Source organism: Passer montanus, unplaced genomic scaffold (genome assembly GCF_014805655.1).
Source record: "Passer montanus isolate IOZ18808 unplaced genomic scaffold, ASM1480565v1 scaffold10, whole genome shotgun sequence".
Lineage (NCBI taxonomy): Eukaryota > Metazoa > Chordata > Aves > Passeriformes > Passeridae > Passer > Passer montanus.
This window is the reverse complement of record NW_024356505.1, coordinates 12093260-12237438: the sequence shown is the minus strand read 5'-3', so window position 1 is coordinate 12237438 and position 144179 is coordinate 12093260. Positions and strand designations below refer to the sequence as shown.

General features: G+C 39.9%; 2 protein-coding genes across 8 annotated transcripts; one reads left to right on the top strand and one right to left on the bottom strand.

The window, feature by feature from the left end:
• Positions 1 to 55752: 55752 nt before the first annotated feature.
• PALS2 (protein associated with LIN7 2, MAGUK family member) lies at positions 55753 to 117636 on the top strand. 3 transcript variants are annotated; one of them, XM_039709024.1, is made up of 12 exons: positions 55753 to 55771; positions 85821 to 85939; positions 90782 to 90934; positions 99217 to 99369; positions 99863 to 100090; positions 101251 to 101382; positions 103361 to 103460; positions 103984 to 104052; positions 105067 to 105228; positions 107755 to 107957; positions 108384 to 108512; positions 110782 to 117636. In XM_039709024.1, exons 2-12 carry the CDS (start codon positions 85823 to 85825, stop codon positions 110956 to 110958), a joined length of 1623 nt encoding a protein of 540 aa, XP_039564958.1. In that variant the 5' UTR covers positions 55753 to 55771; positions 85821 to 85822; the 3' UTR covers positions 110959 to 117636. The 3 variants fall into 3 exon arrangements, with proteins under 3 accessions (XP_039564958.1, XP_039564941.1, XP_039564948.1); XM_039709007.1 differs by lacking the exon at positions 55753 to 55771 and adding an exon at positions 58081 to 58206; XM_039709014.1 differs by lacking the exon at positions 55753 to 55771 and adding an exon at positions 58085 to 58206 and having other exon boundaries at positions 85818 to 85939.
• GSDME (gasdermin E) lies at positions 102347 to 142223 on the bottom strand. 5 transcript variants are annotated; one of them, XR_005627435.1, is made up of 13 exons: positions 142112 to 142223; positions 139666 to 139896; positions 138344 to 138536; positions 130576 to 130747; positions 129463 to 129583; positions 124158 to 124346; positions 122487 to 122614; positions 122184 to 122370; positions 120748 to 120821; positions 118962 to 119644; positions 104513 to 104783; positions 103256 to 103411; positions 102347 to 102493 (listed from the first exon to the last, which is right to left on the bottom strand). XR_005627435.1 is itself a non-coding variant. In XM_039709053.1 (11 exons), the coding sequence occupies exons 3-11, from the start codon at positions 139874 to 139876 to the stop codon at positions 119414 to 119416; spliced, it is 1506 nt and encodes a 501-aa protein (XP_039564987.1). In that variant the 5' UTR covers positions 139877 to 139896; positions 141209 to 141340; positions 142112 to 142223; the 3' UTR covers positions 117997 to 119413. The 5 variants fall into 5 exon arrangements, 2 of the variants coding, with proteins under 2 accessions (XP_039564987.1, XP_039564974.1); XR_005627437.1 differs by lacking the exons at positions 102347 to 102493; positions 104513 to 104783 and having other exon boundaries at positions 103349 to 103411; XR_005627436.1 differs by lacking the exons at positions 102347 to 102493; positions 103256 to 103411; positions 104513 to 104783 and adding an exon at positions 117820 to 117943.
• Between the last annotated feature and the right edge of the window lie 1956 nt (positions 142224 to 144179).

Sequence of the window (144179 nt, the reverse complement as noted above, 5' to 3'; positions counted from 1 at the left end):
GCTACAGGATGCTTTCACGTTCCCATTCCTGGAAGTGTTCCAGGCCAGCTTGGACAGGGCTCTGAGCAACCTGGTCTAGTGAAAGGAGTCCCTACCCCTTGCAGAGTTGTTGGAACAAGATGGACTTTAAGGTCTCTTCCAACCCAAACCTTCCCATGATTGTATGTTATGGCACAACAGCAAGTGGCAGGATAATGGGGAGACATGTAAGGATCACAGTATTGCCCAGGCTGTAGGACTGAAATTAGCTGATCTCAACTTCCAGGTACAATATTTTGGTATACTGGAGTTTTGGTTTTTTGGGGGGTTTCTTTGTTTTGTTTTGGTTTTTATTTTTTTGTTTGTTTTTGGTTTTGTTTTGGGTTTTTGGTGGGGGGAGGGGTTGATGTGTGGTTTTGTTGTTGTAGGTTTTTGTTGTTGTTTTTCTTTTTTGTTTTTTAAAAGTATACTTGTAGTGATGTCAGCAGAACAATGTGTCTTCCCTTAAAGTCGTGAATGTATCTTCTCTTAAACTAGTGATTAATGGTTTTTTTTTGTAGTAAGGTTTCAAACAGGTTCTTATCTGTGCCAAGCATTTTTCATTGAAAACTTTCATACCACCAGTCAAAAGTCTTAGAAAGCTGAGCTTATGATGTTTCCTAAAGATCAGGAGAGCATTCCCTTGCCACAGGCAGTGTGACCTAGACTTGTGACCTAGATCAAGGTTCTGTCCTTGATAGATGAGTGTCCAGATTGTCACATTCATATTTTCTGAAAAATCCCTTTGCCCAGGATTTTTGTCCTGGGAAGCTGAGAAGCCTCAGAGAAAAAGGAAAACAATATTATCTCATTTGCTTCTCTTGTGTTTTGCTCCTTTGGAATGTGGTTGGAGATTGTTTACCAACAGGTGATTCTTTCATTTGTTTCTGGTGTGAATTATTTTGACTCATTGGCCAATCAGTGCCAAACTGTATCAGGACTCTGGAGAGAATCACAACTTTTCATTATTATCTTTTTAGCATTCTATGAGTATCTTTTTGTAAATATTCTTTAGTATAATATAATATAATATAATATAATATAATATAATATAATGTAATATAATAATAAAATAACCTTCTGGAAACATGGAGTCAGATTCATCTTTCCTTCCTTCATTGGGGTACCCCACAAATACAATTCCAGATCATCCTTCAAAACCTTTAAATACTGTCTACATCCTCATTAAGCAATCTGTTCAAGGCTTTGCTTGCCTTACTGTTTTTGTTGGTATCCAGTCTAGATTCCTTTTATTCCAACTCATTATTTCTTATCTTTCTCAGGATGGGCAGGGAACAGAGTTTATACCCATTATAGATTCCTTTTACTTCAACTCATTATTTCTTGTCTTTCTCAGGATGAGCATGGAAAAAGTTTACTTACGCTTTGTTTTTGTCTTTTATACAAGAGAGGTCTGGCATAATTTCCTTCTCACCTTTCCTTCCCTGGACTAAACAGTCCCATTTTCTTTAATCTCTTCTCACAGCATAGGTCCTGCTTTCTAGAGTGCTTTTTATTCTCTCCATTCCCCTTTGGTTCCCCCCCGCCACTTGGCCAGTGTTTTTCACAGCTAGTGCTAACAAAAGCCAGACCCTTATTACTACCAAGTACAGACAGAAATTTCTTCCTCTGGCTCAGAGACAGAAGCCTAACTCAGGTACACCAGGTTTGCCTGGTTTGCAGCTGTGTGATAGTTTTGACTCATGGCCAGTGTGTGGTTCACTGTAAAGCTTGGTGTTTTTTCTGTATTACTGCTGCCTAGCCAGACATTTTCCATCCTGCATTTAGAGAAATAAATGTAGAACTTTGTGTGTCCTTATTGAATTTTTGCCTATTACTTTCTGGCCATTTTCCTAATTTATCAAGAATGTTTTAAATTCTGGTTCTGTCCTCCTTCATGCTTGTAGCCTTTCCAGCAGTGGTGTTGCTTGAAAATTTAATAAAGTATACTTGTTAATTCATCATCTAAGTCATTAATTAAAATATTGAATAATACTGGATGGGGGACAGATCCTTGGGGGAATCTTTCTTGATACATCATTCTGTGCTGATTGTGAACTATGGGTAGCTATTACCTAAGTATGGGTTCCCCAACCACTTATATACCACTGATAACACCTCCAGCTGGTATACATTTCGCTCACTTGTTTGTGAGTTTGTTGTACAGGCCAGTGAAGAGAGGGTAGTGACAGTGAAGGTGCTAAAGCAGTAGCAGGGAGTGCCTCTGTCCAATTCACATGCATTGTTTCCCTGTCATAGGAGGAAATGAACTTTCCTTGATTTATTATTGTCAGAACCATGTTGGCTGTCATTTATATCCTTTTTATGGTTACAAGTTGCTTGATTAGTCCCTCTAGATTTGGGAGAGGAAATCAAGATAAGCTGACTAGTCAATAATTTATATTTCCTCCAGATTTGGGAGAGAAAATGAAGAGAAGCTGACAAGTCAGTAATATTTTTGGCCCTATATCTCCTCTTTTCAGCAGTAGGAACAGCATTAACCTTTCTCTGCTATAAAATCTCTGGTTTTAACTAAGCTCTCTGAAGCTCCCTATCATCTCTGAGGCTGCTCTGGCTGGCTCCTGAAAGTTTGCATTGCAGAGTGACTTCCCAGAGAGGTTGTGGCCACAGCCAAAGTCCTGCCCCATTTCCACCCCTCCCCCAGGCATAGTGAGCAGGGAGCTGGACCCAGGACTATGCTCAGGCTGATCTTTTCTTTCATGGCATCACAGCAGCAGGAGTGGCTGGCTCCAGGCTGGGGGAGGGGTTGGCAGAGCACTGTGGACACCTCACCTGCCTCAAGCCGTTCCTCCTCAACTGGATGTGTGACTGGAGCCCAGTACCCAGTGTGACCTTCCTGAGCCACCAGGACTGAGAAGCTCTAACCTTCACCAGCACTGTCAGTTTACCCATTCCCTGCTGTAGCCTGATTTTTTATTTCCAGCTGCTGGTGTTAGCTACATTAACTACGTGGTCCCAAGTGACCCTTAGTGACTACTGAGGATATTTTTCACCACGTAATCAGTAGATAATTTTCCTGCTCCATTACAAGTTTAGATGACTCTTAAGTCCTTTCAATATTATCAAAGCATCAGTACACCCTGTTTATCTGTGTCCCAGGGGAGCTGTATCTGGTTTTGCTCCTAAGCTTTTATGGTTGCACCCCTGCACAATTATCCTTTCAATCTGCCGTTAATAGACAGGGTTTCTGGGAGCTTTCTTCCTTTCTCTGAGGAAGCAGAAGAGCTTGTGGCTGGCCATGCTAGTCTGTGACTCTGTCTTACAGCTTCCTCTGCCAGGATGGAGTTTACACTTCTGTCCTTCATGTAGCTTCTGCAAGGAGATGCCCAGCCTTGCAAACTCGTTTTCCTCTAAGGTTTCCAGTAGGATTTTACTTCCCTGCAACAGGCTTTTATGCCTATAAAATCCATTCTCTTTACATTATAAGTTTGCCTCTTTCTGTGGGAGTTGTAAAACCCCTCACACCACGCATTGCCCTTTATCTTCCTATTTTCATCACCCTCTTTCTGCCTTGACCCAATGCCTGAACACTTAACTCTGTGTTACTGGTGGAGTTTGACAAGGTGCTAACGCACAAGGAAGTGTTTTCAAGGAAAAAAAAGGAGAGATACAGCCAGGGAGACACAGTTTTTTCTGTCTGAAATGCAGACAGAGACTATTTCAGCCCACCACTAGGTAAGTGGATCAGCTTCCAGGACAGCCACATGAGGCCAGATTTACCAGACAACACCAACTGGAATTCTCTTAGGTCTCATCTGGATGCATTGATACTCAGCCATTGCTTATGAATAAAAAGTGAAGGTAAGGCTAGTACTCCTTTTATTCATTCCACCATATCTCACTTTTTTTCATATATATATATATATATAAATACACATACAAAATTTTCTCCAGAAGTAAAGCTATTTTTATTTGACTTCTTCCTCTTGAAGCCAGGACAGCCACGTGCTATGGCTGCTGATAGCAGAATGCTTTGTTCATGGGTCTAAATGACAGATTTGTAGCTTACAATAAAACTGCCTGCAGGTTTATTACTGTGCTGTCATGCATTTCAAAAGCTACAGTAGAGTGAACCAGAGCAATGCCCCAGCCACCATTTGCCATATTTACCTGATGATAAATGTCAGGTCTCTGTTGAGTTTCAGCAAGAGAGTAGATAACGGCAAGTAAAAGAGCTTGGGTGTAACAGCATCACCAACAATCTGACTGCTGGTGACCGACCACTTTTTTTTATAATGTGACAAGATTATAAATGACATCTACAACCACTCCTCCTATGACAAGAGCTAAAAGATAACATCTTCCTTCCATTCTTGTGTACCCATGATCTTCAGAGAGTTCAGAATGGGGCCTGTTTGTACTTGCCTTAAATTTGAAGACTTAAGAGTCACAGCTTAAGCCTGTCTGCCAACAATGGCTCCACAGATGTTCACAAGGATTTTGATGATGGTTTCAGAGGGGCTATATTTTGCTCAGTTTTTGTGCCAAGGAATGTTAGTCCTTCTAAGCAAACAGGATGCTGTAAGGGCTATCCTTTAAAAACAGTAACAAAAGCAAAATGTCTTAGTATCAGGACGCTCACAGTGAAATCACAAAAGTTAACAACACTGCAAGTCCTGCCAACACCAACTCAAATTATCTGAATATTGGTTGTCTCTTGTGTCTAGTTGTGGAGAGATTCCCCAAGGTACCAGGTACCACCAAACAGAGAAAATATTAAAGGAAGTTGCTATTGAAAGAAATACTGCAAAGACTTTTCCAGTTTCTTAGCTTTTAAAAAAAGACCCCTAAATTTTGTGTGTGTGTTTATTTGTGTTGTTTGCATGCTTATCACACATGCACAAATGTTGCAAAACTCTTCAGAGAGTCTCAAAGAGTTGTCAGTCTCCAATATGCAAAGTAGTTCAGTAGTATGATGTCAGTAATCAGCACTAAATCAAGCATTTAAGATTTATATTGCTAAAGCACCCTCTAGTGGGGCAGGGACAGAACAGTCCAGAGATGGGATAATGGCTCCACGTATCAGGGAACAGACAAGAAAAAGGCAGGATATTGATGGGATAGGCAAACACACCAAATCTTTACTTTGCAGAATCACAGAATCATTTAAATCAGAAAAAAACCTCCAAGATCACCAAGTCCAGTCTTTGACCCCCATGTCAACTAGACCAAGGCACTGCCACATCCCATCATTTCTTGATCACCTCCAGGGATGGGGACTCCACACCTCCCTGGAAGTCAGTTCCAAAGCTTAACAGCTCATTCTGTGAAGAAATTCATCCCAGTGTCCTACCTGCCTGTCCACTGGTGCAGCTTGTGGCTATGTCCTCTTGCCCTGACAATGTTTCGTCAATGCTCCTGCTGTCCATGCAACAGGCAGAAGTCACAATAGTATCTGAAATGTGGCTATGCAATTTTACGCCCTGACAATGTTTAGTCAACGCTCCTACTGTCCATGCAACAGGCAGAAGTCACAATAGTATCTGAAAATGGCTATACAATTTTATTGCATGTAATCACAGAATGACAGCATCATTTTATTCAGAGACCTTTGGAGGTCGTCTCATCGAAGCTCTCTCTCAAAGAAAGTTCAAAAAGATCAGGTGGTTTGTGACCATTTCCAGCTGAGTTTGGATATGCCTCCAACAACTGCTCTTCCAAGCCACATTTCTCTTTTTGCATTATCATGGTGACAAAAAATGTCCTTGTATCCAAGCCACATTTCTCTTTTTTCAATTTCTCTTTATTGCCTTTCAGCCCACAGCTGTGCACTTCCAAGCATTCCCCATAATTTCTCAGGGTCTTTACAGTGTCGTGATCTTGAAATAATGGAAAAAATATTTGCAGTCACTGAAAGAGAAAAAACTTTTGGGCCAAGGCCTGGCTGAAAATGAGTTGAGGTTTGTAGGAAAGAAATTAGTCTTTGTTCACTTATTCAGGGAAAGAACATTTTTAGGCAATTTGTAAAGAAGCACAATATCTTCAAAGATGATCACTCATTTTATTTCTCTTTTTAAAGTAAGGAACTGTGAGGTCCTGACTGAGGGTAATCCCTTAGTTGTAGGTGGGCAGGAGTGGGGACCCCAGGGTGTTCACACAGCTTTGTGGGCAAAAACTTCCCATGCTCAGTACAGTACCTAATGGCTTTAAATAATTATTCATGTTTTGAGAGAGATGGGTGTGACCAAAATCAGAAAACAGCTGAGCCATGGAGAACCAGAAGGTCACCAAAGAGGGTGATGGATCCACAACTGGTGGTGATCCCTGCTTGATGCCTGGCCCTGCGTGTTACCTGACTGCAGCAAACAGGTGGAGAGGAGACATGATAATCTGACTCCTACATTTGGGGGTGCACAGCATAGTCTTGGCTATATTTTGGGTAAGAAGGTTGACCAGCCATGCTATGGGACAACTTTAAGGGCACAGCTTTGTATATTTCTAGGAAGTCAGAAGCATTGAGGTCTGCTGTTTTCTTTTACTTCCCTAAAAGCAGGCTTTGAAGTTGCTGATGTCTGGATAGATGCAGATCCCAGGTGAGCACCTTCTCTAGACTTGCCTGGGGCCATGATCAATACTTGGATGCAGCACCCACCCTTCTCTGCAGCTTCATTGCCACACTGTGCATGCCTGCTGCCTCCCCTGCACTGCCCACAGCCTGCCAGCCTTGGGCAGGATGTTTAGAGGAAAGATTGGGTGAAGAGTAATCATAGTTCTTTCAAACTGGGTAGATAAAACTAGAAGTGTATAATTAGTGGTTCGGTGGCTGAAGGAAAGGAGTTTTGTTTGGTGAGTGGTCAGCACCTGCCGACATTCAAACTCATGGCCTCAGTATTTGTGTGTTTGCCTGTAGGCACCTCAGCACGAAAACACTCACCCAGGCTGGACACAGGGACCGAGCCTCCCCTGACTTGGAATCCATCCTGTGTTTTCCATTTTCACCTGCCACCGCCCACCCTACCGAGCTCTGCATTTCTGTGACCTTGCTTGGCAGGAAAACCAGAGTCTCTGCGGGTGGCCAGCTGCCAGGGACATTCATTTTTTCCAATTAGTGGAAAACAGAGGGTGTTACTTCTACCCGTGATTTAAAAACAGCACCAGAGCAGAAGGCCATGGAGGACATCCAATATCCTGGTCAACATGCCACTTTTGGAAGTCAGGAGTGCTCTCCTCTGTGGAACAGAAACACACCTTTCCCCAGAAGTTTTGGAAGAACTCTAGCAATGATGGTTTGAAAAAGGTGGGTGGGGGAGCATGGAGCCCCTGAACCATGAGTGCCTTTGGCCCTCTTCAGGCAAAAGTAGGGAGGCACTGAGCACCTTTTGCAGCTGAAGTGTTCAACCTGGTGCACTCACTGCCTCAAGGAACTTTCCCAGGTGCTCCAACATCCTCAAGACCTGTGTTCCTGTGCTCCTGTGCTTCACAGATCATGGTAAAAGATGATCTGGGAAAGCACATGAAATCATAATAGATATCAGGGCACTCAGGAGACTCCATTTTCTTCTCTGATGGATTTCAGGAGTCTTTCCCTGGATTTTCACCTGACTCTAGCTCTCCTGTTTGGCACCTTTCTGTTACACAATTTGACTTTTCAGATGTTCCCTTTCAAAGCAGTAGTTTGGAACTGGAATTAAAGAGGATGGCAAAAGGCCTTAATCAGAGACCTGGCTTTATAAGTATGACAAGTACTTATTTTATTGCACTGTTTAATAATATATTTCTTTTCTGTAGCTGCAGTGCTGAGGAGGCAGAGCAGCAGCAGGTAGGACTGTTGTTAATTCTACACATCACTATAAATTATTAACCTCAACGTGTGTAGAAGTGAAATTGCACCTTATTTTAGCATTTATAGCAACAGTTTATCAAGCGTGGTTTAAGCCTATATACAGTTTCTAACACTAGAGGGAGTACATAATTTATTTTATAAAAATAAACAAGTCTTGTGTTTTGAATAGAAAATCTATCAACGGGGGAAAAGCAAAAATATTCAAAGAGAACTTTATTCCTTCACTTCATGTTATACTCAAAAAAAAAAAAAATGAAGCTGAGAAGCTGCCTTATCTAACTAGGTTATGCAACTGTGTCTGTCAAAGCTAGTGTGGGGCAGATAACCAGCCAGCCTGTGCTCAATTTGTGTGTTTGTGTCTATCGAGTCTGAACACATGGGGTGAGTAAGTAACCCACGGGATAACACACACAGACATCTCTGCCCACAGATTTCTATCTCTGGTGCTGCTGTGTTCCCAGTGTTCCCCACAAACATCACAGTGTCTGAACAGCTATGTTCTCTCCAATGTGTTTATCCTCTCAACATGCTTGGGAGGTAGGGAAGAAGTATATCCTCTTTTATGGCTAGAAAGTCAGGTGCAGAGAGGGTGAAAGATGCACCCACAGCCTGGTGGGATGCTGTGGCAGAAATTAAGGCCATGGCCTCTGTGCACCCTGGCTCAGGTTCCCAATTCATCTCTGGGTACAGCAGGTTGTTAAGCTGCAAGGTGCCTTTGCCTGGCTGTTTTTTCCTGGCCACAGGTGCAAAGGTTGCCCAGTGAACTCTGTGTTGTGTTTTTTGTGTAATTGGATAGATGTGTCACCGTGACCCTCTGTCCAGTCCCGGTTAGCAGGAGCTGAGTCAGGCTCAGGCTGACGTGGAGACCATGCCCTTTGCAGGGTGCTGTGGGGGAAAGCAGCTCCCTCATTCCTGTGGGGGCGAGAGGCCATGCAGCACAGCCCCCACTGCTGCTGTGACAGTGGCTCTCACACATGCTGAGGCAGATCATCTTGTCCTCATACTAAATAGTCACAAAATTGAGAGGAATATACAAATGCAGTAATTCAGGACAACCTGGATGGTTTTGCAGTCCAAAGTCTTGATTGTCATGTGAGATCAGTCACTCCCAGCCTGTGACAGTGCCTATATCCATTACAATGTCATTATCTGATACAGAGATCTCCTAAAAGTCTCTTTATCACAGGGAGGATTTCTTTTATGTGGTAGAAACAAGGTCAGTTCTGAGAATGCTATCACCTTATTATCACTGTACCTGACAACAACTTCTCTGAGTCCCTTCTGAAATCTTCCACTGAAGCCTTCTTCAGCCCATCTGGCACTGCACTTGTTTCAGCAACTCATCCCATTAGGGTTTATTATGCAGTGAAATTGCACTGCTTTTAATAGAAGTTCTAATACCCTTAGCAAAGGATTTTGTTTGTTATGAAGTGGTTTGGGGACAGATATTCCAGTGTAAAATACTGTAATGTTTGTGGGTGGCTCTTGTCTCCCAGCAGTCACAGACACCCAATACTAAAGTTTTGGCAATGAAAGGTGGTCTATCACACTTTGGCCCACCCACAAACACACATGGCCAGGTTAACAGAGCTCAATGAAAACAGACCAAAATAGATCTTCTTCCCTCTCCCCAATTCTCCTTCAGAGCACTCAGTGCTTCCATCCTTGCTAATGTTTGGTTGCTCAGGCTCCAGGGCTTCCTGAGAAAAAAAACCTCAGCAGCATTCCACTCCTGGGAAGAACCCTATTTATGCTTAAGATTTAAGGAGCTGAGTCTCACTCCCACAAATGTTTTCTAGAATCGGGTAATGATTTGTTACTGAGGAAAATGCCCCTTGGGATCCTGAAAAATCCATTTAATGCAGTGCAGCTGCATTTGAAGATTTCTTTTGTTTGCACACACAAAATTTACAGAGAGTTTTTTATGCCTAAGAAAGGCAAGATCTAAGCTATGCAGGGGGGCACCTATTGTTAAGCATCAGGACCTTCCTGTCTCTTTTGCTCAGATATGAAATATTTCTCTTCCTTTCAACTGCTACCCATTGAAAATACAGGGGTTTTTTTATTTCCTCCTGTGTACATACAGAAAGAACAAAAAAATTGTAACTAGGTGATGAAACACAGTATTCAGTGTCTACCCAAATACCAGAGCACATACAGTCTATCATCTCCTCAGTTTTTATGTGGAATAGGAACCACTATGTGAAGGAAACCACTGCAACCCAGGACCACGAAGGAATCGAGGCACTTAACTCCTCATTGACTTCAGTGTTTTCTGCATCTAATCACCCAAGTCTTCAGCCCCTCATCTGCCAAATGGGGTTGTGGAGCCTGGAGAAGCAATAGCTTTGGGGATACCTTACAGCACCTTCCAGTACCTAGAGGGGGCCTACAATAGAGCTGGAAAGGGACTTTTTACATGGGCCAGTAGTGAAAGGACAAGGGGGAATGGCTTTAAACTGAGAGTGGGTATTAGGAGATTAGATTAGGAGATTAGGAGATTAGATATTAGGAAGAAATTCTCTATTGTGAGGCTGCTGAGGCACTGGAACAGGTTGCCCAGGGAAATTGTGGATGCCCCATCCCTGGAAGTGTCCAAGGCCAGGTTGGAGGGAGCTTGGAGCAACCTGGTCTGTGGAAGGTGTCGCTGCCCTTTGCTGGATGTTGGGAACTAAGTGACCTTTAAGGTCCCTTCTGAACTAAACCATTCTATGTTTCAAATAGGGGAAATATCTCTGCATGTTGTGAGAATAGACTGAAATAGACTTGAGTCAAACGGTGTAGAAAGGGTCACGGAAACAAAACCCAATTCTTACTAAAAAGAGGGTCAGTGGATGGAGGAAAGAATAAAAAACTGAGAAGAGGAATAGAAAGCCTAGACTACTTTTAGAAAAAGATTGAGCAAATAAAAGCGTGGGAAGAGCCAAAGCCTCAGGGACAAAGTGATAAATTTTTTTGTAATGCTGCATGTACAGAATATCATAATGAAAAATGCAGCAGCACTGCCAGGGGACATGGCTGCTTGGGAAGCAGAAGCTGAACATCCTGGAAGTGAGGAAATAGCACCAGTGTCCCGTGTTCATTATTCAAAGCAGATATGTTCAGTTTTAACATGGGTTTAGTAGCAGAGAAGCAGAATTTTTCTTCTCTGCAAATGCATTTTGATGAATTTCATATGTGATTAGAAATACGTACAAGTTTGGTGTTCCGAGGCTGTGGTACACCTGTGATGTGCCCATGAAGGCACATTTATGGCCTCTGGCTGGAAATCCCATATAAGACCACTGCATCTTCCAGCTTCCCCTTGCTGCAGCAGCTTCTCCCAGTGAAAGAGCCCATCTCCCACTTGTACACCTTGCACTGACATCTTCCCCTCAATTGTGTTTAGCTGTATGCAAACTCATGTGCCCATAGATATTGTATCTATGTGTCTGTCTCTCATGGTTCCTGCTTTCATTAATCTCTTCTAAATTCTTATTATGTTCTGTGCTTAATTCTGCTGATGAAATTGGTATTTTTATTGGCTCCTACTGCACTACATGTGTTCAGTGACTTTTAAAAAAATCAATTAACTCAAATGGGGGGATGTCAGAATGTTCTAGTCTGTACCACGGCTCAAACAAAGCTGCCAGCCCTGCCAGCAGCTTTCAGTGTTAGAAGTTGAGTAAATGGAATATTTAACTTTTACATTTCTCCCTAGGTACATATCTCCCTAGGGAAAGGATATCAATGATCCAAAGATATTCAACAGACTGATTCCAGAGAGTTGTGGCTCTTGTCACCATGAGAAAATGTAAACATTGAGTGCTTTTTAGACTTGTTGCTGAATTTAGTGCTCACAGGAGGGTTGAACAGTCGGAGCAGTACCAAGTCAGACCCACTGTGGGGAGCAAGTACCACCAGCTCCTTTCCTGGGTCACTGCTAAAGCACTGCTCCTAGGTTAAGTGCAACATGCCTGCTGTCCTGGCTGGCACCCCTTCAGCAGAAGAGCACATATAAATTTTTAGAGCTTGGAGCACTTAGCATTTAGATTGAAATAGGAGAAAGCAATTTACCTTTGCCTACTATTGCCACATGGCAAAATTACCCTGACCTTGACAGCATCTTTTGTTTGCCTGGAGCACTCTGAATTCAGGGGGACATTTGCTGCATGATGAACACAAATTAATTGCCATCATGGTTAAAATGAAACCCCTGAATGAAAGCTAAGGGAACATCTTTACCTCTAACTGGATTCCTCAAATCAGACTCACAAATGGAACTCAGTATCTGAGAAAGCCCTGGCTTTCAGATAAGATCATTTCAGATGAGAAAAAAATCCTCTTTCTGGTCATGGGCTGCTCTTCAATCAGCATCCAGAAGGACTATGTTGCTCCAGAGGCAGAACAGCACAGACCTTTTCCTGATATAAATGCAAAATAAGCCAACATATCCAATGATGTATAGAAATCTGTGTTGTAGAAAGCTAATTTCCAGATAAGAATTTCATTTCCTGTATTCAGGAACTATTCAATAAGAAGTGGGGAGAAAGAAATTAAAATAATTAAAATAATTGTATTAAGCTACTTTCTTCCTCTCCAGATACCCCATTATCTAATCTTTTACATTTCTAATAAGCAGTGATCGGGCACCTAGTTTGTCCATGGCTGATGTTCTATGGAAGAATTTTAACTTAAAAACAATAAAATAAACCTTCTACCACAAATTCTTTTAAAATATGATTCAATATGTGTGACTGTAAAAGTAATTCAGTTTTTACAGAAAGAATTGATGAAAATGTGTGTATCATGCCTGAATTAACCCCCCTGCAGGTGAACTGCAGGTGGAATTTTGCAGGCAGCAATCAACCCATTCAAGGTATTAGCCAAAGATTTTTGCCTGAAAGATGATATTTCTCAGTTGCCCTTCTGGTAGAATGAAAAAAAAAAAACCAAAAAAAACCAAAAAAAACCACCAACCCCCCCCAAAAAAATCACCAAAAAAAACCCCAAAACAAAACAAAAAAAAGTACCCAGGAGCCTCACCAAGGAGGAAAAGCCCAAGCAGATATTGATTGTAGCCAATAGAACCACGAAAGGCAGGATCACTTCTGTTATCTGCCTTGGTTTGGCAGAACATGGGTAAAAGCCTGAAGTATTAAGGAGCTTCACCAAGGGAAAAAACAAGAGAAACTCTTGGAAGATCATGAAATCATGAACATTCTAAAAGAATTTTGAGATCATCAAGGCCGGCCATCAACCTAGCACTACCACCATCATTAAATGATGTTCTCAGGTGTGATATCTAGATGTCCTTTGAACACTTCCAGGGATGGTGACTCCATCACTTCCCTGAATAGCCTGTTCCAATAATCTACAAAGCTTTCCACAAATTTTTTTTACCGATATCCAATCTAAACCTCTGGCACAGCCTGAGGTAATTTCCTCTCATCCTGTCACTTGTTGCCTGGAGAAGAGGCTGATCCCCACCTGGTCACACCCTCCTTACAGGTCATTGCAGAGAATGACAAGGTCTCCTTTGAGTCTCCTCCAGCTGCTCCCCATAAAACCTGTGTTCCAGACCCTTCCCCAGCTCCATTGCCTTCCTCTGGACAAGCTCCTGCACCTCAGTGTCTTTCTTGCAGTGAAGGGCCCAGAACTGAACACAGCCCTCAAGATGTGGCCTCACCAGTGCCGAGTACAGGGGGACAATCTCTGCGCTGGTCCTGCTGGCCACACCATTGCTGATCCAGGCCAGGCTGCCATTGGTCTCCTTGGCTACCTGGGCACACCCTGGCTCTTGCTCAGCTGCTGTCACCAGCACCCCCAGATCCATTTCCTCCAGGCATCTTTCCAGCCTCCCTGCCCCCAGCCTGTGGCACTGCTTGGGGCTGTTGTGACTCAAGTGCAGGACTTGGCACTTTGAGATACTGCTGTGTTTTTGCTATTCAGGGGAAGAGAAGAATGCACACACTTTTCTCTCTGAAAGAACGATTTTCTTTCCAGTAATTTAGAACTATGAATGCACTCCTAAGGAGGGGGAATGAAAGGAACATTAACTCTAAAGAGTGATTTAAGAAAAACATAACTTTGAGAAGGACAATTTTGGCATTACTGAGTTTATAACATGCTTTTAAATGTAAGAATGGTTAGTGAGAAGTTCTCCTTCTCACTTTATGAAGAGACATAAAGGAGGTGTACTGTGAAAAGAAAAACCTCAGGAGGTTAGAGTCAGATCAACATACAACCCATACAAACCCTGTTAGATTTGCATGAGGTAAAAGTTTTCCCCATCACTTGAAGGAAAGGAACAATTTTTTACTGAAATTCTGAACAGGGATTCTATCTGGTATGTTTTTAAATGCTATTTTATATGAGAAATTGTAACATTTCAACCAAGTAAAAAATAAAAAGAAATTACTATTTTGTGGGTTTGTACTCTCAGAGTTTAATGAAATATTTCACATTTCCACTGTGAGACTATATTTCTTAACAAAATAAATGTAACTTTTTATTAAAAATGTTAAATTTAAATCTGTTAAAATACAGACCCTTTAACGCCACCACCGCCACTTCCAGCAGCATCCATTGGTCTCTCTTGGCTAAGGAAATCCAGGAGACTGTCTTCAACCTTAAGAGCAGGTACTCTTCTGCCCCCTCTGCCAGGTTTCTAGGAAGAAGAAAGGTAAACAGCCACCTCTGATCCATTGGACATGAAGGGATAGGAGGCTGCTATGGGTTCACAGAAGTTGTTTCTGCTGTCACAAAGCCCACTTGATTACTAACATGAAAAGAGAAAGCTGAAACAGAAGAGAGTTCAAGGATGCTTAGCTCAGGAGCTGGCTGCCATAGTGGTTATCATTTTGCCTTTTGCCGGATGATTGCAGTTGATCACCTGCCCACAAACATGAGGGAACGTAAATCTGGAATTTGTGAATTCATCTGTTGTGTTTTGAGAGGAGGGAGGCTTTTGGCAGACAGTCAGTGGAAATAAACTCTCTCTCCAGGGCTCAGAGCCATGTTGCAACTGGTGGAGAGTATTTATGCCCTCTCATCCACTCTTCAGAGAGGCTGCAGTTCAGCCAGCTGCGGGGCTCTGAAACAGAAGTATTGCTTAGCAAGAGGGGAAAAGTCCATCCACCTGACAGACAGAACTGCCAAATATTTTCTTGCTCTGAGAAGTTTTGGGCATAGGCTCTTTTCAGGTACTTTAGGAGGATGTAGACATAAAATGTCAAGAGCTGATGTCAGATCAATTCTAATCCTTGATGCCATCAGTTTTGTTTCTTTCATGAGAAGATTCCGTCCTTTTGGAGGAAAAACCCCAACATAAAAACGAAAGTACTTTTCAATTTAATTAAATCTGTGAGCTACATCCTTAGTATGACAAAGCAGTGTCACTGAGGAGGGAGCATCAAAAGCTTGCCAAGCTTAGGTCAATTAGATAAGTACCCCAAGCACAGCTGCTAATCTGAATCACTTAACTAGTTTTAACCACTTGAGACTGAAGATGAAGCTCGGTATTTCATACAAACAGGCGTTCCCATGTGATTTGCCATACTTTTTTCTTCCATGAAGAATGGAGATTCCCATTTCAGTATCTGTTTCCATTAAAATATTAATAATATCTTTAAAAAAAAAGAAGAGAGAGAAAGGTTTGGCTCAATTTAAGTTTAAGTTCTAAATAAACTCTCTGTAGGGTGTGGAGCTCTGATGTCCTCAGGAGTTTTTACAGTGAGATATAAGATAGTGCCAATAGAGAACTTCAAGTATTCAAACTGCACTCTCTATAAGCCCAAAGAGAAACAAAGTGGGAAAGTGTGGGTTCAAAAGGCTAAGGCTGGGATTGGCCTAGCTGGCCTTAAAACAAGATATCTAAAGAAAATTTCTAACAGTGGAGTTTGAGTAGGGTCTGGGCCCCTTAAAGGGGCCAAACATTATCTGTGGCTGTTTTAAATCTTCTGATGGGATGAGCACCCTGTGAATTGGGCTGTGACCAGTGGGCTGGCTTTCAAGGCTTAATGCTTGCCAGCAGCCTCTGGGCGAGGCCAGTTCAGCTTGCTGTAAGGAAAGGTTTCTTTACACTTGAAAACAGTATGTTATTCTTGAGTTCTGTGACATGTTTCTCCTCCAGGCTCAGCAGCCCCTGGGTGGACTCATCGTGTCCCTGGGTGAGAAGGACCACTCTGCACTCCTAGGTGTGTCAGCTGCTGGCAGGAGAGAGGCATCCCCAAGCCATCACCCACCTGGAGGAAGTTGCCTGCAGATCACAGCATCAGGCAGGGGAAGGGAAAGGCTGGGGAAGTGCACAGGCAGTGTTCTTCAGGCAGGCTTTGACATTTCAGCAACTCTACAGAGCAGCTGTCCCCTTCTCTTTGTTGTGCTTGCCCAACAGAGCTCCATCTCTCTCTCCTCTGGCTTTGTAGCCAGAGCCATTCTTTCTGCATGGCAGTGGGAGACACAGGCATGGATGGAGGTGCAGATGTGTGTGTGGTGTTATGGTCCTGCTGGTGTGGGTGCTCACACAGGAACACCCAGATGGGAACAGACACCCCGATTGTGTGTGTGGCTGACTGCACAAAAACACACAAATGATCACACCCACTCAAACCAAAAACTGAGCTTGCTTAGGATCATTTTTCTATAGGATGCCTAGTGAAGAATAGGAGCAGAATGGACATACATGGCATTTCCTCCAGACACCCAAAACTGTACTTTCACAGTTTTAAGTTATTTTCTGTCAGAATCTTCCTGGGATAGATGTGGTTTTTTGTATTCACTAGCTTCCAAAGACATCTTTCCCATCTGTCTGTCTCCAATGTCCACTCCAACTTGTAGTGGCTCCTTGTAGCTCCGTATTAACACCAATCTGCCCCCCAAACCCTCACATCCCTTTTATTGGAGAAGAAGGCAATGACTGTTCCTGGGCATTCTCACCATACACTTCACACTGTATACTTCTTTCACTGAATTATCTCTCTCCCAGGCTGAAACATTCTGTCCTGGTAAAGTCATTGCCTGTACTGAAGCCTTCTGTATCTAAGCAGATATTGAAGCTGCTTGTGCATTTCACTTTGCTGGACTTTCTTTTGTTTTGCTATACCATTTTTGAGATTAAAAGACCCAAACCTTACAGACTAATCATAACACAGGTGAGCCATGAGTTTGCACACTAGTACAGTGTTCTTCCTTCTTATATTCATTATTCCTATCTTACTGTGCCCTAATGCTTTGTTTAAGGTTAGTTTTTTTGACCCCTAGTGAGTCCTGAGCTGGCATGTTCATAGATCTGCAAAATAGGTCCCAAGATCTTGCTCCTGACTACTGATGGTCATCTCACAGCATGCTATTTTGGCTGTGAAACTAGGATTGCTTTTTCTCCCCTACATACACCTTTACATTTGTCTATTCTGCATCACATTTACCATGCTATTGTCTTGTCACTAAGTCTCATTAAAGTACTACTAAAGCCTTACTTTTAGAGTCAGCCCTTGTTCTTTATAACATAAATATTTTGCAGCTGTCAACAAACTTTCCCCCCTGTTCACTGCCTTTTCCAGGTTGCTTATGAACACCCTGACAGCAGTTGTTGCACTACACAGCACTGCAGAAGTCCCCTCCTCTGCTTATTATCTTTTTATTATGCACTAATTTATTTCTCTTGATAGGGAAGCCTTTGGACTCCCTCAAAAGCCTGTAGTGGGGGAATCAAGAAACAAGTTTGCTGAAAGCATTTTGATATCCAAGTAGACTTTATCAACTGAATTGCTCTTATCTGTATGTACATTGATCTTGTCAAACAACTCCAATCTGTAAAAATGGAAAAGGTCATGCTGACTCTTTCCAAGCAAATCAGATTTATTGAAGTGTCAATGAATTTTGTTCTTCATTACATTTTCTATTAATTTGCCTTCTGCAAAGTTTTCAGACTTCCAGGTCTGTTCTTTCTCACTTCTCCCCCATCTCCCCTGGAAACTTTGTTAATAAAAGTTGGCCAGGCATTTGATATTTGATAACAACTCCTTGGATATCAAGGGAGTTTTAAGCATAGAGTTATAGCCTGCTACTCAGTCATTTAGTTATTTCATCCTTGAAGTGCATTGAAAGTCCTGGGTGATATCACCTGGTTCTTGGCAACCTGTTGCTCTCCATTTTGTTTCAGTGTTCCCAGACTTGGTTTCTGGGCACAGCCATTTCAGACAAACTTGCTAACAGAGTCACCCCTTTCCAAAATGGTTTCTGATGTGATAATCTAAAGCGTTTATTTAGTTTCTCTAATAGCAGTCTTTTCTCTGAGTGCTTCCTTCAAACTCTGGTGATCAATGGGCTCCACTGATTTTCTGGCAAGCTTCCTGATCCTGATGTTCAGGAAAAAGAGATTTATTGCTAGTTGTGATTCCTTTTGCTAGAAACTCATCAGACCCCTTTTTGACTGTCAAATTGTCATTGTACATGTAATCTTTCAGAGTGTCTGTTACTTTCTAATTTATTCATTTGGATCCAACTTCAGCTGTTTGAAGGATTTGCAGCTATTCTTCTAATAACCTCCCTTATCTCACCATTTTCAAAGCTACCATGCACTGCCCATTTTCAAGCCTAGTTGATGAATAATGTGTACTGGCCTTGTGCTTTCAGCACAGCATCCTTTAGCAGACTTCATGTCTTCAGGAAATAATTAATTTTCTTTGTTGTCACATTGTTTCTTTTAAACAAAATTCCTCATTTACATAAGTTTCTCCTCCAAGCCAACTCAATAATTGCCTGTTTTCTGATCCTTAAGCAGTTTCTCCATGCAATAGTTATTGACTGTTTCATATTACATTCTTGCACAATATCTGGACCATCTGCATGTAAATTATTAAAGTCTGGTGTTTGCTACTGCCCTTCCTGCCTCTCTGGCATCTTGGAATTCCCTCCTTGGAATTCTGCAGCTGGTGTCAACTTCTTGGTAACAGAGGCGGGATCATACACAATGTTCTTCCCCTGCTATAATGGTAATACCATACTAGGTCTGTAAATTCAATCCCCACAGATTTTATGTTTCCTACTGATAAGGTAATTTGTTAATTTTATTGATTCTAGCACGGCTTACTCTACATTGTGAATATATGGTATTACAGAATCCCACTTACCATTCTCTTTCCATGCTGATGCCTGTTATGTTGATGCCTTCACTTAGGCTACACATGCCTGTTCTTTTACCTTATTTCTTAATTAGGCATTAAGTGTTCTGCCTTTCTGCCTCTCTTTCCCTGGCAGATGTGGGTTCCAGGATCATTTCAGAGACAGCTTCTGTAGAAATTCTTATTGTCAGCACCTCAGAGCTTCAGCCTGACCTCTAACACCTTGCATCACCTCTCTCCCACTCCTCCTTGCCTTTCCTTTCCTACAGTACTGCTGTCCACATGGACCACAACCATCTGTTGCTCTCCTGCACTTCTAAGGAGCTGATCAAGGCTCCTCATTAAGTCCATTCCCTAAACACTGGATGCTATGTCCACACAGAATCTGTGCTTCCCTGAACAGATTTTCTTGTCTGGATGATCCCACTGACCTTCCCTGGCTTTATCCAAGCCCACCTGTTACCACAGGCTGCAGGTGCTCTTTGCACAGCATTCCAACAGCTGCACAAATAACTGGAGCCAAGTGCATCCCAGGCCAGAAACTTAGCTGCACCTTTCAGGAGCCTGCAGGTACTTCAGTGTGGATCTGTCAGTGGAGCACCTCTCTAACAACACAACTGGGTGGCTCTGACCCCTGAAGGGCTATTCAGGTGTAGAAAACTAAGCAGTTGAACAGGAATTTGCAGGATTTGGGTCTGGATGTGTGAATTTAAGGCAAGGTTTTCCTTCCTCTGTTCTGTTAATTAAGCGGAACAACTCCAGCAGCTCAAATAAACATGTGGGATTTTAATAAAATGCACAGTTACAGAGCTGATTATTGGGATGCTAGAAAATACCATGTAGATCTTTTCACACATTTCTCTGACTCAGTATTTTCCCCTCATTCCGTTTCCTCTGGCAGAGGGATGGGATGTCTAGGCAGGCTGATCATAATAGAAACATTACTAAGAGCGACTGCTTTGCGTAAATTTTCACATGCAAAATTTCCTCTGTGTAGAGGAGACATAAGGAAGGAGTAGTCAGTTTTGTTAGCACCTTTGCTTTATCTTACACGGAACTGCCTGTACTTGTAACACATGAAACCAGTTTTAAACACGAGCTGCCAGGCTCAGCAGTTGTTGATGCTGAAAGCTGTTGTAATTTGTGTTCATTTAATTAGCTCAGTGTTGGTGCTGTCCTGTGTACACTGCTGACCAAGCTCCTCAGTAGGGCTGCCATAGTGCTCCTAAGTCCTGTGATGAGATTGTGCAGAAAGCATTAACCTTCTTTGTCTGACCCTTTTATTTGCACTCCCCCCTCCAGGCTTTCATTCATCTCCACTGCTAGATCAATTAAAAAAGGAGGAAAAAAAAGCATTTCCATTGGCCAGTCTACCAGCACATGTGTCTAACACAAGAATAAATGCTTATAAATGCACAAGAGCTCAAATACTGTAAGTTATGTTTTAAAGACAGTGTTCAAGGTTTAGCAGCCTGATTCCCACTGACATTAATGGAAGGCATGATGCTAAATCATAGTGCATTGCTTTCAGATCTGACCCCAGAAGACATTTCCTGATGGGAAGGGGCACAGCCTGAGAAATAAAAGTTTACAAAACCAGAGAGCTGAAATAATTGGATAAGAACTAGGAGATATAGGTGCAAAACTGAATGAATTACAATTCTGATAAACTTGCGTGTAAGCAATAAATCCCTCGGAGAGGAGAAAAGAGAGAGTTTAATCATAGTGGCAACTTTTATGTATTTTTACTTAGTGGAAAATGTTATAGGCTTGACCTAATTTTTATTTACTAGATCTGAAGATGCTGATGTCCTCTTGACAGGGAACACTGAGTGACAGCCCGCAAAGCCTACAAGCTGCAGAGCACACAGCCTCCCAGCAGGTGGCTTGGGCAGAGCAAACCAGGCTGGGAGGTTGGGGAAAAAGAACTTAAAATAGCTGCAAAAGAGTATCAGACAGTTCATTCATGGCTTATTGATGCCACAGATCTTAGTTACATTTCATGGTCTGAGGCATAAGGCAAAAGATCTTTCCCAGCCTTGAGTCCTGTACCAATATTTCATGACGATTCAGTTTAAAGTATTAGGGTTTTTTGTCTTTTATGATCTTGAGTCAGCAGTGTGATGCCAGTTTACATAGCTGGGCATCTAGTCCTCAAGGTTTGGAAGATGAATTCGGCCTCTACTTGGGGATTTGTGAGTGGGAATGGATCCCATGGAGAGAACAGGCAGCAGAGGATGGATTTTTTGTGGCATGCAGCTCAGTGAAATGAAAGGCATTAGTACACACCCACTGAAGGAGATCTCATGAGCTGACATGAGGACAGTCCTTTGAGGCTGACAGAACATTTTCAAATTGCTGTTGGAAATTATTAGCTCAAGTTTCTCAAGTTCCTTAAGTCCTGCTCCTGTGTCACTTGGAAGGTTTTTAAAATAGAACACCTTAGGTTTAGGGAGGCAGCCTGATGGAAGAGTGAGACACTAAAAGCAGGCAGGAGACTGGTTTTTCAAAACAAACAAACACAAAATCCTTTCTTCCCTCTGTTCTTCCCACACAATTTTCTGAAATACTATATTGTTTTGATAATTTGTAATTTGCAGCAAACCACAAGAAGCATTGCCAGCATAAAGTAAGCAAAATCTTAGGATTCAAAATATGAGCAAGTCACCATAAAAGTGATGGAGCCAAGGAGAAAAATTGTATTTTGGAAAAGCAACAAAAGAATAATGAAGACCAGACCTAGACTGCTAACATTTGTGACACTGGTGTACAGAGAAAAAGTATCATCAACTGTATAAGTCAGGAAGCCAACAAGAAGTATCCAGAGAAGGATGTACAGAAGATTAGTCAAAATGGTAGATTTCTCTCTTACAGCCAGAATAACAAACGTGCCAATTTTCAGCAATCCTGAAACCCTGAAACACCCCGGCAGCCCTGGGAAAGAGCAGTGCCTTGTAAGAGCTCCGTGACAGAGGGAAGGCTGCGTGCCACAAAGTGGGCAAAATGCCTGCTAGATCATAAAACAAACAGTTGTTGCAGAGTTGAATGGTATGAGCAGGAAAATGAAGCTGTTTGATGAGCTTCCTCTTCAGCAAGGGCCCATGCTTCTCTGCTCTTCTCTAGTTGTGTGCTTAGGTGGGAACACACACAGGGTTTATCTCTGGTTGCACCTGACACGATAGCTCAGCTTCAAGGGCAATGTTGCTCACACATAAAGAAGAATGTATCCCATCAACAGTGGGAATGTTTAGTAGAATATAAAAATATCCTTTTAAGCTGCAGCCACACAGGCTTGATCATTGTAATTATGGGTAATGGAATGGCTGTGGATCCTGCTCTATGTTTAGTAGTCGGAATCAGAGCATTAATGTTTTTAGACAAAGATAGGATCTATTTCTCTTCCCAGAGTGGCTCCTCATTCCTCTCTACTGAGCAACCCTAACATTCATATTCATATACTACATTTCTTCTCCAAAACGTTGCCCTTGGTCTTACTTATTTCTGTGTGAATTCTGTTTTCGCCTAACAGTGCCCCAAAATTTCCTACCCTCATTGCAAGTGTGCTCTGGAAAGAAGCACTGCCACAGCAAATGTGAAAAGGGTCGAGGCAGAGCTGAAAAGCAAAAGCGACATACCTAATCAAAAGGGAGACCTCTCTGGTCATAAGCTGCTTGTGGAGCCTCTGCCAAATCCAAGAGCAGTGTCTGATTTGACCTCTTATGTTAATAGCCTTAGCATTTCCAGCCTTTTTCTGACACTTGTCTCTGTTACATCTGCTGTAAGTGGTTATCTATTTAAATGAGCATTTTTTTGCTTTGAGTGGATTTGGTTTCGTTCTTATATTTAAAAAGTAGCTCTTTCAAAACAACCAGGAAAAAACTCGGGAAAAAAAACCTCTGTGTGGCAGGAGTCCCAAAATTCATCTCTGAAAACACACAGAGCTGCACTCTTTTGAAAGGGCCAGTTCTGTGAAATCCTTGGCAGCCCCTGCAGGGCACCAAGTGCCCTCAGTTCTCAGGATAGTACTTCCAATTTAAAGCTGCTCAGGGGGCTGCAGGATGAAGCTACTGGGGCTAAAAAATATGCCCCACTTCTTACCCATGCACATATCCAATATGTCAGTGCTGCAGTCACTAAAAAACTACAGCCTCTCACAGAAGGCATGATCTGATATCCTTGGGATTAAATCTGGTGCTTAGCCTTATTTTTCAAGCAGAAAGATAAAACACAACCATAATAAAACAGATTAGTGGAGCAAATATGGGGTTTCTAAAATAAGTAACAATGTAAAAAAGCAACAATAAAGCAATGCAGAGCTCATTGGTGATTTTTCTGCTTCTACAGTGACTCCAACGAAGAAATTACATCTGGTGATGACATCTTTGTATGTTCAGTGGTTATTTATTCCACGGAAGAAAAATTAGCAATGTAGTCATTCTGAAAATACTTTCTTACTGAGCATGAAGATGTTGCCTTGCTTTCTAGGGATGAAGAACTCAATTTTGCAGGGGCTGAGTGACCTCCTTTCTGCATGAGTTTACCTGATGGCAGCTGAGGATGCTTAGCACATCACAGAAATGCACTTCATTTCCAAGAAGAGAATTCCTGACTCTTCTGAAGTTGATGGGAGTACTGGCTAAGATTTCTTCCATGGTCTGTAAAACAGATCTGTCTGCACGTGTATTCTTTGACACTCTGCTGGCCTTGGCCACTGTCATGGTGTGTATGAAACCACAGGTCATCTCTTGAACATTACCATATTTTACAATGGTAACAAAGAACTCTTTTTTTCCTAGGACCTCCAACAAAATACAAACATCCAACAAGCCTAAGCTCGTCTTCCATTCACAACCCCCTTTGAAGTGTGAAAAAGGAGGAGGAGAATGTTTGTGATGATTTAGGTATCTGGAGGCCAGCTCTGAGGTGCCTAGCAGAAGGACTGGCCCATTTGTAGAAAGGATCACATTCATCTGAATATGTATAAATATAAATAGTGCTCAGAAGCTACTGCCCAGCTTCATATCCTGCCATCCCCCTTCCACATATTGAATTAGTGCATTTATAATGGCATCTCTGTTCATTTAATAAATTTAAATTTCAATTACAGACCACAAACAATTAGTCATACAGACTAGATATGACAGATGGGCCTCATCCATGGTTGATTACACTAAAAAATGTTATGTGAGTCTATTTTTAAAATACTATCATTCTAATATCTTTGCTGCATGCAAATAGCTGAGAAGTTTGTAATATATTAACAAGAAATTTGGCTTCCTGACAATATTGCAATTTGCACAGAATATGAAGTTTCTATTATAAAGGGGTTCATTATTGTTTCCTTTTATCTGGGGTTCTTTAGTGAAAATTGTGGAAATGTTTGTGTAAAGACATGTAGCACAGTGTGATAATTTGGTTAGTCTCATTTCTCTACATGAGCTTGATTTAAAACATCAAACCAGAAAATGTATCCAAGATAGACAAATACTTGTATGGAATATAGCAAGGGCGTGCCTGAATTGTGTGAGAGGTTTTATGTTTGCTTTTGACTTCCTTAGATATCTGATATTTTGAAATTCAGCCTTGAATGAACAGCTATCAAAAATATATATCTGGTGATGAAAACAAAGTTTCCTCCCTCCCAGCATGAAATGAGTAAGTTGTATATGTTGTTGCCTTTGAATGAGGTTTTATGTTTGCTTTTGACTTCCTTAGATATCTGATATTTTGAAATTCAGCCTTGAATGAACAGCTATCAAAAATATATATCTGGTGATGAAAACAAAGGTTCCTCCCTCCCGGCATGAAATGGTAAGTTGTATATGTTGTTGCCTTTGAAATGCTCATGTAGACTCATGTAAACTAAATAAATGGAGGATTTTATATTCCTTCAAAAGGACTTGAACTAAGATTTAGATAGTCAATAATATTTGCATGCTCTATTTATGTTTTTTAGCCTCTGAGACTCGCATCTAGTCAAACAGAGTGAGGAAAAGTGATCACAAAAATGTTACATAGAGGAGCACGTTTGAGTGGCATTAGTCTTCTGATTTCTATTCACATGTCCTTTCAACCCTATTCACAAATGCTTCTTTTTGTAGATGGCTAGCAAACTGAATTACAATGCCATGCTAGGAGGACTGATTCTCACAGAAAAAAATATTTCTCTGAAAAGAGAACCTTTTAAAAAAAGATATTAATTTGCTTTTCTTGAAACAACTTTAGAAAAAAAAATCATGTATTAAAGACAAAAGCGTAGGAGAAAGTCCTATTGAGGAACAGCAATAAGAAAATCAGGAAAAAGCATATCAGATAACACAAAACTACCTGGGAATCACTGACCTTAAAAGATTTAAATTACAATCAGAAAAATTAAGGAGAAAGGGCAATTTTAATCTGAGATGTAAAAATAAACTCATTCCATTGTACCCTGTGTTTCATATTTATGGCCCAAACCTTTGTCCTTTTCATTTATTTGTACCAGTCACACTAAACCTTTAGTATCTGGAGAGCCACTTTGTCATTGATAGTCTCTGATGGCTACGAAAGATGAAATATAGATAGAACACAAATATCAGACCAGAACTTCAATCTTACAATATATAAAGCACTTCTGCAACTCCAGAGTAATAGAAAGGGCCATAAAGCAATTTAAATGATCTCCTGAGGAGCCTTTCCATCCCAGCAGAACCCTGGGTGACAGCTCCTGCCACAGAGCAGCTGGGTGAGGAGGAGGCAGCACAGTGTAAATGTTACTCCAGGCCAGTGATCTCTTGCTGCTCAGCAGCCCCCCTAGCTGTGACCACAGCTGAGGTTGTTCCAGGGGCCAGTAACTTGATGGTAGCCCCTGGGAACACCAAAAGAAAGGAATCAAGAGACAGTGTTAAGTCCCTCTGTCTATTCTCTCGTGCATCTGGTACTGTGCCGAGTGCAGCTTAGCTACAGGGGTGGTGACAGGCCAGTGTGTGTAACCCTATTCAGAAAAAATCATGGTTGGTAATTCTGTTAAATCACTTTATCCCTGAGTAAAGCAAACATCAGAGCAGATTTTTGTATTCTTATTTTTACAGTTTTCTTGCTTGGCTGACAAAATAAATAGAATTTATATGCCTGTCTGTCCATCGGAGTCTATGTGGGTTTTCATGTTTAAGCTGGCTGCATTCCCTGGAGTAAATGCCATGTTGCCATTAATCACTATGTGATGATGTGCACTAAAAACAGTGTCTGTGTATGTGGCAAGAGAGGAGCTGCCTACCACTCTGGAATTATATGCTGAATTCACTCAATTGCACGGCTTGCAAAAACCTCTTTTTCAGGAGGGGAAAAAGGGCAATGTATGAACGGAGCTCCAGGAGTGTTCCCAGGGCAATGTTTAACCCATGATTTGCTCAAAATCCCTCAGAAGTTCTTCATTCTGCGTCAGCAGAAGGATCTGTGCTGTTGCACTACTGACTGCACATTTTAACAAGTTGGATCCAGGGCTCCATGGGCGAAGGTTAAGCCCTTGTAACTGCTGAGGCAGCTCCAGGCTGAGCTGGGGCTGACACGCTCCAGTTAACTGGAGGTCCAGAGCTGTGCTGAGCTCCTGGTAAATAGCTCTCAGCCAGTTCACAGGGCAGAAATCATCGCTCTCACTGCAAAGGGCACTAAACACCCGGCTAAAGCTCAGCTGCCCCTGGCTCCTCAACACCTCTCGGCTAACCCAGGTTCTGAGAAGGGCTCCTTCTTGCAGTCTGAAATGCTGTATTCCATATCCAACCTCGAGAAATGCCTGCCTGCTTGCACTCTATTTGATGACAGACACATGGACCAGCTGTCCTTGCCTGGAGGAGGCCCTCATGCCCAGGAAGCCAGTGAGCTTGGGATGCCCTGTGTGTTGTCATCCTGTCACCCCTGTGGGCACCTGGGCCTCTGTGACACTCTGCAGGTGAGCTGAGAAAATCCCAGGGGCTCCACACCACAGCTGTTTCTTTCATGTCCTAGTGCAGAGGTTGGAATGATTTCACATTATTCAAGATGTAAAAATTCCTGTTATGATTCTCCACTGAACAGATTTGTACATGTTGAATTAGCCAATCTACAAAATACTGGTTCGCACCTGAAAAGTAAGATGATAAAATGACTGAGGAGAAAATCATTGTAATGTTCTTAAGCAGTGCTAAACTGGTTATAACAGATAAAATACTTGCTTTGGCTTGCAACTGTAAGAGGAACAGAACACTACATACATGTTTGAAGTCTGAAAGAGTGATGAAACACTAAGTTTATTTTCTAGTTTCAATCCAAATACACCAGCATGAAAGATGATACAGAACTCATGCTGCTTTTTTTGCTGCAGACCATTGTTATTCCTGTGGGCAAGATATGGGAGATATATGACATTTATATAATTTTAAACTATGGACTCTCCCTCAGCCTGTATCCTGTGGGGCTGCAGGATGGATCTTTTAAGGGATTCTCCTTTCACTCTTCTCCTCTGTCTTTCTAGTCTTCTTCACAGTGCAACCCTGTGGGGAGCACACAGTCCAACTCAGTTGTTTTTGGGTTTTTTTTTTTCTATGGCAGCTCTGCAGAAGCAAAGAGGAGGCCCTGGGAGAGTTAATTCTGTGTCAAGCAGCATTAGCTGTAGCTCTGATTTGCAGTCGGAAATCCCTGGGGTTGGCTGAGGACAGTGCTACAGACAAGAGTTGGTCTCCTGATCTCCCTCCCGCCTCACTGATTACCCCAGGCCCACTGAAATACCTTGGGGCATCTTCTTTTTTATCCAGATGATGGAGGGACAGTGAAATGGAGGAATGATGGTCCCTTGCCATTGCCCCAGTTTATGTCAGGCTTCCACCCCTCCCACTCTAAGTCAGAGGGAGCAGTTTAATACTGAGGGTTGTAGTACAGTATTTCTGGAAAAGAAATAACTTTTTTTCTTCCATATACTGATTCTAGCTGACATGGTTTAACCCAAGCTGGCAACTAAACATCACATAACCACTCACTCACTCCCCCTTCCCAGGGGGATGGGGCAAAGACTCAAAAGAATAAACATGAGGAAACCCTTGGGTTGAGATACGGACAGTTTAATGGGACAGAGTGAAAGAGAATAATAATAATAATAATGATAATAATAATGATAATGATGATGATCATGATAGTAATTATAATAATAATGATGGTGATGATGATGATAGCAACAATAATAACAACAACATCAGAATAATTAGGCTGTACAAAACAAGTGATGCACAGGGCTATTGCTCACCACCCACAGACCGACACCCAGCTAGTTCCTGAGAGAGCAGGAGCTGCTGGTCCCTGACCAGCTTTTCCCCACAGTTTGTATGCTGACCATGTTGTCATACGGTACGGGAATATTCCTTTGGCCAGTTTGGGTTGGGTGTTCCAGCTGTGTCCCCTTCCAACCTCTTGTCACCTCTGAGTGACAGAGTATGAGAAGCTGAAAAGTCCTTGACTTAGTATAAACACCACTTAGCAACAACTGAAACCATTAGTGTGTCATCAATACATTCTTTTCATACTAAATTCCAGACACTATACCAGCTACTAGGCTACCAGCCAAAACCAGAACACTAATATTTCTTTGGGTTTTTTCAACATTATTAAATATATTGATATGTGAGACAACTGGAACACAAATGTTCCCCTGTATGAAGCTTTGTATCTGCTGCTGCATGAGTTGTAAGCTCCCTCCTTCCCCATGAAGCTACACGGCTGCATTAAGGTTTTTTCTCCTGTAGCTCTCTTCTGTTAAAATAGGCACTCCTAAAGAACCATTTCAGCTGTAAAAAACTGAACAATGTTTGCCACAGAAGCAGACAGGAATACAGACATTTCTCTTCAGTCCACACTGGGGAAGCTGCAGGGCTTTCCAAGCCCTTTCTCTGACCCAGTCTCCATGGGTTTTACCACTTTGAGAGCCCTGTAGCTCTTGAAGCTCTCACTCACTGATGACAAAAGACATTTCATGGTCACCTGATAACCTTGTTTTTATATGTACATTGCTTTTAAAAGTGATTGACAGTTCAAGCTCAATCCAGCAGCCTCTTATGATTACTCTAACCACTCTGTTAAATCCCAGGCTTTTCTTAAATCCTGGGAATTGACAGCAATCTAAATACATGAATATTAACCTCAGGTCACTACGGCTTAAGTTTTAGCAATACACAAGTCTTCCATTAATACATTGTTAATTTTACTGATAAATGGCAGCAAAACATAATCTGATTCTGTTTCATTGTATTTATTATTATTCTGGTTGGATATGGAACTTACACAGTACAAAAAATACTGTTTATAACACTAGTTTTATTAATGCAAAGTGAGGCACCCCTATGTCCTAAAAATATGGTGTCTTGTGAATTTCTGCAGAAATAAATAATTATTTTCTCAGAAAAGGTGGACATATTCTCTATTGGAATAACTCTGGTGGAGTCATATAGTGAGGAAACTAGTAACATTTTTTTCTTTAAGGTCATTATCCCTCCAGACCACAGAAATGCAATTTCAGACACTCATTCCTTCTATTGTGCCAAGAATGAGCAATAGTTTTGAACCACAGAGATCATGAGATAAAATTTATGAGATACTCAGAACAGTCTTTAAAGCTCTGAAGTTCTTATTCTATCTGTTTAACAATAAATATTTCCATCTCTGAGGACAGGAATACAAAAAGATTGAAGTAAACATTGCAGTTTTGATTTTAATATCAAATTGATTGGGAAATTGCTATTTTTCATTCCCTCAAAGTTATCTTGTTGTGTAGACATGGAAGTTTTCAATGTGATATTGAATTTTATTTCCTCCTATAGTAAAATCTGTTTCTGAGTTCTCAGCAATGATCAGTTCTATGAGAAAGGTTTGTGATCTACATTGGTGACACAGACAGAGCTCTGTAGTGTTCATTTCTTGCTATCAGCTAGAAATGAACAATTAAGTTGCCCTGACAATACCCAGATGCTTCTTTTCAGGAGCAGAAGATTGTATTCTTTTCAGGAACTACTCAGTTTACCTTTCATCAAATGAGAAAGATTTTCACTTTCATTGTCTATTTTAAAATTCACACAGGATTTATCCTGCAAATGTCAGCTGCCTGATAACAAAAGCACATATTTACTCTGAAGCCAGGAGCCGCTCATATTTTACATAAGACTTGGAATTTCAAGAAAACTGTGATTCCTCTTAGACTGAACTGTAAGTCAACTGGTTAACAGTGTTTATATTTGTAAATGATTTGGTATTTCCAGTAATTTCTTTTGATCCTGGCATTGTGTACATTGGAAGTATCAATGGCAGAATTCAGAGATAGTGTATTGAGGTTTTCAGATTTCTTTCTTCTGGGTGATGAGATGAGCACGGCTGGATGTGCCCTTTTGAGCAGCACTTTCAGTTGTGTAGCTTACTCCACTGGCATCATGCCCTACTAGCTGATCATCAGGTCACTTGCTAATGTGCTTATTTGATTTGGCAAATGTAAAAAAAAAATCCTGAACAAACAGTTAAAGCAAATATTGTCAAAAGCAGCCTCTGACCTTGGGGTTCACTGCAGGTGAGTGTAGGTTTGGGAACATGAGTATCTGTCTGGAGAAACTGCTCTTTAGGTGCTGGAGCACAGGCAGCTGGAATCTCCCCACACACTTCTTGCTATCTCCATAGGTGCAGCTTGAATTAAACAATCCCTCTGTGTACCACGACCGTTGATAAAAATATATTAGTGAGAGTCGAATCAGGACCCCACCACCACCCAGACTTGTCCAGCTGTGGACACAGATCCCAGAGTCTCAGCCTCAAGCTGACGTTACTCATACGCACGCACTCACACGCTTTCTTATTAATGGAAGCTAGGAAGAAATATTCTATATGATTATATATTCAATTACATATAAGCTGCCATTCATCAGCTGGCTGACTCATTGTCTTTGTTTCAAAATCCTTGCTTGCACTCTGCTACTGCTATTGTCAACAAACTCAATTAAAACTTCAGATTTGGCATACTTACACTTTCATTTCCTCATTAGAATACTTGCCTTGATAGGAATGTAAACTTAAAGGAAATTTCAAAGAGATTTATGAAGTTCTAAGGTTTTATTTAACAGCTTAAACTAATAACTTGTTTATGAATCTCTATTTCTCTTTAGATAATTACAGTTGCTTGAATAAAAAGAATAAATAGCACACTAATCTACTACCACCATAATCAATTCATTTGCATGTTTAGTATTTACTGGAAATTTTGGGTTCATTAACAATGAATGATAAAAATACTCTTGTTTGTTAGAGTTAGGTCCATGTTCTTTGAGGTGCTGATCACCTTTTTTGAAGTGCTGCGGGCTCTGACGTTCAGAAATTATTCAGCAGTAGAAGCACACCGCCCACAATGCAGTTAGACTTTTAGTTTAAAAAAAATGCTTTTAAATTAAATGTAGAGCCACCCTCAACTTTCTATTTAGAATTTGACTTGGGGCTCTTAATGGGTTTGAACATTGCTGTGAATGTAGCCAAATTACTCTATTAATGAATTTAATTCTATTTATGATTCTTGTACATCTAAACTCTAAATTAAATTATTTACATCTTCATACACTTTTCAGTATAGAATTGTTTTTTGAGGTCCCTGAACTATCACTTCAGGAAATTAGACTACTTTTACCAGCTATACAGCGTGTAACACCAGTCTGATTCAACTGAGAAGCAGATCAGAGAAAGACATTTAGCAGCAAGCTGCGCTGTTCCTTTCTCTATTGAATCGTGCAGTGAATTGGCGTGTTTCTAGGCATGCATTCAAAGAGGCATTTTTCAGATGCTGTGATCTGGAGTTGAGAGTGCTAAGGAGTGTGATACTACTTAAAATCTATCTGTGAGTAGAAAAAAAAAGTGAAAATTTGATAGAGGTCTCCTGGGTATCTTTTGTTCTGCAAACTTAAATTGTTGCATAAGAGTCCAGATCTGTAAGCTCTTCTGTTTCACTCAAATCCTGCACAGTGATTTTAGCAGCCTTTATACAGATCATCAAACCCCTTCACAAAGATTAATCTGCTCAAAAATGAGACAAGTTACAGATATTTGCATGTTATACCCTCACTAGCAGAATAATTTTAAATGTACTGTTTTTAATGATTAAATGATTAAATTGTTAAACTTAGTGGTGATCTGGTGTTAAACATTGGGTTATCTGGTGAAAGTCAGTGATGTTCACAGATGGCAAATACATGCAAATATCCATGTTTGGTATGAGAAATGGGGGAATGCTGCAGCAGTCAAATCAAAAGCAGATAACCTCCAGCTATATCACTGGTGAATCCTGCTTCCACTGAAGTCAGTAGCAAAACTCCGATTGCTCTCACCAGAGACAGCACTTTAGTGACCCTGCTGTAATAGCAAATTCATGTAGCACAGGGATCAAGCATTTGAAAATAACACAGAATGTTGGAGCAATCTTCTGCAACAGGCTGATTAAAATCAGGCAGATTGGTATATTTCCTGCCGCTTAAATCAGTCTGATTTTAATCATCTGCTTTTGGGAGTTGTTCTGAGGATTTTTTGTACATGTGTAAGTGCTTTGCGGACTTCAGCCCCTATACCAAAGATGATGAAAAACAATGAGTTTTATGAAGAGGCAGAAGAATAATACTACTCCTCTGTTGACTTTGGGAGAAGGAGAAATGACAATTTATAGAAAAAAATGTAAACATCCTTAATAGCCACATAGCATATCAGCTGAAAAATTTGACCCTGGCTGCACTGCATGTTTTTCAGCTTTATTTTACTGCTTATTTCTGTGTAAGAATTAAAACTAATTTGAGTCCATAAACTCCAGCAGCAAAAAATGTAATTTGAATAGAACAGTCTATACTAATAGGACATGTTTATTTGAACTAACAGAAGAGGTACAGGTGGTAGCACATTTACAGAAGCTAAGCCAGCTCCATTCCCCTTATTACTGAGTGGGCATGAATCTCTCAAAGATCAGTGGTAAAGCAAGCACAAACAAGCAAATAAATACTTGGAAAGAAAACAGACTGAGCATCCAAAATAAAAGGAATGCTATTGTTCTCTGCAGGAGTGTTTTTACTCTTATCTGTGCTACATAACCAACCTAAAACTCTTCAGCTAGCAAATAGTCAGAGCTTTAGAGGGACTTGGATGGCTTAGGGGATTGCTTTTGGGATACAGAAGCTTTCATCTCTACGTCATTGCTTCTGGCTTCCATCCAAAGGGGGTAGTGATCAAAAGCTGCTGCATGATGAGCCCTTCCATACTTGGCATGAAACAGGCAGAGGGTGTCGTGCCTGCCGACCTGCACCCACAGCCCCCAGCTGAGATCCCCATCAGCCCTTGCTTGTGACACAGGCTGGGGTCCCCAGGGACCTGGGGTTCCTGTCCCCACCACCTCTCCACTAAGGATTTGTGCACTCCTGCTGAAGAGAGCTGCACCCACAGGGTTTGTGGCACAGGGGTACCAGAGCAGAGTGTGCACCATGACAATGCATTGCCCAGTATGGAAAGGGCATGAGGAAAGACATCCAGAAACACACATCCGGATGGATGGGGCTTCAGGCAGCAGCCTGAAGCTGCTGTACAAGGCTGTCCTTCCTCTCACAAGTGCAAGAAATAGCATCAGTTTTGCTTCTCATTAGGCAGAAATTGTAAAGAGAGAAGGGAAGAAAAGGGAACACAAACCATTCTGGTTAATGCTAGCACTAACTACAATTATGGCTGAACTCCTGGCAACTCTCAGTAATGGGGTTCTTGGATGAGATTGTAGATTTCAGAAGCTATGCAACATTTTCTAAATCAGATACAATATTCTCAGCTTTTTTTTTTTCCCCTGGTGTCAGAAAAGAGATTTGAAAGAGCAGACCTACCTGCTAGGTTGTTCAGGCTGTGTGGAAATAAAAGGTAGCTTGGGAAGGCAATGCAAAAATTTGAAGTACCAGGCTGGGCTGGACAAGGAAACTGAGTTACTGTAATCAAAAAAATGATAAAACTCCTGGTGTGATCACCCATAAAACTTACTGCTGGCAACCGTGAAATTGCTGCTATATCAACAGACATCAAAGATACAAATACATGCTTTTAAAAGGAGTTACTATTTTAAGTACCAGAAAGTCTTGGAACAAACAAATTAATCTGATTGACTCTGCTTTATGTTATAGATTATTATTGGTTAGATTTTGAGAAAACTTAATTTTACAATGAACAGAGCCCTCTGCAAAAAGAAGAGGTGAATGTTTTAGTAATTTATCTTCAAAGCTGTAAATAATAATTGTTTACATGGCTTAAAAAATGGTTCTCAGAATTATGATCTTATGAAATGACAGAAATGTTTGGTATCAATTACTTCATGAAGGAGATGTAATTTATGCTAATGAAATCTACTGGGTACGAATGCATTTTTTACAGACTGTCACCCACTAATGCGGATGAACAAGAAGTAGAAGAGAAAAATCACCTGAATTTCTGCCACTAAATAGGTACAAGAATTCCATGCAGGCCAATGGTTTTTAAGTCTCACATGGAATTTATATGACTGATGAAACTGATGTATGGGAAGGAGACAGTTCCTTCTTCACTAGAAAAGTCTGTGAGGATACAATGCCTCTGAGGATTATGAGACACAGAAAAACAGAGCAGGAGTTAACCATAAGAGCTGGAAGGGAGTCATGCAAAATAGCAGGCAGTCATGCAAAATAGCAACTTTCAGGTGACAGATGCTTCCCTCTCCCAGTTGGAAAACATGGTGTTGAGGGATGTGCTTGCATCAGACATGGAACTAAAATTGTAGCATCCCCAGGGGCTCAGGCAGCTGCACAAACCCAGCCCCTTCATTTGTGTCCTTTCTCCTGGTGTGTGTGCCTCAGAGCCCCAGAAATGTGCTTGCAGTGTGCACCTGGCTTGCAAGACCACATCATCCACTACATTTTACCTTTCAAATAGGGCGTATTGCTTCTCCTCCCATGACATTTTAGCTCTGCTGGAAAGGGCAGAGTGGTGGCAAGAACTTGGCTCTTCACCTTTACAAGCTGGTGTGTGTACATAATCACTTGACTCAAGGAGCTGAGACTTTGGGAAAAGCACCAAATGTTTATGTGCCCTGAGATAAAATTGTGAGATTCAGCAGCAATGCTGCTTGGAGTGCCAGGAGCTGATGGGTTGGGCACAAGAAGGTTTCTACTGACGCAGATTAGTGTAATTAAGATGACAAGTCTGATACAACCCCAAATTTAAACTTCTAACCCGGAACTCCCTCAAGCCCCTTGTGAAGTTTTGCTGAGGAAAGGGGAGTATGGAGCCTCTGGGCTGGCTCCAAGAGGAGTTCTCCTGGGAGACAGATTTGTGGCAGAGCCAATGAACACAGAGCAACGTACAGGAGTGAAATCAGCCTCATGGATTTTTTTTTACTTGCTTGATTATCCTCCTGACAGGATGAAAGTGCATTGCTTTTCAGACAACAGTTGCTTTTGGTGCTCCAGTTAAAAATTCTCATATGAAAACAGCAGATGGAAATGTCTGATTGTCATCAAATGGTACAGTATGGGTGGGAACTAGTCACAGCCTGCAGAGTGGCTTTGGGAAGTGCCTCTGCTCAAGACAAGGCTCTCAGCTGCAGGTCCTGTACAGGCAGCTCAAAGAGCTCTGCTTGAAGTGGAGCTGGATAGCTCTTGAATTATAAATGCATTAAAAATACCAAACATTTTTCAGAATCGTATTTCAGAATTTTTCAATCTATCAGCAGAGTAGAAGAGGTGAAGAAAGATTTTGCAAGGTGTAGGGTAAAACAGAGCAGAGAGTAATAAAATACTACTTGTAAACGAGCCCAGTTGGAAAGAGAGGCTCTTTATGACAGCTTGCCGAGGCTGTAGTGTTTTGCAAAACTGTGTGATAAACTCCAAATAGCTTCTCTGCAAATCTCTGGAGGCAGAACTGAGCTAAGGCTGGCTGCTGTTGCTGCCACAGCTTTCAATGAATGAGCTCAAAATGGACCCTCTAGTGACAGCTCTGTCAAAGAATAACAATCAGATGCTCTCAAAAACAACAACTTCAACATATATATTTTTGTAAGTATAAATGAACCTTAATGTGCTGGCTTCAAACAAAATGAAATGCTCAAAGTTTTTAAGACGTGTGGTTGGACTGTGAACAAAATAAAAACATACTGCATTTCCCCTCCCTATTTAGATTGCAAAGCACAATTCTCACTAGAATTGTGATGAGAACAGAATACAAAAATAGTTGGTGTTGGTGGGGAAAAAGACTGGAAAGGTAGCTCTGCCATTACCTTCAGGAGGAAAATGTCAGGGGAGTCACCATCACCCTTCAGGTGAGCTGACTCCAGAAGGGAGGGCCTGAATGATTTTGCAAGCTCACAGCTTTGACAAGCAGAACAAAAATCATGTTATTGGGGACACACTTCAAACCTCAAAAACTAATCACCTAGAAACGGGCTTCATCAGGGTCATATTAAGTCCAATTATTACCTCATGGTATTATAGATGTCTCTACAAATACCTGATTTCATGGCACCAATAAATTCGGCATTTGAACAATCCATTGTGTCTCCTTTCCCAGCAGAATAAACCAGGAGTGTCTGCCTCTGGAAAGCACGAGAAGCTGTTCAGGAATGGCTTGTGGTGCAGGTGAGGTGATACTCCTCACTGAGTCATGTTGAGTAAAACAAGGGTTGTACTGCCAGTGACAGTCAGCTCTGCCTGTGCGACTGTCCGGAGAGCTGCCCTGCCACCAAAGCACTCTCACAGCCACGATGCAGGAGTTAACATTGCTATGGTGGAAGCAAGGTGTCCTTTTTGAATTCTGCTCAGGTGTAGCTGCTTGTGCTGTCTCAAGGAGCTACCACTATTGCCAAAGGAAAATTAAAACAAATCTGGCTTGGCTAATAAAAGGCTATGAGTATTAATGGCTTTTTCTCAAATTGTCAGGAAGTTTCAATCTCTGATGTGATAAAGACAGATGATGTACAGACCGGTCTTATCATGCTATTTTTAAATTTTGGTATGCTAGAAATTGCAGTCATTTGCCCTGGTCTTCTGGCAGGGAGTGCAAGAGTCACAGTAAGAACGTGATTGTTATTTTCAAGAGAGGAAAGAACAATTTTTAGGCATTAAGGTTATTAGTTTGGACAGTAGTAAAAACAACACCACTTTACAGACCCAGGTCTTAGAAGTGCTGAACATTCACAGATCAGTAAAATCAATAGCCTCTACTCAGGATTACTTAAATCTAGAACATACCAACATTCAGTGCAATTTAATACTGGTTACCTATTAGCTTTTAATGATTGTATGTATTTTGACAGAACTGCCAAGATATGTTGTTACAAACAGGAAATTCCTAACAGTGCCACAGAGTGAAAAATAATCCACCCATACAAGGAAAATTATATTAACAAATGCTGCTAAGAGCAAACATATTTACAAACTAAAGCTGAGCAACAAACACATATACCAGATGTTACTGAGATATAGATAGTCTGAATTACTCAGCTGAAGTAGCTGAAATTCTGCAGAAGACTTTTTTTAGAACATGTATTTCATGATGGATATCCTAGCTCTTGAGCAAGTTGTCATGGAAGTCAGAACACGGCAGTTTTGAAGTTGTCTTTAAGATTCAGTGGTAAATAAAAGTTCAACACTCCAGATAAATTTTCTCCTTCTTCTTCCACATTTGTAGATAAGAAAGACTCTTCAGTCATACAGATAATAAAATGGAAATGTTGGAAGGCACTTCACACTGTCAAATAACCACTTTCATCAAGAGGCAGGATTTTCTGTGAAGTGACAGAGGAAGGCACTTCTTCCCCTTTTTTCAGGCCAAGACTAACTGGCTGTTTCCCTTGCCTAAACCCCCTTATCTTTCCCACAGATCCCATGTCTCACAGCAGTTGTGCTAGTTGGAAGGTGCGCCCACACAGTCATTTTCATTTATCATTGCTGCACTTTTGCTCCCTGACATTCCCGGCTTACCTACAGCTGTCTGCAATTTTGTCTCATCCTCTGCCTCCAGCTTGGAGGAAGCATCCTGGTCTCCTGGCAGTGAAACTCAAGCACAGAAGCAAGCCCAAGCTTTGCTCTCACAGTTCATCCACTTCCATCAAGCTCAAGGCATCTGGCTCTGGAGGCTCAGCTCTGAAGTGGCACAGCCATTTGCAGGGGTATTTGCATTGTCTGTATCAGCCTTCTACAAATCCTCCCTGCTCAGGTTTTATGCTTAGGGGCTGTTTCTGGGGCTGTCTCAATATTTCTTGTTGATATTTCTTTCAATTCTTTGATAGCAAAAATGAAAAATACAGTTTTTTATTAGAAACAGTGAAATCAGAGAAACTGAGTCCCCAGACAATTCCTGTAGCATGTAAAGTTTTTTCCTGAGACAGGAAGTGTTACTTCGGACGGCATAAATGTCTCACATGTGCTCAGCAGCTGGGAGCCTGCTGATCTGTCCCCTGACATTGTACACCTCAGTGAACATGAGCAACTCTTCCAGGCTCTTCACTTAACCTAAAAACAACTGAAATTGTAACTTTTTATGATTGTGTTCCACATGAGCTGGCAATGAGTCGGCGTCAGTTTGTCTAGATCAGCAACAAACCCAGAGCCATTGTTTTTTTGTTCTCTGATAGTTTTTACCACACATTAAATGTTGTCTTGTTGTATTTAAATGTCCCATCAAAGCAAATAGTGATATTTCTCAGAGAAAAAACCTGGTTTTTACTTATGAGGGAAATGTTTTTTATTAGAATGAGTTCACAACTATTTCGACTGTTCTCCTTTGGTAAATCAATAAAATTCAGTACATTTGCAGAATGCTCCTGGTATGAATCAAGCACCACTCCAGCAAGACCGGCATCCCTGGGGATGCCCCTTCCTTGCTGAGCAGAGATTGCCAGCAAAAAGTCACTGTCCCCTGATCACTGGGAGGCCCAGCACTGAGATGGGGAAGGTGGAAGGTGCAGCAGGTACTGTGGAGCTGATAAAGTTAACCACTGGAGTTACAACAACCCTTGAGAGTGGTCATGAAAAGCTGGATTTAAAAGAGGATCACTTGTAAAAACTGGGACATGGCTGACATGGGGGGACACTGGGACATGTTAACTAAGAACAGAGATGTCAAGGAAGTCAGCTGGCAGTTTTCTTCTCTGACCCTCCCGCACAAATACAGAGGTGGTTTTGGACGACTTGCCAGCTAGGCAATAAAAACTGTCAGTGTTAAAAATACACAAATATTTCTGCTGTAACTTATCATAATATGTTTCTTCAAGGATTCAGCAGGTGTCAGAACAGAAATGCACCAAAAGAGAGGAGGATCTCAGTGCTGGTGATTTGCTAGCCTTGAGCTGCAGAGGTGTTAGGGTGGAGAACCAAGGCAGTACCAACATCGTTACCAAATTCTGCAGAAGCTGGGTTGATTCTTACCCAATTCCCATCTCTACTGCCTGCCAGCCTTAGCAGGGAGAGCAGCTCAGTGGGGAGTGACTCAGCCATGCTGCTTGGAGCAGTGAGCACAGGCGCCCAAGTTCACCGTGCCAACTGGCTTCACACAGCTGTGTCCACACTGCAGTGCCTCGTGGGCTCAGCTTTCTTCAGGCCCACATCAGATGTGCAGCTCCCCATGCCCCTTTGCACTACCACAAAGATATTTGAGATCATTTATCTCCTGATATATCTACACCATACACTACTTGTCAGCCTCCAATACGCTCAAGAGAGTTCTCTGCATTGCATTCACTTTGCAAACACGTTGCATGTTACTGGTTGTCACTGGTGCTGACAGGACATGTGATACCACAGCCAGGACTCAGGATAGTTTTCTCTCTGCCTGACAGTGCCACCAGCAGCTGTTAGAGTCCTGCTCTAAAGGAAAGCGGAGACTGGTGTGGAGTATGTCTCTATAGGTCAAGGTTAAAGGGCACTGCATGCATACATTGGAGTCTCTCTGTTCTCAAGTTGTGCTTTTTTTCCAGATACCTCAGCCACCTCTTGCCCTGCCTGCTCCTAATTTCTCTTTCAGAGTCAACAATTCCCCTGAGACTGTATCACATGAAATCTGCCTCCTTAAGCAGCTGTCCTGCCTTCCATGCTCCCTTGCCTGGTACAATAAAAATCCTTTAAAATCCTCTATGTGTCCTGTCCGAAACCTTACAATAACATTTCCATGTCATGGAGAGCTACTGCAGTCTGGCAGTTTCCTTCTCCCTGTGCCCTACACCTGGCCAGTCTTTTCTTTCCACTCTGAGGTACCCCTGTAATGTAAGTGCAAGCTCCCTGGTATGGTCCCTGCATGTAGTCATCAGAAATCCAAGAGAAGCAGATTGCAAGACACCCCAGCTGGTGGCTGGGACAAATGATAAGAAAACCTTTAAGAATCCAGAGAGCACTCAGCTTCAACAGGCCGAATATATTCATTCCCTTAGGAGCATTATAAAATATGGCCAGTCTTGGCTTGCAGTAAGAACACAAGTAATTAGGAAATCTAGTGCCTGTAGGTACATTACATGCCAGCAGAGAAAGTGGCAGCAGCAGCAAGATGTAACCAAGGCAGGCTAACTAGGCTCTCTCAGGAGTCCAGAGAATATAATGAATCACTGCGTGTTTGGAGCCGATATAGATCAGCCCCTGGAACTGATACAGATCAGCCCTTTCCACCCAGGCATCCAGGAAACACATTTAATTTTTTTTAGCCTAATTTAGCACAAAAATATATTCTGGTTTATAGCAGAATGACTTGATTAATAGAATGTAAGTAAGATCTCTTCCTCCTCCCCCCCAACACACCCATGCAGACAGCACTCCAAAATACATTCCTTGAGGTTTCTTATCTGCAAGCAGATGTCATTCTGAAGTGAACATGTCAGGCATCCTCATCCTTCTGAGAAAAGCAAGAGATGGCTGGCTGTCACATTCATATCTCCAGCAGCTCAGTTTACAATTCAAACACTCAGACACCCTCACTACATTACAGCAGTGTTGTTAGTAAGACTGGGAGGACCTATAGCCCTGTCAATCTGTACCCACCCCAGAATGGCTTCCCATATCACCACACGTGCTCTTCCATGCACTGCCTGACTGAAGAAAAGCTGGGCAAAGGCAGATGGGGGGATGTTCTCATGTTTCTGCACTTGCTGCTTTTACTCCTCAGGGAGGCAGGAGAGCAACCAGCAGGTAAGTGCAGGAGAGAGACGAGGGAATACAGTTGTCAGACTGTGGCTACGGGTGCTCCTGGGAGGCTTCTCAACCAAATGCTAAACTGCCACCTCCATTCCCTGAGGTCTGATGAGCTCAAAACTCACAGCTGTATTCTCATCGCTGTTTTGTGCCTCAGGAAAGCAAGTTGTAATTCTGTGGAAGTATCAGTGATAAATCTGCCCCGTTGCTCCCTTTTTTCCTCTGGTCCTCCTGATGCTTCCCAGCTGTAGGGCTCAGTAACTCCGTCTCACCAGAGCTCTGCCAGCAGAAGCAGGGAAAGGGAGTGTGAGCACAAGCACCAAGTCTGGCAAAGAGCATGCTCTGTAACAGATGACTACGGGTTCTTTCACTCTGGTAATCATAATAATACATTTTATTTATATAGCACCTATTTGCATGGCAATGGGCGCAATATGTGTGTTTCAGTGAAATGAGACATGACAGCAAACAGATTAAAAACTACGATTCATCTCGAAATGAGGGAAAGCAATCAAATGAATCACAGAGCCAAGCAATGGTAAATCATTCTTAAAACAGCATAATAGCAAAACAAATGAAAAATATAGTGTACAACGCTTTTTCCTTGTCTGATGGCAAATACTGAGTGACATTGCCAAGCTTATTCAGAAACAGAGCCTAGTTTACCATTAAATTTCATTGAAACCCTTAAAGAGAGAATTATGTAAGTGCAACTTCAGTTTTGCATTAGGTCTGTGCTAACCCCAGTATACACATGGGTTTGGACCCTTGCAAAAACCATTATCTTCTAATCCTGGTATTGTTCATCATGTCACAAGAATAAATGAAACGTGTTTTCCCAAACTTTAAGCCCCTTCAATTTTAATGGATTTAAAATTGGAAAATAATAGAGAAGAACCTATTAATATTCAAACTCCATTTTTCTCATATGGAATTCTTCAGCTTCCTCAGCCCTAATTAGTTTTTCTGAGGCTGTCAGTTGCGGGCAATATCAACACTCTAGTCATCTCTTCTGCCTTCTCCTCCCATGTCCTCACCCATATTTGTTATTCCTATCCTCCTCTTGCCAGAGTGTCAAGCGTTCTCCATGTTCATTTCTCCTAATGACTCATCTTCCTGCAAGGAACCAAAAAAATGACACAACAGTCTATGTACAAATGAAGGAATCTTAACCTCAGGACATGGAAGAATCTGATTTTTTTTCTAGTGGGAGGTTCATGCATCTAATGCCCTATAAGATGTTGGCTGGGTTGCAGGACCAGAGCAAGAGAAACTCTTCATTCATTCAAATTTCTAACAGTTTGACTTCAGCTGCTCTGTGCTGATCACTTCAGGAGAAAGCAAGGCTTTTCCTTAGAATTTGCATCTTTAGACTTGTATGTTCCTGTTTATTATGTTTCTCTACTGACAAAGCTCTTCCCAACTTATTATGAGACATAAATATTTCAAATAGACAGTGGAGTATGGGACTAGAAATCCTTCTGGCATGTGACTGGATCTACCACATATTAAAGAGTAGTAGACAGAGAAGCATTTCTGTCAATTTAGAAGACATATTACAACCCAAATTAGCAAAGCTGCCCTTTCCTCTAAATGTATACATCTGGATGCCATAAAAATGCATTAACATATGGACAGCTTTTTACCCTGTTAGCAGCTGTCCAGCTATGGTTCAATCATGCTGCATAAAGCTGATGGAAAACTCTCCTTGACTTCATGTGTCAAAATGTTTAGTTATGATTTTAGTGTATATTCTCCTGCGCCTTAGAGAGATGAGAAAATATCAGCATGATTCAGGATATTTTAGGAAAAATTATAAGTGCCTTAAGCCCCTGGGTGCCCTCTGTTCCTTGCCACTCCACTACTGTTAAATTAGGTTCTGACATAACAATCAATGGAAAGATGTGGGAGCCAATAAATAATGTGTGTAATTAAGCTGCAGCATTGAAATGTCTGTCTTTCCTGAACTTGGCCCAGAGAGTGGGAGGCTGTGCTCTGTGATAAGCACTGTGCTCTGTGATAAACACCTGAGCTCCTAAAGTCAGTGTGGGGGCAGAGACGGCTTGCTAGGAGAGGATTTGCAGCAGTAAACAGAGAGAGGAAAGGGAAGGCACTGATGGGAACTGCTCAGGCCATGCACCAGTTTTTCTCACCACATGCTTGAATCCCTTGCCCAGGTGTCTCTGGCTGTTTTACAGGGACATGCACAGCACCTGGTATTTTCCATTACAACAAGACAGAGGCACCAGGAAGAAAACAATTTGTGGAGAGGAAAGTCTCATTTGAAAGAACCCAGCTAAAAAAGCTCACTGTGAGTTCTCAGACAGGATGGAGGAAGACTTCAGTGGTCACTTTCAGCAAAGGCAAATGAAAGCCCAAGCTGGCTGAGCTCAGGGGTACAAAGGTACAGCTGTCAGCTGGTACCTACTCCCTCAGGGACACAGAATGATGTACATGTCATCTGCAGATGTTTGCATGGATCAAGGACCTGCAAACTGTCAAATGCAAATAGAAGATATTTGCGGTGCTGCTGCACAAACATGATTGCAGTGCTCCTCCCTCTCCAGCCCTACGAGCACTGTGCTGCTGCCATCTTATCTGAGAAGAATGCTCTGCTCTAGTGCAATCACTTTTTTTTCCCAGTGTTTTGCAAACCCAATAGGCTCATTTCCTGACAATGTTCAGCAGACCCCCAATTTGGAAAATATTTTTGAAGACTCCTGTAAGAAATATGGTGTGACTAAGGTGTAATCTTAGTTTAAGCAGTCTGTTGTGCGATTGTTTTCAAGCATTTTTCAGCACAAAAGCATTCACCATCTGCCTGTAAGCTCCTGCTGAGTCTCAGAGGGTTGTGCTTTGAGGTGTCCTTCGGTAAGGAGCTGCCGTGTTAAAGCAAGGGTTAACTGTTCAAAACATCAACTTAAGCAAAACACAATTCAAGCTAACCTAGGGATCATGCCTGGGTAAAAACCATCAGATGTAGTAGGGCTGAAGAAGCAAAAGGAAGAGCAGAGTGTATGGAGATATTTATAACTCTTCTTTTTGACTGACATTAATTAACTTGCCAACTGGACTAACTCACAATGAATCAACATCCTGCAGAATTGCAATGTTCCACCCAAAGTGGGAATATACTTTGCTACTGAGCTGTCAAACACATATTTATAAAACACCATGATGCTGGAAAGTGGTTCTGCAGTGTGAAGCAGTGCAGACATGAGCTATACATCTCAGCTGCAGTGTCTTTTTTTTTTACTCATTTGGTTATTTTTTACATAGAAAACTTTTGGCCTTTATATTTGTCTTTCAAAAAGTAGTAAGACACAACAAAAAATGCATATTAGAAAAAATTGGTATATGTTTTTGTCACAGTAATGCTATTTGGTGCTACTGAAATCTATAGACAATAAGTAATATTACTACTCAAATATGCTGGCTTAGGATACCATACTAGGGAATTAAAAGTTTTGACCACAACACTCATTCTACATTTTCCTATTAAAACTACAGAAACATTTTGAAAATTTTTAACAGGCTAATTTGAAAATTAAACATAGGCATTGTTCATTCTGTACTTTGCCCATTTTTTATTACCTACCAGAATCTACATACATAGTTGTTTAATTGGAATGTCTGTCTTAATCACCAGTATTTTGATTCCTGAAAGAGAACAGTCAATTGTGTGTTATTAAGATTCAGATTATTTTGGAAGGACCAAGATAATTACAGGTCAGTCCTGCCTTCAGTTCCCTATCATAATTTAAAACTGTTAATTCTGATTTCCACTGATGCAAAGCAGTTTAAAAAGTTTTGGAGAAATACTTCTTAAATAGGAAAGATTCTTTTAGAGGCAATATATTTTACATAAAATATTTCTGGTGTAAATGAATTTCCTGATCCCAAAAAAATGGATGGATTTTGAATCTCCTACTGAATCTAATGAAAGCTGATGGAAATTTTGTGCCTTTGTGAGTCTGTGACTCCATGGATTAGGCCTCTAGCAGAATTAGAAGGGAAACACAGGGTGTTGAACCTTTTGGATGCTGTTCATCTTATCTACCTTGAATATTGCCAGTTTTCAAGATTTCATAAGAGGTATGATAAAAACAGAAGGATTAGAACCATGTCTTGGCTGCCAAAGTTATTGGTGAAATTTGATAAAAAGACATTTGAAACACAGTAAAAACTATTGCAGGTTATCAATAAAAAAGGCAAGAAACAGATAAAGTCCATGTGCCATGTTTTTCATGTCTCAAAAGCTTCTAAGTGCTCTTCTCTCCTTCTTGGGGTAGCTTTCAGATCTCTAGAGTATAAATGAAGCATTCTCTTGCTGAGAACAGTGTACTATTTTGTCAATTAATAACATCTGTAAACACCCACATTTAATGACAACTGCAATTCATTTTCAGCTTCAAAACAGAATTTGTGATTTTCACTGTGAGAACAGTGACAAGACTGTGAAGACGATGAAAAATGCAATCTATTTTGCCCATACATTTTTAATAAATGAAGCACATATTACAGTGAGCTATTTTAAAGCTTTTTCATCTGTGATGTTATAGTGTGTAGGTACAAAATCCATCAAGATAATACATTAATGTTTAACAGTTAGCACATCAAACTCTACTCTGAATAAACAGAGATGCTCTTTTACTAACTTGATTCTATTCTCTCCTACATTTCTTTATACTGTCAGAACTTATTTACTTCACTCTATTTTTGAAGCACTAATGTAATCTTTTTTTAATGCACTAGAAAACTCAAAAGTCTTGCCATACTTTTAAGTTATCACAGCATACAAGGTTGGGATAATTTATTGTTATATGCTTATTAATATCTGATAAAGTACTAGACACAAATACAAACATCTAAAAGTTTATACACTAAACAAAACAAACAAAAAAGTGCATTGAGACCAATAGAGTAGTGGGGACATTTAGAACATTTATAAATTAATCTGTTCTGGCTTAATAGTTAGTTTTTCCCTTCTTTCCAGTATCGGTAGAAGTTGTGGCAATGTAATTCTGAGCCCTGCTAAGACTGACTGAATCATGACTGGATGAGGAAACCTCAATGCATTGGGTTGAAACTGCTGTCATTGTTAGGTATCCACAGAGAGGACACTTGGATACTTGAGAAGATTTGTGAGGTGTTAGTAAGCAGTTCTTCTTAGTTCTGCCCCTTCTGAAGATAAGCCAAAGAGCTCAGGGAGAAGGCCTTGCAGGAACTAATCTTTGAGGCTGCAGAAGCTCTTGTTGAGAAATGCATCAGCTGGCTCAGCTGACTCAACTGCTCTGTTACTTATTTCCTATCATCTGGGAAGAACAAGAATACCTCAACAGCGAAGCTCCATGGAAAGTCTAGAGAGAGCTTACCTATCCAGCTGTCTGTCCATATGTCTCTCTATCCCTAGCTCATGGCTGAAGTATTTATGTGCTAGCTTAGCTGGTTTATTATGGGAGGTAGAGGTTGCAATGGCAGTCATTCAGATGCCAACAAGCAGGCATATGAAGTCCACCAGATGACACCAAGTATGTAAGACATCTGTGCAGAAATGACAGTGAAGACGAAGGAAGACCTAGAAGAGGCTGGCACCTTCTGGAGAGACAGCTGGACACCATGCAGGCTGCCTGCAGTGTCAAAAATGTCTCAGTTTAGGCAAGATTCCTTCCTCATATGACTCACAACTTTCCATGAAGTTCTGTGTCATCAGGGAGAAATGCCACAATTTGCCAGTTCTCCCAACATGTATGGAACACAGTGTTCTCATCCATTTTTTAGGCCAAAAGCAGTCAATATGTTCTCAGCGAAATGCAGCTTGTTTCACTCCATAATATACTGCAGAAAGACACAAGATGCCATGTTTCAATGGCCTATTAAAATGCACCTACTGTGCTTCAAAAAGCTCCATATTGGGAAACTTCAGCTATCCAAAGCTGTACTAATGGTCAAGCAATACATGCCTTATTGTGTTTGCTATTCCTATAATCATTTGGTTCTGTAATATTTATCAATAAACATCCATTTTAATTAAATCTATTTCAATTAGTTAATACTCCTATTTATGGAAAAAATAGATTTCTATAAAAGGAGAGGGCTTCTAGTGCACTCTATAATGATATTTTAAAGCTGTCATTTTAAAATAGTACCCTGGAAATGTAAGTGATAATCAAAAATCATATTTGCTGGGCTAAGATTTCTGTTAAATAGAAATCAAACTCAAGTGTTTAGTTTAGATGATTGCAAATTTGCACTTGGTGATTAATACAGCACTAAAAAGGTAGGATTTTCTCAGCATTCCTTTTCCCTTATGCAGAGGTAAAAAGGTCATGCCACAGAAGATAAATGTACAAAACCATATGCTCCCTTCTGCTTCTCTGAGTGGAAGAGAGAAGACAGCTGCATATTGTGGCAACAGGGTGGATCCCTAGTAGGGACTGACAGCTCTGTGCTGGCTTTTGGTTCCAGATAGAAACACTTCTCCTACCCTGGAAGGACTAATTCATGTCATACTCCCTGTGATGATTTGACACTCCTTTCTTCCCAAAGCTGGTCTTACTCCTGAGGCTGTTGAAGGGCACAGAAAAGAGTTGTGTTTGCTTGAAGTGGCAGAGGTCAGCCTTCACTATTGGGGAAAGAATGTGAATCTTGGATGGACTCAAACTTCTAAGAACTTATTTCAATATTTTTAAGAGCTGATACCTGCATTTGGAGTTTGGCATTGTAAGCCTGATTTTGACATTGACTGCTTTGCATTTAATTAAATTTCCAGCTTGAGGAACAAGCATTTTAGCTGTCACACAACCTCAATCACTGGCTTTACCAGTAGTAGTGTTTGTAAACATGAACTCTTGCAAGCAATGGTACTGGTGATTTGGGAATGGATGCATCTGTAGAATGGTTGTACCTGGTCCTGATATAAGACACTTTTGTCCTGCCTTTGAGCCTTGTCTTGCATTCTTCAGACACAGATAGGAATCTAGATGAGATAAAAATTCAGAAACCTGAAACAACAATCAAATTGTGATTAGAAGAAATCACATGGCCTTGTGACCTGGCCAAATTCTGTGTACACCACCTTCAAAAATTCAGCCTAGAGCTGAATACTTCTCTTAATTTTTTTTTTCTGAAACAGCTGTGCCCTGTTGAATATCAATGGCATGTCCTCTTTCCTTCTCCCTTCCCCCCTCCAGATTCCAGTGTTTGACCAACTGACAAATAGATAGTATCGCTGCAAAACATGTATGAGAGATTATAAAGTAATTTGGACCATAGAAGGTGGAAGTCCAATACACTATGAGGTTGCAGGCAGCTACCACTATTATTTACCTTTGTTTTGAGTAATCTTATGCCTGGGAAACTACTGCTGCCAACTTTCAATTTTGATTGAAGACTTATTTAATTTTGTTTGCTTTGGGGTTTTTTTTTAACGAGTAACCAGATAGGAAAAAGTGCTATTACAAATCTTAACCAGATTAGAAAAAAGTGCTATTAAAGATCTGTGGCAGTCTGTTAATAGAAAAAATAAGGGATTTTTACCCTTATCTGACAGGACTAACCCAGCTGTGTATTCCAGGCATTGCTGCTTCTAAATTTGGATTTAAAAGAGAGTCCTGAACTTCACACCATTAGATTCTCAGTAAAATATTAAAGAAGTAGAGAAGAAGCCCTGTGATATGTACACAGCTTTGGAAATGCATAAAAATTCTCTAGAACACCTAGGAGAGGGTCTGCTAAAATCTAAAGTCAAAACAAAAATGAGAACTCTGTAGACAATGAACAGAAAATCAACCCTGCCAACAGCCTTTGTCCTGTGAGAAGCATGAAGTAACCAGCCTTCCCCTTTGGCAGGTGCAGCCCCATCCAAGTCTTGCTCTCATTTGCCTCATCTGCCAGAAATTTGTCTGATGCAAAAGAAATGAGAGTTTTTTCTGTAGCTCCCACAGATTTGTATTTTACAACTCCATACATCTGTATTCTAACCATCCCCATTCACCAAAGTAAATTGCACAAAGAGGTTCAGGAGGCCATATTTTCCCTTGGCTTTCCAAAATCCACTCCACAGCAAAAATGGTGTTTTGACTGGTCACAAAACTCAGAACAAAAGGATCCATTAGTCCTACAAGCCAACTTTTCTCAAATAATGAGCAATTTTGTGAAAGAAATTAACTGCAGGAACAAAAAATACAAATTTGGGGTCTGTTTAGACCATTCACTACAAGTAATTAGTCTTTAAATGGAGATATTGTGTTACATGTGTCTATAGTAAATTATTTTTTTAAAAGACTGGTTTGCTGTAGTGCCCATAATTATATTTCTTTAAAATACTTTTAGGACTTTTAGGACTGGCTCAATTCTTAAAATTACATATTATACTCTTTCAAGCATTTGAAAATTAAAGAGGAAATGGGAGTTATGTGAGATCAATACTGGCAGAACAATTCCTGAATTGCTCTTCCCATGGTATCATATTTGTCATAAGAATTTGATCTACAAATATGGTTCCAAGTAAAATGAGTCCTTTCTAAAAAGAAAATACCTAATCAGCAGTTATTTTCCTCTTTGTTCTCCTTTCCAATCCATGTACCTTTTAAAAGCACTTCATATTTTGTTCTTCAGTACTTGGTCTTTATTCTGTCATTCAGACAGCAAAGTGTCTTGTGATGCTGCTGTCATCTTTGCCAGACTGACCTGTGGGGTCCGTGAAATGAATTTGCTATGGCAGATAGCAGGGGACAGGCAGCAGTGCATCCTACTGACACTGTTTATCTTCTACTACTTCTGCTTTCACTGGAGACACAATTTTGTGCTGGCATCCCATTGAGCCAGAGACATGAATAGTAGTGTATTTTGTCTTGAGAAGTTTTGCAGCCAAAGAGTTTGGGGAAAGAGCTGTATTTTGTAGCCAGAGCTACAGGTGCTTTTGTAGCTACAGAGCAACAACAATTAAAGGAAGAGGACCTTTCAGTAGAAGCTGCTAATTTAAAATTATTTTCTCTGCTGTAAGGAATGGTTCTTTCTGCACTCAGCTGACTATTACTTTGGCCTTGAAACATAAGGATACAGAGCCTCTCTGGCAACACTTTGTGTAAGGAGAACACTGTTAGGAAATGGGCTGAGTCTACTCATGTAGGCTGCTGAGCTGTGGCTTTTCTGATATGGTTAGGTTCACAAATGATTTGATTCCCCAGAGTTTATTTGAAGTTTTTAATTAAAATCCTCTTCATTGGTACTCTGATTTTATTGAATGTGACAATAATTTCTTGGGACTTGATTTTTCTTTAAACTACAGTCCCTTTACAGCTATCACATAGTGTAAAATAATTTTTAAGAGTGTGTAAAATGACATCATTTTAGCAATGTAAAGGAAACCTTTGGGAAAATGAGAATGTCTGTATTCTGTTTTTCTGGGATTTCATCTTCCTATGCCTGGACTGAAGACAAGATGGTGAAGTGGGAGAATTTCTACAATTTCTTTCAAGAAATTATTTTAATATGTGAGCACCTTATCAAGACATCTCTTAAGCATTATTTTCATAATCTTGTAATTTTTCTCTTTCACTTTGGGGGCGCCCTTTTCTGGGAATGAGACTATGGAAAGGGGAAAAACAAAGACTATTTCCTCATGGCCAAAAAAGACTCCAAGTATGCAAGCTTTCTTCCTAAAGCAGAACAACCAAAAGTGCACAGTTGGTGAGGCCAGGAAGAGAGCGAACAGTGGGGAGTACGGAACTACAGCCAGCTTGTTACTGCACAGCTGGGCAGCTGTGGCTTGGATTCTGGTCCATGCTCCCAGTATAATTTAAGATTTATCATTGTATTGAATAACCCGTACATACCAGAACTTTATTCACTGTAGAAATAGTTTCTGTTAACTCATTGAGTCATTGTATCACTGAGTAATTCAGATAGGAAAGGAACCCAGGGGGTCTCTAGCTCAACCTGATGGTCCAAGAAAGCACAACTGTGAGAGTACACCATGTTACTCCAGGCTTTTATCCAGCTGAGTCTTTAAAACCTCCAAGGATGGAGAATGTATGACTTTTGGCAAACACTTCTGCTTCCTGTTGTGAAATAGGTTTTCTTTGTCTACAGACTGAATTTCCCTTGGTTTCATTTTATCTATTTTTTCTTATCCTTCAGTCATGCACCACTGAGAAGCCTGGCTCCATCTCCCCAGTAAGCTCCTTGCAGACACTGCCAGACTAGTGTCATGTCCCCTTCAAAGCCATCCCTTCTCCACACTGAACAAGCCCAGTTCCTTCAGCTTCTCCTCACTGGCCAAGTGCTCCAGCCTCCAACATCCTGATAGCCCTCTGCTGAGCTCAATTCACTTCATTCAATGTCTTTCCTGTAGTGGGGGCCCCAAAGCCCCCCAAGAGTATACAGTATTTAAATGTGGTCTAGCAAAGATAATGGGGCAACAATATACTGACTTTCCTCCTGTATTAATAAAGCCTTGGTTTCTGTTGATCTTTTCTGCTGCCAGAGGACACCGCTGGCTCATGTTCAGCTTGTTGTCTACCAACACCCCCTGGGCCTTTTCAGAACAGCTGCTGTCCAACCACGCAGACACATTTTCCTCCAGCCTGAATCAGTGCAAATAATTAGTCTACCTCTGATGCAGGACTCGGCTTTTGTCCTTGCTTTATTTCATAAGGTTTGTGCTGGCCCATCCTTCAGCATGCAAAGGTCTTCCAGGAGGGCAGCCCTCCCACTCAGCATTGTAATTGTACCCCAACCTGCTCTCATATGTAAATCCACTGAGCAACCATCGCTGTGACATTTCCTCCAGGTCATTGTTAATGATGTGAAACAGGACATGTTCCAGAACAGACCCTTGTGGTGCTCTATTTGTTTTTCTTGCTACTGCCCTCATGGTCCACTAACCACTGCCCTCTTGGCCTGAGCATCTAATCCATCCGGTTGTCCACTCATCCAGACTGAAACCCGTGAACTTGGTGAAAGGACATTGTCAGAGTCAGTGTCAGAAACCTTGCTGTAGTCTATTAAGGTTTTTTCTACCTTGCTTAGGTCTTGACATCCAGAAGATGGGATTGGCCATTTTACCATAGAAATTTTTCAGGCTGGTTAGACATAATTTACTCTTTGTAAATCCATGCTGACTCTTTCTGGTCACCTTCTCCATGTGTTTAGAAATGTGTTCTGAGAGGACTTGCTCCAGGACTTTATCAGTTACCTAAATGAGTCTGGCCCTCCAGTAGTTTCCCAAAACTTCCTGTTGGACTTTTCTGCAGATGGGAGCAAATTTGTCTTTTCTTCAGTTGTCGAGGACCTTCTTTGATCTCTATTACTTTTCAAACATTGCAGAGAGCAGCCTGGTATAGACACCAGCCAGCCCACTCAGCTCTTTCAGGTTCAAACCATCTGGGTTGCATGAGCTGAGCTCTTGCAAGTCATCCCTGCCATGATTTTCATCTACTGCTGGTACCTCTCTTTTTCCTTACACAGAAGCCTGGGAGACCTTGCTAGTGAAGAATGAAGGAAAAAAGGCACTTACCACCTAGCTGTTTCTGCCATCACTACATCATCCCAGTTATTCAGTAACAGAACATTGCTATGGCTCAGATCTATGGATTATTTGTGCCTAGCTGTATTCAGGAGGATATTGTAGACAGTAGATCCTTTAGTGAACTTGTTACTGACACTCAAGGAGAAAATAAATTTATTTTTGATTCAATTTCATTTAGGTGAGCCTTCTACAGCTTATGGCCATACATTCTAGTGAAATAAAGGGGTTGGATATTCTTTACATAAGAAAGATAAGCACTTTTGCACCTGTGGAGAAGTCTTGAAATGGTCTTTATGTAAGCTCTTCTTACGTTTTTAAATTTTTTTTGTCATTTAGCCAAAATTTCAAGATGGGGATGAGGTTGTGTTTTGGTGGATTCTTTCCCTGCTCTGAACAGTGTGTGGGCTGAGAGTTGAAAATGCATATAGGTTGTGCACAGGGAAAAAGTATAGGTCACCTGAAAATAATTAGCACTTCTGAAATAACACTCTTTGTGTTTGAGGTATAGCTCATAAAAAGAGACTTGTTTTCATAATATGGGTTTTTAAAGAATGTTGTTCTGCTGTCATGCTTCCTCCACATTGTGAGGAAAAAACCCCACCAACTCATAAAGAGTATCAGATAAAGAAATAAAATTTGCAAAGAAAAAAAGCTAAATATTTTCAATTGCATCTAAGATAATTTCTCGGATGCACACACTGATGGGAAATAAAATACAAGTATACACACAGAACACCTACAACAATATGTTCAGGCAATTAAAGAAAATGAAGGGTACCTCCCAAACTAAATATTCAAAAAATATGTCATTTCAGCTCCTAGCTAAAAGCCCATCATCATTTGGGACTATGTCTTTCTGCCTACACTTCTGCAAAGATGCAAATTCTGTAACGTTACTGACCTAATGAGAGGGAAATGTGCACTTGCAACCTGCAACAGTGTAATCAATGTGATTCCTGTGTCCAGTCAGTGACAACTATTTTTTAATTGGGCAAGCAGTCACAGGTGAAAGAGTTTTTGACAGGTTTCAGACAGTAATGCACTTAGGTAATCATGTTCCAGAGACTTTTTTTAAAAAAACCCAAGAATTATAAAACTCTGTCAGTGTAAAGAAGCAGAAGTGGCACAAGAAAATAATGTGGTTTTTTTTTCTGTTGGGTCAAGTACAGCCTCTGTTCTCTGATAATGCCAAAAGCTTGTTCCTTTAGAAGGCTGTACCTCTGCTCCCCAATAATAACCTTGCTAATTGTATAGTGTTGTATACAGTGGAAAGATTTTTCCTGACCCCGCAGGGAGCAAGTGCTGTGAAGCATGAGATTTGATTAGCCTTATTATCTTAGCCTGCCCAGTTACCAATGTTGTAAGCTGCCATGAAATTATCCATCCCTTTTAAAAATAAAGCCATACTATTTGTCTTCATTATCTCCTTCTATGGAGTTGAATTCCACATGCATGCAGACCTCAGTGATGAAAATAGCACAGGAATTACACATGTAGCCTTTTAACTCTGTAGGTACTGTTTTCTTTTATTCTTTCATACCACCTTTCCATGTAAATCAACATTCTCCTAAATATTGTGGGTTTGATCACCTGCTCCTGAAAGAAACCGGTTTTATTTTACCATCAATATTTGTAATTACCTATGTGATCTTTTAATGAGTTACTCTGGAGCAACTCATAGCTTGGAAAATGGTGTAATTTCTTAGAAATTTTGCTGTATTTGCTGAATATTTTTTTTTAAATGTTCTATGATATCTTGCATACAGAAATGAAAACAAACTACACACACAAAAAAATGAAAATAATAACAATGATAATTAAAAATCCCCTAGCTCATTTCTTTGGCACAAAAAAACTTAGTAAAAAATATTTAGGGTATGTAAATGGATACATAAAGAAGTTATCATCATAAGATCTCCAAATAGTGATAAATACAGCAAAGAAATTGACACTTCATTGTCTTAATTTTTTCAGGTTATGAAGATGGCATATTCTGGTGGTTATCAAATAAATAAGTAGTCTAAAGTTAGGTCTGTCTTAAGACTGATCATAACAAATGATTATCCAAATTAGACACTGCTTAACAAAAGTGTGTGGAACACTGGACTTGCTGAGTATGCCAGCAATCAGCTCAATATCTCCTTTTAAAAAAATACACCACCCCAAATTCCCTCTTCACTCAACACCAGTTTGCCACAGTATGTATGGAGAGGGGAATGAACTCTAAGAAGCACCTCCTCTGTGGGTACAACTGTTCATTTTGTCATTAAAATAGTCATCAGAACTGTGACAGAAAATATGGAGTTCAAACCTAGAGTTCTGCAGAGAATAAGACAAAGAAAATTTCAGCACAGTTGACACCAGCCAGCAGATAACCTCTCCACTATTGTGGCAGTGCTGTGGTAATTACAGGTTTTTGGTTTTGTGTACATCCAGAACTATAACGGGACTGAAAACCACATCCTCCCTTCCACATTCTGTATGCTGGAATGTCTGCTTCTCTAACTCCTCTAACACCAGGGTAAGAGCTCTAGCAAACCAGAAGACCCTGGAGAAAGACCTCTACCCTGTTGCTTGTAGCATCTGCAGAGAGAAGTGAGAACATTAGCCATCCCAGTCCCTGCAGTTTTACAAAAAAGAGCAGAAGATTTCACAGCAAAAGCGCTCAAGTGAGATATGTATCATCAAAGGCTGAGTTCAAAGCTCTGAGGAGTCATAAACTCCAGCTCTAGTGAATGCAAATCAATCAGCCCGAAAGTATCAGGGCTGGGGCTGCCCTACCATACAGTCCTTACGCCGCATGAATCCTGTGGCTAGACAGAGCCTGAGATAATCCCTGGCATAAAGAAACTCGGTTTTGGCACTCTTCTAACCTATGCCTGGCTGCCCATGATCACTAGCCAGAAATTGCTGGGACATAAGTCAGCCCTGGCCAGGTCCTGCCTTCTCCGCCACAGACTGGGAACAGGGTGAGGCTTGGCTGAGGTGCAGTAATTGCCCATTAAATGGACAAAAGAGATTTACGGTCGTTTTTGCACTGCGGGAGTGCTTCAAAGCTCTCAGATTGAACAGCACCGGCAGGGTCCTAAGGGCCATCCTTGTACGGGGGATTTCTGAGCAGCATGCAAATGTAAGTAGCAAAAAGCCCAAAGGATATGATACTTCCTGATACTGGCTAAACATCAGTTTCTAAGTTCTTCTCTAAAACAATACATCTCTATTTCTTCCTTGACCCTAATGGATCAAATGGATTAAATAGTGGGCAAAAAACGGCGTGTGAGCATTGGGGACACATTCCCTAGAGGGCTTTAATAGCCAAATAGCAGCTGCAGAGGCCAGAATGGAAGATGCTCAAAAGACTGTGGGGCAGTCAAATATCTAAACTTCGTGTTTAGATATTTCTGTTGCAGCCAAAATTGGCTCTTGTATTTCACAGGTTTAGATTCAAGCTCTGAGCTAAACTGTAATAAGGAACCTCTAAGTTTTGCAGTGAAGCAATTTTCTTTCATTGGCCACAAAGGTAAAGCCAGAATATCATGAAAGATGTCAGCATAAATTGCTGCAACCCTTTCTCCTTAATAGAATAATGTTCAGTTTTCACAAATGCAGAAGCTGTGAGAGAAGAAGTCAACAAGATGTTGAGTTGTGAAATACAGGATGAGATGGCATTTATGCGTTTTGTGGCTCTGGTTCAATTAGAACATCACCAAAAAAATAAATTACAGGCAAAGGAGAGAAAATGACCTAAAGTTATTTTTTGGGGAATGAGGATTTTTTATGCCTGTCAGTTTTTTCATTGTAGCTGCAGGGGCTCAAACACCTGAAAGGTTGGTATAGGTCATTATGTTGCCTAGAATCCCTCATGCCATTTTAAGTTTCTTTCCAGTTCAACAAGGAAAAGATAACTGTTTGTGAAGCAATTTACCAAAAATATGTTCAATTTGGACTTTTTACTGAGAAATTGCAGGAGGGTTGTAAGCTGTTTCGACCTGGGGTTGTATAATTCCACATGCCTATGAAGCTCTCAGCACAGGGTAGCTACAGTAATTTGAAGAGTAAGTAAAAATAATTCCTAAAGGAATTTAACACACTGTTTTCCTAAGATGAGGTGCACAGGATCTCATTTACTGATGCAACTTTATTGGACAATCTGAGAGAGGTTTTTCACCTGCTGGCTGCTATTCCACAGTTTCTGCAATTATGCCCATCATAAATATCAGCTGGTGGTTTGTTTTTTGGTTTTTTTTTTTGATGTTGTTGGTGGCATAGAAATCAGTTCAGTCGTTATCTGGTAGGAAAGCAGAATCTGAACCCATTAAGAAGAAAATGGGTAACTAGTGGATTTTCTGTTAGAACTCTGCCCCCTCATAGCTCTGGCTTTCCCTTTTCACCAATGGGTCCCAAAGAAAAAGCCAGCATGAATTGCAGGCAGCTTGTTATGAAGGTTTACCTTATGTCACACCAGGCTACCAGGTATTCATAAAACAGCATAATTATACAGGTTGCAATTAAAGTGTATGCTTGGATTCAAAAATTTCCAGGGTAGTCGGTATGAGGAGGAATAAGTGAATGAAAAGAAGCTGAGGAATGACAGATGTTTTGTATATGAGCATTTTGTTTCTGGAGCAAATTTTACCCTTAGGTGAAAACCAAAAAGGTCCACCTTTAGTTAGTGAGAATTGTGTATGCAGGACTGATCATGTGCAACCCAAATTTTCCTAAGTCCGTGAGTATCCAAAGGTGAGAGCCTCCCTTGGAAAAAAAAAAAAAAGCGAGAGCTGCTCTGTAATCATTGCTCAAAACAAACGAAATGTTTAAACAGTGACCAGAAGAGCGGGGGAATCGCTTTCCCAGCGTTATTCCCGTTTAAGTGGTCTTGCAGGTTGTTGGCATCAGGGGAAACTCCCCACTTTCCCTTTCCCCTCTGAAATGCGTGACTTCTCTGCTAGCGTTTCTCGCACTCGGCGACTGAGCAGCCAGCGCCACGTGTCCCCTCCCGGGACTCGGGACCGGGGGACCCGGGCTCGGGACGGGGTCCCGGACACGAACCGGGGGGCAGCCCGAATCCCGTGCGGGGACACGAGGGGACACGAGGGGACAGGGGCTCGCTCGCTCGCTCCACACCCACGGCGGCCCTCGCGCGCGCGTGTCCCCACACGGCCCTGCGCCACCCCCCACCGCCGCCTCGCGGACACGCGCGCTTGCACAGGCTGTGACACGCGCAGCCACGCGCACTCCCACGCACTCGCGCTCGCTTCCCTCACACTCGCCAGCCCCTCTCGCCCCCTCACACTCACTGTCACTCACACTCACACACTCACTCACGGAGAGGGGGGCGAGGCAAAGGCGCGCTCCCTCCCTCCCTCCGGGCGGGTGCGGGGGAGGCGCTCGCGCGCCACTGCCGCGGAGGCCGCGCGCGCGCGCGCTCGCCGGGGGNGGCGGCGGCGGCACCTCCGGCTCGCGCCGTCCCTCCGGCAGCCCCGCGCGCCCGGGATCGTCCATGGGGCGGAACGGCGCCCGCTGAGGGAGGAGGGGACGGGGAGCAGCGGGAGTCGGTGCCGGCCGGTGAGTTCCCGTACCGGCGGGGAGGTGGCGTGCGCGCGGCGGGGGGAGGGAGGGTCCGCCCGCCCGGCTACTCGCTTCTCCCGTCCCTCCCGGCCGGCGGGGAAATGGTGGTGGGAGGCGGGGTCCCGCAGCCATCCCGGCCGAGCCCCTCGACCCGGCGGCGGGAGCGGAGGCGCCGCGTGTGCGTGCGGCGTGAGGCGGGAAGAGCCGCCCGCAGGTAGCGGGGCCGGGCGGGCCTGCAGGGGAGCGAACATGGCAGCGCCGGAGTCCGGGAAGAGGGATTTTTGCCCCTAGAGCGGGGATTAACCCTCCTCCTCCCGCCTCCGGATGCGTCCCCGGGAGACTCGCGCTTCATCTGCCGCTCCGGATTATCCACCCGCCCACCCCTCTTTCCCCCACCCCCTTTCCCGGTATTTTCTCTCCTCCTGGAGATTATCAGGTTTCCCGCCCCTCCCTCTCCGGGATCCTCCACCTCCCCCCTCCGAGGGGATTATCTCCCCCCTTCTCTGCCGGATTATCCCCCCAGTTCGCTGTCCCTCCCTCCGCGTTTATGCTCCTCCGCAGCCTCGCCTCTCGGGGATTATCTCCTCTCCCTTTGGGGTGATTCTTCCTCTCCTGATCTCTGCCCCGGCCTTTCCCTGCTTATTTTCTGCCTGAGGAAGTCAATCCTCCCCTTCCGTCTGCCTCGGACTGGGGAAAGGGGCGAAAATGTGGTTGTGATCAGGTGGGCAGGAGTTTCCAGCAGTGCTGTCGTCTCCTCGGTCGTTGTACGAGTACTACAGGCAAGTGGATGTAGGTGTAGGAGAGGAGGCAGCGGGGATGGATGTGCGGAGCTTGGACCAGAGTTCAGCCTGTGGCGTTGTGCTCCGTGTGCAGGAAAATATCTGCACCCTTCCTGCGATGTTAACATCTGGTGGAGATGAAGGAGAGCCGACCTGGATCAGCGCTTTAAAAAAACGTGCATGGGTGCTGGGTGGTAGAGGCTGCAGGGGAAAAAAGCCAGCAGCCTCTGAGTTTCTTTGCGGAAGGTGCAATGTACAGTAGTAGCATTGTAGGTGGGAAGGTGCTTGCATGACATTGCTGCTGTCCGGGGGTCAAAGCTGGCTTGGATAGCTTCTGTCTTGGCGTGAAAGGCAGCTGGCGTACGCTGTTGCGTGGTGTTGAGGAGGAAGGAGACTGGTATCTTTTGCTGAGGCTCTGATGCTGAATGTGGTTCTTTATGGTCAACTTGCTGGCTGAGGAAAAATGTGTGCGTTCCTGAAACAGAGCGGGAAGGTTTATCCCTTGTATTTGACTCCTGCGTAGGTTTGACCAGTGTCCTCTCCTGACTGCACATGGGTCTCCCTGCACATGGGTTTGCTGGAGGAGAGTTGCAGATTTTCTGGCCATCTTGCGGCACAAGGCCCAGGGTTATATCCATTAAACTTCTCCCACTTGGTTTTGAGAGGAGAAGGGGCTGCAAGAAATGGTACGGAGACTGGGCACCTATAAATAGATGTCGGACTAGAGGAGGCTTTGAAATCTTAGCGTGCTGCTTCTGAACAGATAGTGTCTGTTATACCGGCTGGGTTGACACTAGCATCATAATGTTTTCTTTTATTTCTGCCGAGGTGGTTGGCTTTTAACACTTTGACCAGACCATACAACATCTGCCAAAAAATTCTTCCTGAAAAGGACATAGAGAAAATTCTCATTTAAATAAAGTGCTGACAACTGGAGTCTAGTTTGAGCGCATTTCAATGGGATTTTTAAATGACCCTTTAGAGAAATCTTTAGTTTCCTCTTCCCTCCCTTGAAATGCTTGGAATTGATGATCTTGTGTCCTTAATTTCTTCTCAAATTATTGCACTAGATAGATTACCTGAGATCTTTGTTGGTGTGAAAAATCTTCAGTACTGAGGTATGGTGTCATCACAATGCTGGTAGCACTGCTAGGTTTTTATTTTGTTGTTTAGGTTTTGGAGTTTTTGTTTGTTCATTTTTTTTAATGGAATCTTTGACATGTAACCAAAAGGGCGTATATTCAGCTTCCTTGAATTCAGGGTGCTTGCATTTATTTTAGATCTTACGGATCACTGCTCTTTCAGCTTGTCTTGTTGAGACCTAATTAATATGGAAATTATTGACAAATATACTGTACTAGCTCTGTGGAATGGTATCTGTTCTGCTGCTCTGTTAGTGGGCCAACTGCATACTCTAAGTCTCTAAAATGATTGAAAAGCTGTTGCAACATATGTGCAATTGGACCTTCTTTGAACTATCTCTTTCTTGTGCCCTTTTTTCCTTAAAACAATTAGCAGAAGCTATTAAGTCATGATGGTTTCTTTTTTCTTCTTCTTCTTTTTTTTTTTTTTTTAGTAAAAGGAAAATAAGAAAGGAAGTAATGAAAATGTGCCTGAATAATACGAGTCTTAAATGCTAATAGGATGAATATCTGCAAGACCCTGACTTCCCTGACTTTTAGGACATTTCTTATTTAGAGCATAAAATTTTAATCTGATCTTAGCTTTCCTTTTTTTTTTTGTAAAAATAGGAAAGGAAAGGTTTTGTGAACCTCAGGGAGGCAGAAAGGAACAGAAATTTTGACAGTATGACTTAATAGTTTTGGTATTTTTAGTTGATATTTAACCATAGTAAAATCAGGAAAAGCAAATAATTGATCAAATAATTTGGCTTTATTTTAAGTTGTTAAGGATATGATCACAACATTATCCTCAAACTCTGGGTATCTTTGGTGAGCATCAAGATCCAGCTTACTGTTAAGTCCATGTGTTTGGTATTTCTATGTGCAGAAACAGAGGTCAATGATCTGCAGAAAACTTTATAGTGCCAAAATGACAAGCAAAAGACTATTTAGTATGAGTCTCTGTGTACAGTGACTTAGTCTCTGAATTCTTGTATTATTCTAAATCTATTTGTTTGTAGTAATTGTATTTTGAATGCCATTTTCTAGAAGTTCAGTGTCCTGCTTTAAACCCATACTTTCTGCTGAGTGGTTTAAAGTTCTCACTGAGTGTGAGTGTCCCAGGCTTGTGAGTGCCCTTTGATCCTCTGTGCAGGACACTGCTCAGTGAATCTTTTCTCATGCTGAAGAAGAAGTGGGAGGAATTTCTCTGCTCAAGAGACAGGTATGCACTTGGGATTGTGACAGTCTCCATGCAGATATGGAAGGAATAATACTCTCAAGATCTGAAAAGATGAAAAGCTCACATATGTTAAAATAAAATGTCCCATCATATTCTGTGCTTAAACTAAAAATGGATAAAACTTGGAAGGGTTGGCCTTGCACATCTGGTAAAAACCTGAATTTTTAGAAGCATCTTGCAACTAAAGGGGTAAAGACACTATTGGACTTATTTGTGTGGAAATATGACATAGAATATGATGGCAGGGTTAAGAGCAAGTCTGTGAGAGGGAAAAGTGGTTTTACTGTCCCCAACAAGAGAAGAAGCTCATAGAGGGTGCTGGAGAGGGCGAGTTTGATTTGGTGTGACACGCGAGAGGCTGAAATACAGATGTGCTGGTCACACATACTGTTACAGGGCCTGTATAATGCCGTGGTCACTATAAGCATCTGCAGCTGGATCTCAGCTTATACTACAGCCATACTGTAGTGCAACAAAGCATGGTGATGGTAATGTGCTGTCCTGTGGCTTAAAATTGCTTTTTTTCAGAATAAAGCATGCCTGAATTATGTAGTTATGGCTGATGTCACTCTTACAAGAATAATAGAGACCAAAAAAAGATAGAACGAGAGGTTAGGACAGGGGTTCTTCCATGTGTAAACATTTACATTCCTATTTTGGGTTAATTAGAGTCTTTGAAGTTACAGTAATTTCACAACCTTTGTTAAATAATGACAATCAGAATTGAAAAAATGGGATGTTGTCAACTCTTATCATCATGTTTTAATTATTTTTAATGTCTGTGGCTTAAAAGAAAAAGGTGTTTCATACAGTGTTTCGTAACATAAGTGTTTCATATTAGCAACCATTCCATGGGTTTTGCACATCAGTTATTTAAAGAACTCATTCCAGTGTCCATGAAGCCATGGTGGGAATTAGAAAGATACTGAAATTGGATGACATTTCAGATTTACTAGGAACAAGTGTTATTTAATAAATTACCTGTACATGTTTTTTAAGAGTGTTGACTAGTTTTACATTCTGACAAGGAACTGTTTGGAGTAGGGGCTCAGTGAAATCCATGCTCACTGCAGAGAATGACTATGGTTTCTATAAACTAGTTTTTGGGGGAGAGGGACACAAAACATGATGACACATGACACACACAAATTCTTTGTATCTTACACAAAAACATTGCTCCTCTTGCAGCTTCTGCTTACCGAGATCCCAAAGGATCAAATTACTGTTTCAGTTAAATTCACTGTTCCAGTAGGTGGAGACAATTGTTGATTTGAAATAAGCTTAAGCCTTTACATTTTGATTGCAAACATTTTATCAAGATACTATTGAAATAATTAAAATTAGGATGTAAAAAAAAGTTTAAATTTTTATTTTAAGATAGTTTACTTAAGCCTCTTACTGAAAGAGCTGTGGCATTCTAATATTGCTTCTGTAGCAAGAGTGGCTACTCAAATAGTTTGGGTTTAATTTTCTAATTATCTCCACCCACTGGTCAAATATGCATTAATGAAAAGTTTAAGTGATAGCTTTTAAAATATCGAAACACAGGATGGAGCAAAGCAGATTGAGAGTAAATAGACTGAGGGTAAAAAGATTGGATAAAGTTTTTTCTTAAGACTAGTTACACAAGGTAGGGGAGCCCTCAAGTAAATCAGCAGGAGAATAAAAGAAAGATGTATCAGTCATTCTGACTGTGTTATTCCATTCCATGCTAAATTTAAAAAAAATATTTTATCCCGTGTTCATTCATTAATTGTTCAGAGATCTGATTGCAGGGATGATGTCAGAGGTTTTGCATGTCAACAACTTTTTATGGGATGTTGATTTATTTTTTAACAAGTCAGTGGGCCAGTTGGTAAGTCAGCCTTTACACATCTTATTAAAATTCCATCTCATTCCTTTCCTCCTCCTCTGTTGAAGTTTACAGAAGTCTTTTTGGCAAGATGAAACTGCTTATGCAGCAGAAGTTCTCAAACTGGGAAGACAGACTATATTCTAGCAAATGAAGTGAGAGAAAAGTTAATTTCTCCTTTCCAAGCTATTCTGGCTTACTGTATTGTGAGTTGTGCTGTAGCAAAGGACAGGGTTGCTGCACAGAAATTGCTTGAACGTTATTAATTTTGCTGTACTCATACTGCTGCTTACAGCTTCTCACGCATTCTTCAGATCATTAGAAGGAGCTGTAATTAACAACTGAAAGTTCAGTTTACGCATTCTTTGGTAAAGAGCATGCAGGCAGGGAAAAGTTGGTAAGTGAAACTTAATGTTCATGGAGTGTGTGACAGTAGGGCATTCAGTCATCTGAATTCAAATCAGGCAGACAGTCTCTCATCTCAAATCTACTGGCACAGCTCTGCTGCTTACACTATATTTGGTACAGAACAGCAAAATGGGATGAGCAGTGCTTGATTCAGTCACTTCTAACCAGTGAAGCTCCTTTATACAGATTTAATCTTGTAGTATTTTAACAACTTCCAGGAACTTGTTGCAGTTGGCATTTGTCTTAGATGATCTTCCCTGAGGACAAACTCTGGGTGTACATTGCTATGTGTGGTATTTAAAGCAGTGTTCAACTGAGGCTTATTTATCAAGCGAAACACTTGGTTTCAGTTCTGTGAATTTTGTTTTATTCTTTCGTAGCTTTATGTGGGATGGCCCACTTGCTGCATGGATAAAATTCAACCTTGTTGTAAGCCTGTTGTGTGAGAGTTGTCCGTCATTAGCTCTGCAATAATCTCACTGGTGTCTTGTCGCAGGAGGGATCAAATGGACACACTAGCTTTAAGTCATTGTGCTTTGGGAAGCAAGATAAACTGGTAACTTGTGTTGCTGGGTTTTAATCAGCACTTCTGTAACATTACCTGGTCACAGGGCAGTAATGACTGCTTGAATTGCTCCGACTGGTGGTTGAGAGCCCTCACATGTGTTTCATGTTCCTGTTGCTGGAAGGGAGAAGCGTTTGGGCAGTTTTGAGGACAGGCCATAAATACACAAAGAGAAAGGGGTATGGGAGCATTGAAGAGTTGAATTGTGTCTTGAGTCTGACACATAATTTGATAGGAAAAAAATCCATCCATCCATCCGTCTTTGTGTCTGCCCCACACACACCACGGGCCTCCAGCGGGTAGGTCTTAGGGATCCAGACATTGTTAGAAATCGTGCTATTGGAGTGGGAGGTTAACTGGGTGTGTACACTGGTGAGAATGTCAGAGGCTTTGGCTGTTGTTAAAAAGGGGCAGAAAAGGGTTTTGTATGTAATGATTTCCAAGTTGGAGCGCGGAGCCCTGACGCGCCGGGTCGGCTCGCAAAGGTGGCTCAAGCGCGCTCTCCAGTGGCCGCACCGGGACAGCGCGCTGGGGTGGGCGCGGGGCCGTCGGGGCCACCGCGCCGGCTGAGTGACAGAAGCCAGCTCCTGTCGTGCGGATGGCTGCTTGCCTAGCTGAGCACAGTGATAGATAGGCTGCTGCTTCTTAACAAGTAAGTGGCTAAATTCGTTAAAAAAAAAATAAAAATCTGCTGTTGCCAAAAATTGATTCAGTTAGGAATCTTGCTCTTGTAGTTGGGTCAAAAAAGGACTGTCCCATCCAGCAGTCTGTTAGATGGGGAGATTGGTGCAGTCTCTGCTGAGACTTTTTGTGCTATCGGCTGGAAGCAGGCAGGTTTACTGCTGAATGGAATTTATTAGCTATGAATTGAAGCGTGCACATTTAACTCTGTTAAATCTTGGCAAATAGCTCTGCAAACAGCACAGACTAACTAAACAGCAGCAGAAAGAAATGTGTAGTTCTTAACAAGTTTAGCACATAGTTCTTGGTCTTCCATCAGATTCCATGCTGTTCAGGAAAGCAGCAGGAGCCTTCAGAAGGAAGAACTTCATTGGCACTAATAAATAGGAAATGGAAAAGAAGGGCGGGCTGTTCAGCAGGACTCATCATAAAGTGAAGGTCTCAAGGCGCACTGTGGTAATTTCAAATTTCTGAGATAACTCTTCATAGATGATTTCAAGTTTCTAGTATTGTTTTACTTTGTCTCTCTTTAACTGTTCAAACCATGAACTTCTGGCTCCTGGTAGAATTCTCTTTTGTAGACAAGAAGAAAGTTAGGCCTTGTTTGACCACACACCTTGTTTCTTCAAAAACCACAAGTGTTTTGAGAGTTTTATATGACAGTGTGACTGGCAGAATGGTACTGTTAGGTCTTGCTATTAACTGGAGTTGTTAAACTAAGACACTTGAAGTAAGTTTGAGCTCGTAAGAATGTAGTGTTTGGTTGGGTTTTTCAAAGTAATTTTATTTGTAAGGTACTCGCAAAAAAACTACAAAGAGGAACATTAAGAATCCTTTCTTTAGGATTGTAAGAATTAGTCTAATTACAAATTTGGTAAAAAATGCATGTGTAATAAGTTTCAGAACAGTCTGCTACTTAGCTTAGAATGCACGGGCCCTATATGGAAAAGTGTGACTGTATGTATCACACTAGATGTCACATATCAACAGTTGTACCAGTTCTCTGTTTACCACTTCTGATGAACCCCTTACACACAATGTGTACTTTTGTGCACAAAGCACATTTCTCACTATGGATGTCACTATAAAGCTTTTACATATTTCAAATAATAATAAAAAAATAAAATCCCTTGGGCTTCCTTACCCCAGGCATAAATGATTTTACTTTACAAATGTAATTACTGTACTTCCAGGAGGTAATCTCTCTGGACAGCCATAGACTAGTTTGAATTAGATTACTCTGTTTTTCCCTCCAGGGTGAGTTAATACATTGAGTTTTATTTTTCTGTAATTACTTTAAAATTTAGATCACTTTTAATGCTTACTATTCTTCATTATAACTAGACTGGGAAAGTTAAGAATACTTGCATTTGAGAGGATGACATTAACTTTTTTTCACCTATAACTTAATTTCCTTCAGGTAGGTATCTGTTCTGCTCCTCAACTTCATACAGCTCAGACTGTGTTCAGTTAGTCTCAGTTGTAGAGTTTCTTAATTTGGAAATACTGGAAATATTTACTTAATAAGCAGAGAGTAAGCACACTAAATCTTTCAACTGTGACATTTAACCAAGTCTAGCTAGAGCAATGTTTTTGTTAAATCTGTATTTCCAGAGTTCTGGGTTTGAAATCTTTCCAGTAGTTTGGCAGTAAGCTTCATGAATAAAGCACATTACTACTTTTACCTCTGTTACAAAATCTTTGGACAGAAAGCCAGTCAGTGTGAAATAAACAGAGGAGCAGAGTTAGTCAGGGAAGATAGTAAGGAAAATGTTTTTCCTATTTTTTTTTTCATGAACTTTAGCAGGAAGGGAAAATCTCTGGATAGATGATTGTGAACCATCATTGGATGCAAATGCATTTATATAAATGACCTGTTTGTATTTGGATTTTACTTACTTTGAGAAGCAGCAACACACTTAAGCAGTGGATGAGAGAAGACTACAGAGATTAATTTGCAAATTAACCTTCTAATAATACAGTGCTGTTTTGAAATAGAAGGAAATCTTTGGTGTTTGAGGTGTCAGAATATGACTTCCTGTTTGTATTGAATACAGGACTAGCCAGGATGTCTGCAGAGGCAGTGATTTTGGTTCTGTAGTTGGCATCTGGTATCAAAGTTCAGGAGTATTATGTACTAATGCAATCTTAAAGGGTAAAACTTGTTACTTGTGTTGTCAGTGAAGTGCCGCAGCCTAGCTAAGTAACATTGCAAACCTGAAAGTACTTGGGTCCCATTGAATACAGTAGGTTTTCAAATAATAATGACTGTCATTGGGTCAGACTCAAGTTCCATCAAGCTTCTTTTTCTAACATGCAGTGCAACATCTGAAACCATGCAGAATCTGTCAGGAGCTCCTATTAAAGTTGTCTGAGCAGATTTTCAAGAAGACATGGATGTGTCTTGATGAGAAGATGCTGGGACCAGAAAAATTAGTGTCTGGATAGCCTTAAATTCAGCTTCCAGATAGGCATAAAGAAGCATAGCATGGTCCCCAAGTGCCTAGACATCATTATCCAAAAACTGATGAAGAATTCATTGTGCTAATGCGCAACAGCAGCAGATTCCAAAATGTAGTGCGTTGTTCATGACTAAAATAACATCTTATGTAATTGCCCTGGGCCTGCAAATTAGCAGCTTCCAAAAAGATCTTATAGCTTTGCAGAAAGGATTGAAATGTAAGACAGCAGAATGATTGATAATGCTGAAGGCGTAAGACTTGAAGGTCTCCAGGAAGTCCATCTCTGAGTGAAGAACAGATTATGCATTTGCCACTCTTCTTCTTTCTCTGCTCTTGTGCAAGTCATTAGGGAGCCAGTATAAATGCAAGAGGGTGACCTGAAATACCAGGCACACATTAGCAGCTGTGGGTGTGGCTACCTGTAAGAAGATGATTCCTACTCTCTAATATTACGCTGAAGAAAGACCCTGCATCAGGAACTTTCTCTTTTATGATGTGCTCTTCCTCTGTGTTAGGATATTACCCATTTGAACTGGACAGGGTTGATACCAGTAATGGATTGGAAGTTGCAGTCTGTCTTTTAAAAATATGTATGTTTTATTTTGTTCGTATGTGTGCGTGCAACTGCATACATATATGGAAATATACAGAAAAAAGAAGGAATTTTTAATAAAATGTAGTATTTTATATATGTGTGGGTGTATATATATGCATACATATGTATCTTAAGAAAAAGAACACTTGTCTGTAAACAGAAAGCCCAACATCCATAAACTGTCTAGGAAAGCGTAAATACAAAGTAGTAAGCACATGTGACATTTTCTCTAGGTAGTCTCCCAGAATCTGGTTAACATTTAACCTAAAGATTTTTAAAATTAAATTAGGTTGTGGATTGTTTATGTAATTTGTGTTGGGTGCTTTTACCATTCAAGACGCTTCAATTTCAAAACTGGTCTCAACTCCTTAATGGACTAGTATTCATATATAAATTGCTAGTGTGCACTGGAGATCTCTTTGATTAAACATGAGAAACTCTTATCCTTGGATTGGATTACTGTTTAGTTTCTTTAAATAATTAACAATGGATTTTCACTGAAGTGCTTGATAACCGAGATGTGATATGTGCAGCATTGTAGTCTTCTGTGAAGATTGAACCCGCACTAGTTCTTGTTTTGGTAACAGAGCTGGTGGCAAGTTTGCAGCAGATTAATGATTACCCATCTTTAGCTTAGGAAGCATGTCAGACCGACCAGGCTACCCATAGGTTGGTCTTTGGTGGGCCATTTCTCCATTCTGCCTAATGATGTGTCCAGATGAAACAACAGAAATAGATGTTTAGCCTCCAAACACTGAAGCTTGTAAGGCTGTTTACATATTTACCTGCTCTCTAGAAATCTGACTGTCGCCATGTGATGTGTTCCTTCTGATACTGGCTTCCACACAGGCACCTTGAATAAGGTGGACCTGGCCTTGGCAAATATTTTGGTGTGGTTTTAAAGGTTTTCTGCCTTTAGTGTGGGGTTTTAATAAACACAGAAAGATAAAGTGTGTTGGAATTAAAGGAAGAACATTCTAATAGTTGGAATTTTGGGTTGTTTGGTCACTGAGTCCTTCAAACTTATATGTGTGTGCTGATAAAAGGTGGTCATCTGAAGCTAAACGGAAGACTTCTCAATTAGCAATAAAATGCTCTTTCAAGATAGTTTGACAGTATGGTATCCTGTGCCTGGAAGCATGTTCAACTGATCTGTGGAAATGCATAGGTAATAAGGAAACTGTCTCAATTGCTGTGATTAAAAAAGTTCCTTCTTAATGTACCCCTTCACGTTGTCGTATATTGGAATTTGGAACAAGCTGAAGCAGCTTTCCCTCACTCACTTCAGTCATTCTGCAGGTAACTAGCAGTTTCTCAGATTTGCTATCACTTGGAAAACACTTCCAGTTTTACAGCAATAAGCAATGGCTTTAAAGCTTCTAGGTTCAGTCTTGTGATGTAAGGAAGAGGAGTGGAGTCAGGTGTTCTAGATCGTCCTGTGTTAGCAGTGAACTGGAGATGTGCTTTAAGAGTTCCATTACCAAGAACTTGATCTAGGCTTTTATAGGTGCTCTTTCTTTTTAGAGAAGAGATTTTGATAGTGGTGGGTAAAACAAATAATTATGTGAAGTTTTTTAAAATTTATTTAGTTAAATAATAATGCAACAGAAATGGAAAAGATATAACACAACGTACGTGGAGTTCAGAAAAAATTGACTGACCTTTCTTATCCTGAGTTGCACCAAGAGGGCAGGTCTTCTTCTAATTATTGGTACATCTTGCACAGAAAAGTGACAAAGGTTTATCTAACTTCTGCTCTCAAAACCAGCTATAACTTGATCATTTTGATATGTTGAAAGTGAGGCTTGACCAGACTTGTCTTTTCTCTTGCTGAAGAATTAGTTCCTTTGGAAAAAAAAAAACAAAAACAAAAAGAGTGCAGCATGAATATGCTTATTGTATAGAAATAGGAGGAAAAAAGGAATAAAATTTACCAGCTGTACATTGAATATTGTCTTTCCAAGTGATGCCCAAAAATACTCTTGTGCATCTGAAGATGTTGAATGCATCATAAATCTCAGCTAATATTATCTGGAATTGCTCTACTTAGTTATCTGTGACCAAAATTAGAATCCTGCTAAAGCTTCTGTTATGTAGTTTTTAGAGTTCATTGGCAGCTTCTGAATGAATTAAAAGGATGAAGAAAGGCTAAAGAAGTGAAGACTCATAAGGAGACTCTTGAGATCTTGGCCATCCTATTTTAAATTGGAATTCAAAAATGTTAGAAAGATCTCTGAATGTCTGTAGCACAGGTTGCTTTTATTCAAGCTACTCATTTCTTTTTTTGCAGCTAAGGTGCCATTTTGGTTTTAGTATCTACTCTGATTCTTAAGCATTTGGGTATATTTAGGAAACAGAAGGGGTACTTTCTTGTATGAACAGAAACAGGCAGTGAATAGAAAGATAGTGGAAAATTCTTGAGTCTGTATGAACCTAATGGACTAATCAAGAGTTGTAATGTGTGACATTTCACAGTTTGTACTTAAGGAAATATATGCAAATACCTCTTGTCAGCCTGTTTTGAGGGGATCTGAGCATATAAACCTCTGCATGAGTCTTTCATTCAAGTAGGTCACTTCCTTTTTATTCTTTTTTTTTGACATAATTCCCAAACCAACTTTAACTGATGCCTTAACTTGAAGTCACTGGGGCTGGTAACCTTGCAGCTAAACTTACACTTAAATCCTTTTCAGTAATATTTTTGCAAATTCTACTTCTCTGGAATGTTGTCTAACAAACTTTTGAAAAGGCAACATGCTGAAAGAGGGGCACGGTGAGGCACTCAGCACTGGGAACCTCCCTCTCTTTCGCATCAATGACAAAGCATCATGTCATCTTCCAGGCACAAGTGCCAGTCTGTACATGAAGACAGGTAGAACAGGTGACAGTTCCATTTAAGCACTACCCCTTCCAGCATGGTGTAAGCACCACGTGGTAGTGCTAGATACAAAAATGACAGATAAGGTGTGGTTTCCTGGGCCATTAGCTGGAATATCTAAGACATTTCACTTTTTTTTAAATTTGTTTTTCCTACTGAGCTACTCCTTTTGCTGTATCTAGTTTTTCTAAGTTAATCGTAATGTGTTGCCTACTTTCCAGCCATTTTTTCCCCTTTCATTAGATATATTTTCAAATAATTCACTATTAAATAGGTGTTCAGGACTTTTAGCTCTCAAACAAATTTTTTGTTTTATGTCTGTGTTGGAGAGACAACCAGCTCCTCTGTGTATGGTAGGGTATTTGGCTAAATGATTTGAACTCTGATGTTGGGGTATGTGCATCAGCCTGTGCTCTCATGGCTGGTATGATGACTGCAAAAAACCCGTGAGAGATAATCTGACACTAAGATGATCTTGAATTTGTGCATCATGGTGGTGATTAAACTCACTGAAATATATTTTCTACCCCTCCTGAAATATAATCCAACAAAAGTATTCAAAGGATTAAAGTCAGCAAGTTTTTATAGAGAATTACTTGTACATGATATTGGAAGTGCTGTGTCTGAGAATATGTTTGGGATGCTATTGTGTTATGTGTGTGTCTTTTATGGAATCTTGGAAGTCGTAGGACACTTTTTGTATGTATTGTATGGCTTTGCTGTGCTGTTAGTAGATTTAAGCATAAATGTTTTGTGAGGCAAGAATGACTGGGATGCAGTTGCAGTGATATTTCCATGCTTCAAATTTATGGTGGAGTCTTGCAGCTCTGCTGCTTGAAGCAGATTTGTGCTGTGCTGTAAACTTCTCATTTTGTCAATCTTTGCATTGTTTTTCTGTATCTCTCATACAGAAAAATCTGTATGCACCTGTTCTTGGAAAGCCTCAGCACTGAATAGTGAGACTGGTAGAATTATACTGATTTATTCATTTTATTAAGTCTTGAACTTAAGATAGTCTTCCTGATAATTTAAAATGAGAGATCTGATGTGTGCACATAAAGCACTGTGTAAGTGTTCCTTTCTCACAAAAAGGTACCTCTTCTCTGGAACAAGAACTGCCTGCAGAGTGATAGACTTTATTTAAAGAATTAGGAAAACTGATGAACAGTGTAAGTCTTTGGTAAAATCCTTCAGGGGAAGGGTTCTGCAGTATCCTGCTGGTATTTAGCATGGATGAGAATGGTTCTCTGTTCATGTTTAAGTTTCTGGTTGGCACACGAGACCAGGAAGTTGCAGGTCTTCTTGGAGCCTTCTGTTTTAACTTGTTTGACATGTTAACAATTTATTTATTAAGCAGAGGAAGATCACAGTTTTGAGCACATGTGAAATTTATGTAACTGTGTAGTGAATTTCAAGTACTTAGAGTGTATATAAAAAAATTACCATGAGACTATTTAATTCTCTACCCTTTCAGCCATAATTTAATCCTATGTTGAGCCAATGTAATGCATGCCTGATTGAATCTTTATCCTTCATAGCTCTTGATGTCCATTGTTCTGGACAGAGGCATGGTAATTAATTTGTGAAAAGATTTTTTCAATACAGAGACTTGGCTTCTTTTTTGAACTACTGGCAGGAGCTCATTCAAAGCAGTCTCTCTGGTATTAAAAAACAAGTGTTGATTCCTTCTGTGTGAAAGTTGGCTTGTCTGGGTCTGAAAACTTACGCTGAGAAGTGATGTGGTATTTAAATCCTGACACTGTCTTTGGAAAAACAGAGTATCTGCCAGATTTTCTGCAGCTGAGAAAGCTTCTTTCATGTTCCAAATGCTTCAGTCATTGAACACAAATTCCTTCTTACAGGATCAAATGGGATTGCTATAACTATGGCAAGTTACTGTAGAGGAATACTCGGTGCCATCAGTAAGCTTGATTTATGGAAAGGATATTAATGAAAATAGAAAGGGCCATTTCCAAGTAATATGGTGTTAGTACTGCTGAGGTTTGTTACAAACAGTATTCCAAAGGAAGTTTTGACATGATAATCTGATGTTTTTAAGGGATCTCTCAATGTACAAACTATTGCCAGTAGGCTGGATCAGCGATCCAGTAAGTGCTCACCAGGCTGCTGGGCTCGTGCCCTTTTTAGTGTGCCACTGGATCTGTCCAGGGACAGGTGTTTGGGAGTCTACCTGCATGTGGTTTACTTTCTTAGATCTGTTTCTTCAAGCTGTTTTCCCTTCCTGACTGGACCAAAAAGCAAGCTAAAGTCCAGCATGTGTCATTGCAGTCCAGCAGTCTTTACAACTTTGCACACGTGTGTAGCTGACTCTCAGGATGCATGTAGCTGAGGAATCAGGGTCTGTTGGCTTAGTGGGAAGTGCAAGTCTGGGCTGCTTGAAATTATAAGCTGCTCTTTGAGTAGAGACAGTCAACCAGGTTCTGTCCTGAGTTTAGGACTTTTCTTCTACCACATGACAAGTGGAATGTGTGCAGGTCTTCTGGGGGCTATGTTGATAGACAGGATTTCTGAGAAGCTGAAACAGAATTAAAGTTCCATTTGGTGTTGGTCATGTCTTCAAGAAAAGTATAGTGATAAGTGAAAGAAATAGAGATGATTATTTGAAAAACATAAGTAAACAGGTTGATTTTCTTTCTACAAATAGGAATTTATGCTTGTGAAAATACATTCCTAGACTGTGTTGTTTCAAACCGTTCAAAATCCTGAGGAGGAATAGGGCCATTTCACTTCTATGCCAAGTTTGTAGGAGACAATGACTACTCCATCTATTTCTTGCTTCCTTTTGTGCTGTATAACCTGTCTACTGAGATAGAACTTGTTTTTTTTTAAATAACATTCATAAGTACTGGCAACAATGTGGTTTTGACCTTGTAAGACCCAGAAAGTTATGTAAAAAGACATCTTAGCCCTTTCAAGTTTTCTTGGGATCTTGAAGGTAATTTCATGTTAAATTATTCCACAATCTTAAAACTAGTTACATCCAAAGAACCAATTGATCCATAGGAGGTTACATTGCTTTCTTTTTATATTGTTCTCAGGCCCAGTACTCTTCAGGGAAAGAGGAATTCAGTGGGGAGTAAAATAAGCAGAAACAACTGTGGATGGGACTGACTGCTCAGAGAACTCATTTGGTGTCATGAGACAGTTCTCTCAGCTGCCACGCTGAAGGTGGCTGGCAAAGCAATTACCTTTTTCCAGGTCAGGACCTGGACTTCATAAAACCTTCTTGGGGAAAAGCTGTAACATGGAATTATTATTTATCTATTTTTATTATTATTTATTTTTTATTGTAGTGAAATTCCAAGGCTGGGGACAGAGATTCATGATCCCTAACCTACCATTTCTGATTGTACATGGACTTCAGTAGGCTATTTTGGGAATCCTCTCCTTTTCTGTGGGTGGCATTAGAGGTGGTTCTGGCTGCTGCTACCCAGGTGTCTGGGCCTTAAAATTTGTGCAGCTCTGAGAGATTTTATAGGCAAAACCCAAGAAGGGTTGTACTAGTACCCTCCTCTCTTCTCCCAACCCCTTTCTCTAAGACCCCTAAGAAGTGTGGGAAACAACAGAATGAAGGACTTGAGTGGAAACTAAGATAGTGTGGCTTTTATTGTTTCAGCATAAAGAGGTTTGAAGAGAGTTAGTGTATGAGGCTGTGTATTTACTGATTTTAAGAAACAGCAATTGCAGTTTGAAGTCAAGAAAGACATTATCTTACAACTTTTTTTCCCCCCTCTGTAGGCTTTCTCATGGCTCAGATGCAGTCAAAAAGCCAAGTTCCATCATGGTCTTATTTTTGCAAGAGAAGTCATTATAAAAGAGATGATGTCATATCAATAAAAGTTGTCATCTCAAACTTTTCAGATTTACAGCAATTTGCCTGTCTCAGAAAATGATGAAAAGCCTTGACAGATATTATCCTTCACTGAGTTTTTCAGTGGTGTGAGCTGTTCAAGAAGTAAAGTTCAGCTGTCTTTGCCAGTGCTTCTTTTGAAAAAAAAAAAAAAACGAAAACAAAAGAATACCAATCAACCAACCCTCCCCCAAAAAACCCTCCAAAAATAAACAAACAAACAAAAAAAACCAAACAAAGCTGTTCAAGAAGTAAAGTTCAGCTGTCTTTGCCAGTACTTCTTTTGAAAAAAAACAAACCAAAAAACAAAAGAAAACCAACCAACCCTCCCCCAAAAAACCCTCCAAAAATAAACAAACAAACAAACCAAACAAAAAATCCAAACAAAAACATTTGAACTGAAAAATGTGCAAAATTTGCTTAAAAGCTCTCTGTTTTTGCTTCAGTTGGAGTGGTGGGTTGCGTGACTGAAAATTCCAAGTTCTTAGCAAAACTTAATGAAACCCATCTTGATATTCTGAGGAAATGGAGTAGAAAATTTCAAACATGTCAATATGCATCACATACAGTTTTGAAGACACCCTTTGCTGTTTCACTGCCTGTGCCCACCTTATACAACACAGAACACTGTCATTCAGGGTTTACAGCAATAACTTGGAAATTGACTTTAAAGTGGAGGTGGCAAACATTCAAAGAGAGCATTCAAAGTGGCAATTTCCTTAAAAACATAGCATTCTTAATCCAAGCTGCCCCAAGACCAGTAGAAATAAATTTTTCCTGATGTTATTGTGCCTAGATATTCTTAAATTGAAATTAGACTTCCCACTTTTCATTAAACGTTTGCAATCATGAATAAATCCTGGTAACACTGTGGAGAAGTAGTCCAGGAGGTAAAACACATGACTAAGGGCAGTGTGACTTACTCCATTAAGTTTTTCAGTTCCCTTCAAAATACAAGTGTCAAGCTGGTCTTTTTATTCCTTTTTCAGGGTTCTTGAACATAGCCTGCAAAGGACCAAAGGAACATAACTGTTGAGGGTAATGAATAGGCAATTGTGTAAATCTTGACTGCATTGAATTGAAAGCAAGGTTTGGAATGGAGTGTCTTCACTAGGGGAGTGACAGATGTATTTTGATCATTCCTGAAGGTCAAGTAAGCCTTTAACATGCCATATTTTGCTGTTTCTTTATTAAAACACAAAGTTTTTTTTGTGGTATTTTTCACTATTTGGAAAGACAAGCTGTGTTATTTGGCAAACAAATCTGAAAAAGCAATTTTCTATCCACTACATCACTACTAACATTCCAACTGTGTTTTGGGAATTTTCTTTGTAGGTAAAGCTTTAGCTGTGTCCTTAAAATAAGCAAGAACTGTGTCATATGACAAAGGTAGTCAAGTAAAAGTGGTTTTTTGTTTTTCCATTGCAAGTCACCCTGAACTAGGACATTATTAATTTAGTGAATTGCTTTTACTGCTTCCTAATAAGTTTGTTTGGGCAGAAATGGGGGTGTGTGCATGACAGAGATTAATTTAGTGGAAGTGGAAGCATTAGAGTTTAGGGATGGACTTGAGGTGAAATGTTTGGAAAATGTACTAGGCAATCATGTAAAATTGAGAACTGAGGTCCTGAGACAGAGATAATTTCATTTAAATGGTATAAATTTTGCAGATTCACTGCTGTTTGCAGATTTACTCCTGTCCTAAATTTTTTGTCTTAGTCTGGGATGCAGTAGAAAATTGAGTGAAATTAAGCGAACACTTCCCTATGGAAGCAGTTCATGATTTTTTTTCCTTTCAATAGAAAAATGGGCTAGATATAATAATACTGTAATTAAATATCTTTTTCCTTTTTAATTAAAGAATATGTTGACATAGTCAACATACTAAAGATTTTACAACTTACTAAAGATTTTATAAAGTGCTTTAACTTATTTTGTGCTCCAAAAAGCTGTCTTGCATTTCTGTTTTCTGCATGTAATTTTATTGAGCGATTTTCAAATGCTTGTGTAGCATCCATAGTGGAATGTCAAAAGTATTTTTACACCTGCACTGGTACAGCTCTAATTTAAATACTCCAGTGTATTAGTTTGGAAGGGATAATTCAATAAATACTTCACAGTAGCAGAGGCCTGAAACAGTGCATGCATGAAATGTTAACATATGAGTGTGACTGGTAAAAGGGCAGAGGTGTGCTTTTTTAAGTGGCTGCATCATAATGGAGCAATCAGATTTTGAAAGTGCTGAGTTTGGATGCTTTCATTTAAAAAAGCATTCTGCTGTTATAAAATAACTCTGAGAATGTATTAGGACACAGCGTTATTTCGCTTGATATCAAAACTCTTCATTATAAAATTCTTATTTGTTAGAATTCCTCAGTGTCTCTTACGCTTGAAGCTGTAAAAGGAAGTAGTGTTAAAAGCAACAGTAGTATCTGGATGATATGTGGTTTGTGGTGCATTTCCTTGTCTAAGCATTTTCACTAAAGCAAAAGTGGACCAAAAACAAAGTGCCAAAAACTGGCTTGAAACCTGGAGTAATAGCAGTGGGACGAAATATATATGTAGTATTTTCACTGAAGAAAGAGGACATTTTGTTCAGTTACAGTTTTTAATTTTGGAGGAGAGTGACGTTTAAAGTGTACCTTTGTACTGTTTTGTGACAGACCAGTAGATTGAGTTGACAGTATGACATAACTATAAGAAGGTTAAAATAGATCTCATTATCTCTCCCTGTCACTAGAGAGGGAAGTATTAATGGTGTTGTGCAAGGCGCTCACGAGACTCTTGTCCAATATATTTGCCACACTTCTGACTGCCTATATGGAAAAAAAGGTGCAGACTGGAAGAGGTACGGGGCAGTTATGCTTCTTTCCCAGTTGATACAGGAGAGGAGAAACCTTCTGAAGGGCAGAAAATTGCCCTCTTTATGTTACAGTAATGAAAAGTGAGACATTTTTTCCTAGATATAAAAAAAAAATCAGATTAATAACAGGGAGCAGAAAGAATTGTTTAATCTACATTTTCTATTAACCAAGATTAAGGAAATGCCAGATACCCCAAGTGTGGATTGTTTTTAACAACATCCTCCTGATACTCTGTTGAGTGATCAGGTGCCTTCAGATACAAGGATGCAGACACTCCTGGGATGCAAATTGCATTGAAACCGACATCATCTCTGGTAATAAGATCACAGATCTCTGGAGGTGCAGTGTTGTTACTTTGCTACACAGTGGAGTACCTAATTTTGTTCATTAAAAGTACCTTGTCTTTTTTGTAGATGTGCACACAGCACAGTACAAAACAGCTCTGTGACTGATGTTCTGAACTCTTTCATTTGCACAGACAGTAGCATATGTTACAAGCCTTGTGAATTTTAGCTTTCTTTAAAAAAATACCTGTCCAGTGTCCTAGAAGAGAGTGCAAATGATTGGAAAAAGATGCTGATGGCCAGTTGCTCCTGGGATGCCTGGTCTCAGAAATGGGACACAATGTGCAACTTGCCTTATCCACTATGCAGTGTTCATTGGAGACCAGCAACAAGATGAAAGCCTGTTCTTGGAGTGGAAGTCTGCTATCCCTTTGGAAGGGTGTTCATAATTTTCTCTTCAGGCCTAATTTTTTTACTTGTGTGAAGAAGAGATCTAATTGAGGAAGAAATCTTAATTGATTTCCAGCTGTCCTTAGGCTGAATTTGTGAATGGGATAAAACAATAGATGGTTCTGCATGGCTTTCCCTCAAGCGCTTTACCAAGAAAAGTGGTACAGCAAACTGATTCTTACATTTGTTTGAGTTTGTTTCTTTGTTTGTTACACATTACTTCTTCCTTGCTCTATAACTGTAGTCTTTACTTATGTTAGCATTTTTTCAGTCCTGCTTTCTTCAGGCTCTGTTGTACTGCAGCAGATAAATAATACTGAGTTCTGTGGCAGAAATGCAGATACAAAGCTTTTGATTCATTTGGAAGAGTGTGCATTAGAGAAAGCAGTACTTCAAAAGCTGCACTTAGGTTGTTGTATCTCTTTTGCTGGCATTTTAGACTTCATATAAACTGGCATTAATTACCATAGGTACTGCAGAGAATGCAAGTTTCTTCATCCAGCTGCTGTTTTCAACATACCAGGGAGAATGATGGATATGTGCAATAAGCTCAGCCTCTTGTATAACTTGAGTGGAGTGCAGGATACATTCTGAAACTTTGTTGAATTTCTCCTATAACTTTTGACTACAAAGTGGTATCTTAGACTGCCTAGCCGTTGACTGTTTTGCCTTCATTTAAAAATCCGTTCAAATATATTCTCCAGTACCTGAAATACTAAGGTAGTTGAAGAGCTAAGGGTAGTACAGTCTTTCTTCACCAAAACTGAAAATTCTCCTGGGGCATGTCCTAGTATTCATTTAACATGCAGTAGTCTTTGCGTGACATCAGCGTATGCTTTCCTAATATCAGTAGAGAAAAAGTAAAAATACAAAAAAAAATTTTAAATTCAGCCTTTTAAAAAACTTCTAGTTGACTTGCTGTACATGCTCTGGTTTGTGCTGTATAGTGCTTGAAGATTTTTTTTTTTCTGTAATCTTGTCTGTTTGTGTGCATATGTGTCCTTCCTCAGTTAGTCATTTCTGTGCCTGAAGCTTGCATCGTTCTTCCTCTAATTAAAAAAGGTCAAAAAACTTGGTAATACCTAACACTTATATAGGCTTATCTTCAAAGCATCAAGCTTAGTTAGTGAGTATGAAGTTAATTGCCTTTGTACTTTATGAAATATTTTTCTTGGTAATCCTTTAAGAAAGAGAAGTCTGACATAATTTCCTTAAAACTAGATTTTAGTGTATCTGTCCTCAATATCTTGTTGTTGGTCATGATATATGTGTTTAAATAAGACTTAAGCTTTTAATTCTGCTAGTTTTGGAGTTTTGATGTTTTGTTCCTTTTTTATCTTTGCTGAGATTACTTTTAAATAGTGCTTTTATTTTTTCCAAAAGATGCAGCTGTGAGGTCCATCTGTTCGTCAGAAAATTTGTGCTTCGTCTTTTTTTAGACAATCTTCGCAGCCTGAAAGAAGTATGTCTGCAGTGTTCAAGCTGGGAAAGGGTTGTTAGCTCTTCCCTATAGCTTTTGTGACCTTCACAGTCGTGAAACATGGGCATGAAAGATATAGTTGAGCCAGGTTTGATAAGGGTAGGGGACTGCTTGAGCTTCTATTTATAGGTATGTTAAAATAGTTCCATCTTGGTTTGCTAGTAGACCTGTAGAAAATGAAGTTAAAAAAATTAAAAAACTTTTCTAAGCACTTAGGTTATTTCTTTTCAATGTGCAGAAATTCAGTGGGCAGAATTTGAACATCCAGAGGAATATTCATTCTTATCAATTAGACTTTTCCTTCTTCCTTTAAAAATTCATTGCAATATGTGATTCTGCAGTCAGTAAAGTGTTCGTGCTGCAGACAACAGCTTTCTTCATTAATCAATCTTACTGTCTTTTTAGAGATCTGCTGTGTTTGCTGCCTGAGGAAGGGGTCCTATTTAGAAGAGGTGCCTGAGTGCTGTTACAATGGAATGCTGCCCAGGAATGTCTGAGTTAAGGCGGCCGTCCAGGGCAGCCCGCTTGGCAGTGTCTGCCAGATAGGAGGTGCAGGGGTGGGTGTTTGAAGGAGTGTCACTGCCCCCTGCTGCAGTCAGCAGCTGTGTGGAGTGGGTGACTGATCTGTAGAGGAGCGCGGGATGGAACTGCAGAGCTCCACCGCTCCTGCAGGGCTCGCTGCTCCGGAGCTGCTGCTGGCAGTGATCCTGCTCCGTGCATGCAGCTGCTGGCTGTGAAAACACAAACGTGATGTTGTATGTGCTCACTGCATAGTGCTTCCCCAGAGACTTTTATCTGAAAATACGGCTTCTGAAACTTACCCTAGCAGTAGTAAGAGAGCTTTGTCAGCCTTTCATATATTCTTGGTCAATAGCCTGTTTGTGAATGAACTGGTGAAATATTCTCACAATGTTAACCTCTTCATAGGTTCTAGACTGCCAAAAATGCTATCATTTGTGACTGGGGAGAGAAGTGGCCAAGACAAAATAACTTTTTTTTTTCCTTTGCCTTTTATTTAAGCATAATGATCATAATTTAAAAATCTTAAACACAAATGGGAAAAAGTTACAGAGTTGTCATTGGATAAGGGCTAGTGAAGTTAAAAATTATTCTTCTTTTGTCTGAGCTTATTGTGTGTCTTGTGAAACTTCAATATATCCCTCTTGAAAAGGTTTTAAATCACACAAGAAACTCTTTCTGAAGTTTATGTATGTGACAAGATTTTAATCTGACTTTCTAGACTTTGTGTGGAGTACCTGCCTCTCCAGTAGTCCTTGAGGTATTTATTATAACTTTCTATCCAGATGAATAGGCCATGTGGAAATAAATATGCATGTTTATTTAAATATATTATACATAATTTTCTTTTCATTCCTGTTATTTTGTAAGCTTGGAGACTAATAAAATGAAGCTGAGCTAAAAAAATTGTGCAAGGTATTCACTCTGAAAAGCTTTAATTTTCCCCAGTGAGTGACACATTTGTCTTCTGTCTGCAAATCTGGAAAATTTATTTAAATGTATGCTTCCTCTTTCCTCTACATAGAATTAATGTAGACAAGAATTAGGCACTGAAAGAAAGAATAAAAATCAAATTTGGTAGAAGAATCACAGCTGAGAGCTTGGCGAAAACCTGTCTTTTTCTTACAATTACAAGAAGAAAGGAGTTATCAGGGTATCTTTTACGTCTGTTTGATCTGAACTTACAATTGTAAGGTACAATGTGTAGATTAAACCTTTGAAACATCCTTTGGCTGTCTGAAGAACTCTGTGGGAATTAGGGGAATTTAATTCTGGTTAGTAAATTTTGCATTAGGAAGTGGGATTTTTGTATTTCCACACCTTGTTTGCCACAGAGATCAATTAACATCTCTTTGCCCCTTTTCCCTTTTTGAAATGGGGTTCAAATGACAAACTAGTTTGCCTGAATGTGGGGTCATATATATAGTAGGAATAAATTGTTCAGTGCATGCACAGAGCAGACCAGTGTGTTCCTGCTGAGTCTTGCTTGAGGCTTTAAACTTGCTGCAGTTATGAAGATGTTCTTTGAAAATTGACTGTGGAAATTAATTCTATGTGTATTCCCTGTCACGAAAGCCGGGGGCTGGAGTTGTAATCTCATTTTCTCTTAGGAGTTCCAGCTCAGACTCAGTTCTGTTGTCACCTTTCCTAAGAATCCCTGTATTTCAGCACCTCTCCTCAACTGAGAGTTTGTTTCTGCCACCCGATTCCTCCTGGTGTGTCTGGAGGCTGTTGTCAGTGGGTTTCTTGTAATATGTGTGTATTCCTCGGTGGTTTTGTTAACCATTGTAGTCAGCCATGCCTGTCTCATGGTGTCCTCGTGAAAACAAATCCTTATGTGTTGCGATGAGAGTTTAAAGTTTTCCCCAGATGGGTCTTTGAATATAGAAACAGGCTTGTCTTCAGACAGAGGGAGGTGAATGGTAGAGCTCTCAAAGTTAGTATATTCTTATTATTTTCCTGTAAAAGATGGGACAAGAGAGGGAAGAGAGACCAAATTAGTTTTCCACTGAAGCAAAAGCATGCATTTCCTCTTTGTTGTACACCAAAGTGCCCAGTAATAAGAAGCACTTCTGACAACCTGGTTTATGCAGTTTGTTCATGTAGTCCTTAGTTCTTCAGTATGCCTGACTTGAATGTAAGTTCTACAGGGCTTTCTACCCCCCTGTGAGTAACTCCTATCAACATTTCAAGGGCAGATTCACCACAAAAGAGATGTGCGGCTCAAAAGGCAATTCTTGATGGGATATTTAGATTTGGTAATCTCAAAACTCCTCAGTTCCATCTGTTTCTTGCTTGATAGGAGCTGATCTTTTAAGTAAAACTTTCCTACCTAAGTACTTTCATCTTCAGCTTTCATTCCTGCTGTTTTGGAATAAGATGCAATGCTTTTTAAAAAGTGCTAAGGTGGCTTTACCCCTGGAAAGAAAAAAAGGAATTTGTTTAAATGAGTGCTACTTGAAATTCTATGTGAATCTACATTATTCTGAAAGATCATTATAATTAAGCCTGGAAACAAAGTATCTCCTGTTGTTTGTTGTCTAATAGACCCTAGAAATGAGTAAACAAAAGCCTCTTGAATAGATACAGAAGAAATGGTTCCATTATACTTTTCCCAAAGTGTCTTCCCCTCCTCCCACCTCTGCCCTTAGTCTTTAGATAAATCAAATTTTTTGAAAGTACATGTATGAATATCTAAGGCATGTGTAGTCTGTATGTTGCTTAGACTTTCAAAGCTATTTTCACACATCAACAAATACCAGCTTTTCACATTAAACAGGAACTATATTTGAAAGTGGCCCATGACTTGTATAATACACATAAAACACTGAGATTAAAATGCATTGTCTAGTGCATCAAAAAAAGTATCCATATATTTGTGATCTATTCTTTTAAAATAAACCAGCAGGCATCATTCCTGTTGAAATATGCTCTTGATGATTTTTCTTTTGGCAAATAACATTTGATCATGTTCTGAGTATTTTGCCAGCTGAGTGTAAAGCAGTGAAACTTGGTAGGCAGAGGAATATTTATATGCTTCACCATGTGCTAGGTAACAGGTGCAAAGACTGTTGAAGCTTAACCTTGCTCATGCTAAATTTTTTTTGCTTAACATTGTAACTGGTTAAAATAAAGGGGTGCTTAAAAGTTTTTTTTTTTTATTCAACTATTTAGAAAGATCTCCCCTTTGAGATGGGGAGCTATCTACACTGAGGCAATATTGAGCCTCATATTGTGTTCAAACACAAACAATACAGCATGAGTAAAGGCGCTTTATCCTGCCTTTTTGGTTTGCTTTCTATTTGCTTTGCTAATATTAAGACAACACTATTTATAGCTAAGAAAACTCTTGACATGATGGCTGTGCTATGAGGCAACCAACACACAACTGTAGGAAGCTGTTTCTGAGAACATCTGGTTTTGGTGACCTGGAATGCAAGTCTGCCTGAATTTTTTTAAGTCTGCATGTTGATAAAGCTGGTTGCTGTTTTCTAAGAATGCTAAAATATACTTAAGTAGTTCTGATGCTAGATGTTTTTGAAACCTTTATTAAATTAAATATTGATTTGGAAATACCCTGACTACTTGCCTGAGGACATTGTTCTGAAGCTTAACATTACTCTTAACATTTTCTTTTTGATGGTAAGGTTTTTATGTAGGGACTATATTTTTTAATTTGATCTAAGGCAGAATTCTGAAAGGCTTAAGTAAGAAACAGGATAATGTAATGGAATTAATATGAAGAATGTGTTTATTATAGATGTCTTTGTCACCATCAAGTGCTGGAATTGCAGCTGGTAGTTGAGATGCATACATTGACTTCAAGGAAGCTTTGCATTTTCTCTGATTATTTGTAGGAGAAAAAGTGCTAACCTGAAATCCCTTGAAAAGAATTTGCAAAACTGTTAAAAATGTAAAGAAAGCTTATTATTCTAACACTTGCTTTATTATGCAGCACCTATGACGTAAATTGGCCAGAAACATCTGCCCACTTCTCCAGATAGTACAGCTTGCGTGACTACATTAAAAGTCACGAGTCTGAAACTGGGAATTGAGAAAATGTGAAGAAGGCAATTTCACCTGCAGTTGAACTAGTCAGGATGTAGGATGTACCTAGTCTGGGGAAGTTGTGAACTGTTTGCATGGTAATTTTGTGACTTTATGTAATGTGTGGTTGCTGACAGGACTTTGTCTGTTACAAAATAGAAAGAATGCTGCTTCAAAATCTGAAAACATAAAGTGTTATTTTCCCTCCTACTCATGGTTTCACAGAAGATTCACTTTTCTTGAAAAAAAGAAGTACAGTTAAAACATTTAACATAATACAGGTCTTTTGACATGCACTGCTGTAGTTAAAATGTCGCACGTGAGTTGACTTGCTTGTTGAAAAGTGAGTTCCACTTAATAGAAAGAATGGCCAGAAGTTTTTTTCTTCAGATGGAATTTTCTAGGAAGAATTGAAATCAGAAAGTAGGTGTTGAGAAATGCAGTTTGTTCTGTTACTGTGCAGTTTCATAATAGCTTTCATTATAAAGCAGTGAGGAAATTTAAGGGTAAATTCCTGTGTGGGAGAAGGGGCATATAGGCTTTTCTAATTCTCTTGATATATACTACTCTGCAACATGCAGAGCACTGCAGAACACAGTGGTTATTCCAAGGCTTTTGGGATTGCTGGGGATCTCAACATGAGATTTTGTTAGTACACCTGTGTGTTCTGTCTATTTGAGCATGCATATATAGCTTGGCGAGAGTTCAAAAGAGTAAAGTTAAGAACAAAGACAAATTCTCTTACTCACCTCAATGACTTCAGGGGACCAGACAGCTGGAATGGGGGCATTTTCTGACATGTCTTTGGGCACCATTTTTGACTCTCAGCCAAGATAGGTTCTCTCAGCAAGTCGGAGGGTACCAGGCAGGCACGATGCATTTCTCATTGCAGGGTGTACTTCCCATGGCAGTGTGTAGTGGGACCAGGCTGGTGTTAGCATCTGCACTGTGTGCACTTAGTGCCAGAGTGCAGTGGGCCAGACTGGCTGTAAAGGACTGCTGCGGTGGACACAAGTGCTCCCACAGTAAGAGCTGCCTTGGAAGCAAATTTTTGGTTTAAAAAAATCAATTTGGAACTGCATGTTCATTTTTACAAGAGTGAATCTGCCTCTACAAGCATTGTAAAACTTGTGGGTTGCTCTGTGAATGAGGGCTAAAAACTTCTAAAAAATATGAAATAAAAAGAGTACTGAAGGAGTTGATTTTATTGTGTTTGGAGAATTATGCATACCTTATACATAGTTTGTCCGTGTTTGTTTTTTTCAATCCTTAGTAGCAAATCTTGGAAGGAATGTGCTGGGCCTGGATTCAGTTGGATATAATCTTTATTTCATTTTTCAGACACGCACACACACAAAAAGTTCTTTTTCTCTTCTGTCTCCTTGTTCTCAGTAGATGTACTTGACTGCTTAATGTCTTTAAAATTACTATTGTGGTGTTTCCCAGAGCTTTTGCTCCTTATGGAAGCCTGTTTTGGTCAGTATTTACTTTTTGTTTTTGTTTTGTCAGCAGCCATGCAGCAGGTCTTAGACAACCTTACTGATCTGCCGACATCGACAGGCGCTGAAGAAATAGACCTGATTTTTCTTAAAGGAATTATGGAAAACCCTATCGTAAGATCACTTGCTAAGGTATTTAAATTTGCTGCTTTGAGTAGAATCTGGAAATGTTTTAAATCTTACGTTATTGTGTGAACATTGATTGTGGATTGAGGTGTCCACAACATGTTGTTGGTTCATCTTATTAAAAGAATTGAAGGCCAGCTTGAAGGTGAAGAGTTGGTGTAATTTCTGTGCATGCTGGTTAATAGTTATATAGAAAAATCTAGAGGAATATGAAAAATTCAGAGACTACAGAAATAATGTGGTTACATTATTTATGAAGAAAAAAATCATAATATTTGAAATCAGAAGCAGTTGATTTTAATGTAGTCTTGTAACCACTGTTGTGTGCATAACCCATATGCCTTCTGACTTTTAGTGGTTTTGCCAGAGATGAAAAGTGAGAGCAGTCACCTTCATTATCCCATGGCATAAAAATGTTTTCTTTTCATCTTCAGCTCAAAACTACGTTCTGATATGCCAGGAAAATATTCTCTCCATGCCCTTTCCTGGATCTCAGACTAATAATTTTATCTTTAATCGTCAGCTTGCTAAAAAGTAGATTATCCTAAGTTTTTGTTCTTGGATTACAAAAATCTTTTATGTATGGGTGGTAGCAATCAATTATAAATATGTAAGGTGATATTTGCAAAAAAATATTTGGACTCTTTAATGAAAATGTAGCTGGTCTTACCAGTAGGAAATGCAGTCAAATACTGTTCATCACTTATATGCATTCTTAATCTTACTTCATAAAAATAAGCTCCTTTCATGAGGAAAACCCAGTTAAATTAAATACAGCTGTCTCTTAAATAGGAATAGACATCTGAAAGCAGTGCCCTCAGGGCAGGTATGAAATCCTCTGTAAAGCTAAAGGATTGTTGTCCAGGGATTTTGTTCAGTATAAAAATCTGAAAAGGAAAACTTCTCATGAGTACTCATATAAGAATTTACTTCTGTTTAGCTGTTCAAAAAATTGGTTTTAAGATGAAGACATGGCACGGTAATAAACTTAGAAGTAATGGAAATTTCTTATCTGGTGGTGAGATGACTGCAGAGAGAAAGATTTGTGTACTAAATTTACTAGAGTAAGTAAAAGAATTTTTTTACTGATGATGGGAAAAACTTTGAGTACATGCTGCATAAGTCATCTTTAATATTTATCATGAGGAAAATTATCACTGCAAAGCCTTTTTTTCTTATAAAGAATTTGTGCTTTAATGGCTAGTAACAATTAGGTGGAATTTAACGACTAGCAGATGTAAAAAAAAAAGTGCTTGTAATGGAAACAGATTCTTAACTGTACACATGCTTTATCTAGAATGCTTAAAGGTTTTAATTGTGTTCACATGGTGTGACTGCACTCATATTTTCTTTATAATTATTTTGGAAAAATCCTCAGTCTTAACACACAGTGCTAAATAAGGATAAGATCAAAACACATTTGGTGAAGCGTATGTAATTCACATATTTGTCCCTAAAAATACATAAACTTGCTTTTCTATTAGAAGAGCTGGTTCTCAGTTTTCAGTCATCTCAGTTCTCTGAGGTGGTTACATTATTTAAACATAAACTTGCTTTTCTATTAGAAGAGCTGGTTCTCAGTTTTCAGTCATCTGAGATGGTTACATTATTTAAAGAGTCATTTCAAAGCAGGCCAGAAATGCAAAAGCTTTTTCATTTTCCTTTATTAGCCAGTTATTAAGACTAATCATCATGTAAAGTACACCAAAAAGGACAATAAGAAACTTGGGGAAATGTGCCACAAGCTATACAAACTTACTCTCTCCTTTTGGGCCTTAAATAAATGAAGGCGAACAATAAGTATAGTAGTTAGTTTATAGTATTTTGCAGTGCAGTGTGGCATTACGTTCATTTCACACTTTTCCTGTATAGAATAAAGGCAATAAGGTAGAAATTACAGATTTTTTTTTTTTTTGGGATAGGGTTCTATCACTGAATCTTTCCACTTTTCAGTAGGTGGTAGAGGAAAGGAGAACAGTTATGATTGTAAAATGTTTTTCCTGTCACTGATGTTTATAGAATCATACAGTAGTTTTGGTTGGAAGTGGCCTTTAAAGGTCACCTTGTCTAACCTCCTTGCAATGAGCAGGGATATCTTCAAGTAGATCAGGTTGCTCAGGGCCCTGTTCAGCTGACCTTGTTTACAGGGATGGAGCGTTTGCAACCTTTCTGGACAACTTATTGTGGTGTTTTACCACACCCATCCTAAAACTTTTCTTCCTTACATCTAGTCTCAAATCTACCCTCTTTGAGTTTAAAATCATTGTGCCCTGTCCTGTTGCCAAAGGCCTTACTAGAAGTTTGTTCCCATCTTTCTTGTAAGCCCCCTTTTAAGTATTGAAAGACTGCTATAAGGTCATCCCAGAGTCTTCTCTTTTCCAGACTTAACAACCCCAGCTCCATATCTTTCTTATGCTGGTGTTTGTGTTCAAGCCTAACTAGTCTTTAGAATTAATACGCTTTTTGGAAAATAACTGTTGAACTTGGAACAAGCATTAATTCTCCTCACTTTTGCTACTGAACTATGGTATCAAAATTCTCTTCTCCTGGATGGTTAACTATTCTTCCAAATCTCAAAACTTTATCTTCTTTCTGCTGTTACACTACTGCTTTTAGTGTTGTAGCAAAGCCTACAGGAGACTAGGTGAATGCCCAGCCTACGCCAAGGAAACATCTTGGGAGTAATCTATAAGCATTTAGTCCAGTATTTAAGATGTCAGATTCTTGGAGGTAAAAGCTTTACTGTTTGAACATTTGGCAGGTATGATATATACTGAATGCACAGAAAGGCTCAATTCGCTTATCAATATTTCTGAAATGTTCTATTGAAGTGAAAAAGAAAATTGCAGTGTCCAAGTTAGGTACTCCTATTTGTTTGTTTGTTTTTTAACTTACTCATTCCATTCCATATCCTGTTACTCCTCAACATATTACAGGATCAGAGATTGTTCACTGAATAAACTTCATGTTCATCAGTATATACATGGCCTTGATTTTGGAGTGAAGGGTGAGAATATTTGTATTTAGATTATATCACTCAGTGTTAGTGGTTGTTTTTGAAAACAATTAATGAGAAAAAGGTAACCCATACTCTTTAATCTTACAAAGGTTTTGCAGTTGGGTTGTGTTAAAAATCACTACATTTGTGTTTTTACTTGCCGTAAAAGAACTAAATTTTAAAAGGAGGATATTGTTTACTGTATGTGTTCTGTACAAAATAGCCTTCCTTTATAAAGGAGAATGTGTGTAGGTGCCAAGCTTCCTATAACTTGGTAATCACAGTCATTTGGTTTGTGTGTGTTGGTGTTGGAGAATGTTTGAAATGCCTTTCTGTTAAGTTAACCTTTCCAGAGTTTGGCCATTAGGCCGACAGAAATAGCATTTTATAGATATGAAGTACTGAATTTAAGACTCAGATGATTTCAGGAAGCAAAGTTCTCTGCTTTTAGCAAAATTTTATTTTATTGTCTGTTTTAAAGCAGTAATAAGAGGGCAGAAGTGCTTGCATACTTTCAAATTATATCTGTGGGAAGTATATATAGATGACTCTGAATTATATCTATTATGTGTTTGTTTTTTATATGCCAAAGTAACTGCTCCTTTATAAATTTCTTGTGCTACATTGTTGAAAATAACTTTTAATTGAGAATTTGAGTTATTTTTGGCCTCCTCTTATTTCCTAATTCTATGATAGAGCACTGTCTGTAATAAATAAATTAAGCATTCAGATAGGCTTCTCTTCCTGCTCAAAGCTCCTACCTTTCAATGAATTTCAGTATCTGCAAAGTTCAACAAATGATTATGTCTGCAGGAATAGCTGTAGAAATACATGAAATGTTATCAAAGAATCACAGGATGGTTGAGGCTGCAGGGACCTCTGGAGGGCATTTGGTCCAACTCTCCCTACTTAAGCAGGGCTGCCTGGCGATGGTTGCCCAGGAGCACGTCCAGACAGCTTTTGAGTATCTCCAAGGAGGGAAACTCCCATCTTCTCTGGGCAACCTGTGCCAGTGCTCAGTCACCCTCACGCTGGAAAAAAGTGTTTCCTGATGTTCAGACAGTGCTTCCTGAGTTTTATTTTATGCCTGCTGTCACCAGTCACCACTGGACACAGGCTGTCCCTGTCCTCTTTGCATAGTATACCTTTTATACACATTGATGAGATTTCCCTGAGCTTTCTTTTTTTCCAGGCAGAACAGTCCCAGCTTGATCAGCCTTTTCTCAAATGTGGGGTGCTCCAGACCCTTCATCATATTTGTGGCCCTTCACTGAGCTATTCCAGAATGTTCACAGTGTTCCAGGTGTGACCTCACTAGTGCTGAGTAACACTCACTCTTCTAGTAACATTTTAATGCAGCCCAGGATACTGCTAGCTACCTTTGACTCCAACTTTTTTTTAGCATTTCCTTCAGTTAGGCAGACTTTAGCAGGTGGAATGTACCATTCAGAAGGTGTTTGAATGGGAGGAGTCTGAGGTAAATGTTTTTCTTGCAGACTCTGAAAAGATCCCATAGTTCCTTTTCTGCCCTCTTCTAGAAGGTGTACTTCTCTAGGATTCCAAAGCAGGAAAGGTCCTGAGGTGCTGTTCTGCTGACAGAACAGTGCTTAGTGTGTGTAGCATAGAGGAGATAAGCACTTACAAGCCTCTCTGGTATGTGCTGCTTATAAAGTTTTTTGGGTAGTGTAGTTGAGCATGCAAAATCCTTCAGCAGTTTAATCAGGTTATCCTGTTTATAATTTTTCTGGCTTTTCTGCTGAAGATTGCTCTGTGAAATTACTTGAAAAGTTTATAGATTTGAACCACTCAAAACTTACTTACATTATAGTCTCATGTATTTAATCTTACAGGCTCATGAGCGACTGGAAGATTCTAAACTTGAGGCTGTCAGTGACAACAACCTGGAGCTGGTGAATGAAATTCTTGAAGACATCAGTCCCTTAGTAAATAAGGATGAAAATGTTGCAGAATTGGTTGGAATACTCAAGGAGCCTCATTTTCAGGTGCCGCCTTTTTACTGTATGTTACCAAGTTACTGTATCAGTGTCCACATACAGACCTAGGAATAATAATGAAACAAAACCTGAACTATAGCAAACTGTAATATGTAAGATTTTAATCTTAAAAAAAGGCTTTATTTTTTAACCAAAAGCCATGTTAAAAATAAGCATGGTTTTATTTTTTGATATAATTTCAAGAACACCTTTACTCACTGTATTAAATTCTACTGGAGGTTCTGTTCTAAATCTTGGACAAGCTTTTACTTCCTGTATGACTGGAGTTCCATAAAAATTCCCCGAAGGCTTGCTTCATCTGTAACATTTCCAGGTGATCTCTGTTCCTGATCTCGAGCATTGTGCATTTCAGTTCAGGTGTTTGCACTCACACTCATGTAAGATGTATGGTTTGCAGAGTGAATGAACCTGATTCTTCTGTGATCCAATCTGCACTGCAGCTGAAGCTGAAACTCTGCAGCCCTCTCACTGTTGCTCTGCTTAAGTGAAGTGTTGACATATGCTTGTCAAAAGCAGATGTTTTTCCATTTTGCTGTTTCTATGATCAGCTTCTGTATTGAGCCTCAAAGATCAAGGTTTGAAAATCCTTTGTAGATTCTGGCCTTTCCTAGGTAGGGTTCAGTGGACTTCAGTGGGCTGCTACTAAGCTAAAGGTAGAACATAACTAGTATAAGTGGGTTTCTTTCGGCAGGTATGAAGTCATAGGCATTTTTGGGATAGATGAGTTTAAACACACTTTTTCCCCAGGTTTTTCATTACATGTTTTACAAACATAGAAGTGAGATATATTACTGTTTAACATGGATAAACACTGGAAATGCTTTTAGTTATATTGTGTGCTATTGGAAAAGGAATCACTTCAAGAACTCAGCTTTTGGGGCAGTAGCTTTTCTGAGTACTCACAATTCCTCTGCCGCTCCTGTGTTGGCCTCCCTCCAGAAAGGCATCATAGCTGAATGATGAAAAACTATGATTTGGAGACTTACTAACCTACAAATCAGTCTTTGATCCCATAGAAGAAAATGTTACTTGAAAAGGACTACATGAATTTGCAGGAATTGATAGTTAAAATGCACAAGCATTAGAACTGAGGGCCAACTGTGCACTGACAGATCTGACAATGATCCATTGTGTTAGACAGAGAAAATAAAGCCAAAAGTCAAAGAGGATGGTGAATCAAAAGATGAAAAGGGCATAACAATTGAAGTGCTGCACTTTGAAAAGCTCAATAGCAATGATCTCTGGAGAGAGATGGCAAAGGCCAGAGACAAGCTTGGGAAAAGGATCTTTGGGGTGGAAACTGGAGATGGCCTGTAGAAAATAAAAATTTTTGGGTGACTGAGAATCAAATAAGTATTACTGGGTGAATAGCCAACACTAAGGCAAACCCAGCATTTATTCCTGTTTGGTGGTCAGATCTGCAGAGAGGCAGAACATGATGTTGGTGTCAGATACTTCATTAGTTAAGACTTAAGCAACTTAAACATGTAATGTAAAAGTTCCAAAATAGCTGATGAACTGGAATGTCAGTATTTATGCTCTTGTACCTTTTTTGTTGCTTGGTATATAAGAAGCAGTCGTGAAACTGCATATATGCTATCTTAACTTTACAATTTTGCTCAATTTTTTTAATGCTTTCTAATTGCATGTTAAAGATCCATTTTGCAAACATCTCTTCTTTTTTCTTTCCCTGTCACAGCAGTAGGTGTCTAGTGAAGACTATAAGGCTAGAACAAGTCAACAGTGATGCCTTCCAAAATGTGTTGTGAAGATTTAGTGATTTGTTGATAAGACAAATAAAGAGTGAGAAGTAGTGTGATCCACCTGTGGTTCTCTTCCATGAGCTTATCCTGGTTTTTTTTTCAACCCATGTGAAAATCTGTCATTCATGCATCCCCCATCTGAGTGGAGACTCTGCTCTTTTGGTTTAGAGACTGTCTCCTGTCAATTTCACTTAATATTCTCATCCTCTTGTGTAGGAAGAAAGTGAACAGTTTTTCTTAATCAGCTTTTTCATGTTACTTGTGGTTTGAGAGGCCCCATTGTGTTTCTCTGTGTCAAATAAATAAAGTGAAGGGAAGCAAAGCTGTATACAGCATGAATTTCTAAAGTAGTCTCATAACTTCCACTGCATTTTTCTACTTATGGCGTAAGAGTTACTAGTATTTGGTTTGCCTATTTAACAGCTGATGAATAGAGCAGAAAAGTTCAGTAAGAAAGGACCTACAGTCCTTTCTGCTGAGGAAAGGATCTACAGATCATCTGCTCCAGCTGCCTTGCCAATTCAGAGCTGACTGAAAATTAAAACCTGTTATTAATGGTGGTGTCCAAAGGCCTGTTAAATACTCACAGACATGGGGCATCAACCATCTCTTTAGGAGCCTATTCCAGTATTTGACCACCCTGTCAGTAAAGAAGAGGTACCTCTAGGCTCAGGGAAAGTAGAGTGCTTTGCTTGTTAGGCTCAGTTTGGTTTTATATTGTTTACATCTTCGAGATACCATTTCTGAGTCTGTCACTTAATAATATGTTAAGCTAGGATTGTGTTTTCCCTTGCAGTCTGTGTTGAATTTAATTTGCCTTGTTCTCAGTCTATTGCTCATGAGCTGCCTGCAGAGGCAGTTACAGTCAGTTGTTTTAGTCCTTGAGTAGTTCATCAGCATCAGGAAACTGTCATTTCACTCCTCATCCCCATTTCCTAGGTCATTTATCTGACATGTCAGTATATTGGCAGGTGCAGAACTGAGCCCAGATGCCTGTAGAAATCCCCTGATGACATGAATTCTGAAAACTAAAAATACTATATTCCTGGCACCAATTTTTCTGTCTTCTAAGCAATGTTTTCTTCCACTTGAAAGCCTTACTGCTTATCCTGTTATAGTTTTGTTGTTTTGAAAGACTTCTGCCAAAGGGCTATGGAAATTGTTCTACATTAACAACTCTAACTGCCTTGTTGCCATGCTTGGTGACTCTTCCAAGGACTAGATTTGAGAAGCATAACCTCCTTTATTAAGCATGTTGATGCTTTCCCATGATCCATTTTGTCCAGTCATTCTGGGTTTTATGGAAAGTTCTGATTTGTTTAGTATCAGTGTCACACTTACTGTTTTGCAGTTTGTCGACTCTTCCGTGGAACCTAGTTTAAATATTCATGTCATGATTATTGCTTATATGCTGCTTCTTTCCCTATAGTGTTGGGTGAGTCATGGCATGTAAAAAAAATACAGTGCAACTTTGTTGCAAAACCTGGATTGTGCAAAAAGGACCAAAAAGTGTGAAAGGAAAATGGATGGCTAAGATAGTTAAATGCTGCCCTGGAGAACTGGCCTATTCATCACTCTGTCATAATTGGAATTCATTAAAAAAAGAAGTCTGAAGAAGTTTTAATTGGTATTTTTAAAATTTATTTTCTGTGTGCCTGTTGTGAGGCATGAAGTCTCATTTGCAGAAACAATGAGCAGTTTTGGCTGCTGTGTATGGGCGAAAGCACCTATCTATTTACTTCTTCAAAGTATGTCTGCTGTGATTCAATTTGGAAGCCTAAAATTGGGGAGAATTTTCAGCCCTTAATTTTGTACTTCTATTACCCTTGTGAAGGCAAGCAACAAAATCAGCTAAGGTCAAAGTACAATTTTTTATTTAACCAATATCATAGTTAAGACCACTCTAGAAGAACTTCTAGGACAAATGGCAGACCAAAATGTGGTTATAGTATCTTTTTTTAAGGCTTGAGAAAGTTATGTGTCTCCTGCAAAAAGGAAACAGAAAATTACCTAAATACTCAATAAATAAGTGCTATCATTTCTGTCTCATTTGGTGCAAGTAGGCATATTCCAAATTCTGCATGAAAGGAAAGAGGAAAAATACAATGTTAATTGCATTTGTAGAAAAAGTCATTTGCATCTCTTCTCCAGTTCAGTAAAAGTGCAAACAACCCAACCGGCCTCTTTAAAAGTTCCATGGACACTACTGTGTAATTGGTTTAGAGGCTGACTGTATTTTACAAATGATACAGTTGTAACCTGCTTCGGTATGCAAGTATAAAATGTGATATACATGGCATCAGTGCACTAGTTTGTTTGGAAGTATCATTTAGTGCTAGAAATACCAAATTACAGGACTTCATTTTTTCTACACATTTTTGTAGAAGAGCATTTGGGAAGAGCTAACTCCAGAGTATAGACAGGTGCATGCCTGGCTGTATTATTATTTCCTCTTTTCTCTTTTCTCCTTTAATTTTATTTTTTTAAATCCTTTATGCTTTTTATCCTTTTTAGTTTTAACTGAACTTTTCAGAGGTCAAAGTGTGAAAGTTCTAATGAGTTTCACAGTATTGATGGCTGGCCAGTAGGTCAGTATGTGGCCAGTAAGCCAGCTGGCACATGCTGCATGTGGAAAAGGCCTAATGAGTTTCACAGTATTGATGGCTGGCCAGTAGGTCAGTATGTGTTGGAAAGCCAGCTGGCACATGCTGCACGTGGAAAAGGATGTAGCAAATCTTACCAGACAGTAGCTGGAGAGCAGAAGCAGGAGTGGTAAGAGAGGTTGCTTTGAGGAAAGAAGCAGCAGTTCAAAATTTTCACACTACTGGGGTGGTTAAATATGCAGAAGAATCGCTTCTACTTCCTCTTGGAAGAGCTTGTTCTGTTGCTTTCACCCTTGGAAGAGCTTGTTCTGTTGCTTTCACCCTTCAAGAATTAGCTAAACCATTCATCCTAAATAGATTCTGCTGGCAGAAAAACACTTAATCAGAAAAGCAGCCAGTATTGTCTTCTACTAGTTAGGTCTGTAAGGGCTGATCATACCTTTGAAATGTTTCATTTAGAAAGAGTGATCTTAAATTGCCTCCTAGTCAGACATTAATACATATTCCTGTGTTCTTACCAGCCCTGGTAAGATTTTTTGTGATTTTTCTAAGGTCATGAATGATTGCCTCACTTTTCCAGGAGAGCCTTTAAAATGTGTTCTTTTCACATGAACATTAGGGGTCTCTAGTCTATTTATTAAGTTCTTATATTTAAACAAGGTTATCAGGGAAGACTAACACACATTTAGTGCATAGAAGAGGAAAGGAAATATTTTAGAAACTTTTAAGCCTAAAGTGTTAGGAAAGGAGTCCTGAATTCAAGACTATAAAGTAATTCCACTCTTGTGTATTCCCTCCCACCACAGCCTCCAGTTCGTAACTTAATTGTTCTTTTGCATCAGAATTGGAGAAATCGTTACTATATTATTTAGGGCAGTGCTTCATAACACATTTAGATTGTGTAGAGAGTTTTTTAAATTAAAAACAAATGTTGAGTTTGAACTTGGGTTCAGCACTGTAGAGACCCTTGCATGTTTAATGGTTCTCTGTTTACTGAATTTTCAATTACTTTTTAAAATATTTTTTTACCTGTCAAATACGTGCAGCCACAGAAAACTACTGTAAAGAGATCAATATCTTCTAAGTTTATGGATTGTTTTTTGACAGCATCTTGCATAAATAGACCATACTGTCTGTCACAGGACTGTGTATCCACACGACTGTGTGTTACTTCTTGTGATTCGTAGCAGTTCTTCTAAATGCCTTTTTCTGACAATATTGGCATTTTTTCATGAGAACCTTTCTACAGCTGTCCACTCTTGGATAATCAGCTGATCCTGTTTACAGGAGGAAATTTTATATGGAGGAAACTTTGAACTGTTTTATGGTTGTTGATCATCCATGTTGTTTTGCAGACTTTGGCAGTGGTTTTATAAGTGTTTCAGCACCAGTATGGAAAGGTCAGATTCCAGTGGAGCTCTGGAGTTGCAGGAGCACAGGCTTATCACTTTTTCGGGTATCACAAGAAAGAAACCAGAGAAGTCCATGTATTTCTCAGTTCCCTCAGCCATGTTCCGAAATAAGAAAGTAACTTAGCAACATAAAATGTTGGCAAATAGTCCAGCAGTGGGACAGGCTCAAGGCCCCCATTGCCAGGCACCTGTACTAAAGTGTTCTTCAGGACTGTAGGTCATGCCCTGGCTGGCTGGGAGCAGGCTCATTGCACTGGTACAGATTCTTGAGTTTCAGAACTGAGAGTTAGGTGTGGGACAGTAATAAGTTAACTGTGCCTTCAGGAAACCAGTGAGCTGCTTTTCTTAAAGAAACCACTTTAGAGTTGTGGGCAGTCCCTGATACTCCTGTGACTCAGGCATTGTGTAAATAATAGGAAAAAGATCCTTTGGCTGAGAGATGGTTAAGTAGCAGTTGTATTAAGTCATGATTATCCTTAAAACTGAATGGTTAAAAAGAATCAGAATGTGAATTCTGGGATCAGATTTAAGAACTGAAGAATTTTATAGAGCATGTTAATTTGAAAAGGGTGACACAGACTGTTATTTTAGTAGGCTTCTTGGACTGTGGATCAGATTATAATCTATAAATTGCATTACTGTTAAAGGGCAGAGACCTGTCCAGGCAGCTGTGTGAGGCTTTATGAGAAGTATAGTGGGTTATGGTCAGAAACTTCAGGGATAATTTGTTCTAGCATGTGACCAGAAGAAAACTGGAAGTTTCATACCACTGTATCTACCTGGTTTTGTGAGTGCTAATCTGTAAAAATGTGTAGCTGATGCAAATTAATTTCATTTTGAAAATGTACAAATATCCAAAAATATGTTGCTTGCAAACATTGGCAGAGAGATCTATTCTCCTGGTTTCTGGATTGGATGTGTCTTGGATAGTGAAGAATTAGAAATTGCTACCATCTGACAGCTGCTTCATTTAAATAAATGATTGTTTTTCCTATTTAATTTGATTTGGTTTGTGTCCACAGTATCAGAGCAGCCACAATAAGCAGCTGTCTTTACAGTCTTAATGGAAGGGGCAAAATCGGTGAATTAATACTTCCTTCTAACCTCAAGTTGAAATATCAGCAGGTTCATCGTGTAATGGGCAGATTAAAATGACTGCTCAGGTTTGTGACACCTTGAGGGCTTGCATGCTGAGCTTAGCACTAACCTAATGTGGTTGCACAGCCTTTAGCTTAGAGGTGGCTTACAGAAGGATGAAGCAGACTGCACAGCAAATCATTACTCTTACCTGCCCATCTGCTCTGCTTTCTGGTGGTTTGCTGTCTTCCTCTGGCATGTGCATGCCAGTATCAGTGATAGTCCCATGGTGTCTTCCTTTTTAGCTACTCCTGTGACACAGTCAGTAACCTGCCTTCAGACCATATCTGAGCAGTCACTGTAGGAACAAAGCTGTGTAGTTGGAGGCCCAGTAGGCATCTCTTCTGCTTGCTGCTTCTCTCCATGTATCTGTCAGTGTGACTCCCTGTGCTGTAGGATGCTTTACCTTAGACTACTGTGTAGGATGGCTATCAGGTGTCCCTTTTCCTCTCATAGAATCACAGAATGGTTTGGGTTGGAAGGGACCTTAAAGATCATCTTGTTCCAGATTGCCCACCATGGGCAGGGTCACCTTGGTCACCTTACACTAGAAGGTGACAGAAAGACAGAAAGTCTCCACTGTCTTAATGCACAAGTTTGCTCTTGGTTTACCTGTATGTATTGTATTATGCATTTCTCTTTATCCTAAGATATCTTTTATAAAAAAATCATGCTTAAATTACATTGTCTTCCAAATATGATTATATTCATTTTAATCTCCTCCTTCTACCTTGTATTTACGTGTGTGGACTGGAGAAAACACCGTCAACTTTAAAGTGTGAGCTCCTGTCTTCCAGAAAGTAAACTTTGTAAGCTTGGATTAATTTGTTACTAGAATTCTGCCTTGGCTTTATGCAAGCAGGAAGCACTCATTCTGCAGACAGCTAGAAATCCTTGCATACTTGTCATTATCCAAATTACTGTGGAGGAATATTTTATTGCATTAAATGCAAGTATCTAATGATGAGTTATCTTCATTTTTTTTGCAATGGGTTGTTCATTTACTGTAACCATTTGCTCAGATACTGTCTCATTGGGTGGAAGACTATTTTAGGTACTCCTTTTTCTGTCTTCTTCCCTTGTAACATCACACATTCCTCCCCAGTTTAGTTACATTTCTCCTATATTTCCTTAAGAAGCAGCATTTTTATGTACAAGATAGGATATTTGCCAAGCCAATAGGCTTATCAGTTCATGTGAGCGCTTATTGTGTCTGTTTTTGCTTTATTTCATGTGAAGTAAGAGTATTATGACCTGATCCCAAAAGGACAGATTCAGTGGTTATTCAGCACTAAATCCTTTCACAAACAGTTATTTCATGACTTAAAAAAATAATTTTTTCTGTTCCTTTGCAGTCACTCTTGGAAGCACACGATATTGTTGCTTCAAAATGTTATGATTCCCCTCCTTCTAGCCCAGAAGTCAATAATTCTTCTGTGAACAACCAGGTTGTTCCAGTAGATGCTATTCGTATCCTTGGAATTCACAAAAGAGCAGGAGAGCCACTGGTAAGTAATTGAGGGTGAGTGTGTCTAAAGTGCTAGTGAAAATGTTTGTATGTACCTGGTTTCTTGCATTATGTTTTAATTATTTTCATAATGTTGTGTAATTTAATGGGTAAGTGTTGAGAGATTGAAATAGGAAGATACTTCCGTGTACTCCATCCCATTCTCTGCAAGAGGAAATGGGATAGTAATTAGGCAGTCACTGGGCTGAATGTCTGCTGGCATAACTGACTAACACAACATCTTGAGATGAGATGACAGGATTGCATGCAATCAAGAACAGTAAATTTTTTCAGTCATATGAAAACCTTGTGTGAGAGCACTTGTGTGTCACCTAATGCTTCTCTATATCAGGAGCTCTGACACTGTAGTAGCTGTAACTGTTTTCATTGGGGTAGGTGGAATCTCCCACAGCTGTGTGTTTGTGCTTGAGGTAATGGTAAAATGAAACTGAAATTCAAACAGTGGTAAACTGGGTGTCATGTGTCTCTTTCAGGGAGTCACGTTCAGAGTGGAGAACAACGATCTGGTAATAGCCCGAATTCTTCATGGAGGAATGATAGATCGGCAGGGTCTTCTGCATGTAGGGGACATTATTAAAGAGGTGAATGGCCACGAGGTTGGAAACAATCCAAAAGAATTGCAAGAACTGCTGAAAAACATCAGTGGAAGTGTCACTTTGAAAATTCTCCCCAGCTACAGAGACACTGTCATTCCTCAACAGGTCAGTAGCACATTTCTGATGATTCTGTGAAAAGAACTGCTGCTCAGTACTTTACTGTGTAAGATTCTGGATTAGACATATTTTGATTATTTTGTGAATATAATGCTAGGAGGAAGAGTAAAATGTAGATACCTGTATTTACCTTTAATTACATTTTAGAAATGAGTTTATTCACCTAATATGCCTGCCTAAAAAACTGGAATTAGTGTCTAAAATTGTTAGACATTTGTATGCTACATATAAAGCATGTTTCCTTGACCTTAAGTGACCGCTGATGACATGACCATGATCACACTTCATGCACTGAAGTGTGTGTGTGGTTATAATGTGGTTAGTGTCAAAATAAGCAGCTTAACAGAATTCAGAAGCATATTTAATTCGACAGACAAACTTGAACTCGCTGACTTCAGTGGGAACTTGGATGGTGGCTGTTCCTTATCCTTTTGTTGTTGCTTGTAGGCTGTCAATTTCTCCATGGCAGAAGTGACTTCCTGAGCTAAATCAGTGTCTTTGGAACACCCTATGAGGTGCTCCTTCAAGTAGTGGGTCTTAATGCCTGTGACTATAACAGGCTGTGCTTCCACTGAACAGAGGCTGAGGGAATGTGCTCTGTTGAGGCAGGTGCAGGGCTTCCTTTGCTCCCCAGCCTGGTACAAAGACAGTCAAAGATGTTTTCAGTTCAGTCATGCAACCTACTGTTTCTTCCCCTGCATCACATTTGAGTCTTAAGCAGCTGAATCTCCTATTATTTTTGCCATGAACTGAATGTTTTAAAAGTAATTCTTAAGATTCTACAAACCTTAAATAGAGTGCTCACATTCCAATAATTTGTTTGTGTTTTTAAGAATTAAAGTCAGAATTCTAGTTGAGTTGTATACACTGAAATGCAAAAATGAGCATTTCGTAATACCATGTCCAAATGGAACAGATTTTTTTATTTTTGTCATGAAGCTATTTCAGCCAAGGTTTGCACCATTGATTATTCTGTCCCAGTTGGTGATTAACTTTTTCCCCCTAGATTGTATTTTGCATGCCAAATGCAGCTTGGATCATGTCAAGGTTTTTGTGCTGTAGGTAAAGACATTACTTCAGTTTGACAGATAGATTAGTCAGAATGTATTTTATATTGCTTAAGCTTTGTTACTTTTTACACATTTCAGGTTTTTGTGAAGTGTCATTTTGATTATAATCCATATAATGACAACCTCATCCCATGCAAAGAAGCAGGTTTGAAATTTTCTAAAGGAGAAATTCTTCAGATTGTAAACCGGGAAGATCCAAATTGGTGGCAGGTTGGTAAAAAGATTAAAAGCAAAATAAAAGTAAAATAAAAACCTGAAAAGCATCAGTAGTTGCCTTAATAATAAATTCTTTAAATTATGATCTATTTCCATTTAACAGTAGATATATGAAAAAATATTTACACTGCAATCCAATTTCAAGCTCCTATAAAGATATGAAGGTGAAACACTAAAGGAAAAGGAATGTTTTAAATTGTATATGTAACACTCATTTTACTGTTAGTTGTGTTTATTTGTCTTTGTTCTTGTATCATAAGCCTGGACATTCCCAAATCAATCTAAGGTGAACAATTTATGGAAAAAAAGTCATAGTTTGACTGTAATTGTGGTAAGCCTTCCCTGACAGCAGCTGTGGAAGACATAGACCTCTTCCTGAGTGCTCAGAGGTGTGGAGAGAGAAATTAATCTTGTGGATTTGAAGGGGGTGAGAATAGCTGTTTGGAGAGGCTGTATGTTTCATATCTACAGTGGTGGTCAGTGTCTGTGAGCTGTGTATCATGCATGCTCATAGTCACAGTGTTTGGCACTATTTCAAGTATTAACAGTTCATCCTGGTTTAAGGTGGTATTTCTACATTCAATCCTTCAGTAGAAATGTAATCCAGTGCTTATGCTATGTTTATTTTTTCCAAGACACTATGTACAGAATTAAACATTATCAATGCCTCTGAAAATGGGACAAGTGAACTTTAAGACCCTTTTCTTTACTGAAATTCTCGAAACTGGCAGAGTATAGTGTTATTAATTTCCCTTTTGACCCCTACATTGCTCACCCTTTGCAAGGTAACAGGCAGAAGAGGGCCATACTCTACCTCAGAACAAGATATGACTTCTATAAAAGCAACAGAAATATTCCAATATACCTAAGCAGATGCTGAATTTTGTTGCTTCTCAGTGACAGTAATAACAAAAAGAAAATTAATAAAAAGTGTGAGGAAAGGCTGAAAATTTATTGTTGCCAACTTAATTAGTTTCAGAAGTAGACAGTCCAAAACTCTGGAGGAGTTTTATGTTTAGCACTCATGCTGACTTCTGTATTGCCTTTGAAACTCTCCAGTTGTAACTTGTGGGAGTCCAGGAGAAATAAATCTTCAACACTCAATCTGGCAGAATTGAAATGTGTTAAATCAGTATAGTGTATTTCTATGCAGATCATGCCCCAGGAGAAAGAAATTTAGTTTTTCCTTATGCTTTCTAGAAATGCTAGACTGTTAATGAAAACTTCATACTGTAAAAAATCAGTTAGTCATAGATAAAAGCATACAAGTTGAAAAGCAAACATCTCATCTTAGCAAAAGAAGGATTTATTGCAAGCAAAAGATTTATGGAGAATTAAACATTTCATAACTGTGTTTGTGTGTGTTAAGCTTGCTGAGAATTGAGCTTGCCATGAATTATTTTATAGAGAATTTTAGCCAATTCATTACTGGGAATACTTAAGTTACTGAGATTTTAAATCTGTATTTGCTTAGTGCAAAAACCTTGAAGGCATGATTAGGGATGTGTTACTGGCATTCATTGGGAAATGACAGTTAATAACTGCGCTGAAACCTCTTTGGAGCAGCTCAAAAATATAAAATAAGTATACTGTATACTAGAAAATCTTGAGTTTTGCCACCTGAGACACCTGAGTGTCTGGAGCCAGAGAATTCCACTTGGGAATTTTATGCCAAAGTTTTATGGCTGGAGGAGTTTACTAATGTAATGGGAACCAGTAATGAAACTTGCATCTATTTTATTTAAGTGTTCTGAAGTTCTGAATTTTAATACTCAATAGCAAGACACTATTCCTGTAAAGGAGAATTTTAATATTTACATCTGACTCTGAATTTTTAAGTCTCAGTAGTAAATGTATCAACACTCACCACTGAGAAGCTAGCAGTGAGGAAGTCAGTCAACACCATGTTGATGAGAAAAATGCTTCTTGCAAGTTAAATATAATCTTTAATTTTTTTTTCTTTCTCCCACAGGCTAGTCATGTCAAAGAAGGAGGAAGTGCAGGTCTAATTCCTAGCCAGTTCCTGGAAGAGAAGAGAAAGGCTTTTGTTAGGAGGGATTGGGACAACTCAGGTAAGATTTAGTAATTTTCAGGAGTAGATTTTGCTCTGACTCCATTTGTTTTGCTTTTCTTGCCTTACATAAATAATAGAAAAACTGTTGTGTGAGATTACACAGATTATTGTGAACTGCTGAATTTTATATTTTGGCTTTTGCTGAAGGACAAAGGGTGAAGTCTCTTTTTAGTGTTCAAAGACACATGAATCAGTTTTGCCACCTGGTGATGAAAAGCTGAATGCAGTGGGACAGGCAGTGTGCACTTTTAAAAAAAAAATTTGTGTGATATACACTGGAACTTAATAAGCTAAACATAAATTTTTCAGCTGCTTTCTTTTCTAGAAAAATTTTTTTTTCCATGTTCAGTTCTTCCTGTACCATATGATGGGTTTGTAAATAGATGTTATTTCTTTCCCTAGGATATGTACAATTCTAGAATAGTCCTTATAAATTTATTAATGTAAAATTTCATATTTTCATGTAAATAAGATTTGGAAATTAACAGAAATTGTGAGTTCATCTAGTTTTTTATTTTTAGGGCCTTTCTGTGGAACAATAAGCAGCAAAAAAAAGAAAAAGATGATGTATCTCACTACAAGAAATGCAGGTATCTCTTAATACTACCTGAAAGTCAAAGTTCTTTAGGCATCAAAACTTGCAGAGTGTAGTGTATCCATAGCTAAAGATTTGCAGTAAAATATTTCATTATAAGTTTGATAGATCAGATAGTTTTTATAGTTTAAAAGTAATAGTGACCAGTGCAGACATGGCTGTGCTGAGTACATCATTTGATGGGTGGAAATCAGAGAAAAACTGGGAGTTAAGAAAAAAAAGTGAAATGTTTGCTGCCAGTGGGCTGAGGGGATGTGATTTTTCGCTTCTGTTCAGCATTGGTGAGGCCACACCTAAGAGTACTGAGCACCTCCCCAGTGCAAGAGAGATGTGGACATACAAAGATGTTCAAGGGACTGGAGCATATCACCCATGAGAAAAAGCTGAGACAGCTGGGAATGTTCAGTCTGGAAAAGAGGAGGCTCAGGGCAGGTCTCACCAATGTGTACAAATACCTGAATGGAGGGTGCAAAGAGGATGGAGCTGGGTGGGTTTTTGCAGAGTAGTCCAGTGACAGGGCAAGAGCCAACAAGCAGCACAGGCTCTGAACGTCAGAAAACACCTTTTCCACTGGGAGGGTGACTGAGCACTGGCACAGGTTGTCCACAGAGGTTGTGGAGTTGTCATCCTTGGAGACACTCAGCAAGTGTCTGGCTGTGGTCCTGGGCATTGAGGTGGACCAGGTGCCTTCCAGAGGTACCTTCCAGCCTCAACCATCCCACGATCCTGCGGAAGTTCACAAATTGTTAGCTGCAGTTTTCACCTTCTGATCAAACACAGACTTTTCTCCTTGGGAGTAAAAGAGAGAACCTGAACTTATGCTGTCCGTGGAGCAAAAACTATTTTATTCCCAAACCAAATTAAATCTAGAAGTCTTGTATCAAACTTACTGCCCTCTGAGTACTGTTTATATTCATATGGGGTCTGTTGATAAATAGCAGGACTACTATTTTTTTTTTCTTACAGCCCTGAGTGTGTATTAAAGTTTTTTGTACGTTTCTCAATGTAGAATTTGATCGCCATGAAATCCAGATATATGAGGAAGTGGCCAAAATGCCTCCTTTTCAGAGGAAAACCCTGGTCTTGATTGGAGCCCAGGGAGTGGGGCGAAGGAGTTTGAAGAACAGGTTTATTGTGCTGAATCCTACTAGATTTGGAACTACAGTGCCATGTAAGTTGTTAACATTCCCACTGTAATATAATACTTTGATTAAGTATGATATTATGATACTTTGAAAGTGTGTGATGTTTATCCTACTGATTCAGTGTGGGAAAGATTTTGTCAGAGCATAAAAATTGTATACAGTGGGAAAACAAAAGGCTCTTCCTGTTTTCAGAAACCTGAACTAACATATGACCATGAAAACATTTGTAACTAGCACTTAAATGTTACTGATGCTGCAGAAGACCAGTTTTTGTCTATGCAGTATTTCAGTCTGGGTTTCCTCAGTGTCAGTTGCCATCCATTACTGAGGTCATTCCATAATTTCTTAGTAGCCTTCTGTAATGAACAGCCAGTGGAGTTTCTCAGGTCTGCCTTTTAGTTTTCCACCTGTGGACTAGACATTATAAATTGTTGCTTTAGTTTAGAAATGTAAGGAAAAGCAGCAAACTTCCAATAAAACTGAAGTAAGTGTTTGTGATCTCCAAAATTTGTATAACTGTCCAATATTTTAATATATCTAGCCTTAAGTACATGATCTTTCATTCCCCCTCCCCTATAAATAGCAAAAAAACCCCTTCTTTTACCTGAAGCATGTTTTCTTGCCTTTCTTTCAAGTACTTTGCTCATTAACCTTTTTTTTAACTCTTCCCTCCTATTTGGCTGCTGACCAGAGAAGCCCACTCTAGCCTACATTGCTATTCTCCTGCCATGTGCTTTTCAGAATTTCAAAAACAATCTGTTCCCTTCTGTTTCCAGTGGGCAAGAAATAGATCTGATAATACTAGGAGGAGGGACAGGTCTGAAAGATGAATTGTGCAAGATGAGAAAACCAGTCTCTCTCATTTGCTGAATCTCTAGCATCAAAACTGGCCAGGGCAATTAGAATTGGTTTGTGGACCTGATAACAAGGTTTACTTCTTTTTTTAAAAGAAATCTTCTCTTGGGAATTCCATTATTTTATATTGGTAAAATAGTAAGAGGCTTTTTATTGCTTCTAAAATTCTTATTCTATTTCAAAAAAACCTTCAGAATTACTTACTTCTCTAAAATGCTGTATAGATGCTTGAATATGTGTAAGTAATGCAGCACGGTTGTTGAACATTCTTAGTAAACTTTCCCCAATCTGATAGTCTAATGAATGCACATGCAATACCCAGTTTATTGTATACAGAACCCTTTCTCTACTTCAGATTTTAAGTGGGATAATCAGTAAACTTAGTTGGTCTTTGATTAGAAGAAAATTCTCCAGGTTATTCATAAACTTATTTGTGTTGAATGTGTTTTGGGAGGTGGGAAATGGGTGAAATTGATCCACTGCTCTACAGGGAGAGGCATGTTCTTGGTGTTGAGTTCTAATCCAGCACGTGGTGCTGTGACTTTTCTTCAGTGTGGATAACTGAACTGTTAAATTATCTCCTAGCTGTAAGTTGTTAAAGCTTGCTCTCCAAAATTAATTGCAAACTGATATATGATTCTTTTTAATGTATTGTATTAACCACTATAGTTTTAATCTTTCCATAGAATCTTGACTAAAACTAGATGTTCTAGTAATATATTTATTCTTAACAGCTTCAGATGATAATTTTTCCTGGCACTTGTGTTTTCTACAAGATTGAAGTGGATAGGAATTACTGGAAGGGAAAGATTGCTTTCCACTTGTCACAACAAGTTGCACCAAGTGATAATAGAAGTATTACCAAAGGAATGCACTGACTGTTAGGTTTAATATGTTCTAGAGTTCAAATCTAATTAAATATAAGTAGCAGGTACTTAATGTGGCGATAGGGCAGCAAAGTCAATAATAATATGTTGTATTTTATTTTACTTTTTTTTAAATTTTATTTTTACTTTTTTGCTTAAGTAATGTCTGTACTGCACAGTGTAGCCAATACCCAAGATAGCTGATAATGATTTTCTCAAATACTGGCTTTAATCTTTCTACAGGGAATTTAACTTGCTTTAAAAGGGACGTTGTCCTGGAAAGCAGCATTAGCTGGCCTCCCCTAAGATTCTGCTATGGTGACTGGGCTGCTTCTGATATTTAAGCTGACTTTCTTTATAGCTAGCTCAGATAATTCTACCCTGAACAACAGGGCAAATAGAGAGAGCAAAGGTTTTGAGGGTGGGATGGGGCAGATCTTGTGCTCAGCTATTTTCAGAAGTACATTTGGCATTTGAGAGTTAAACTTCCATTTGATTTTCAAGTCACTTAAATAAAGATTTTATTAAGTGAATACTTAAAAAGATTACATGAATGAGTATTGTGTATGGTGTGAAGGAGTAAAACAAAGGAAACAGGCAAATGGGTGGGTAAGCAACATATAGAAAGCAATATAAATAAAGGGAACAGGAGGGGCTGTCCTCAGTTTTGAAATTTATCTAGAATAATGAATAAACCTGTACATGGAGCAATTACAACTGTATAACTATGTATGTTATACTCTCTCTAACTTAATAAGCAGTCCAGTCTCATATTTCTATTCCAAATATGAAATGAAAGCATTCAATTTATATTTTTAATTTTTTGTTTAGTTACTTCACGAAAGCCAAGGGATGATGAAAAAGATGGGCAAGCATATAGATTTGTGTCACGAGCCGAAATGGAGACGGATATTAAAGCTGGCAGATACTTAGAGCATGGAGAATATGAAGGAAATCTTTATGGCACCAAAATTGATTCCATCCTTGAAGTTGTTCAGACAGGAAGGACCTGCATTTTGGACGTAAATCCACAGGTATATGATTTATAATTTTATTATTATAACAAGTGTGAGATTATAATGTTGAAGAGGTGAAGAGAGATGCCTTCAAATTTGGAGGCTTCTTATCTGGTTTCAAGGTTACAATTATCAACTGGATTCTTGTGTTTGTGGCATTTACTTGGAATGGGTTAGAAAGATGGAAAAAACCCAACTTAAATTCTGCATGAAGGAGGAGTCTTGAAGAGTAATAAATAATCTTTTTAGCCAAGGAAAAACTGATGCTGAGCATTTCAAAAGGCAGTGTAGGAATTTCCAGAACAGAAATAAGAATCTTCACTTATGTATTGCTGCCCATCGTAACAGATGAGTTTTGTGGTGTCGTTAAAGTAATGGGGAGATGTGGTGAGTCACTCTCAAACTTTGGTGTTTTGTTTTTTTTCTCTTTTTCTTTGCCTCTAGGCTCTAAAAATACTGAGGACTTCAGAATTCATGCCCTATGTGGTGTTTATTGCTGCTCCAGAGTTGGAGACTTTGCGAGCTATGCACAAGGCTGTGGTAGATGCTGGAATTACAACCAAACTTCTCACTGTAAGCAGATCATTTCCTATTTAGTTTTCTTTGAACAAGATGTTCTTAGATTTTTAAAAAAATTTTTACCATTCAGTTTAGGTGGAATTTGTTCTGAAACGAATGTCTCTAAGAAAAGTTAGGCAGGACTTTTGCTGATTACTTAGTAGAAGTTAATCAAATACTATGTATTAGGAAGATTGCTTCTTTCTTAAAAATAGACCTCTTACGGTGAAGTGTTGATTACAAAAATTACTTGTAATGTGTACTTTGGGAACTGTCACCTTTGATTATTAGCAGCAAATGGTAGATATTTCATGGTGGCAATTGTTCTTTTATGCAGATATCTTTCCTTGACTTTCCTATCTCCCTCCCCACCCAAATTTTTGTTCCTGTTTGTCTTAATAATATGTAATGCTTGGCAAAGATATTGCAGCTTGTGTCAAAAAAGGAAAAAGCAAAAACCTCAATAACCAACAAACCATCAAAAAACGTCCAAAAAATACAAAGAAACCCCAAGAATGTGGGTTGTCCTTGTTTCCACTGCTGCAGCACTGAGAGTGGCTGACAGCTGCCAGAATAAGAAGTGTTGAACAACTTCCCCTGAAGTTCCTTTGATTTGTCATATAAAGTGAAGTGGCATGTTTTGTTCATTAGATCTTCCCTCCTTTTCTTAGACACTATGTGTAGCAGAGGGAAGTAAGACGATTCCTCTGGTGCAGCAAAGTATAAATACTCTGTGTGGGCATGAACTTTCCCAGCTTCAGGAGCAAAGGCAAAAAAAAAAGCCAAATTGAGCAGTTCAACTTCCCCAACAGAGAAAAGCTGTGTTTTGCTGATGGCTCATAATGATAGTGCTGCAGCTTCGTAGGAATATTTTGAATAAATGCTGACAGGGCATTCAAAGCTATAAAATGGGGGTGAGGGGTGGGTTAGTATTTTCATGAAATGAGTGTATAATTTTTAGTCATGGGTTCTGGTTATTGTGCATTCTGGTGTGTCTGTGGATGCTCAGTCATCCCTCTTTCCTGCCCCAAATGAACTCTGAATTTTATGGTGCATATATGAGAAAGCAATGTTAAAACTGTCCACACAAGTATAAAAATAATTTCCTGTACTTCCTAATATTTGATTCCCTAAGGGACATCTTTGCCTCTGTATTACTTCTTACGAATAATAAAGAGGGTTGTTAAATTTCAAATATGCATTTATGTGTCTTTACGGATTCTGCATCGCATCCCTGCACATGTATATGGAGTATGATTTGCTGTTTCATATTCTTGTGCTTCCTGAACAAATGAAAAACAAATGTCATTTAAAGTATTACAGTTTGCTTGTTAGTGGACCTGGCTGTATTATTTCTAGCATCCTAACCCAGTCCATTACAAAAAGTCTGGCTCTTGGGGTCACACATATTACTTGTTTCCTTCATTCACTGTGAAGGCAAGACTTTTGACAAACTTAGTTTTTCATTTTGGCTTTTTATTGACAGCTGTATCAGGACTTGAAAATACTGAAATAATTACTGTAAATGGGGACAAATCTCATAACTACTTCCAAAAAAACTTGCTGTTCCACAAAAATTGAGAGGAATTTTAAAGAATGTAGGACTAGCAAAATGCAAAAACGTGCTCAGATGCACTTTATAAAGGCTTCCTAATATAGGAATACAAATTTCCTGCATATTTTGCAGCTCATGTCAGGACTACAATAATGTAGCAGTGGTTTACAAATGAGGGACTGATGTCAGGTGAGCTAGGCTGAAATGTTGTCTCTAAGAGCCATAAGGTATTCTAGAGCTTTATTCTGCTAGAAATTGCCTTTCATTTCATGCTAATTTAAAATCTTGGATTTTTGGTGTCTTCTGTGGAAATAAAAGGGACACAAATGTTTTTACAAAACTGATTGGCTTAGTCATTCCTAAAGCATTAATTTTATTCTGGTTGGATCATCAGTTGCCCATAGAAAGTGGTTAACTGCTCCCTGTGCACACCAGCTCAAGTTCACGTGCTTCTATTGATTCTCTACAAAATTGCAAGATTGGCAAACATTTTCTTGCTATATTTAATGTTATTGGCACCTTTTTCAGCCCTTTCAATGTATTTTAGGTCAATTTCTGTTTGAATGTATTATAAATGAAAACTTCCCTTTTTTTAAAAATGTATGTGGTATCTAGGTTTAAATAGTCAGTTGCAGTATGTACTTCTGCATCTATAAGGATTTGCCAAGTCTTCTCTTTAAATCTTTAGTAAGATTTAGATTCACTGACCCTTAAAAATCTCTTGCACAGGACACTGATCTGAAGAAAACAGTGGACGAGAGCGCCCGGATCCAGCGAGCCTACAACCACTACTTTGACCTGACCATTGTAAATGACAACCTGGACAAAGCCTTCGAGAAGCTGCAGACGGCCATCGAGAGACTGAGGCTGGAGCCCCAGTGGGTCCCCATCAGCTGGGTCTATTGAGCTGTTCCAACTGGAGCTGAAGTAACAAATAAAGTCAGCAGCAGCAAACGTGATATGTAGATACTGATGATAACCTACAGCACCTGTGCATTTTTACTCTGTGTATATTCAAAAGTACACTGTTCTGAATTTTTATAAAAATGTTGAAGAGAAAGTGTACTTAAATATGTAATTTATTTTAATTTTTCTAACTTTTTACAGATAACCTTTCTATTCATATCACATGAAGGAAATGCGTTTAAGCATTTTTCTATGTTTTGATTTAGTATCTTTGCCTTTTTCATCTAAGAAACTTTCATTCACTTCAACATTTACATCTTGGTCTTACATTTTCACTGTGATTAAAAAAGGATACTTGAAACAATTTTTGTAAAATTTGTTAATGTTAGTGTTTAACTGATCAAAAGTCTATAGCTCTTATTCGGAAAGAACACTAATTTCTTTGAGGTTTTTTTTCTTCAAAAAATAATAATTTCATGGGAGCAGAATTTTAAATATTAAAAGCAGTAACAAAAACACAGGTCCATTGCTCCAGCTGCTTTCAGCTTAATGTTGGTGCATTCCTGATGTTTCAAAAGTTCTTGATATCTCTTGATTTGTATAACTTTTGTGTAGATTCCCTTATATCTGTCTCCTAAAATAACATAGAGCAATACCTTGCAAGCTGCTTGTTATGCTTTCTTGGGAGCCAACCTGTTAGCCCATTACAGTTGAAGTACTGACATTAGAAAGTCATACGCAAGGTAATTCAGTGCAATTTGAATAATGGTGAAGTAGCTTGAGAGAGAACCTGATAATGTGGAGCCTTGTAGGTGACACTTAATGTTTAGGACTATTTATTCACGCTTGTGAAAACACATTGCTTAAAAAAAAAGAAAAAAAAGGCATTTTCTTTTCTTAGGACATTGTTCTGTATTTGTGTAGTGATCTGTGGCTTCATTTCCTGTGATGTCTAGCTGGGTTCTAAATTATCTTTTAAATATTTGTGTGTGATCAACTGCTGTATTTTGAGTGTTGTGTAACGGCATTTCTGTGCTTTTTCTTACATTGTTTTTAATTGCATTTTTCATTAGAGAGTTTGTGAATTGGAAGCTTACTGCTAAAAAGCAATGTTGTTTATAGGTTTTTTCATTTACAGTGTATTTCCTTTTTAGTGACAATTCTCCCCTCAGTACGCTCATTGATATGATTCGTATTAGGTTCAGGTTCATTGATCAAAACTTAAGCTGATGTAAATTTCTGCTTAATGAGAACAGAAGGAAAATACAGCTTATTGCTCTGATGAGCTCTTTTTGTGACCATGTTTTCTATGACATTGTCAGCTGTTGTATATAGTCACATTCACTATCACATACTGAGTTAGGTGTCTAAACTGAAGTCATCTGTTTAATTCCGCTTCCATCTGGTGACAGGCACCTGGCTTCTGGATTCCTTTTCAACACCAAAGTGTGACCCAGAATGCTATCAAAAGGCATCTTCCTCAGAACTATTTCTGGAGGAAGACAGGCTTAGACACTGTAAAACAGCATTGCTTCCTGTGGCTCTCAAAAGACTTACGTGCACAAGGAAAGGAAAAAATTGAGTGGACGCAGTAGAGGAAGCCTGTTTGAAAAAACCTCAAAACACCCGTATGCAACAGATGGTTTTTACGTAGCCTGTAAAGTTCTTGTGGGGGAAGAGGGACAGAGGAGACTTGAAATCCCAGTGTGTGTATGGAAAATGTTAGTTAAACTTGTGAGTAGCACAGGAGATCTTCTTGGCTCTTAATATTGAGATTTCAAAATGTCTTTCAGAGGGAATATGAAATTCTGTAAGGAAAATTTGTACCACTGCTTTTTTATTATTATGTTTTTCAGGATGTGTTTTCTCTCTCTCTTTTTTTTTTTTTTTTTTTAAGTTTGGCAGAGCTCTCAGTTGTGGTACCAGCATGGGACTTGTAGTTGTCTTTCCCAGGAGACATGTTCTGTGATCCTATTGCTCAGAGGCTGCTTTGAGAAGTGGATGGGGTGTTGTGTGTAGCAGCAAATGATAGCAGGGCTGTTGCTTGGCTATTTCAGTGGTTTGCTTTTGGCACTCTGTGCTGAACATGACTGAACTGTGTTTGTGTACTGTGTCATGAGAGACCTCCATATGTTGTAAATAAGATATGCTGTCTGGACTGATAAGATGCCTTTTCCTTATGAGTTAGAAATATACCCTTATTTCTGATGCCAGAAGTGGGCTGAGTTCACTCTTCCCCAATGTATGGAATGAGAAGATTCTTCAGTTTACATACCCCAGTACTTCATATTGCAAACATCGCTTATTTTCATCTTTTTTCTGTAAATTTACTGAACCAAACACATGAAACACAGCCACCAAGGTGTAGTCAGGAAAGCTTCTCTCTGCTCATTCTGTTTCCATCCCAGGGAGAATACTGTCAAAAAGAGTCTCCCTAGTTGGCAATCTCCAGAATAGTCACATATTTGCTAAAGCCCAAAGCTTTAATGTTTGCTACAGGTTCATACTGTGGGTTTAAATCAGGAGGTAGAGCATTGTGGCTGAGCTTTGGGTGGTGGTGGTGGTGTAGATGGCAGTGAGCAATTCTGCAGTGCAGTTCTGAAGCAGTAAGAGAAGGTGACTTGCTTGGATTGGCACAAAGATCATGTGGAAGTATCTGCAGGTCTGATGTGGTTGTCTGTGTGGCAGGTTGGTGGGAGGGAATGACTCAAAACCAAACACCATACCCCTTGCATCTATTTGTTACATCTTAAGTGTTCATATTGGATTGTTTAATGGTAAGAGGGGGAGAGAGATTGCTTTGTTTCTTCATGGTAGTTTTGGGTTTTGGCACAGTCACATTTTCATCAGATACTTTGCTTAGTTTGTCCCCACCTGGTAGAATGACTGGAATAACAGTTACTACTTTTTAAAAAGAATGTTCTTGGAGGTTTTTGAAATGCTGGTGTTGTTTCAGTCACATCCACAGCAGTGACAGTCCCTACCTGCCAGGGTGTGCTGCATCAGCTGTTGGACAGGGCCTGTACATTGTGCAATTAGGGGAGAAGACACTATGAGAGGCTCATTTTGAGCAAGTCAAAACATTTCATAAAACACCTGTTTGGTGTATTTTGGAGGAGTTAAAATAACTGGGATTTCATGTTATCTCATTCTGTACTAAACATTCATTTTCCAGATACTAACAAGAAAACTTTACATTGACTGTTAAAGAGTACAATAGGTGTGTCTGAGCGAGGTGAAGATGCTGCTAAATGTTTAAGATATGTGGTATGTATCACAAGATAAATATTTAAGTAGTTTAGAAAAGTAAATTATCAAATAGTTGTCTGTGTATATGTATGTGGATGGTAAAACAAAAAATGCTCATGTTAGTTATCACATTACTAAGCTACCACGACTTAATCCAGAAATGTTACCTGCATGTGAGACTTTAGAACTGGTACACTTCTCTACCTGGTTTATTGTGTTTACTAATGTATATTTTTCTAAATATACAGATATTTCAATCTAAAAAAAATCTATATTTATCTGTAATTTCTATCTGTTTTGGACAGTGCATGAGGTGCTGTAAAATTCTGTACATATAGAGACTTATAGAAGAAACACTGTAGTTGCCCCGTGAATGAAAAGTTATACATAGAAGTACAGTCAGTATGCCAAGACCTGTAAGTTATTTCCCTGAATTCACCAAAAAATTCACTTAAGCTTGCACCAGACTCAGCTCTCCTGTAAATACTGTGGTGCATTGTGTACCCAGGTGATGACCTTGCTCTCTGTAAGGTCTGCTTTAGGTTCTGCATCATGTGACAAGATGCAGTCCAAGTTTAGTGGGATAATTACAATGGAATACATCATCTTGCATAGATTTATAAAGGTCTTTCAAAATGTTCTGCAAACCTTTGCAACGAAGGTAAACATGGAGCAGAATCACAGATCTTGGTAGGCAAGGAAAATCAAGCTCATAACCAACACAGTATCTGTGACTTGTGCCGTGTTCTCGGCTCAGAGCAGCTCTGTGTACTTAGTTGTACAAAAGCTTTGTGGAGCAGGATGGCAGATCAGCTCATTGCTTTTGAATTTCTGTTTATATAAACTGTCACATCTTGGCTGAGCTCAAATTGTGATATTTTTTCCTTCATCCTCTCTAATCACTGCATCCTCTAAAATACCTAAGTGACTTGCTTACAAATTGCCTGCAGCTCAGTGCTCAGGAAGTCACCTGGGTTTGGTTTTGTTTTTTGAAGAGGGTGATTCAGCTAAGAAATAGGAAACTTCTTTCTTTGAAACACAGAAAATCCCTGGCTAGGTACCCCGCTGAGCCCAGTGGGCCTCTGCTATGCCCAAGGACCAGTGAAGAGCAATCAAGCAGAGCACTCCAGAGATCAGGAACTGGGTTCTTACCTGTCCTTATGCATGAGCCAATCTTGTGAACATCAACTCCTTTCACCTATCCCATGGTTTCCCATCCAGGCTTCCTGTAGCTTGCTTCTCTGCTCACACTGAACCTTGAGGCCATGTCCCAGTGCATGGACAGTGCCTCCTGCAGCAGCTGCCCCGTTGCCCATTGTGCCTGCGGGTGCAGCTCTGGGCTAACCAACAGCTGGAGCTCTGTTGCATGTCTGCACATCTGTATGGGCTGTTTGCTTCATGCGGGGTTCCCTGCCTCACCCAAATTCCAAAGAGTTCAAGTACCACATGGTTATTGCCAAACTTCATGATGCTACTTTGCAGAAGTGGTGAGATCATTTTATTGGTGTCTGTGTGGTGGGTACTGGATCAAAGACTCCTTAGTCTGCTGGGCCTCTTGCCTTAAATACCCTCAGCTCCCAGCACCCTCCTCTCCCTGCAATAAAAACCTCTCCTGGGCCACTGAAAGGGTTTCCATCCTTAAGGGTACTTTAATTTCCTTCTCTGCTGGACTCTTGTGACTGACAGTGCTGAAGTGAAGTCCTGGCCCTTCTTTTTTTTTTTTTTTTTTCCCCTTGGGTTTCTTCTTTTTTGGCCTGTACTTTTAGTTTTCACATATGTTTAACAGGCTTGCTGATGGGAATTGTCTGGGATTTTCCACTTGTGTCTTATAGAGGAAATAGTAGTTAACAAGAACATTAGTATTTAGGACTTGTGTAACTTACTGGTTTTAGGCCCAAGACAGATCCTAAAAATAAAAATAGAAAACACTTGTAAAATAATCAGTTTTGGTTATTTTTATAGGCAGCTTTTCCTTCTAATCATATTAAAAGTGTGCTTGTGCCCACACACACAAACACCCATATATAAATAAAACTTTGGGGTAAATGCTGCAAATATTTCAGGCAGTGTCTGCTAAATTACCTGAATTCTCTGCAGTGGGATATGATTCCACAGTTACATTGTCAACTGCTCGATCCTCAGTTCTGAACTGCAGCTGGGATTTACTGGTACAGGCCTAAAAACAAACCCCAGCTTGGTGAAGGCTGTTATGTAGCTTCACCTACAAATGGAATTTATTCAGCAGGGGTTCAGCAATATTTGTATTTTATAGAATAAATGACACTTGAAGTAAGTTAATTTTTTTCTTGGTACTTGGAACTGTTTGTTATGCTCATTGGGTATGGAGTTCCTTTTGCTGCTAGGACAGTGGTCAGGTAACAGATTTAAGTAGTCCTGGAAACACTTTCTCCCATTTAGCCTTTTCCTTTTTATGTCACCAGCTCCATGCTAATGCTTTTCCATGCAATTTTGGTTGCTCTCCTGGCTGAGCTAACTGTTGGTTACTCCACAAGCAGCCACCATTTAACTGAATTCATCAGAGCCTCTTCCAAAAACCCAATCTCTCTGTTACCTGACCTCTCACATGATCTATAGCATAAAGCAAAATGAACAGTGCTGCTTTGTACAGGCAAAAAAAGAAGGGTTTTTTTGTTGGCTTAGGCACACAATTTTGTGTGGGGATAACTGTTGAAATATATTGTTTCCCCCTAGGACAATGAATGTTGAGCATCCCTTCCCCACCCTCCATGTGTTGCCCATGTGTAACATTTGTGCACTGTGGTGTAGGGAGGGGAACTGCTTCTGTGGGGTTTAAAACACAAGAAAGTTGCTGCTCTCTGCCCCCACACCAGGCTAAGAACTGTAGGATCTTGGTTGTGTTTGGGTTTAAATGTGTATTAGAACTCTGTTACCAGGTGTTTCCTTACCTTGCTTTTTCTCACAACTGGTTTTGCCAGTTGGAAGGTCTCATGGTTTTCTTTCTTTTTGTAGGTTTTTTTATTATTTCTACAGTATATTAAATTAACCTGGATTTGAATTTGTAAAACTTTCAAAACTGCTCTCCTGTAAAAAACCGTTTCTTTAGCTGAAAACTTCCTACAAGAAAAATCTTAACCATTAGCTGAATTTTTTAATATAAACCTGGAAATTATTTAGTACCTAATTGCTTGAATACAGTACTGTAGAGCAGGCCTAGGATATGGGACTTGTGTTAGCATTGTGACTTCATACTGATAAAGTCAGCTACTGTGTGGGATGTTTTTAAATTGTGACTTGTTTTCTAAGACCCCCCCACCTTGTCTTTTTCACAGCTAATATTTTCACAATAAACACAGCCAAACATAAAATGTTGATGTACAAATGATGAAATTCTGTTAATTCCCAACAAAATATTTTTGTATATAATAAAGATTTAATATTGAAAAAATGTAATTGGGGTTTTTTTCTGATTTTTTTTTTTTTGTCATGGTCTGCATTTGAGCCACATAATCTACAAAGGAACCATCTTTGAATCTGCCTTTTTTCTTTTATCTGGATTCTCCAACCTTCCTCCTGGGCAAGGCAAAGGGAAGCAGTATTTTGGGGAGGTAAAGTAAGGAAGTGAAATCAAACCTTTTATGAGACAAGCTTCAGCCTCTTCTGAAGCACCCTATGGGTCTTTTACCACCTCCTTTGCTAGGGAAGACCACATCTAAGCTTGAAAAAGCATTTTCCATGTCAGGCCAGCCTGGAGTTGCTTGTTTGTCAAAGATGTAGTCCCCAAAAGAAAAACAATGGAAATTACATGTGTAAGTTATTCTATTGTTTTGACATAGCATTTAATAGAAAGTTTGTGTAAATTCATTACAGAGGCAACTTTTAATAGTGATAGGCAAAAGACAACTGTCCCACTTACACACTGCTCCCAGAAGCAGAGTTCCATGCTTCCAGCTCCTAAAGGATCTTTCTTTCTACACCAGCACAAAGTTCAGGCAACACCATCAGCCTCCCTGAACAGATGAGATGCAGAAACACCCACGTCCCAGCGTGCAGAGCTATCCTGAGCTCCCAGGGACTGGAAAGGCACCGTGGTGCTTTTCTGCAAAGTCCATGTCCTCAAGGAAAGCTGAACTGATGTGACTTTTTAAAAGCTTCTTAGACAATCTGCTCAAGGCCACGTGGGAATAGAGCAGGAAATTGAGCAGAACTCCTAGCCACCAGCTACGCTGCAGGGCCTGGTTACTGATCACCCCCACACAGGTGCCTGCTTGTTTGTCTCTCAGCCATCTCACGATCTCATCTGTAAGCACTGATACTCCACCTACTTGGAACATCTTCCCAAGCCCACATTTACAGTGATCTATGCTGCATTTCTGTTCCATCCATGATTATACAAAATTGTGATGAAAAAACAGGCAAAATAGTTCAAGCACACAGTGCTTTACTATTACTTTTCTGTTAGTCAAAGAAACAAGGAAAATATCTGCACTGAAAACGTCATATGGGTAAAATGATAATTTCTGTGGTGTGCAGCAGGGACCCTTCATGTGCACACACCACAAGGCATTGCCATGCCAAAGTTCAGCATGCAGTTTAAACAGCTGAAACTTGCTAACATGAGTAAAAACATACCAGAAAACAGAAATGCTGTACAGAGGTATAAATCCCTAAAGTGGGTCTGGGTGGTTGAAAAAGAGACTTTGCTATTTCCTGCAGTGTGCAGCTCATATCTGTAAAAGTCAAACAATAATTAATTAGATAATCTAATCAAGTACCTTTTTGAGAGCCCTCCATTGCACTTGCTCCAGAGTGAAGGCATTCTGCACACCCAGGCTTAAGGAGAAAAACAGTTGCTGCATTGCAGAACCCTGGGTTTCCAGGGCCTGCCTGTTTGCTTGCTTACAAAAAGCAGTTTGTACTTTGCTGCCTTCTCCCATGCATATTAATGCAAGCAATCTGGCTTTCACTGCCCTGCAGATCTGACACCTACCAGAGCAGCTATGTTCAGTTTCTCTCCCATGGCTCTCTTTTTTAATTTCTCCCCTTCATCCCTTATTTATGTATTTTCCACTGAAACTGCGGAGTCCCCTGGTCACCCTAATTCCTGGCTGTGCTGCCCTAAGTACCAACAGAACAGCTCTACTGCTGATCCCAAACATACCAAAATTACAGAGAGCTACAAAAGAAGTAACAGGCTACAGCAAAAACTGGATACTCAGTATAGCTCCTATACATTCCCACCTAAAGCATGAAATCCATACAGTGCAACATAAAGAACAAGTGGGAAGAATCTCGGTTCTTTCGTAGTTACAGCCTTTACAGAAGACTCTGTCATTTCCAGATTAATGTTTGATGAAGCAAACAGCCTTTGCACGACCTCAAATCTTCCTCTGTCAGTGAGAGTGGCCACCAAAGGACTGCTCAGCGCCACAGTGCCATCGGCTGAAGCGACGTTAGGCTGTATTCATGAGAGACAGCAAAAGACACAGACATTAAAACATTTTCCAGGCACTGCTGTTCCTGCCATTGCACAGCTCAGTTTCATATAAAACCACCAGAGAGCTGACAAGGCAGCAGCAAAAGGTCAAGATTCCCTTTACTATTAGCACTGACAAGTACATACTGATCCAGAACCAAAGCTCCATGGCACGCTTTAAGGGGAAACATCTCTCCCACTGTGTCATTCCCTGAGTTCAACTTCTCTCACTGCACATCACACTTACCTATCACTCTGAGCAAACAGAGAAGAACTCCCCTTGCCCCTGCATATTTAAAGGATTTTACTATTGTTTTTTAAGTGACTTTAAAAAGCTTAGAAAAATCACAGAATCATAGGTTGTTTTGGGTTGGAAGGGACCTTAAAAGATCATTCAGTTCCAATCCCCCTGCTACAGGTAAGGACACTTTTCACTAGACCAGGTTATTCAAAGCCCCATCCAACCTGGCACTGAACACTTCCAGGGCTGGAGCATCCACAACTTCTCTGGGCAACCTGTTACAGTGCCCCACCACTTTCACAGTAAAGAGTTTCTTCCCATCTAAACCTACCCTCCTTCCACAATTAGGTCACCCTGAAAGCATTCTCTTCTCCAGGCTAAACAAATCCAATTCTCTTATTCTTTCCTCACAGGAGAGGTGCTCCATTCCTTCAGCAGTTTCAATAAATGGCCTCAGAGTTTTGAGACTTCAGGGTTTGCCAAGGCTCAAGCACTGTTGCTATCAAAGTGAAATTTGTTTCCCAAGGAGAGCTGATTACTGTTACTGAGACTTTAAAACAGTGAAACTATTAGAAAAATAAAACCAGAGCTTAAGTCACAATTTTCTTTTGCTCCCAAGCTGTGAAATCTCCCAAATACAGCAATGTTCAGAAGTTAGGTATCCACGTGCAGTAAATTACGTGTTGCATTTGCCATGTCAGATTCTGAACTTGGCTAAGCACTGCCTACAGCTGAAATTCCCACTGGAGCTTGACATCTCCTCCTTTATTGGGGAGACATATGGCTGAGGACACAGCCACTGCTGCTGCTGTGCCCACAAGCACATCTCATCTCCATTACTCACCAAACAACACAAGGCTGGAACAACGTGAAGATCACAGCAGGCACGCAGCAGGACAAGGGTGTCATCAGGCAGCTCTGTGGAGGACACAGTCACAGGCAAAGGTCATTTCCAGTGAACCATACACCAGGCTGGCTGCTGGAACAGGAGCTTTATCAGGGAGCTAACAAGGTCCTTCTCAGCTGGATGTTTGGAAGAGGCTGATCCAGCCCCTTCCTGCCTGTAGAACAGAATAGGATGGGCAGAGGGTCTGACTATCTCTATCCTTGAGAAAAGGCTTTTGTAGAAAAGGGGTTTTCCTCCCCATCACCTTGCCTTGTCCCTATCTCCTCAGGGTTTTACTTCGAGTCTGGAGGCTGGATGAAGGACTTAGGCCTTGAATCAACCAAGAACCTGTGCTCCCAAAATCCATATGTGATGCTAACTTCTGCAATGCAGAATTTGAGAGGAATGGCATAGCTGAGATTGCCTCGATGCTGGGAGATGGACTAAATGATCCCTGTGGTGCCCTTCAACTCTAACAAAAAGGCTGTAATTCCTACCACAAGCAACAAGCATAAAACAGCTTTTGAATCTAGATCCAGCTACACTTATGTCTGGACTTTAGAAGCAGACATTATGTCCAAAGTCAGGTAATGATGCAACACACTCAATTAACTGTGCCCTGCTGCTAATGGCATCTGACAGTTGATACCACATCAGTAGGTTTCTGTTTTTTACTTCTTTTCTCTCTCCATAAATGAGTTAAGCTCTCCCACCTGGGTCCTGTGCATATATGGATGCACACTGACATTCTGCTGCATGGTGCCACAATTTACACTGGACTTCCCTTCATTATCTTAATGTCAGGGAATTCTTGATATACAAGAGAGAAGAGAAAAATCCAGGGAAGTCTGTCTTGGACTTTGCAGGTAGCTTTTAATTAACACTGAGGTGCCAACTAGATTGTGAGGATGGCATTTGTTTGACATTTATGTTTAATCTCCTGTTTCAGCAGCTGCAACACAGCCCTCTAATTGCAGTGTCTCTGTGTTAAACTCATTTTTGCTAAATTTAGTTTGCACTTGAACAATATACACTGTTACACAGGAGACAACACCTAATTTGTAATTCTCGGCATTTAGGCAGGAAGGACTCTGGCATGCAGTAAGTACAGAAATTAGCTTGCCAAACTGCAAATGCTCACACTCAGCAGAAGCAAAGCTGAGCAGTCTTGGGGGAATGTGTAATTTACACACAAAATCTGTCAGTGATTGAGGGCTGAATTTAATTCACAGCCAGGAATGCATAGTATAGTATAACCAAACTCATAAAAAAGGAACAGAAAAATTTATGTTCATGCAGCTCACCAACTGCTCAAAGAAAGCCATAAAAGCTTTAACATGGAGGGAGCTTCTAAAAGGAAAATAAAATTTTGAAAAGGGCTTTTCACAACATACCAGATATAGCACTGATAAGAAGGTGAGCAGCTGAGAAAAGTTCTTCATCCTGAGGCTGATATTTCTGCAACAATAGTTCACTCTTCAAACTGCACCCTAAGAGCTGCAAGAAGTCAAGGAGGTCTCTTTGTTGCTCAGGTTTTAACTCCTCCAGATCTGGCTTGTCTCCTGTGCAGATATCATAGAACTGAAAGCAAAAGAAATAAGCAAAACTTCTTGAAAAGAGAAAATTCAAGCAAAAGAGAATGCTAGTACTACTCTGAAATTACTTTTAGGAAGCAATCCAAAGGTTCTTCATCTTACCATGTCCCCCAGGGCAGTCACCATTTCTTCATGGAGCAAGAGCTCACACAGGGTTTTATATAAAGCTCTTTGCTTGTCTTCTGCAAGCTTCATAAAGGGTTGGAACTGGGTCTTCAACCGGGACAGATCTTTCCCAAGAAAGCAGTGGAAAATAAAACTAAGTATTCCTATACAAATGCCAGTAAAAACAGATAACATTTTGCTGTGTGTTTCACAAGCTCATTTATCACCACACCTTGACATCCCTGACATTCTGATTTCCACCAGCACAAGTTATTATGCAAGGTTTGAACAGATCTGATTTTATTTCCTAAGAAGCCAATGAAACCTCAATGCAAACATTAAGAAAGAAGAACAGCTACCAAGAATCAACATTTTGGTGTACAGTATTTCTAATATTTTGAAATTCAATACTTTAATGTTAACAAACTAAGTACATGAAGAGTACTCATTAAGTACAAGGGAGGGCTCTGCATTCATCTTCTCACAATTCAACTATGATACTGAAATTAAATCTTCTGTGACATAAAATTACCATGTTGCTAAAAAAATATGAAGCTTTCAATTCAATAATGCCAACTGGAAGGTTGGAATGGGTTTTTTTTCCACATTCCAAAAATGTGGGCATACAAGTGTTCTCAAATTTGTTTAAAAGAAATTTTCCTTCATGTCACTCCAATCAAGAAACATGCTCTGTTTAAAGACATCCTTTATAACTAAAAAATTACTTCACTGGGGAAAAAAAAAAAAGCTCAGCCACAGGCAGGTATTTTGTTTATCTGATGCAATGGTATGAATTTGTCTACACAAATAACAGAAAATGAACTGTGCTTCCAAATTCTTTAGTAAAAACAATTTTTTTAGCTTTTTCATTTTCCAAGAGACAGCAGAAGTTAAATTATTTTAAAAAATCTCTGAGCCTTTTAAGCAAGAAAAGCAAATAGGTATGTCAAACTAAAACAAAAAATAGAACAGTGGCATACCATTTTTACATATTGTTTATTAATCAAGGGTGAGACTTAGAGCCAAGAGGGTGATATTCATCAGGAGCTGTAAGAACTCCACCAAGAACTGAGGAAAAGCACAGTGTGTTCTGAGATCTTGACTGGTTTTGCCTTTTTTCTTTCCACCAGTAACATTCCCGCCTCTTCTTTCCACATTCCTACAATACAAACTTGTACCTGGACCATTATACCAATTTGCAAATCTCCATTTAAACCACATTTTGATTTTCTCAGTTACAAAGCTTCTCAGAAAATAATGAGGCTAAGTGAAGGCAAGGGAGATGTCTATTTCTGAGACTTAACTGGTAACTGAGAAGCTTTACTGAGTATTTTTCAAATAATGAGAAACTATTTTCAGTGACCCTTTCTGAATGAAAACGTGTATCATCACCATGCTTGCAGAGGTTATCTGGAATGTAAAAGAGCCATCTGACTTTGTAAGATTTATGACAGATGGATTCAGAATTTTCACAGAAAGAGTCCACTGCATACATGCACTGCAATCTGATTTTTTATATTCTTCCAGTACATTCCCCCAAGAGTTCCTGATAAGAGCTATTAAAATGAACTAACGAGATTTCTTACTTACTATTGTACCAGATTATTTCTGCCTATCAGGTTATTTAATGCACTGTAATATAATCATGCAAAGCATTTCTGGTAATACCTTGTTTCAATATACTTAAAGAAGCATCACTGGGAACGAGGTTTTTAGCCCCAGAGTACATCTCATTATCAACAGCATCTGGCTGATAGAGGAACGAAGCATCTCTGAATTGAACTGAATGGGGATAAGCTGAGCCTTCTGTACTTTCTTTTTCAAAACCTCCTTGCTGTTCATCTAGCAGACAGAACTCTGTAATTAGAAATTCAATCAAAAACAATAATTAATAAAATACATGAGCAATTACTGAATGAGATGATAGCTTGTATTTCCCAGTGCTCTCACATGTCATTTCTCCATGTCTTGTCTCTTCCAGATGGAGAGAATGCCAGCGGTTGCTGTGCATGTGAATTATTGAGCATTCCTGCAGCACTGATGTTTGGTACAGTGTGTACAGACAAGACCTGTGGTGCAGCTGCCTCCTACAGAACATGACACCAGCTCCTGTGAACTAAATTAATGTAGACAGAAAATAACATGAAAACTTCCCGCTGACACTGTAAACCAGAACGCTGCAGACAGGAGTTGCAGGTAGGAATTCCTGATGTTTTCATAGAATCACAGAATAACCTGACATGGAAGGGACCCTCAAGGATCATCACGTCCAACTCCTGGCCCCACACAGCATCATCCCCAAGAATCACACCATGTGCCTGAGAGTGTTGCCCAAATGCTTCTTGAACTCTGTCAGGTTTGTGCTGTGACCACTTCCCTGGGGAGTCCATTCCAGTGCCCAAACACCCTCTGGGTGAAGAGCCTTTACCTGATATCCAACCTAAACCTCCCCTGACATAACTTTGGGCCATTCCTTGTTGCTGGTCACCACAGAGAAGATATCAGCATCTGCCCCCTCTCCCCCCATGAGGAAGTTGTAACTGCACTGAGGGCTCCCCTCAGTGTCCTCTTCTCCAGGCTGGTCCCCCAAGTGCCCTCAGCTGCTCCTCACACAGCTTCCCCTCAAGGCCCTGCACCATCTGCACTGCCCTCCTTTGCCTCTCTAACAGTTCAATGCCTTTCTTACATTATGGCACCCAAAACTGTCCCCAGCACTCAAGGTGAGGCTGCCCCAGCTCAGAGCAGAGCAGGACAATCCCCTCCATTGCCCAGCTGGGGATGCTGTGCCTGATGCTCCCCAGGACAGGCTTGGCCCTCCTGGCTGCCAGGGCTCCTGTTCACCTTGCCAACGACGAGGACCCCCAGCTCCCTTTCTATAGCACTGCTCTCCAGCCTCTCATTCCCCAGTCTGTATTTTTTCTTCCCTCTAGGAGGTGTGCTGTAATGCAGGCAACGGGATCCACTCATGAAGGAGACACATGAAAGTACTCTCTGAGATCTGTAAGAACTCTTGAGAGCCCTTCAGAGAGCTTCTGGTGGTCATGGCACTGACAGACTCCACTTTCTCAGCCAAGCCACAGGTCCATTCTCAAGTCCTCCAGGTAAGTGGACAACAGACTTCTGCGAGTTTCTAAAGGACATCACCCAGGGATGTTTCCTAACAGAATCACTCTGCAATAATTGTCTCTCTTCAGTAACATCACAGAGGAAATAACATGCCCTGGCTGGATTACCCTTTCTGCCTCGTCTTTGTGACAAGCACTGGCCAAACTCACCCAAACAGGACTGTTCTTGTCCTGCCATCCCAGTGCCCCCCAGCCTGATGAAGTTAAGGCTTCCTGGAAGGTAAGCCTTAACTTTGTAAGAATTATGCTGAGAAATCTGGAGTATCAAATTCTGTGTGTATCTGTCCAATACTGTACCCTAAAGATGCAGAATACAGTCAAAGCCTTCCTAACAGAATCACTCTGCAATAACTGTCTCTCTTCAGTAACATCACAGAGGAAATAACATACCCTGGCTGGATTACCCTTTCTGCCTCGTCTTTGTGACAAGCACTGGCCAAACTCACCCAAACAGGACTGTTCTTGTCCTACCATCCCAGTGCCCCCAGTGTGATGAAGTTAAGGCTTCCTGGAAGGTACAGGGAGTCTTTGTAAGAGTTATGCTGAGAAATCTGGAGTATCAAATTCTGTGCTCATCTGTCCAACACTGTACCCTAAAGATGCAGACTACAGTCAAAGCTCTATGAAGATTCTGATGATCTTTAATTGGCTCAAATGCAAGATTTGGATGTGTACCCATGGCACTCTGCAGTGGGTCTGAGGAGAACACAGGCAGGCTAGCAAGAGAAACTCAATTTTAAAGTAATACCTGACAGCAAAGGGGAAAAAAGGTAACTAATCAAGCACAGTGCTCAGATGTACCAGGAACAAAGCCTAAATATAACCCTTCTGCAGTTGTAAGAGTCTGTCTTACTAAATTAAGGACATTCAAAGCAGATGAGAAAGCATGGAGAGCACTCCATCAGCAAAAAGCTTTTTCAAAGGGAAAGCAGACAAAGAAATCCCTGCCATAGAGAAAGAAAGATGACAGACCTTTACGCTTGCATAACCCTTCACTGAGAAGAAGGAGCTACAGAGGAGCAGAAAGCGATTAACACAAGCCAAGAACTTCCCAAAGCAACGAGGCTTTGGACAGCAGCTGAGGCACCACAAAGGCCAACACACTCATGTTACTGTCACTGAAAGTAACAAGGCTTTCACATGAACCCTGAGGAGGAAAACTGCTAATACACTGCCTCCCCTCCTGAGGCAAAACGATGCTAATAAGGGAAATAGAACTTTTCAGATGATGTTGTTTAATCCTGTAATAGGACTCAATTCACAGGAAAACACAGGACTCAAAATTCTGTATTATGAGGATTGTTAATAAATTCTGTATTGAATTCTACTACATTAATCAATGACAAACATCCAACAGTGCAGTTACAGCTTGTTAGTTACTCAGAAATGTTAACAAAAATGCAAGAAAACTAGAGATGATCAATGAAAACAATCAAAGAGACTCCTTTATGTGGAAAAGTGGATATATTGGGACTGCTTAATTTACAGACATTTAAGAAAAGGCAAACCACACACATATACCCATGAACAGAACAAAACAAATCAGCTGGGTGCTTTTATATTCCCTGATTCATAAAGCAAGAACAAGAGGCATTTCAGCGCAACTTTAGAGACACAAAACTGCAAAGCCTTAAGCAGAAACAGCTTTTACATGGAGTGAAAAATTTGCCTGTAGAAATCAAACAGAATTATTACAGGAAAGCACAATGGTAAATGGATCAGAAAAGCTTTAGATCCTTCTTCCTTTAAAAAAAATATTTTATTTATTTATACAAATATCCAAATACGTCCAGTAGCATTAATCACAACATTTAAAAGAAATATATACCATTCTTCCTAACAGAATAACTTGGGCACTGGCAGTGGAAAAGAAAAAGAAACAATAAAAAGCTTACATGCATCTTACTCATAATTATCTGTGAAGAGAATCCCATTAGGTTACACCTGCTATTGGCCACTTTCAGTGTCATGAGAAAGGACTATATTAGTCCTTGGATTTAACTTCAAAGGCTATTTCTATTTCCATAAACAGACACTGATCCCTGCTGCTCAGACATTAACAAATTGAAGTTTAGGCTCCACCATACTTACTCTTGCTGGCAAAGCCCTAATTTTGTTGTCAGTTCCTCCCCTTTACCTTCTCAAAGACACTCAGGCAAGGGAAAATAGCACACGTTAAAAAAGAAAAGAGGCAGGACATAGATTGTTTAAGCTAAAACATGAAACAAACTGTGCTGGTTTTGAAGCTTAAACGACAATAATATTAAATATGAAAAAAAAAAAGTGGAAAAAGAAGCAGAAGTGGAAAAAAAGCAGAGAAATACAGATCATTAACAAGACCCGTGTATTCTTAGCTAGCAGAACATCATAATTTCATGTAGAAATCTCTAAGTAGGCTATCAGTTATATACCTATGTAGTCAGACAGCGTTAATTGCACCTCATTACTCTGAATTACAGTTCTATTATAACCATGACGTCAACATCTGCTGCTACTATCTCTGTGCTCAGTCTGCATCAGAGAAATTCCACTTTTCAGAAACTTTTTACAGGTTACATAATATTTACTTCTATTCCTGAGCCTACAGACTTTCTTAGTATCAGAAGGAGTATGATGGAGAGTTAATCTGCATTTCTCATCCAAGTGAGTACATCCTGGATTCAAATCTCAACTCTACTCCAATTATTTCTTCAATGTATCTCCCGTTTCTCTCCACATCAGTCCTTCCCAACTTCCAGCTCTACTATCTGATTTTATTCCTCCTTGCATGACATCTTCTGAAACCTCCTTTAGGTCCGTGAGTTTAAATGAGGATAGACAAGAAAGAAAAACCCAACTGATTGTGCAGAGCAGAGATACAACTCCCCCCAAAGCCAATTTCAACATTTTTTTAACCTGAAAAATATTCGACTTGACATAAGTAAAGCATGACCAGACAACATGACAAAGGCATTTCCGCAACCACTCTGAGGGCAATCTTTAAATGAAAGTGGAAGCTAGAAAAGTTTAAATTCCAGTCCTGAATGTACGATTCTGATCTTAACATGACTGTTGTCTAAACACTCCTGGTTGATAGCTGATTTACATTCAGGTCACTCTCTGCAACAGGCAAAGGGAATAGCCCAGGCCAAGGGCCAGCTGGATGGAAGCACAATTGCAGTGAAAGACATGGATGATAAATCCGAGAGGATCAGTAGCTTGCCCTTGCAGTTATTGAAGTTTGCTCCCAAATTTGCCCTAAACCAGAACAGCTGCATACTGGGCTGTACTGACAAGACTGTAGCTGGTGGATTGATGGAACAGAATTTTCAGTTTGGGAAAGTGCATTCAGAGTGCTATGCCCAGTTTTGGACTCTTGAGTGCAAGCCCCACATTCACAGACTGGAGCTATCTAGCAAACAGCAGACACTGAGGAGAATAAGCTCACTAACACAGTGGTCAAACATGGTAAGAGGCTGCCCAGAGGAGTGATGGAATCTCTGTCTCTGAAGATAAATCAAAACTTTGTAACAAACAAGGATATGAGCAATCTGATCTAACTGAACTTAGATCAAATGTTCAAAAGTTGGCCTTGCCTTAAGCAGAGGCTCGAGCTACATGATCTCTTGTGGTTTCCTGAAACCTAAGTCATTCTGAGTTTACAGTGCATTCAAGACAGTGAAAAAGCATTACTATATCAAAGTTTTAAAATTCCTCAATCTGCATTCCTAGCACAAATAATTATCAAGGCAAAGAACACCACACAACATAATCACCTTCACGCACAGGGAAACACAAAAATCATTGTCTGACAAACAGCTGTGTCCACAGTTAAACTGCGTGCCACAACAAAAGAGTTTTTTACTTACCAAACTGGCCATTGTGCTTTATAAACAGTTCAATTACACCGTAGGCAATAGTAGTTGCAGGAGGAATTTCAAGGATCACACTAGAATCCTTCATCAGACTCCCATTCTCACTTACTGAAACCTACAAGACAGATTTATTCACCATTTATCTGATTCAGCTACTGCAGAGCTTAAACACATAATTAAGGTGAAAAATACAGAGGGAGAATATGCTTTATTCTTCATGATGTCTCATCAAAGTGTTACACCTTAACATCTGGCATCTAAGAAAGGAACTATATGAAGAATGAGGTAAAAACACAGTGCCAAGAGCAGTTCTCACGCTCTTAGCTACCCTGTCCTAGCACAAAGCTGAGCTCCAGGCGTAGCTTTTGCCACTGATGGAGCCCCATGTCACTAGGAAATGGGAACCCACTTCAATGTTCTGCCTTGCCCAGTTCTACTGTGACATCTTTTGCACAGCTGGAAGCTGGTACCAGGAAGGTGGCACTTGCAAAGGGGGTTGCTGCACTGCAGTTCCCGGATTCCTGCAACTGGAGACACACTGCACACAGAAGTGATTTCCAGCTTTAAAAAAAACCCAAACAACTTGCAATGAATGAGCTTGTTTTGACTTTGGTAATTCCTTCTCAATTCATAGGCAATTTTTCAGATAGCCTCATAACACAGTTAATCTCTACTCTCATGATTGAAAACAAATAGTTTCCCAATAAATATGAAAACTCAGTAGACACTGAAACCATTTGTGATGAAGGATTACTTGGCGTTTCAAATAAATGTGATTCAGCAATGCATTTTGCTATTCAATTGCAATGAATTGTTTTAGATTTGCTTCATGTTCTGCTGTAGGCAGGAATCTAGAGAGAAACGGAATCACAATTTGATGGTATTGATGGAAACTACACTCCAGGCTCATATAAAAATACGGCACCTTTTGCCAGAAAGGCAATGGAAAAAACATTTTACCATACAGAATTTTCACAAACAAGCACTGCAGTTTGTTCGGCACATTAGGAAAGCACAAAAAATACTTGGAAGTCCATTTGGAGAAATCATTTCTTCTCAGATAGCGTGCAAACATTCTATTCCTTGCAGATTTTTAGTAACTTTTACCTTTATTGTTGTTGCAGTGCATCCCATCACACCACTGACTTTTTCTTCTGTCTGGATATGTTCGGATATTGTACATCTCTGAGTTGTGATTATCTTTTCTCTCAAGATGCACAACACTTCACGTTTTCTTTCTATTACTTGTTGCAGTAAACTACTGCTTAGATCTATTGTTCTGGAAAAGAAAAATATGCCATTAACAATACTATAATTGTGAAAAAACCCCAAAAAACCAAAACCAACCACATTTTCTTAATTGCTTGAAGAAGCTTTTATTGCAAAAATGACAATGGTTTCTGTATGAGCAGCCTCCTCTAAATTATGATGTCCTCTTTTGTTATTTGGCAGCAGTAAATATCTGTTTTCCACAGTAAATACTCACACACATATTGAATTCTTGATTCCCTACTCTGAGCAAAAATGGAAGTTGTATGGATACTTTCTAAGCAAAGAACAAAGCAAGAGGGAACCAAAGGCAACTTTAAGTTTTCTGGATGACACAAAACCAACCAGTCAGGCTCTTGGGCACTGGACTGAATCCTCTCCTACTGTGAGCTCGCACTGGCATTGCCATGGCCATGGCAGGGGGTGCTGGCTGGGGGGCACAATGACAGCAGTGCCCCAGTGCCAACCCCCACTGCTTGCCATGGATCTGCTGCAGTGCCCTCCTAAACCCCAAACAGGCTGAGTGGGATCTGCACTGACTGAGCATTTCAAAGGGCTGAATGAGAAAACAGAAGATTTAATTGATTTTGACACTGGGGATTACTGAAAAAACACCACCTGCTTCAAAGTCCTTTGTTATTCATTGGTATAGACTCAAAACTTAAAATTGGTGACCAGGACTGTCACAGTCAAGAAAAAAAACTGTGGGGGGAGCTCAAAACTCTAGCCCAGGTACCAACTTAATAAACCATCTCTACTCCAGAGCACAATTCAGCATCTGTTTAAATGCTACTGGAAATAATTCTAGCATTAGGTTCTTCTTAGAATGAGCAAAAGACAGAAAGTGAACCCCCAGAAACAATACAGGAGCTTTATTTTCTAAGAAGTTACAAAATCCACTACCTTGTCTTTTGGGGTGTTAACAGACTTTCTGGTAACAGTTAAAGCAATTTCTTGATTGTATTTAATTGATTGAAATGTGTCAGTTATATTATACTTTTTCAAAATATTCACTGGAGGTCCTCAGATGAGATGTTATATTTTTTATGAACAGGTAATCTAGCAAAACTGTTGGACGATTAAAGGATTGCTATCCCTGACTCAAATTATTCAGTCTTTTCTCCTCCCTTTTATTGTAAATGGCTATTCATGGAACTAAATGGCAATTGCCCAAAAATGTGACAGAAAGACATGTCTGAGTCCAATTCATTTAAATCTAGATATCTCCACTTTTAATTAAAAAGTTTTAGATTTATTAGATTCTGGAGTTTTGAATTTATGCAGTCTGTTTAAGTCTGAAGTCAGCTGGGGTTTTTATTGAATTAAAAATATCCTCAGGCAATTTTTGATCTTTGGAGAGTTACATGCTTATATGAAAGTTCAATCAGTTGGAATGAACTGTCTGAAAACCTTAAAGTTGATTGTTTAGACAAGGGAAAGAAAATACCTCTGAAGCAATGCAGCAGCCCCAAACATTCCTGAGATTATTAATATAACCTTTTTTCATTTGCTGCAAAGTCATGCTTTATGCTTGGAATGCAATGAGCCTTTGGATTAAGCAAAAATTCTAAAAACATCAAGCAACCACAAACCTCACCATTCTCAGAAGTGTCTGCCAAACCAGAGCCATTAGTTACAGTCTATCAAGCCTATCATATACTTCACAATAATTATTTATGTTTCTAAAGTGGTGTGTTAAGCATCCTGAAAATACAAATGAATGCACTAAGAACCTGCAGTTTTAACATTTGACCTAGGGAGCCACAGGGGAAAAATTACAATGAAGAAGCACAAAAGCAACTTGTCATTTGCTTTTATGTGTATTTTTTGACTGTTTAAGAGGATGACAAACTTGCTGAATGTCTCCAAAACTTACAGGGAAAAAACCCTCAAACAAAGGTAGAAAAACACCTATTAAATAAAGATTTGCTATTTCTGAATAAGTGTTAATTGAAAAAGTGTACAGAATGTGACCTAACCCTGTGCAAATGAATTACCAAACAAATTCAAAAGACTTTTTCTTCCACCTGCTTCCACAGAATTCTGCCTGAGGCAGGACAGGCTCAGACCCTGTCACACTCCTGGCTTTGAGGTCCAGATGCAGAAGTAGCAGCAGAGTGGCAGAGCAGAAGACATTAACTTGCAGGGAGAGGCAGTGAATAAATCCTGGAGGCAATGCTGCAGGAGCTGCTGCAGCACTGAGGGCTATGGGGTGACAGTGACACACAGGGACACAGAGCTACCTGCTGCAGCAGCACACCCCAGGCAGTGCCCAGAGGTGACCTGGGATCCCCTGCACAGAGCTGAATGTGTGCCAGAGACAGCCACTGTCACAGCCCAAGGTTCAAATGACTTCAGTGGGATGTGTCCCATTGTAAAGCTGTCAGAAATGTTCTTGTCTGCCCAGTAAGTTTAGTGAGCTCCAAACTCAGAGCTTTCAAACACATAATCTTGCTCTCAGCTACAGAAACCTTTTCTTTGAGGACAGCACAGTTAAGTGCTCTCTTCTAGACTTCTGGCACTGAACTTTCTATCATAAAACAGAACTCTGGGGTTGCATGTAGGCACATCACGAGTTATTACTGGGGCACAGCCCGTTGAAGGCAAAATATTCTGCTCTCCTCAGCAACTCAAACAGGAGATGACACGAGGTAAGCAAGTATCCAGTTTATCTAAATTATCACTAAAAACAGCCATCAAGAGCAATCCACAACAGGGTTAAAGTTTGATAATCAAACCAGGGCTTCAACTATTGCAGGGCAATGGCCGCTGAGTCTATGACTGTATTTTTCCAAGAACTGAACTTGCCAGCATAACACTGAATATAAGAAAATATCTGAGTAACACATGATGGCCAAGTTAAATCCTTGAGAATACATGCATGCAAGGCACATAAATTGCATTGCATTTTTTTATTTTACAGGTCATGTTTCAGAGCTTTAACTTCTGTTCTACAACCATGGCTCTTACCATCTCTTTCACCCTGTACTGTACAAGAGCCCCCACCAACCCTGTGCCATTTGTACTACATCACCATTATCCATCCCACCCCAAGGAGCTCAGCTGAAGCACTCAAAAATAACACTATAGAAAATATAATGAGGTGCTGGTTTGCCAAGTCCCATTATCAACACAGAGAGTACGAGCCTGTATAAATAAGAATTATTTTAAAGATACAAATTATGGGGTTTTGCTTGATTGTTTGTTCTGCTTAAATAACTTTCCTGAGGTCAATGATTTACTATGCTGGAAGCTTTACAGGTCAAACATATAAAAGAAATTAAAGAATAAAAGAATTTCTTTGAGTTTTGATCTCACTCCACATTTAACTAGATTAAACACTTCTATTCTCCTATAATGCAAAGACTTCTTTCACCTTCATTCGGTATTTTTCTTCTCGCATTAGGAAAGCAGTAAACAATAGAGGCACAAAGGCAATTTGCAGACTGGAGTCAGAAAAGAAAAGAGAAAGGTAGAAACCAAATAAAGACAAGAAAAACCAGACAGCACCTGGCAACATAGCAGGCTCTCACAGTTAATGCAGAGAGCACGAGCCTGCTCCAAACCCCACTGCTGAGACTGAGGGTCTTTCCTTTGGGCACAGAACTTGACCTAATTTCCCACAAAGGAGAGGCTGTAGGACCATTTTTCCATCAAATCCTGTCTAACCATGTCAGTAACCTGCCCACAAATCCTCTAAGCAAGGTACTTGTCCATTTCCTACAAATACCAGGAAGAATGGGTATTGTTGTGAGTACTCTCTATCCTCACATTGAAATCAGCAGTGTTTGTTGTCTGCAAAAATATTCACTGGCCCAAACTACTTACAAGTAAAAAACCTTTTCAGTCCTGTACTGGGCAATGTCACCTCAATACACCTCCTCTCCCAGCTGCAGAGACACAGGCAGCTCATGCTCACAGCTTCTTCTCCACTTCCTTTATCATGTGCAATAGTTTGATGTCTTCCATACAAATACTGCTTGTTGCAATGAGAGCCTTCACCCAGCTTTGTTCCTGCTCTAATAGAGATGAGTGTCAGAGAGTAAAATCTCACTCTGCCATTTTCCACCAAGCACAGATGCATATTTCTTTTGTTAATCCACTTCAAATATAACCTCTCTGACCTACTTCTTACAGAACACAGCATCTGCAATAGTCAGCTTATTGATAGCATTGCACTATTTTCCCTACAGAATAACCTGACACGTACTTCACAGAACATCTTCCCTAAGAATACCAGAGACTTCTCAGACTGCAAGTGACAGTAGTCTCTCTATTTTCTATTTGACATGCTCCTTATTTTTTAAATCACAGGCACACACAATTGCTTTTATTCAATCCTGTCTCACAACACTTTGTGACTTCATATTACCTCATGTAGCAGCTTAGGTAGAAAATGGAATGGTTTTCTCATCATGCTCATGAATGCTCAAGGAGTTTTAAACAATAAATCACAAAATGGTCTGAATTTCCACAGCACTCAGATTAAGAACAGACATTTATTTTTGTCTCAGGATGGACAATACCATGCAGTTTAACTAATTCACCTGAAGTGCAATATGCAACAGTATGAAAGTATCTTTGAGCCTGGCCAGAGCATGCCGTTAAAAACACAACTCTTTTCCTAATATGCTAATCACAGAGTTAGGAATCATTCACACAAAATGATGGAAGTGTGACAGACAATTTTTTCTGCAGCTTATGTGAACTGATTGACTGCTATCACTGTCCTCACAGAACTTCTCATTCAATCACCTTCCATGACTTTTAGTGAAATGCTAAAAAACAAACAAGCAAATTGATTAATATATGAGAAGTACAGAGATTATAGTATCCTCATAATCCTTTTTACTGGAGGGAAGAAGACAGAATGGTTGAGGTTGGACAGTCATCTGGTCTAACCTCCCTGCTTTAGCAGGGCCACCTAGAGTCTGCTTAGGATCCTGTCTCCAAGGTGCAGAACTCCACAGCCTCCTCAGGCAACCCGGGCTCAGTGTCACCCTCACAGTGAAAAAGAGTTTCCTGATGTTCAGACAGAGCCTCCTGTGTCTCAGATTGTGCCTACTCCTTTCTGCTCTGTCTCTGGGCACCACTGAAAGTGGCTCATCCAGCCTATACTTCATCAACTTCTCTAAGAGGACCTTATGGCAGACAGTACTGAAAGCCTTAAAATGGAAGATGGAATACAGTATCTTAAATCCATAGCAAACCAAGTGAGATAAAGGCACAAGACTCTGCCTCAAATCATGTATGTATCATTATGTTACAGCGCTCTGTGAACTAGCAAGCACTATGCAATACAAAATCAAAAGTAATGTAAAGGCAAATAAGCCAAATTTGTGTACCTATAACTAATGTTTAACTTTATTTTAGGTATTGCCTATGATGTTAATTATTGTGCTCTGCATTTACAATGTCACTGCTTCTGCAAACCAGGAAGCATCTCATCCCACATCCTTCAGCTGTCACCCTTTTTCAGAAAAAGGAGCTAATGCAGCATTTGGAATCTAATTAAAAGATCAGTAGGATTCTCCTTCAGCAGGCTCACCTAAGAAGTGACAGGAAACTGATTTCCTGCCACTGAGCACTTTCAGGTTGCTCAACTCTGAAGACTCACATAACTTATTTTAAAAGGCACATCAGCTTTGACTTTTTACAGTTTACTGCTACTAATCTGCAACTTTGACTTAATCAGCCTAATATAAGAACATTTTAAAAATACAACTTAATTAGGTTATATATGTAGAAATAATAAATGAAGCAATGATTGATCAAACAAGCAGCAGAACCACATGTTGTTAAATGACATCAAGAACAGTTTGCTGACTCACATTTCACAAGGCCTCTGACAGGTAAACATGCTCTTTTAAGTACTGTAATGTTTTGCATTCAAAATCACTAACTTGTAGGTATCAGCACTCCTGAATTCCACACAATACTCATGAACGAGATGAAAGCTTGAAGCTTGGACACAATCAATCATAAATCATAGAATATTTATGAACAAGTAAGTAGAATTTCATCTATAAAGCACTGCCAACAATTTCCAGTGAGCCTCTGCATTACACTAGAGAAAAAAAAATCTGCTATCTTCATCATTTTCAGTGACCTGGCAGAAGGCAGACTGACTCAGTTTCAATTATACACTGTGCATCATAAGCTTTAATAAGCTATGAGCATCTTTTTTATGAACTAAGACCTACTGCCTTGCATAAAGTGGCACACACAACAACTTCAGTTAACAGTCACACATAGATCAGTGTAGAGCTACTGATTTTCAACACTCAAAAGAAGGTAATGTATTTTTGAGTATTTGGTTACATAAAGGATTGTGACTCCAAGATGTGCTGATTTGCTGTGGTAGGATTGTTTTGGTGAGCAGAGTAGGTAACTTCAAGTAAAAGCTTACTGATCCTAAATCAAAGTTACTGTAGTTTGTTTCTCCATAGGACTCTACCTAGTGCTAGAAACAAGACTCTAAATCTTGACTGACACTATTTTGTTCATAGTAGATGCAGATTAATTTTACAGGCTTGGTACACACATTACCCCAGTATTTTCTGCTTTTAATAAGGCATTTCGTACAAAGAGAGCAAGGAGCCTCATTAGAATAAATTTGTTGACTTGTGAACGCTCACAATAAAAGGAACACCAGCCATTTGTTCCCATGAAAATGGAGAATTGATTATTTCTAGAACATCAGTGTATCTAAAGCAAATTTACATTGCTTCTGACAACTTCTGCACTGATAGCAAAAACCTATCATCTTTATCTTCAGAGCATCAGCAAAAGCTATTTAAATTCATTACAGCCCCTGCCACAGATCTAGAGTACAACACTGTCACAAACGAAGCACTCTCATCTCCCATTGAGCCTCGACCTGCAATTGAAAGCAGACCCCTGACTTGTCAGCTGGCTGCCAAATAGGCTTTGGTCCATGACACTCCCATTGAACATTAAATAGATCCCATTTCAGAGCAGGACAGGAAGTGACAAAGTGTTGCATATATTGGAAAATAAAGAATATGGTTCCCCTCAGTTAATAGAGTGTATAGCAGGAAGCAACAGATCTATATTTTGTTCAGCTAGCAGAATATGCCCTGACTATGCTTGCTCACCTTTGCTATTCCTTTAACTTCAGATAATCCCGTTTTCTAGCATGGTCACTTACACACACGAAATTACAAAGCCTGCTTACAAGAACATTAGCAGTTCTGAATTCAATTTCCATATTCAATGCCCCAGTAACACAGAGAACTAATTCTTTTTTCTTTTTTTTCCCAGATTGTTACCACAGTACAGTCCCCCAAAGAAGGGAGGATTTGGCTCTTGTCCCAGGTGGTAATTCATGCAAAAATGTAAAATGAAATAACAGAGAGATGTTTTTAAAACAAGAAAGGGAAAAGTCTGACTAACAAGATTTCAAAATATGGAGAATTCCATTTTTGTATATATGATTTGTCATGAATATGAAAGCTTGCAATAAAAATAATTTTCAAACTGTGGCAACACTACAAAATCAATTGGTTGGTGACCACTGCTGGTCCAAGTTTTTTCAGCTCGGTAACCTCTCGTGGCCACTACAACACCCACATTAGAAACATACCTGTCCTTGACATCTTTCATAAGCTGCTGCAAGTCAACCTCCTGCTTCCTCAGGTTTCCAAATGAGGACTGGTTTTCCACATAACCCTTCCCTCCAGCTCCCAGGCTGAACTTCACAAATGATGTTTCAATACTTCCTTGAACAAAATCTTCAAACTTCCCCATATATTTTGCAAAGTCAGACTCCACAATCACTAGGAAAGCAATAACAATAATTTTTGTGAAGAGAAGTGCTGAAACTGTCCTGAAGTGATTGGAGGAACAGATACTTACAGAAAATATGACAAGTTAGCAAAGGCAAGGAACAGTATGAAGAGGTAAATAATGAAAATTACATCTCTGCAACTCTTGCATCTGCTCTCTTCATGTTTTCATCATCTTTGCTCTTTAGTATTTTGCCATTTTAGGAAAACATAGGTGACTGAAGTGCTGAACTCAGACACTATGAAATATTTATAAAGAATGATTGAAAGTTATTTCAGCTACAAAGAAAACTACAAAGCAGACCTGCTTGTACAACAGGGCTAGTATTTTGGCATTATTTTGACACATCTCATCACAGGGCTGTCCCAAAGCTCACTGAAAACCGTGGAAAAATCTAACTGGCTTAAAATAACTGAATTTTATATACCTAAAAAACAGAGAGGTGACTCAGAATCAGCTATATTTCCAAGCCACCGACAAATTAACATCTTAGGTTACGGAGTTATCTATTTTCCTGTGTGGAATTATGACATGTCCAGAAATATGGGATTCCATCTCATTAATCTTAAAACATGGGTGGGACTGCTATAGTTGGATGAAGAAAAAAGTCCAAGGGTCAACCTTCTTTAACAGTCTGTGCAAGACAAACAGAATGGGTGGTAAAACTCACTTGGCCCGGCCTGGAAGCACTCCCTGGGCTACTAACACCAACAAGACACTGTTTATTCACTGCTTTTTACCTGAAGCACAGTACAGTTTCACACTACTATCACTTACAACCCCCTATAATATTCATGGGATATTCCTGTAGCTGCAAGACAGCTACTGTTATTAAACGGTAGGGCTACGCAACCTGACAACATTCAGCATTTAATTTAACACTCTATCCAGGCAAAACATTCTTCTTATTTTAACCAACATTTATTACCACCAGTTTTAGTTACATAAATGGTCAAGTGAGAAAAGATCCATTCATCTCATTCCCATGGATGGAGGATTCCTTCAGAGCATTCCTCTGAAAGGAGCCCTCTAATAACATAATTGAGAATAATAACAAATCAGATCAGGGATTGTACTCTTTTTATCTGCACTGGCAGTGCTGCCCAAGTATGGCTTTACCTGGTTTTATTGGTTTGTCTTCAGTAAGCACATCACTCAGGGTGACTGTCAAGAAATGATACTTGGGCTTCTGCCAGCACCAGAATTTCCTCCTCTTCGTAACTAAGCTCAAAAGCTGCAGCTTGTCTGAGGCGTTCAAGTGGGAGACAGGGATCAAGTCACCTCCACTGTCAGTATCTCTCACGAAATTCTTCGTTGCTTTTGCAAACATCGTGGGGAATCAGTTAAAGCCTGAAAGAATGCATCTGTTTTCAGACAACTGCAGTTGGAAAGTATAAATATTTACGTTGTCCTTTTAAGAAGTCCTTCACAAAACTGGTGTAAACAAAGGAACACCATGGTGTTTTCACCTATCTTCTCCACTCCGAGCTGGGAAGGAGTTCAAATCACTTGTCCCATTTTAAGTTTTCTCAGTAGCTAATAAAAGAATTCTAGTTAGAGGAACATTCACAGGTTACTAATCTGTTAGGGAGGAAAAACTTACACAGCTTACCTGAAATTCTATGAAAAAGCATCTACTAATGAGCACCCTGTAGAGACCAGCTGTGATGAGGAGAGCTCTGGGGCAATGGCAGAGGATTTCTGCCTCCCCACAGGATCCTTCTTTTATTACCTAACATAAAACTTACTCCACATAAGGCAATTAGGTATTACTCACACAAATTATCTTGATCTTTTTAATGGGGAGTAAACACATGGATAGATAATAACAGTTGTTCTATAAAAAGCACCAAATACATGAGCTCGCATCTTTGCTACTAAATTTTGTTTCTGAACTACACGCCTGGAAAGTTCCAATTAATTTTTTTATTTATGAACTCTTTTTTACCTTCAATGTTTTCCAATTTTCTATTTTTCATTTGCATAACTACAGCTAAATTGAACATACATTACTTGCAACTACTATTTACAACTGTTATTCATATCCCCTACACAACTACATACATTATCTTACTGTTGCTTTGCAATGATTTTAATTAAAAATTACCAGCATCTCTTATAACGTGAGGTTTTCCAAGTTATCCCTGGGAATGTATTTTACTGTATTTACAAGGAATGTCTTCCAGTAAGGCAGACTGGCTGAAATCACAGAAGAAATGGTAAAAATAACCATTCACAAATAATTCTAATAAATTAATATTTGATCTTTTTAAAAAATCTTTCTAGTTCTTGAACTGTCTGTTATCCGAGCTAATGATAGCTCCAGAATTAAATCAGGTTTTTTTTTTTAATCCAGCAGCATTCCTTTAAGTCCCCCAGCTGACAATGACTGGAAAGTTCAGCTAAGATTGTAAGACGTCTCAGCTGGGTATTCACACTTCCATGATTAATTACCTGTCTTGCTCCACACAAATCTTAGATTTCTCATTTACAAACACAGACCACAGTAAAACAGGACAGACTTCAACCAAAAACTGACATTGCAGTGAGCACTCAGGATTATTGACAGAAAATGGAAACCCGAATAAGATTATTAATGCTTGGACCACAGGCTCTGTATTTTATTATTAGGGAAAAAGCCTTTTTGCAGATGCAAGCTTACCTGTCATTAGTTTTTCCCAAATCCCATTTCAGATATTCCACACAGTATTTACCAATTCATGATGAGGTATTTACTTCCTCATCAATCCTCTGTGGATTAGCCTGCATAACAAAGGGTGTTTTCCGACACCACCTGCATCGAAAGGATTTCAGCAATGTCTAAGTCGCATGACATTTTACTGCAGAGTCTTCTGGGGCTTTCACTGTAACTGCAGCAAACCCTGCAGCACGACCTCAGCTGTGGGCATTGGAAATACTTCCAGTGACTTCTTGCTCTCTGACCTTCTCTTAAACTGAACTCGGACTGATTTTCTGCATTCTTATGTGTCTCCTCCTTAACCTCCCTGGTTTTAATCTCAATGAGAACATTTTTAACAGAATTAAAGCAGTGCAAATCCACTGCAGCAGAAAGGGAAAAAAACCCAAATAAAACTTCAAATCAAAATTGGTTTCCTTTATCCACAGGACTTCTTTTGCAGGTGTCTATAGTTTGCAAACAGCCAGATGACTGATTTGTTATCAGGAAGATAACGAAGGGGACAACCAAGAAAATTCTCACTGCCTGCATTAGTTGCCTTTGCCCAGCATAACCTTATACAAACATTTTTGTACTTTAGATGACAGCTCACCGACCCTGATCCCCTTGCTACACAGCCAGCTCACACAGGCATAGAAAAAAAAGGGCCACCAATTTCTGAGTTTATCATAAAACAAATTGCAAAACCAGGTCCTAATACTTAGCATTCTTACGAACTCACTAAATCTCATGAGACAAACCACTGCAACAGTCCGTAAAACTTCCAATTCACAGTGTTTTGCCTTCATTCCCCATCACCACTCCTGACTAGCAAAAGGAACATCCAGGGAAGAGGACAGAGTGCCTCTGAGGGCTAGCAAGACTCACCAGGCAGGACAGATAGGGCAGTTTTCAGCCGCAAAATGATGGCAATGTCTCCTACACTTTGTTGTGCTGGTAATGTCATTGCAGGGAGCATATTTTGCTGGTGTGGATGTACCTGCAAATCAAGAATATTCTATCCAAACTTCTGCTTATTTACCTTTGGATATAGCACCTTTAACATAAATTTGACAATGGCCTAAATACCTTGCTTCACTAGAACAGAGACACAGAGCAATTACGCCCCTAGCAAACATCAGGGGGTTAATACAGGCACAAGGCTCAGCAGCATCCTGAATCAATGGACACGGAGTGGTTACTAGACCCAGCTTTAAGAAAGCTTTGCCTTGGCAGCTTCTTCCTCTGCAAATTTCAATAGAGCTGTGCTTGGTTTGACAGAAATAAAAGGGAAGGTATCAAGCTGGTAAGAAATGCCCGTCAGAGTGAATTCGCTCTTGTAGATTGACAGCTAGGCATGAAAGAGGAAGGAGAAGTACTTCCTTGCCTACCAATAAATTTAAAATTAGCCTGAACCCAGACTACAGGAGGATTATTTAATTGCAAGGATAAGAACAAAAGAAGACAATGAAACTAATTTCACCATTTACCTAAACAAATAAATCTCATCCCTGCTTCTTTGCTTTGTAGCTCCCTAACTCAGTATAGTTGGACACTAAATCCAAAGTGACAATTTGTAAGCAACTGTTGTTTGCCTGTGTCAGTATAAAAGAAACCAAACAGTTGCCTGATATTTCTTACATTCTGTATCATTCATGTAAAATACAATTTTTTTTTTTTTTTTGCATTTAACCTAAGATCCAAGTTGTAAGAAAATGCAACGTCCAAAAGCCAAAGAGAAAGCTCTCTTAAGACTAAAGCCTTAGGGCTGGAAGACCTGTTAGGCATTAACCACCGTGTAGGAGGGGTAATGGCCTTGGAATCCTAAAGGAGTATGCCTCTGTGTCCGAAGGGAACTGGAGCATGGAAGTGACGACATGCACGTTACATGTTTTAGTAAAGAACATTACAGTTACTTTCACCTCTTCTCTAGATAATTAAAATTATAAAGAGAAACAAAAAAGCACCCATAAGAGCTAATACACAAAGCCCACTAGGGCTGCCCACACAATGCATTACAGGTTTTGAACGCACGTAGTCCCCAAAAACACATCCAAGAGATTTTAGCCCTGGCTGAGCCCTCTGTTTGCTCCTCGAGGGCTCTGCAGCACGTGCCTCCACACACGGGTGCCGCAGCCTCGGGCAGCCCGGAGAGACGCGGCGCCTTTCCGCGGCCGCGGGCGCCGTCCTGCGGGCTGCGGGGGGCCTCCGCCATGTTGAGGCGCGGGGCCGCCGCCCAGCGCCGGGCACGGGCGGGGGCCGGGGCGCTGCCCGCGGCTCTGCGAACCCTCGGGGCGGCTTCTGCCTCCCTCGCCATCCCGCCCGTCTGCCCGAGCTCCGTGGGGCGCTGGCCGTCCTGCCGTGAGGGTTGGAATGAAGGGCTGCAAGTTTCGCTCTGAAATAAATGGGGAGGAGATCTTTCTCCTTTTTAATGCCTTTATTAAGAAGAATCAGCTCAGGTGGGGAGAAGCCGACGGGTCGCGCCCACGCCGGCGTTGCTCCCAGGAGTGGCGCAGAGAAGGAGGGTGATGCAGCTTTGTCCGCTGGTCTGCAGGCAGAGCTCGGGATTCCGTCCTCACGGGAGATTAGGAGATTCCAGCTTTTCGGTCCAACACCTCGGGTCCTCTTTCTAGTTTACATCTGAGGTTAGGGTGAGAAGCAAAAAGGATCCAAGCAGGCACTGGACTACGCTCCCATCCTTAGACATCACTTAGGTCCCCTAGTTCCATGTTGGCTCATTATTTTTAGGGGTTTTCCTGGAAAACTGCAAAATTTGGTGCAGTGCATTTCTCATCTGCATACTAGCTCTGATGCCACTCCCAAACTCCTGGTACCTGCAGGGTCCCGGTGTCATTCCCTGGTAAGCATCAGGGGGACAATGGTTAATCACAAACCATTAACAGGTAATTGAAGAAGAACTCTTAACAATTAAGCTAACTTAACAGCAACTGGTCCA

Bases quoted from the DNA above. Each gene is read 5' to 3' on its own strand.
- PALS2 (XM_039709024.1), top strand. From the start codon at position 85,823: ATGCAGCAGGTCTTAGACAACCTTACTGATCTGCCGACATCGACAGGC. The intron at 100,091-101,250 runs GTCAGTAGCACA...TACACATTTCAG, and splicing joins ACACTGTCATTCCTCAACAG to GTTTTTGTGAAGTGTCATTT. The intron at 104,053-105,066 runs GTATCTCTTAAT...TTCTCAATGTAG, and splicing joins TCTCACTACAAGAAATGCAG to AATTTGATCGCCATGAAATC.
- GSDME (XM_039709053.1), bottom strand. From the start codon at position 139,876: ATGTTTGCAAAAGCAACGAAGAATTTCGTGAGAGATACTGACAGTGGA. The intron at 124,347-129,462 runs GTAAGTAAAAAA...TTCTAATTACAG, and splicing joins AAAGCACAATGGCCAGTTTG to AGTTCTGTCTGCTAGATGAA. The intron at 122,615-124,157 runs GTATTACCAGAA...TTCTTGGGAAAG, and splicing joins TTTAAGTATATTGAAACAAG to ATCTGTCCCGGTTGAAGACC.